Source organism: Equus caballus, chromosome 9 (assembly GCF_041296265.1).
Source record: "Equus caballus isolate H_3958 breed thoroughbred chromosome 9, TB-T2T, whole genome shotgun sequence".
Taxonomy (NCBI): Eukaryota; Metazoa; Chordata; class Mammalia; order Perissodactyla; family Equidae; genus Equus; species Equus caballus.
In genome coordinates, this window is record NC_091692.1 from 42,918,206 (window position 1) to 43,058,596 (window position 140,391).

The following is a 140,391-nucleotide window of genomic DNA, read 5'->3' on the forward strand; positions in this document are numbered from 1 at the left end:
ACTTCTGCCCTGGGTGTGCCACATTGCCCTAGAGCTGAAAGGCACAACGTGCAGGCTTCTTAACAAAGGGCGAGTTGGGCCCCAGAGCATCTTGCTTCCAGCTCTTTGGGAAGCTAAGAAACAACTCGCTCTGCACAGTGCTCTTACAGCCTACCGGGAACATCTCTTACAAAGGCCTGTGAGACGCAGTTTCTTTGCAGGCCTGATGTGGCTGAAGTATAACTTCTGCTCTGGTTGCGCCACTTTGGCCTAGAACTGAAAGCTACAACGTGCAATCTGCTTTCCAAAGTGCGAGTTGGGCCCCAGAGCATCTTGCTTCCAGCTCTTTGGTAAGCTAAGAAACAACTCGCTCTGCACAGTGCTCTTACAGCCTACCGGGAACATCTCTTACAAAGGCCTGTGAAACGCAGTTTCTTTGCAGGCCTGATCTGGCTGAAGTAGAACTTCTGCCCTGGGTGTGCCACATTGCCCTAGAGCTGAAAGGCACAACGTGCAGGCTTCTTAACAAAGGGCGAGTTGGGCCCCAGAGCATCTTGCTTCCAGCTCTTTGGGAAGCTAAGAAACAACTCGCTCTGCACAGTGCTCTTAAAGCCTACCGGGAACATCTCTTACAAAGGCCTGTGAAACACGGTTACCTTGCAGGCCTGATCTGGCTGAAGTAGAACTTCTGCCCTGGGTGTGCCACATTGCCCTAGAGCTGAAAGGCACAACGTGCAGGCTTCTTCACAAAGGGCGAGTTGGGCCCCAGAGCATCTTGCTTCCAGCTCTTTGGTAAGCTAAGAAACAACTCGCCCTGCACAGTGCTCTTCCAGCCGAAGGGGAACATCTCTTACAAATGCCTGTGAAATGCAGTTTCTTTGCAGTCCTGATCTGGCTGAAGTAGAACTTCTGCTCTGGGTGTGCCACATTGCCCTAGAGCTGAAAGCTACAACGTGCCGTCTGCTTTCCAAAGGGCGAGTTGGGCCCCAGAGCATCTTGCTTCCAGCTCTTTGGGAAGCTAAGAAACAACTCGCTCTGCACAGTGCTCTTACAGCCTACAGGGAACATCTCTTACAAAGGCCTGTGAAACGCACTTTCTTTGCAGGCCTGATCAGGCTGAAGTAGAACTTCTGCCCTGGGTGTGGCACCTAGCCCTAGAGCTGAAAGGCACAACGTGCAGGCTGCTTAACAAAGGGCGAGTTGGGCCCCACAGCATCTTGCTTCCAGCTCTTTAGGAAGCTAAGAAACAACTCGCTCTGCACAGTGCTCTTACAGCCTACCAGGAACATCTCTTACAAAGGCCTGTGAAACGCAGTTTCTTTGCAGGCCTGATCTGGCTGAAGTAGAACTTCTGCCCTGGGTGTGCCACATTGCCCTAGAGCTGAAAGGCACAACGTGGAGGCTTCTTAACAAAGGGCGAGTTGGGCCCCAGAGCATCTTGCTTCCAGCTCTTTGGGAAGCTAAGAAACAACTCGCTCTGCACAGTGCTCTTACAGCCTACCGGGAACATCTCTTACAAAGGCCTGTGAAACGCAGTTTCTTTGCAGGCCTGATCTGGCTGAAGTAGAACTTCTGCCCTTGGTGTGCCACATTGCCCTAGAGCTGAAAGGCACAACGTGCAGGCTTCTTAACAAAGGGCGGGTTGGGCCCCAGAGCATCTTGCTTCCAGCTCTTTGGGAAGCTAAGAAACAACTCACTCTGCACAGTGCTCTTACAGCCTACTGGGAACATCTCTTACAAAGGCCTGTGAAACGCAGTTTCTTTGCAGGCCTGATCTGGATGAAATAGAACTTCTGCCCTGGGTTTGGCACCTAGCCCTAGAGCTGAAAGGCACAACGTGCAGTCTGCATTCGAAAGGGCGAGTTGGGCGCCAGAGCTTCTTGCTTCCAGCTCTTTGGGAAGCTAAGAAACAACTCGCTCTGCACAGTGCTCTTACAGCCTACCGGGAACATCTCTTACAAAGGCCTGTGAAACGCAGTTTCTTTGCAGGCCTCATCTGGCTGAAGTAGAACTTCTGCCCTGGTTGTGCCACATTGCCCTAGAGCTGAAAGGCACAACGTGCAGGCTTCTTAACAAAGGGCGAGTTGGCCCCAGAGCATCTTGCTTCCAGCTCTTTGGGAAGCTAAGAAACAACTCGCTCTGCACAGTGCTCTTACAGCCTACCGGGAACATCTCTTACAAAGGCCTGTGAGACGCAGTTTCTTTGCAGGCCTGATCTGGCTGAAGTATAACTTCTGCTCTGGTTGCGCCACATTTGCCTAGAACTGAAAGCTACAACGTGCAATCTGCTTTCCAAAGTGCGAGTTGGGCCCCAGAGCATCTTGCTTCCAGCTCTTTGGTAAGCTAAGAAACAACTCGCTCTGCACAGTGCTCTTACAGCCTACCGGGAACATCTCTTACAAAGGCCTGTGAAACGCAGTTTCTTTGCAGGCCTGATCTGGCTGAAGTAGAACTTCTGCCCTGGGTGTGCCACATTGCCCTAGAGCTGAAAGGCACAACGTGCAGGCTTCTTAACAAAGTGCGAGTTGGGCCCCAGAGCATCTTGCTTCCAGCTCTTTGGGAAGCTAAGAAACAACTCGCTCTGCACAGTGCTCTTACAGCCTACCGGGAACATCTCTTACAAAAGCCTGTGAAACGCACTTTCTTTGCAGGCCTGATGTGGTTGAAGTAGAACTTATGCTCTGGGTGTGCCACACTGCCCTAGACCTGAAAGCTACAACCTGCAGTCTCCTTTCCAATGTGCGAGTTGGGCCCCAGAGCATCTTGCTTCCAGCTGTTTGGGAAGCTAAGAAACAACTCGCTCTGCACAGTGCTCTTACAGCCTACCGGGAAAATCTCTTACAAAGGCCTGTGAAACACGGTTACCTTGCAGGCCTGATCTGGCTGAAGTAGAACTTCTGCCCTGGGTGTACCACATTGCCCTAGAGCTGAAAGGCACAACGTGCATGCTTCTTCACAAAGGGCGAGTTGGGCCCCAGAGCAGCTTGCTTCCAGCTCTTTGGTAAGCTAAGAAACAACTCGCCCTGCACAGTGCTCTTACAGCCTAAGGGGAACATCTCTTACAAATGCCTGTGAAATGCAGTTTCTTTGCAGTCCTGATTTGGCTGAAGTAGAACTTCTGCCCTGGGTGTGCCACATTGCCCTAGAGCTGAAAGGCACAACGTGCGGGATTCTTGACAAAGGGCGAGTTGGGCCCCAGAGCATCTTGCTTCCAGCTCTTTGGGAAGCTAAGAAACAACTCGCTCTGCACAGGGCTCTTACAGCCTACCGGGAACATCTCTTACAAAGGCCTGTGAAACGCAGTTTCTTTGCAGGCCTGATCAGGCTGAAGTAGAACTTCTGCCATGGGTGTGGCACATTGCCCTAGAGCTGAAAGGCACAACGTGCAGGCTTCTTAACAAAGGGCAAGTTTTGCCCCAGAGCATCTTGCTTCCAGCTCTTTGGGAAGCTAAGAAACAACTCGCTCTGCACAGTGCTCTTACAGCCTGCCGGGAACATCTCTTACAAAGGCCTGTGTGATGCACTTTCTTTGCAGGCCTCATCTGGCTGCAGTAGAACTTCTGCCCTGGGTGTGCCACATTGCCCTAGAGCTGAAAGCTACAATGTGCCGTCTGCTTTCCAAAGGGCGAGTTGGGCCCCATAGCATCTTGCTTCCAGCTCTTTGGGAAGCTAAGAAACAACTCGCTCTGCACAGTGCTCTTACAGCCTACCGGGAACATCTCTTACAAAGGCCTGTGAGACGCAGTTTCTTTGCAGGCCTGATCTGGCTGAGTATAACTTCTGCTCTGGTTGCGCCACATTGGCTTAGAACTGAAAGCTACAACGTGCAATCTGCTTTCCAAAGTGCGAGTTGGGCCCCAGAGCATCTTGCTTCCAGCTCTTTGGTAAGCTAAGAAACAACTCGCTCTGCACAGTGCTCTTACAGCCTACCGGGAACATCTCTTACAAAGGCCTGTGAAACGCAGTTTCTTTGCAGGCCTGATCTGGATGAAGTAGAACTTCTGCCCTGGGTGTGCCACATTGCCCTAGAGCTGAAAGGCACAACGTGCGGGCTTCTTGACAAAGGGCGAGTTGGGCCCCAGAGCATCTTGCTTCCAGCTCTTTGGGAAGCTAAGAAACAACTCGCTCTGCACAGTGCTCTTACAGCCTACCGGGAACATCTCTTACAAAGGCCTGTGAAACGCAGTTTCTTTGCAGGCCTGATCTGGCTGAAGTAGAACTTCTGCCCTGGGTGTGCCACATTGCCCTAGAGCTGAAAGGCACAACGTGCAGGCTTCTTAACAAAGGGCGAGTTGGGCCCCAGAGCATCTTGCTTCCAGCTGTTTGGGAAGCTAAGAAACAACTCGCTCTGCACAGTGCTCTTACAGCCTACCGGGAACATCTCTTACAAAGGCCTGTGAATCACGGTTACCTTGCAGGCCTGATCTGGCTGAAGTAGAACTTCTGCCATGGGTGTGGCACATTGCCCTAGAGCTCAAAGGCACAACGAGCAGGCTTCTTCACAAAGGGCGAGTTGGGCCCCAGAGCAGCTTGCTTCCAGCTCTTTGGTAAGCTAAGAAACAACTCGCCCTGCACAGTGCTCTTACAGCCTAAGGGGAACATCTCTTACAAATGCCTGTGAAATGCAGTTTCTTTGCAGTCCTGATCTGGCTGAAGTAGAACTTCTGCACTGGGTGTGCCACATTGCCCTAGAGCTGAAAGGCACAACGTTCAGGCTTCTTAACAAAGCGCGAGTTGGGCCCCAGAGCATCTTGCTTCCAGCTCTTTGGGAAGCTAAGAAACAACTCGCTCTGCACAGTGCTCTTACAGCCTACCGGGAACATCTCTTACAAAGGCCTGTGAAACACAGTTTCTTTGCAGGCCTGATCAGGCTGAAGTAGAACTTCTGCCCTGGGTGTGCCACATTGCCCTAGAGCTGAAAGGCACAACGTGCAGGCTTCTTAACAAAGGGCAAGTTTTGCCCCAGAGCATCTTGCTTCCAGCTCTTTGGGAAGCTAAGAAACAACTCGCTCTGCACAGTGCTCTTACAGCCTACCGGGAACATCTCTTACAAAGGCCTGTGAGACGCAGTTTCTTTGCAGGCCTGATCTGGCTGCAGTAGAACTTCTGCTCTGGGTGTGCCACATTGCCCTAGAGCTGAAAGGCACAACGTGCAGGCTTCTTAACAAAGGGCGAGTTGGGCCCCAGAGCATCTTGCTTACAGCTCTTTGGGAAGCTAAGAAACAACTCGCTCTGCACAGTGCTCTTACAGCCTACTGGGAACATCTCTTACAAAGGCCTGTGAGACGCAGTTTCTTTGCAGGCCTGATCTGGCTGAAGTATAACTTCTGCTCTGGTTGCGCCACATTGGTCTAGATCTGAAAGCTACAACGTGCAATCTGCTTTCCAAAGGGCGAGTTGGGCCCCAGAGCATCTTGCTTCCAGCTCTTTGGTAAGCTAAGAAACAACTCGCTCTGCACAGTGCTCTTACAGCCTACTGGGAACATCACTTACAAAGGCCTGTGAAACGCAGTTTCTTTGCAGGCCTGATCTGGCTGAAGTAGAACTTCTGCCCTGGGTGTGCCACATTGCCCTAGAGCTGAAAGGCACAACGTGCGGGCTTCTTGACAAAGGGCGAGTTGGGCCCCAGAGCATCTTGCTTCCAGCTCTTTGGGAAGCTAAGAAACAACTCGCTCTGCACAGTGCTCTTACAGCCTACCGGGAACATCTCTTACAAAGGCCTGTGAAACGCAGTTTCTTTGCAGGCCTGATCTGGCTGAAGTAGAACTTCTGCCCTGGGTGTGCCACATTGCCCTAGAGCTGAAAGGCACAACGTGCAGGCTTCTTAACAAAGGGCGAGTTGGGCCCCAGAGCATCTTGCTTCCAGCTCTTTGGTAAGCTAAGAAACAACTCGCTCTGCACAGTGCTCTTACAGCCTACCGGGAACATCTCTTACAAAGGCCTGTGAAACGCAGTTTCTTTGCAGGCCTGATGTGGCTGATGTAGAACTTATGCTCTGGGTGTGCCACACTGCCCTAGACCTGAAAGCTACAACGTGCAATCTGCTTTCCAAAGTGCGAGTTGGGCCCCAGAGCATCTTGCTTCCAGCTCTTTGGGAAGCTCAGAAACAACTCGCTCTGCACAGTGCTCTTACAGCCTACCGGGAACATCTCTTACAAAGGCCTGTGAAACACGGTTACCTTGCAGGCCTGATCTGGCTGAAGTAGAACTTCTGCCCTGGGTGTACCACATTGCCCTAGAGCTGAAAGGCACAACGTGCATGCTTCTTCACAAAGGGCGAGTTGGGCCCCAGAGCAGCTTGCTTCCAGCTCTTTGGTAAGCTAAGAAACAACTCGCCCTGCACAGTGCTCTTACAGCCTAAGGGGAACATCTCTTACAAATGCCTGTGAAATGCAGTTTCTTTGCAGTCCTGATTTGGCTGAAGTAGAACTTCTGCCCTGGGTGTGCCACATTGCCCTAGAGCTGAAAGGCACAACGTGCGGGATTCTTGACAAAGGGCGAGTTGGGCCCCAGAGCATCTTGCTTCCAGCTCTTTGGGAAGCTAAGAAACAACTCGCTCTGCACAGGGCTCTTACAGCCTACCGGGAACATCTCTTACAAAGGCCTGTGAAACGCAGTTTCTTTGCAGGCCTGATCAGGCTGAAGTAGAACTTCTGCCATGGGTGTGGCACATTGCCCTAGAGCTGAAAGGCACAACGTGCAGGCTTCTTAACAAAGGGCAAGTTTTGCCCCAGAGCATCTTGCTTCCAGCTCTTTGGGAAGCTAAGAAACAACTCGCTCTGCACAGTGCTCTTACAGCCTGCCGGGAACATCTCTTACAAAGGCCTGTGTGATGCACTTTCTTTGCAGGCCTCATCTGGCTGCAGTAGAACTTCTGCCCTGGGTGTGCCACATTGCCCTAGAGCTGAAAGCTACAATGTGCCGTCTGCTTTCCAAAGGGCGAGTTGGGCCCCATAGCATCTTGCTTCCAGCTCTTTGGGAAGCTAAGAAACAACTCGCTCTGCACAGTGCTCTTACAGCCTACCGGGAACATCTCTTACAAAGGCCTGTGAGACGCAGTTTCTTTGCAGGCCTGATCTGGCTGAAGTATAACTTCTGCTCTGGTTGCGCCACATTGGCTTAGAACTGAAAGCTACAACGTGCAATCTGCTTTCCAAAGTGCGAGTTGGGCCCCAGAGCATCTTGCTTCCAGCTCTTTGGTAAGCTAAGAAACAACTCGCTCTGCACAGTGCTCTTACAGCCTACCGGGAACATCTCTTACAAAGGCCTGTGAAACGCAGTTTCTTTGCAGGCCTGATCTGGATGAAGTAGAACTTCTGCCCTGGGTGTGCCACATTGCCCTAGAGCTGAAAGGCACAACGTGTGGGCTTCTTGACAAAGGGCGAGTTGGGCCCCAGAGCATCTTGCTTCCAGCTCTTTGGGAAGCTAAGAAACAACTCGCTCTGCACAGTGCTCTTACAGCCTACCGGGAACATCTCTTACAAAGGCCTGTGAAACGCAGTTTCTTTGCAGGCCTGATCTGGCTGAAGTAGAACTTCTGCCCTGGGTGTGCCACATTGCCCTAGAGCTGAAAGGCACAACGTGCAGGCTTCTTAACAAAGGGCGAGTTGGGCCCCAGAGCATCTTGCTTCCAGCTGTTTGGGAAGCTAAGAAACAACTCGCTCTGCACAGTGCTCTTACAGCCTACCGGGAACATCTCTTACAAAGGCCTGTGAATCACGGTTACCTTGCAGGCCTCATCTGGCTGAAGTAGAACTTCTGCCATGGGTGTGGCACATTGCCCTAGAGCTCAAAGGCACAACGAGCAGGCTTCTTCACAAAGGCCGAGTTGGGCCCCAGAGCAGCTTGCTTCCAGCTCTTTGGTAAGCTAAGAAACAACTCGCCCTGCACAGTGCTCTTACAGCCTAAGGGGAACATCTCTTACAAATGCCTGTGAAATGCAGTTTCTTTGCAGTCCTGATCTGGCTGAAGTAGAACTTCTGCACTGGGTGTGCCACATTGCCCTAGAGCTGAAAGGCACAACGTTCAGGCTTCTTAACAAAGCGCGAGTTGGGCCCCAGAGCATCTTGCTTCCAGCTCTTTGGGAAGCTAAGCAACAACTCGCTCTGCACAGTGCTCTTACAGCCTACCGGGAACATCTCTTACAAAGGCCTGTGAAACACAGTTTCTTTGCAGGCCTGATCAGGCTGAAGTAGAACTTCTGCCCTGGGTGTGCCACATTGCCCTAGAGCTGAAAGGCACAACGTGCAGGCTTCTTAACAAAGGGCAAGTTTTGCCCCAGAGCATCTTGCTTCCAGCTCTTTGGGAAGCTAAGAAACAACTCGCTCTGCACAGTGCTCTTACAGCCTACCGGGAACATCTCTTACAAAGGCCTGTGAGACGCAGTTTCTTTGCAGGCCTGATCTGGCTGCAGTAGAACTTCTGCTCTGGGTGTGCCACATTGCCCTAGAGCTGAAAGGCACAACGTGCAGGCTTCTTAACAAAGGGCGAGTTGGGCCCCAGAGCATCTTGCTTACAGCTCTTTGGGAAGCTAAGAAACAACTCGCTCTGCACAGTGCTCTTACAGCCTACTGGGAACATCTCTTACAAAGGCCTGTGAGACGCAGTTTCTTTGCAGGCCTGATCTGGCTGAAGTATAACTTCTGCTCTGGTTGCGCCACATTGGTCTAGAACTGAAAGCTACAACGTGCAATCTGCTTTCCAAAGTGCGAGTTGGGCCCCAGAGCATCTTGCTTCCAGCTCTTTGGTAAGCTAAGAAACAACTCGCTCTGCACAGTGCTCTTACAGCCTACTGGGAACATCACTTACAAAGGCCTGTGAAACGCAGTTTCTTTGCAGGCCTGATCTGGCTGAAGTAGAACTTCTGTCCTGGGTGTGCCACATTGCCCTAGAGCTGAAAGGCACAACGTGCGGGCTTCTTGACATAGGGCGAGTTGGGCCCCAGAGCATCTTGCTTCCAGCTCTTTGGGAAGCTAAGAAACAACTCGCTCTGCACAGTGCTCTTACAGCCTACCGGGAACATCTCTTACAAAGGCCTGTGAAACGCAGTTTCTTTGCAGGCCTGATCTGGATGAAATAGAACTTCTGCCCTGGGTTTGGCACCTAGCCCTAGAGCTGAAAGGCACTACATGCAGTCTGCATTCGAAAGGGCGAGTTGGGCGCCAGAGCTTATTGCTTCCAGCTCTTTGGGAAGCTAAGAAACAACTCGCTTTGCACAGTGCTCTTACAGCCTACCGGGAACATCTCTTACAAAGGCCTGTGAAACGCAGTTTCTTTGCAGGCCTGATCTGGCTGAAGTAGAACTTCTGCTCTGGTTGCGCCACATTGGCTTAGAACTGAAAGCTACAACGTGCAATCTGCTTTCCAAAGTGCGAGTTGGGCCCCAGAGCATCTTGCTTCCAGCTCTTTGGTAAGCTAAGAAACAACTCGCTCTGCACAGTGCTCTTACAGCCTACCGGGAACATCTCTTACAAAGGCCTGTGAAACGCAGTTTCTTTGCAGGCCTGATCTGGATGAAGTAGAACTTCTGCCCTGGGTGTGCCACATTGCCCTAGAGCTGAAAGGCACAACGTGTGGGCTTCTTGACAAAGGGCGAGTTGGGCCCCAGAGCATCTTGCTTCCAGCTCTTTGGGAAGCTAAGAAACAACTCGCTCTGCACAGTGCTCTTACAGCCTACCGGGAACATCTCTTACAAAGGCCTGTGAAACGCAGTTTCTTTGCAGGCCTGATCTGGCTGAAGTAGAACTTCTGCCCTGGGTGTGCCACATTGCCCTAGAGCTGAAAGGCACAACGTGCAGGCTTCTTAACAAAGGGCGAGTTGGGCCCCAGAGCATCTTGCTTCCAGCTGTTTGGGAAGCTAAGAAACAACTCGCTCTGCACAGTGCTCTTACAGCCTACCGGGAACATCTCTTACAAAGGCCTGTGAATCACGGTTACCTTGCAGGCCTGATCTGGCTGAAGTAGAACTTCTGCCATGGGTGTGGCACATTGCCCTAGAGCTCAAAGGCACAACGAGCAGGCTTCTTCACAAAGGGCGAGTTGGGCCCCAGAGCAGCTTGCTTCCAGCTCTTTGGTAAGCTAAGAAACAACTCGCCCTGCACAGTGCTCTTACAGCCTAAGGGGAACATCTCTTACAAATGCCTGTGAAATGCAGTTTCTTTGCAGTCCTGATCTGGCTGAAGTAGAACTTCTGCACTGGGTGTGCCACATTGCCCTAGAGCTGAAAGGCACAACGTTCAGGCTTCTTAACAAAGCGCGAGTTGGGCCCCAGAGCATCTTGCTTCCAGCTCTTTGGGAAGCTAAGAAACAACTCGCTCTGCACAGTGCTCTTACAGCCTACCGGGAACATCTCTTACAAAGGCCTGTGAAACACAGTTTCTTTGCAGGCCTGATCAGGCTGAAGTAGAACTTCTGCCCTGGGTGTGCCACATTGCCCTAGAGCTGAAAGGCACAACGTGCAGGCTTCTTAACAAAGGGCAAGTTTTGCCCCAGAGCATCTTGCTTCCAGCTCTTTGGGAAGCTAAGAAACAACTCGCTCTGCACAGTGCTCTTACAGCCTACCGGGAACATCTCTTACAAAGGCCTGTGAGACGCAGTTTCTTTGCAGGCCTGATCTGGCTGCAGTAGAACTTCTGCTCTGGGTGTGCCACATTGCCCTAGAGCTGAAAGGCACAACGTGCAGGCTTCTTAACAAAGGGCGAGTTGGGCCCCAGAGCATCTTGCTTACAGCTCTTTGGGAAGCTAAGAAACAACTCGCTCTGCACAGTGCTCTTACAGCCTACTGGGAACATCTCTTACAAAGGCCTGTGAGACGCAGTTTCTTTGCAGGCCTGATCTGGCTGAAGTATAACTTCTGCTCTGGTTGCGCCACATTGGTCTAGAACTGAAAGCTACAACGTGCAATCTGCTTTCCAAAGTGCGAGTTGGGCCCCAGAGCATCTTGCTTCCAGCTCTTTGGTAAGCTAAGAAACAACTCGCTCTGCACAGTGCTCTTACAGCCTACTGGGAACATCACTTACAAAGGCCTGTGAAACGCAGTTTCTTTGCAGGCCTGATCTGGCTGAAGTAGAACTTCTGTCCTGGGTGTGCCACATTGCCCTAGAGCTGAAAGGCACAACGTGCGGGCTTCTTGACATAGGGCGAGTTGGGCCCCAGAGCATCTTGCTTCCAGCTCTTTGGGAAGCTAAGAAACAACTCGCTCTGCACAGTGCTCTTACAGCCTACCGGGAACATCTCTTACAAAGGCCTGTGAAACGCAGTTTCTTTGCAGGCCTGATCTGGATGAAATAGAACTTCTGCCCTGGGTTTGGCACCTAGCCCTAGAGCTGAAAGGCACTACATGCAGTCTGCATTCGAAAGGGCGAGTTGGGCGCCAGAGCTTATTGCTTCCAGCTCTTTGGGAAGCTAAGAAACAACTCGCTCTGCACAGTGCTCTTACAGCCTACCGGGAACATCTCTTACAAAGGCCTGTGAAACGCAGTTTCTTTGCAGGCCTGATCTGGCTGAAGTAGAACTTCTGCCCTGGGTGTGCCACATTGCCCTAGAGCTGAAAGGCACAACGTGCGGGCTTCTTGACAAAGGGCGAGTTGGGCCCCAGAGCATCTTGCTTCCAGCTCTTTGGGAAGCTAAGAAACAACTCGCTCTGCACAGTGCTCTTACAGCCTACCGGGAACATCTCTTACAAAGGCCTGTGAAACACGGTTACCTTGCAGGCCTGATCTGGCTGAAGTAGAACTTCTGCCCTGGGTGTGCCACATTGCCCTAGAGCTGAAAGGCACAACGTGCAGGCTTCTTCACAAAGGGCGAGTTGGGCCCCAGAGCAGCTTGCTTCCAGATCTTTGGGAAGCTAAGAAACAACTCGCCCTGCACAGTGCTCTTACAGCCTAAGGGGAACATCTCTTACAAATGCCTGTGAAATGCAGTTTCTTTGCAGTCCTGATCTGGCTGAAGTAGAACTTCTGCCCTGGGTGTGCCACATTGCCCTATAGCTGAAAGGCACAACGTTCAGGCTTCTTAACAAAGCGCGAGTTGGGCCCCAGAGCATCTTGCTTTCAGCTCTTTGGGAAGCTAAGAAACAACTCGCGCTGCACAGGGCTCTTACAGCCTACCGGGAACATCTCTTACAAAGGCCTGTGAAACGCAGTTTCTTTGCAGGCCTGATCAGGCTGAAGTAGAACTTCTGCCATGGGTGTGGCACATTGCCCTAGAGCTGAAAGGCACAACGTGCAGGCTTCTTAACAAAGGGCGAGTTGGGCCCCAGAGCATTTTGCTTCCAGCTCTTTGGGAAGCTAAGAAACAACTCGCTCTGCACAGTGCTCTTATAGCCTACTGGGAACATCTCTTACAAAGGCCTGTGAAACGCAGTTTCTTTGCAGGCCTGATCTGGATGAAGTAGAACTTCTGCCCTGGGTGTGGCACCTAGTCCTAGAGCGGAAAGGCACAACGTGCAGTCTGCATTCGAAAGGGCGAGTTGGGCGCCAGAGCATCTTGCTTCCAGCTCTTTGGGAACCTAAGAAACAACTCGCTCTGCACAGTGCTGTTACAGCCTACCGGGAACATCTCTTAAAAAGGCCTGTGAAACGCAGTTTCTTTGCAGGCCTGATAAGGCTGAAGTAGAACTTCTGCCCTGGTTGTGCCACATTGCCCTAGAGCTGAAAGGCACAAGGTGCAGGCTTCTTAACAAAGGGCGAGTTGGGCCCCAGAGCATCTTCCTTCCAGCTCTGTGGGAAGCTAAGAAACAACTCGCTCTGCACAGTGCTCTTACAGCCTACCGGGAACATCTCTTACAAAGGCCTGTGAAACGCAGTTTCTTGGCAGGCCTGATCTGGCCGAAGTAGAACTTCTGCCCTGGGTGTGCCACATTGCCCAAGAGCTGAAAGGCACAACGTGCGGGCTTCTTGACAAAGGGCGAGTCGGGCCCCAGAGCATCTTGCTTCCAGCTCTTTGGGAAGCTAAGAAACAACTCGCTCTGCACAGTGCTCTTACAGCCTACCGGGAACATCTCTTACAAAGGCCTGTGAAATGCAGTTTCTTTGCAGGCCTGATCTGGCTGAAGTAGAACTTCTGCCCTGGGTGTGCCACATTGCCCTAGAGCTGAAAGGCACAACGTGCAGGCTTCTTAACAAAGGGCGAGTTGGGCCCCAGAGCATCTTGCTTCCAGCTCTTTGGGAAGCTAAGAAACAACTCGCTCTGCACAGTGCTCTTAAAGCCTACCGGGAACATCTCTTACAAAGGCTTGTGACACACGGTTACCTTGCAGGCCTGATCTGGCTGAAGTAGAACTTCTGCCCTGGGTGTGCCACATTGCCCTAGAGCTGAAAGGCACAACGTGCAGGCTTCTTCACAAAGGGCGAGTTGGGCCCCAGAGCATCTTGCTTCCAGCTCTTTGGTAAGCTAAGAAACAACTCGCCCTGCACAGTGCTCTTCCAGCCTAAGGGGAACATCTCTTACAAATGCCTGTGAAATGCAGTTTCTTTGCAGTCCTGATCTGGCTGAAGTAGAACTTCTGCTCTGGGTGTGCCACATTGCCCTAGAGCTGAAAGCTACAACGTACCGTCTGCTTTCCAAAGGGCGAGTTGGGCCCCAGAGCATCTTGCTTCCAGCTCTTTGGGAAGCTAAGAAACAACTCGCTCTGCACAGTGCTCTTACAGCCTACAGGGATCATCTCTTGCAAAGGCCTGTGAAACGCACTTTCTTTGCAGGCCTGATCAGGCTGAAGTAGAACTTCTGCCCTGGGTGTGGCACCTAGCCCTAGAGCTGAAAGGCACAACGTGCAGGCTGCTTAACAAAGGGTGAGTTGGGCCCCACAGCATCTTGCTTCCAGCTCTTTGGGAAGCTAAGAAACAACTCGCCCTGCACAGTGCTCTTCCAGCCTACTGGGAACATCTCTTACAAAGGCCTGTGAAACGCAGTTTCTTTGCAGGCCTGATCTCGATGAAGTAGAACTTCTGCCCTGGGTGTGGCACCTAGACCTAGAGCGGAAAGGCACAACGTGCAGTCTGCATTCGAAAGGGCGAGTTGGGCGCCAGAGCATCTTGCTTCCAGCTCTTTGGGAACCTAAGAAACAACTCGCTCTGCACAGTGCTCTTACAGCCTACTGGGAACATCACTTAAAAAGGCCTGTGAAACGCAGTTTCTTTGCAGGCCTGATAAGGCTGAAGTAGAACTTCTGCCCTGGGTGTGCCACATTGCCCTAGAGCTGAAAGGCACAACGTGCAGGCTTCTTAACAAAGGGCCAGTTGGGCCCCAGAGCATCTTCCTTCCAGCTCTTTGGGAAGCTAAGAAACAACTCGCTCTGCACAGTGCTCTTACAGCCTAGCGGGAACATCTCTTACAAAGGCCTGTGAAACGCAGTTTCTTTGCAGGCCTGATCTGGCTGAAGTAGAACTTCTGCCCTGGGTGTGCCACATTGCCCTAGAGCTGAAAGGCACAACGTGCAGGCTTCTTCACAAAGGGCGAGTTGGGCCCCAGAGCATCTTGCTTCCAGCTCTTTGGTAAGCTAAGAAACAACTCGCCCTGCACAGTGCTCTTCCAGCCTAAGGGGAACATCTCTTACAAAGGCCTGTGAAATGCAGTTTCTTTGCAGTCCTGATCTGGCTGAAGTAGAACTTCTGCTCTGGGTGTGCCACATTTCCCTAGAGCTGAAAGCTACAACGTGCCGTCTGCTTTCCAAAGGGCGAGTTGGGCCCCAGTGCATCTTGCTTCCAGCTCTTTGGGAAGCTAAGAAACAACTCGCTCTGCACAGTGCTCTTACAGCCTACCAGGAACATCTCTTACAAAGGCCTGTGAAACGCAGTTTCTTTGCAGGCCTGATCTGGCTGAAGTAGAACTTCTGCCCTGGGTGTGCCACATTGCCCTAGAGCTGAAAGGCACAACGTGCAGGCTTCTTAACAAAAGGGCGAGTTGGGCCCCAGAGCATCTTGCTTCCAGCTCTTTGGGAAGCTAAGAAACAACTCGCTCTGCACAGTGCTCTTACAGCCTACTGGGAACATCTCTTACAAAGGCCTGTGAAACGCAGTTTCTTTGCAGGCCTGATCTCGATGAAGTAGAACTTCTGCCCTGGGTGTGGCACCTAGCCCTAGAGCGGAAAGGCACAACGTGCAGTCTGCATTCGAAAGGGCGAGTTGGGCGCCAGAGCATCTTGCTTCCAGCTCTTTGGGAACCTAAGAAACAACTCGCTCTGCACAGTGCTCTTACAGCCTACCGGGAACATCTCTTAAAAAGGCCTGTGAAACGCAGTTTCTTTGCAGGCCTGATAAGGCTGAAGTAGAACTTCTGCCCTGGGTGTGCCACATTGCCCTAGAGCTGAAAGGCACAACGTGCAGGCTTCTTAACAAAGGGCGAGTTGGCCCCAGAGCATCTTCCTTCCAGCTCTTTGGGAAGCTAAGAAACAACTCGCTCTGCACAGTGCTCTTACAGCCTACCGGGAACATCTCTTACAAAGGCCTGTGAAACGCAGTTTCTTTGCAGGCCTGATCTGGCTGAAGTAGAAGTTCTGCCCTGGGTGTGCCACATTGCCCTAGAGCTGAAAGGCACAACGTGCGGGCTTCTTAACAAAGGGCGAGTTGGCCCCAGAGCATCTTGCTTCCAGCTCTTTGGGAAGCTAAGAAACAACTCGCTCTGCACAGTGCTCTTACAGCCTACCGGGAACATCTCTTACAAAGGCCTGTGAAACGCAGTTTCTTTGCAGGCCTGATCTGGCTGAAGTAGAACTTCTGCCCTGGGTGTGCCACATTGCCCTAGAGCTGAAAGGCACAACGTGCAGGCTTCTTAACAAAGGGCGAGTTGGGCCCCAGAGCATCTTGCTTCCAGCTCTTTGGGAAGCTAAGAAACAACTCGCTCTGCACAGTGCTCTTACAGCCTACCGGGAACATCTCTTACAAAGGCCTGTGAGACGCAGTTTCTTTGCAGGCCTGATCTGGCTGAAGTAGAACTTCTGCTCTGGTTGCGCCACATTGGTCTAGAACTGAAAGCTACAACGTGCAATCTGCTTTCCAAAGTGCGAGTTGGGCCCCAGAGCATCTTGCTTCCAGCTCTTTGGTAAGCTAAGAAACAACTCGCTCTGCACAGTGCTCTTACAGCCTACCGGGAACATCTCTTACAAAGGCCAGTGAAACGCAGTTTCTTTGCAGGCCTGATCTGGCTGAAGTAGAACTTCTGCCCTGGGTGTGCCACATTGCCCTAGAGCTGAAAGGCACAACGTGCGGGCTTCTTGACAAAGGGCGAGTTGGGCCCCAGAGCATCTTGCTTCCAGCTCTTTGGGAAGCTAAGAAACAACTCGCTCTGCACAGTGCTCTTACAGCCTACCGGGAACATCTCTTACAAAGGCCTGTGAAACGCAGTTTCTTTGCAGGCCTGATCTGGCTGAAGTAGAACTTCTGCCCTGGGTGTGCCACATTGCCCTAGAGCTGAAAGGCACAACGGGCAGGCTTCTTAACAAAGGGCGAGTTGGGCCCCAGAGCATCTTGCTTCCAGCTCTTTGGGAAGCTAAGAAACAACTCGCTCTGCACAGTACTCTTACAGCCTACCGGGAACATCTCTTACAAAGGCCTGTGAAACGCAGTTTCTTTGCAGGCCTGATCTGGCTAAAGTAGAACTTATGCTCTGGGTGTGCCACACTGCCATAGACCTGAAAGCTACAACGTGCAGTCTCCTTTCCAATGTGCGAGTTGGGCCCCAGAGCATCTTGCTTCCAGCTATTTGGGAAGCTAAGAAACAACTCGCTCTGCACAGTGCTCTTACAGCCTACCGGGAACATCTCTTACAAAGGCCTGTGAATCACGGTTACCTTGCAGGCCTGATCTGGCTGAAGTAGAACTTCTGCCCTGGGTGTGCCACATTGCCCTAGAGCTGAAAGGCACAACGTGCAGGCTTCTTCACAAAGGGCGAGTTGGGCCCCAGAGCATCTTGCTTCCAGCTCTGTGGGAAGCTAAGAAACAACTCGCCCTGCACAGTGCTCTTACAGCCTACCGGGAACATCTCTTACAAAGGCCTTTGAAACGCAGTTTCTTTGCAGGCCTCATCTGGCTGCAGTAGAACTTCTGCCCTGGGTGTGCCACATTGCCCTAGAGCTGAAAGCTACAACGTGCCGTCTGCTTTCGAAAGGGCGAGTTGGGCCCCAGAGCATCTTGCTTCCAGCTGTTTGGGAAGCTAAGAAACAACTCGCTCTGCACAGTGCTGTTACAGCCTACCGGGAACATCTCTTAAAAAGGCCTGTGAAACGCAGTTTCTTTGCAGGCCTGATAAGGCTGAAGTAGAACTTCTGCCCTGGTTGTGCCACATTGCCCTAGTCCTGAAAGGCACAACGTGCAGGCTTCTTAACAAAGGGCGAGTTGGGCCCCAGAGCATCTTCCTTCCAGCTCTGTGGGAAGCTAAGAAACAACTCGCTCTGCACAGTGCTCTTACAGCCTACCGGGAACATCTCTTACAAAGGCCTGTGAAACGCAGTTTCTTTGCAGGCCTGATCTGGCTGAAGTAGAACTTCTGCCCTGGGTGTGCCACATTGCCCTAGAGCTGAAAGGCACAACGTGCAGGCTTCTTAACAAAGGCCAAGTTGGGCCCCAGAGCATCTTGCTTCCAGCTGTTTGGGAAGCTAAGAAACAACTCGCTCTGCACAGTGCTGTTACAGCCTACCGGGAACATCTCTTAAAAAGGCCTGTGAAACGCAGTTTCTTTGCAGGCCTGATAAGGCTGAAGTAGAACTTCTGCCCTGGTTGTGCCACATTGCCCTAGTCCTGAAAGGCACAACGTGCAGGCTTCTTAACAAAGGGCGAGTTGGGCCCCAGAGCATCTTCCTTCCAGCTCTGTGGGAAGCTAAGAAACAACTCGCTCTGCACAGTGCTCTTACAGCCTACCGGGAACATCTCTTACAAAGGCCTGTGAAACGCAGTTTCTTTGCAGGCCTGATCTGGCTGAAGTAGAACTTCTGCCCTGGGTGTGCCACATTGCCCTAGAGCTGAAATGCACAACGTGGAGGCTTCTTAACAAAGGCCAAGTTGGGCCCCAGAGCATCTTGCTTCCAGCTCTTTGGGAAGCTAAGAAACAACTCGCTCTGCACAGTGCTCTTACAGCCTACTGGGAACATCTCTTACAAAGGCCTGTGAAACGCAGTTTCTTTGCAGGCCTGATCTGGCTGAAGTAGAACTTCTGCCCTGAGTGTGGCACCTAGCCCTAGAGCGGAAAGGCACAACGTGCAGTCTGCATTCGAAAGGGCGAGTTGGGCCCCAGAGCATCTTGCTTCCAGCTCTTTGGGAAGCTAAGAAACAACTCGCTCTGCACAGTGCTCTTACAGCCTACCGGGAACATCTCTTACAAAGGCCTGTGAGATGCAGTTTCTTTGCAGGCCTGATCTGGCTGAAGTATAACTTCTGCTCTGGTTGCGCCACATTGGCCTAGAACTGAAAGCTACAACGTGCAATCTGCTTTCCAAAGTGCGAGTTGGGCCCCAGAGCATCTTGCTTCCAGCTCTTTGGTAAGCTAAGAAACAACTCGCTCTGCACAGTGCTCTTACAGCCTACCGGGAACATCTCTTACAAAGGCCTGTGAAACGCAGTTTCTTTGCAGGCCTGATCTGGCTGAAGTAGAACTTCTGCCCTGGGTGTGCCACATTGCCCTAGAGCTGAAAGGCACAACGTGCGGGCTTCTTGACAAAGGGCGAGTCGGGCCCCAGAGCATCTTGCTTCCAGCTCTTTGGGAAGCTAAGAAACAACTCGCTCTGCACAGTGCTCTTACAGCCTACCGGGAACATCTCTTACAAAGGCCTGTGAAACGCAGTTTCTTTGCAGGCCTGATGTGGCTGATGTAGAACTTATGCTCTGGGTGTGCCACACTGCCCTAGACCTGAAAGCTACAACGTGCAGTCTCCTTTCCAATGTGCGAGTTGGGCCCCAGAGCATCTTGCTTCCAGCTCTTTGGGAAGCTAAGAAACAACTCGCTCTGCACAGTGCTCTTACAGCCTACCGGGAACATCTCTTACAAAGGCCTGTGAAACGCAGTTTCTTTGCAGGCCTGATCTGGCTGAAGTAGAACTTCTGCCCTGGGTGTGCCACATTGCCCTAGAGCTGAAAGGCACAACGTGAAGGCTTCTTAACAAAGGGCGGGTTGGGCCCCAGAGCATCTTGCTTCCATCTCTTTGGGAAGCTAAGAAACAACTCACTCTGCACAGTGCTCTTACAGCCTAGTGGGAACATCTCTTACAAAGGCCTGTGAAACGCAGTTTCTTTGCAGGCCTGATCTGGATGAAATAGAACTTCTGCCCTGGGTTTGGCACCTAGCCCTAGAGCTGAAAGGCACTACGTGCAGTCTGCATTCGAAAGGGCGAGTTGGGCGCCAGAGCTTCTTGCTTCCAGCTCTTTGGGAAGCTAAGAAACAACTCGCTCTGCACAGTGCTCTTACAGCCTACCGGGAACATCTCTTACAAAGGCCTGTGAAACACAGTTTCCTTGCAGGCCTGATTTGGCTGAAGTAGAACTTCTGCCCTGGGTGTGCCACATTGCCCTAGAGCTGAAAGGCACAACGTGCAGGCTTCCTCACAAAGGGCGAGGTGTGCCCCAGAGCAACTTGCTTCCAGCTCTTTGGGAAGCTAAGAAACAACTCGCTCTGCACAGTGCTCTTGCAACCTACCGGGAACATCTCTTACAAAGGCCTGTGAAACGCAGTTTCTGTGCAGGCCTGATCAGGCTGAAGTAGAACTTCTGCCCTGGGTGTGGCACATTGCCCTAGAGCTGAAAGGCACAACGTGCAGGCTTCTTAACAAAGGGCACGTTGGGCCCCAGAGCATCTTGCTTCCAGCTCTTTGGGAAGCTAAGAAACAACTCGCTCTGCACAGTGCTCTTACAGCCTACCGGGAACATCTCTTACAAAGGCCTGTGAAACACAGTTTCCTTGCAGGCCTGATCTGGCTGAAGTAGAACTTCTGCCCTGGGTGTGCCACATTGCCCTAGAGCTGAAAGGCACAACGTGCAGGCTTCCTCACAAAGGGCGAGGTGGGCCCCAGAGCAGCTTGCTTCCAGCTCTTTGGGAAGCTAAGAAACAACTCGCTCTGCACAGTGCTCTTGCAACCTACCGGGAACATCTCTTACAAAGGCCTGTGAAACGCAGTTTCTGTGCAGGCCTGATCAGGCTGAAGTAGAACTTCTGCCCTGGGTGTGGCACATTGCCCTAGAGCTGAAAGGCACAACGTGCAGGCTTCTTAACAAAGGGCACGTTGGGCCCCAGAGCATCTTGCTTCCAGCTCTTTGGGAAGCTAAGAAACAACTCGCTCTGCACAGTGCTCTTACAGCCTACCGGGAACATCTCTTACAAAGGCCTGTGAAACGCAGTTTCTGTGCAGGCCTGATCAGGCTGAGGTAGAACTTCTGCCCTGGGTGTGCCACATTGCCCTAGAGCTGAAAGGCACAACGTGCAGGCTTCTTAACAAAGGGCGAGTTGGGCCCCAGAGCATCTTGCTTCCAGCTCTTTGGGAAGCTAAGAAACAACTCGCTCTGCACAGTGCTCTTACAGCCTACCGGGAACATCTCTTACAAAGGCCTGTGAGACGCAGTTTCTTTGCAGGCCTGATGTGGCTGAAGTATAACTTCTGCTCTGGTTGCGCCACTTTGGCCTAGAACTGAAAGCTACAACGTGCAATCTGCTTTCCAAAGTGCGAGTTGGGCCCCAGAGCATCTTGCTTCCAGCTCTTTGGTAAGCTAAGAAACAACTCGCTCTGCACAGTGCTCTTACAGCCTACCGGGAACATCTCTTACAAAGGCCTGTGAAACGCAGTTTCTTTGCAGGCCTGATCTGGCTGAAGTAGAACTTCTGCCCTGGGTGTGCCACATTGCCCTAGAGCTGAAAGGCACAACGTGCAGGCTTCTTAACAAAGGGCGAGTTGGGCCCCAGAGCATCTTGCTTCCAGCTCTTTGGGAAGCTAAGAAACAACTCGCTCTGCACAGTGCTCTTAAAGCCTACCGGGAACATCTCTTACAAAGGCCTGTGAAACACGGTTACCTTGCAGGCCTGATCTGGCTGAAGTAGAACTTCTGCCCTGGGTGTGCCACATTGCCCTAGAGCTGAAAGGCACAACGTGCAGGCTTCTTCACAAAGGGCGAGTTGGGCCCCAGAGCATCTTGCTTCCAGCTCTTTGGTAAGCTAAGAAACAACTCGCCCTGCACAGTGCTCTTCCAGCCGAAGGGGAACATCTCTTACAAATGCCTGTGAAATGCAGTTTCTTTGCAGTCCTGATCTGGCTGAAGTAGAACTTCTGCTCTGGGTGTGCCACATTGCCCTAGAGCTGAAAGCTACAACGTGCCGTCTGCTTTCCAAAGGGCGAGTTGGGCCCCAGAGCATCTTGCTTCCAGCTCTTTGGGAAGCTAAGAAACAACTCGCTCTGCACAGTGCTCTTACAGCCTACAGGGAACATCTCTTACAAAGGCCTGTGAAACGCACTTTCTTTGCAGGCCTGATCAGGCTGAAGTAGAACTTCTGCCCTGGGTGTGGCACCTAGCCCTAGAGCTGAAAGGCACAACGTGCAGGCTGCTTAACAAAGGGCGAGTTGGGCCCCACAGCATCTTGCTTCCAGCTCTTTAGGAAGCTAAGAAACAACTCGCTCTGCACAGTGCTCTTACAGCCTACCAGGAACATCTCTTACAAAGGCCTGTGAAACGCAGTTTCTTTGCAGGCCTGATCTGGCTGAAGTAGAACTTCTGCCCTGGGTGTGCCACATTGCCCTAGAGCTGAAAGGCACAACGTGGAGGCTTCTTAACAAAGGGCGAGTTGGGCCCCAGAGCATCTTGCTTCCAGCTCTTTGGGAAGCTAAGAAACAACTCGCTCTGCACAGTGCTCTTACAGCCTACCGGGAACATCTCTTACAAAGGCCTGTGAAACGCAGTTTCTTTGCAGGCCTGATCTGGCTGAAGTAGAACTTCTGCCCTTGGTGTGCCACATTGCCCTAGAGCTGAAAGGCACAACGTGCAGGCTTCTTAACAAAGGGCGGGTTGGGCCCCAGAGCATCTTGCTTCCAGCTCTTTGGGAAGCTAAGAAACAACTCACTCTGCACAGTGCTCTTACAGCCTACTGGGAACATCTCTTACAAAGGCCTGTGAAACGCAGTTTCTTTGCAGGCCTGATCTGGATGAAATAGAACTTCTGCCCTGGGTTTGGCACCTAGCCCTAGAGCTGAAAGGCACAACGTGCAGTCTGCATTCGAAAGGGCGAGTTGGGCGCCAGAGCTTCTTGCTTCCAGCTCTTTGGGAAGCTAAGAAACAACTCGCTCTGCACAGTGCTCTTACAGCCTACCGGGAACATCTCTTACAAAGGCCTGTGAAACGCAGTTTCTTTGCAGGCCTCATCTGGCTGAAGTAGAACTTCTGCCCTGGTTGTGCCACATTGCCCTAGAGCTGAAAGGCACAACGTGCAGGCTTCTTAACAAAGGGCGAGTTGGCCCCAGAGCATCTTGCTTCCAGCTCTTTGGGAAGCTAAGAAACAACTCGCTCTGCACAGTGCTCTTACAGCCTACCGGGAACATCTCTTACAAAGGCCTGTGAGACGCAGTTTCTTTGCAGGCCTGATCTGGCTGAAGTATAACTTCTGCTCTGGTTGCGCCACATTTGCCTAGAACTGAAAGCTACAACGTGCAATCTGCTTTCCAAAGTGCGAGTTGGGCCCCAGAGCATCTTGCTTCCAGCTCTTTGGTAAGCTAAGAAACAACTCGCTCTGCACAGTGCTCTTACAGCCTACCGGGAACATCTCTTACAAAGGCCTGTGAAACGCAGTTTCTTTGCAGGCCTGATCTGGCTGAAGTAGAACTTCTGCCCTGGGTGTGCCACATTGCCCTAGAGCTGAAAGGCACAACGTGCAGGCTTCTTAACAAAGTGCGAGTTGGGCCCCAGAGCATCTTGCTTCCAGCTCTTTGGGAAGCTAAGAAACAACTCGCTCTGCACAGTGCTCTTACAGCCTACCGGGAACATCTCTTACAAAAGCCTGTGAAACGCACTTTCTTTGCAGGCCTGATGTGGTTGAAGTAGAACTTATGCTCTGGGTGTGCCACACTGCCCTAGACCTGAAAGCTACAACCTGCAGTCTCCTTTCCAATGTGCGAGTTGGGCCCCAGAGCATCTTGCTTCCAGCTGTTTGGGAAGCTAAGAAACAACTCGCTCTGCACAGTGCTCTTACAGCCTACCGGGAAAATCTCTTACAAAGGCCTGTGAAACACGGTTACCTTGCAGGCCTGATCTGGCTGAAGTAGAACTTCTGCCCTGGGTGTACCACATTGCCCTAGAGCTGAAAGGCACAACGTGCATGCTTCTTCACAAAGGGCGAGTTGGGCCCCAGAGCAGCTTGCTTCCAGCTCTTTGGTAAGCTAAGAAACAACTCGCCCTGCACAGTGCTCTTACAGCCTAAGGGGAACATCTCTTACAAATGCCTGTGAAATGCAGTTTCTTTGCAGTCCTGATTTGGCTGAAGTAGAACTTCTGCCCTGGGTGTGCCACATTGCCCTAGAGCTGAAAGGCACAACGTGCGGGATTCTTGACAAAGGGCGAGTTGGGCCCCAGAGCATCTTGCTTCCAGCTCTTTGGGAAGCTAAGAAACAACTCGCTCTGCACAGGGCTCTTACAGCCTACCGGGAACATCTCTTACAAAGGCCTGTGAAACGCAGTTTCTTTGCAGGCCTGATCAGGCTGAAGTAGAACTTCTGCCATGGGTGTGGCACATTGCCCTAGAGCTGAAAGGCACAACGTGCAGGCTTCTTAACAAAGGGCAAGTTTTGCCCCAGAGCATCTTGCTTCCAGCTCTTTGGGAAGCTAAGAAACAACTCGCTCTGCACAGTGCTCTTACAGCCTGCCGGGAACATCTCTTACAAAGGCCTGTGTGATGCACTTTCTTTGCAGGCCTCATCTGGCTGCAGTAGAACTTCTGCCCTGGGTGTGCCACATTGCCCTAGAGCTGAAAGCTACAATGTGCCGTCTGCTTTCCAAAGGGCGAGTTGGGCCCCATAGCATCTTGCTTCCAGCTCTTTGGGAAGCTAAGAAACAACTCGCTCTGCACAGTGCTCTTACAGCCTACCGGGAACATCTCTTACAAAGGCCTGTGAGACGCAGTTTCTTTGCAGGCCTGATCTGGCTGAGTATAACTTCTGCTCTGGTTGCGCCACATTGGCTTAGAACTGAAAGCTACAACGTGCAATCTGCTTTCCAAAGTGCGAGTTGGGCCCCAGAGCATCTTGCTTCCAGCTCTTTGGTAAGCTAAGAAACAACTCGCTCTGCACAGTGCTCTTACAGCCTACCGGGAACATCTCTTACAAAGGCCTGTGAAACGCAGTTTCTTTGCAGGCCTGATCTGGATGAAGTAGAACTTCTGCCCTGGGTGTGCCACATTGCCCTAGAGCTGAAAGGCACAACGTGCGGGCTTCTTGACAAAGGGCGAGTTGGGCCCCAGAGCATCTTGCTTCCAGCTCTTTGGGAAGCTAAGAAACAACTCGCTCTGCACAGTGCTCTTACAGCCTACCGGGAACATCTCTTACAAAGGCCTGTGAAACGCAGTTTCTTTGCAGGCCTGATCTGGCTGAAGTAGAACTTCTGCCCTGGGTGTGCCACATTGCCCTAGAGCTGAAAGGCACAACGTGCAGGCTTCTTAACAAAGGGCGAGTTGGGCCCCAGAGCATCTTGCTTCCAGCTGTTTGGGAAGCTAAGAAACAACTCGCTCTGCACAGTGCTCTTACAGCCTACCGGGAACATCTCTTACAAAGGCCTGTGAATCACGGTTACCTTGCAGGCCTGATCTGGCTGAAGTAGAACTTCTGCCATGGGTGTGGCACATTGCCCTAGAGCTCAAAGGCACAACGAGCAGGCTTCTTCACAAAGGGCGAGTTGGGCCCCAGAGCAGCTTGCTTCCAGCTCTTTGGTAAGCTAAGAAACAACTCGCCCTGCACAGTGCTCTTACAGCCTAAGGGGAACATCTCTTACAAATGCCTGTGAAATGCAGTTTCTTTGCAGTCCTGATCTGGCTGAAGTAGAACTTCTGCACTGGGTGTGCCACATTGCCCTAGAGCTGAAAGGCACAACGTTCAGGCTTCTTAACAAAGCGCGAGTTGGGCCCCAGAGCATCTTGCTTCCAGCTCTTTGGGAAGCTAAGAAACAACTCGCTCTGCACAGTGCTCTTACAGCCTACCGGGAACATCTCTTACAAAGGCCTGTGAAACACAGTTTCTTTGCAGGCCTGATCAGGCTGAAGTAGAACTTCTGCCCTGGGTGTGCCACATTGCCCTAGAGCTGAAAGGCACAACGTGCAGGCTTCTTAACAAAGGGCAAGTTTTGCCCCAGAGCATCTTGCTTCCAGCTCTTTGGGAAGCTAAGAAACAACTCGCTCTGCACAGTGCTCTTACAGCCTACCGGGAACATCTCTTACAAAGGCCTGTGAGACGCAGTTTCTTTGCAGGCCTGATCTGGCTGCAGTAGAACTTCTGCTCTGGGTGTGCCACATTGCCCTAGAGCTGAAAGGCACAACGTGCAGGCTTCTTAACAAAGGGCGAGTTGGGCCCCAGAGCATCTTGCTTACAGCTCTTTGGGAAGCTAAGAAACAACTCGCTCTGCACAGTGCTCTTACAGCCTACTGGGAACATCTCTTACAAAGGCCTGTGAGACGCAGTTTCTTTGCAGGCCTGATCTGGCTGAAGTATAACTTCTGCTCTGGTTGCGCCACATTGGTCTAGATCTGAAAGCTACAACGTGCAATCTGCTTTCCAAAGGGCGAGTTGGGCCCCAGAGCATCTTGCTTCCAGCTCTTTGGTAAGCTAAGAAACAACTCGCTCTGCACAGTGCTCTTACAGCCTACTGGGAACATCACTTACAAAGGCCTGTGAAACGCAGTTTCTTTGCAGGCCTGATCTGGCTGAAGTAGAACTTCTGCCCTGGGTGTGCCACATTGCCCTAGAGCTGAAAGGCACAACGTGCGGGCTTCTTGACAAAGGGCGAGTTGGGCCCCAGAGCATCTTGCTTCCAGCTCTTTGGGAAGCTAAGAAACAACTCGCTCTGCACAGTGCTCTTACAGCCTACCGGGAACATCTCTTACAAAGGCCTGTGAAACGCAGTTTCTTTGCAGGCCTGATCTGGCTGAAGTAGAACTTCTGCCCTGGGTGTGCCACATTGCCCTAGAGCTGAAAGGCACAACGTGCAGGCTTCTTAACAAAGGGCGAGTTGGGCCCCAGAGCATCTTGCTTCCAGCTCTTTGGTAAGCTAAGAAACAACTCGCTCTGCACAGTGCTCTTACAGCCTACCGGGAACATCTCTTACAAAGGCCTGTGAAACGCAGTTTCTTTGCAGGCCTGATGTGGCTGATGTAGAACTTATGCTCTGGGTGTGCCACACTGCCCTAGACCTGAAAGCTACAACGTGCAATCTGCTTTCCAAAGTGCGAGTTGGGCCCCAGAGCATCTTGCTTCCAGCTCTTTGGGAAGCTCAGAAACAACTCGCTCTGCACAGTGCTCTTACAGCCTACCGGGAACATCTCTTACAAAGGCCTGTGAAACACGGTTACCTTGCAGGCCTGATCTGGCTGAAGTAGAACTTCTGCCCTGGGTGTACCACATTGCCCTAGAGCTGAAAGGCACAACGTGCATGCTTCTTCACAAAGGGCGAGTTGGGCCCCAGAGCAGCTTGCTTCCAGCTCTTTGGTAAGCTAAGAAACAACTCGCCCTGCACAGTGCTCTTACAGCCTAAGGGGAACATCTCTTACAAATGCCTGTGAAATGCAGTTTCTTTGCAGTCCTGATTTGGCTGAAGTAGAACTTCTGCCCTGGGTGTGCCACATTGCCCTAGAGCTGAAAGGCACAACGTGCGGGATTCTTGACAAAGGGCGAGTTGGGCCCCAGAGCATCTTGCTTCCAGCTCTTTGGGAAGCTAAGAAACAACTCGCTCTGCACAGGGCTCTTACAGCCTACCGGGAACATCTCTTACAAAGGCCTGTGAAACGCAGTTTCTTTGCAGGCCTGATCAGGCTGAAGTAGAACTTCTGCCATGGGTGTGGCACATTGCCCTAGAGCTGAAAGGCACAACGTGCAGGCTTCTTAACAAAGGGCAAGTTTTGCCCCAGAGCATCTTGCTTCCAGCTCTTTGGGAAGCTAAGAAACAACTCGCTCTGCACAGTGCTCTTACAGCCTGCCGGGAACATCTCTTACAAAGGCCTGTGTGATGCACTTTCTTTGCAGGCCTCATCTGGCTGCAGTAGAACTTCTGCCCTGGGTGTGCCACATTGCCCTAGAGCTGAAAGCTACAATGTGCCGTCTGCTTTCCAAAGGGCGAGTTGGGCCCCATAGCATCTTGCTTCCAGCTCTTTGGGAAGCTAAGAAACAACTCGCTCTGCACAGTGCTCTTACAGCCTACCGGGAACATCTCTTACAAAGGCCTGTGAGACGCAGTTTCTTTGCAGGCCTGATCTGGCTGAAGTATAACTTCTGCTCTGGTTGCGCCACATTGGCTTAGAACTGAAAGCTACAACGTGCAATCTGCTTTCCAAAGTGCGAGTTGGGCCCCAGAGCATCTTGCTTCCAGCTCTTTGGTAAGCTAAGAAACAACTCGCTCTGCACAGTGCTCTTACAGCCTACCGGGAACATCTCTTACAAAGGCCTGTGAAACGCAGTTTCTTTGCAGGCCTGATCTGGATGAAGTAGAACTTCTGCCCTGGGTGTGCCACATTGCCCTAGAGCTGAAAGGCACAACGTGTGGGCTTCTTGACAAAGGGCGAGTTGGGCCCCAGAGCATCTTGCTTCCAGCTCTTTGGGAAGCTAAGAAACAACTCGCTCTGCACAGTGCTCTTACAGCCTACCGGGAACATCTCTTACAAAGGCCTGTGAAACGCAGTTTCTTTGCAGGCCTGATCTGGCTGAAGTAGAACTTCTGCCCTGGGTGTGCCACATTGCCCTAGAGCTGAAAGGCACAACGTGCAGGCTTCTTAACAAAGGGCGAGTTGGGCCCCAGAGCATCTTGCTTCCAGCTGTTTGGGAAGCTAAGAAACAACTCGCTCTGCACAGTGCTCTTACAGCCTACCGGGAACATCTCTTACAAAGGCCTGTGAATCACGGTTACCTTGCAGGCCTGATCTGGCTGAAGTAGAACTTCTGCCATGGGTGTGGCACATTGCCCTAGAGCTCAAAGGCACAACGAGCAGGCTTCTTCACAAAGGGCGAGTTGGGCCCCAGAGCAGCTTGCTTCCAGCTCTTTGGTAAGCTAAGAAACAACTCGCCCTGCACAGTGCTCTTACAGCCTAAGGGGAACATCTCTTACAAATGCCTGTGAAATGCAGTTTCTTTGCAGTCCTGATCTGGCTGAAGTAGAACTTCTGCACTGGGTGTGCCACATTGCCCTAGAGCTGAAAGGCACAACGTTCAGGCTTCTTAACAAAGCGCGAGTTGGGCCCCAGAGCATCTTGCTTCCAGCTCTTTGGGAAGCTAAGCAACAACTCGCTCTGCACAGTGCTCTTACAGCCTACCGGGAACATCTCTTACAAAGGCCTGTGAAACACAGTTTCTTTGCAGGCCTGATCAGGCTGAAGTAGAACTTCTGCCCTGGGTGTGCCACATTGCCCTAGAGCTGAAAGGCACAACGTGCAGGCTTCTTAACAAAGGGCAAGTTTTGCCCCAGAGCATCTTGCTTCCAGCTCTTTGGGAAGCTAAGAAACAACTCGCTCTGCACAGTGCTCTTACAGCCTACCGGGAACATCTCTTACAAAGGCCTGTGAGACGCAGTTTCTTTGCAGGCCTGATCTGGCTGCAGTAGAACTTCTGCTCTGGGTGTGCCACATTGCCCTAGAGCTGAAAGGCACAACGTGCAGGCTTCTTAACAAAGGGCGAGTTGGGCCCCAGAGCATCTTGCTTACAGCTCTTTGGGAAGCTAAGAAACAACTCGCTCTGCACAGTGCTCTTACAGCCTACTGGGAACATCTCTTACAAAGGCCTGTGAGACGCAGTTTCTTTGCAGGCCTGATCTGGCTGAAGTATAACTTCTGCTCTGGTTGCGCCACATTGGTCTAGAACTGAAAGCTACAACGTGCAATCTGCTTTCCAAAGTGCGAGTTGGGCCCCAGAGCATCTTGCTTCCAGCTCTTTGGTAAGCTAAGAAACAACTCGCTCTGCACAGTGCTCTTACAGCCTACTGGGAACATCACTTACAAAGGCCTGTGAAACGCAGTTTCTTTGCAGGCCTGATCTGGCTGAAGTAGAACTTCTGTCCTGGGTGTGCCACATTGCCCTAGAGCTGAAAGGCACAACGTGCGGGCTTCTTGACATAGGGCGAGTTGGGCCCCAGAGCATCTTGCTTCCAGCTCTTTGGGAAGCTAAGAAACAACTCGCTCTGCACAGTGCTCTTACAGCCTACCGGGAACATCTCTTACAAAGGCCTGTGAAACGCAGTTTCTTTGCAGGCCTGATCTGGATGAAATAGAACTTCTGCCCTGGGTTTGGCACCTAGCCCTAGAGCTGAAAGGCACTACATGCAGTCTGCATTCGAAAGGGCGAGTTGGGCGCCAGAGCTTATTGCTTCCAGCTCTTTGGGAAGCTAAGAAACAACTCGCTTTGCACAGTGCTCTTACAGCCTACCGGGAACATCTCTTACAAAGGCCTGTGAAACGCAGTTTCTTTGCAGGCCTGATCTGGCTGAAGTAGAACTTCTGCTCTGGTTGCGCCACATTGGCTTAGAACTGAAAGCTACAACGTGCAATCTGCTTTCCAAAGTGCGAGTTGGGCCCCAGAGCATCTTGCTTCCAGCTCTTTGGTAAGCTAAGAAACAACTCGCTCTGCACAGTGCTCTTACAGCCTACCGGGAACATCTCTTACAAAGGCCTGTGAAACGCAGTTTCTTTGCAGGCCTGATCTGGATGAAGTAGAACTTCTGCCCTGGGTGTGCCACATTGCCCTAGAGCTGAAAGGCACAACGTGTGGGCTTCTTGACAAAGGGCGAGTTGGGCCCCAGAGCATCTTGCTTCCAGCTCTTTGGGAAGCTAAGAAACAACTCGCTCTGCACAGTGCTCTTACAGCCTACCGGGAACATCTCTTACAAAGGCCTGTGAAACGCAGTTTCTTTGCAGGCCTGATCTGGCTGAAGTAGAACTTCTGCCCTGGGTGTGCCACATTGCCCTAGAGCTGAAAGGCACAACGTGCAGGCTTCTTAACAAAGGGCGAGTTGGGCCCCAGAGCATCTTGCTTCCAGCTGTTTGGGAAGCTAAGAAACAACTCGCTCTGCACAGTGCTCTTACAGCCTACCGGGAACATCTCTTACAAAGGCCTGTGAATCACGGTTACCTTGCAGGCCTGATCTGGCTGAAGTAGAACTTCTGCCATGGGTGTGGCACATTGCCCTAGAGCTCAAAGGCACAACGAGCAGGCTTCTTCACAAAGGGCGAGTTGGGCCCCAGAGCAGCTTGCTTCCAGCTCTTTGGTAAGCTAAGAAACAACTCGCCCTGCACAGTGCTCTTACAGCCTAAGGGGAACATCTCTTACAAATGCCTGTGAAATGCAGTTTCTTTGCAGTCCTGATCTGGCTGAAGTAGAACTTCTGCACTGGGTGTGCCACATTGCCCTAGAGCTGAAAGGCACAACGTTCAGGCTTCTTAACAAAGCGCGAGTTGGGCCCCAGAGCATCTTGCTTCCAGCTCTTTGGGAAGCTAAGAAACAACTCGCTCTGCACAGTGCTCTTACAGCCTACCGGGAACATCTCTTACAAAGGCCTGTGAAACACAGTTTCTTTGCAGGCCTGATCAGGCTGAAGTAGAACTTCTGCCCTGGGTGTGCCACATTGCCCTAGAGCTGAAAGGCACAACGTGCAGGCTTCTTAACAAAGGGCAAGTTTTGCCCCAGAGCATCTTGCTTCCAGCTCTTTGGGAAGCTAAGAAACAACTCGCTCTGCACAGTGCTCTTACAGCCTACCGGGAACATCTCTTACAAAGGCCTGTGAGACGCAGTTTCTTTGCAGGCCTGATCTGGCTGCAGTAGAACTTCTGCTCTGGGTGTGCCACATTGCCCTAGAGCTGAAAGGCACAACGTGCAGGCTTCTTAACAAAGGGCGAGTTGGGCCCCAGAGCATCTTGCTTACAGCTCTTTGGGAAGCTAAGAAACAACTCGCTCTGCACAGTGCTCTTACAGCCTACTGGGAACATCTCTTACAAAGGCCTGTGAGACGCAGTTTCTTTGCAGGCCTGATCTGGCTGAAGTATAACTTCTGCTCTGGTTGCGCCACATTGGTCTAGAACTGAAAGCTACAACGTGCAATCTGCTTTCCAAAGTGCGAGTTGGGCCCCAGAGCATCTTGCTTCCAGCTCTTTGGTAAGCTAAGAAACAACTCGCTCTGCACAGTGCTCTTACAGCCTACTGGGAACATCACTTACAAAGGCCTGTGAAACGCAGTTTCTTTGCAGGCCTGATCTGGCTGAAGTAGAACTTCTGTCCTGGGTGTGCCACATTGCCCTAGAGCTGAAAGGCACAACGTGCGGGCTTCTTGACATAGGGCGAGTTGGGCCCCAGAGCATCTTGCTTCCAGCTCTTTGGGAAGCTAAGAAACAACTCGCTCTGCACAGTGCTCTTACAGCCTACCGGGAACATCTCTTACAAAGGCCTGTGAAACGCAGTTTCTTTGCAGGCCTGATCTGGATGAAATAGAACTTCTGCCCTGGGTTTGGCACCTAGCCCTAGAGCTGAAAGGCACTACATGCAGTCTGCATTCGAAAGGGCGAGTTGGGCGCCAGAGCTTATTGCTTCCAGCTCTTTGGGAAGCTAAGAAACAACTCGCTCTGCACAGTGCTCTTACAGCCTACCGGGAACATCTCTTACAAAGGCCTGTGAAACGCAGTTTCTTTGCAGGCCTGATCTGGCTGAAGTAGAACTTCTGCCCTGGGTGTGCCACATTGCCCTAGAGCTGAAAGGCACAACGTGCGGGCTTCTTGACAAAGGGCGAGTTGGGCCCCAGAGCATCTTGCTTCCAGCTCTTTGGGAAGCTAAGAAACAACTCGCTCTGCACAGTGCTCTTACAGCCTACCGGGAACATCTCTTACAAAGGCCTGTGAAACACGGTTACCTTGCAGGCCTGATCTGGCTGAAGTAGAACTTCTGCCCTGGGTGTGCCACATTGCCCTAGAGCTGAAAGGCACAACGTGCAGGCTTCTTCACAAAGGGCGAGTTGGGCCCCAGAGCAGCTTGCTTCCAGATCTTTGGGAAGCTAAGAAACAACTCGCCCTGCACAGTGCTCTTACAGCCTAAGGGGAACATCTCTTACAAATGCCTGTGAAATGCAGTTTCTTTGCAGTCCTGATCTGGCTGAAGTAGAACTTCTGCCCTGGGTGTGCCACATTGCCCTATAGCTGAAAGGCACAACGTTCAGGCTTCTTAACAAAGCGCGAGTTGGGCCCCAGAGCATCTTGCTTTCAGCTCTTTGGGAAGCTAAGAAACAACTCGCGCTGCACAGGGCTCTTACAGCCTACCGGGAACATCTCTTACAAAGGCCTGTGAAACGCAGTTTCTTTGCAGGCCTGATCAGGCTGAAGTAGAACTTCTGCCATGGGTGTGGCACATTGCCCTAGAGCTGAAAGGCACAACGTGCAGGCTTCTTAACAAAGGGCGAGTTGGGCCCCAGAGCATTTTGCTTCCAGCTCTTTGGGAAGCTAAGAAACAACTCGCTCTGCACAGTGCTCTTATAGCCTACTGGGAACATCTCTTACAAAGGCCTGTGAAACGCAGTTTCTTTGCAGGCCTGATCTGGATGAAGTAGAACTTCTGCCCTGGGTGTGGCACCTAGTCCTAGAGCGGAAAGGCACAACGTGCAGTCTGCATTCGAAAGGGCGAGTTGGGCGCCAGAGCATCTTGCTTCCAGCTCTTTGGGAACCTAAGAAACAACTCGCTCTGCACAGTGCTGTTACAGCCTACCGGGAACATCTCTTAAAAAGGCCTGTGAAACGCAGTTTCTTTGCAGGCCTGATAAGGCTGAAGTAGAACTTCTGCCCTGGTTGTGCCACATTGCCCTAGAGCTGAAAGGCACAAGGTGCAGGCTTCTTAACAAAGGGCGAGTTGGGCCCCAGAGCATCTTCCTTCCAGCTCTGTGGGAAGCTAAGAAACAACTCGCTCTGCACAGTGCTCTTACAGCCTACCGGGAACATCTCTTACAAAGGCCTGTGAAACGCAGTTTCTTGGCAGGCCTGATCTGGCCGAAGTAGAACTTCTGCCCTGGGTGTGCCACATTGCCCAAGAGCTGAAAGGCACAACGTGCGGGCTTCTTGACAAAGGGCGAGTCGGGCCCCAGAGCATCTTGCTTCCAGCTCTTTGGGAAGCTAAGAAACAACTCGCTCTGCACAGTGCTCTTACAGCCTACCGGGAACATCTCTTACAAAGGCCTGTGAAATGCAGTTTCTTTGCAGGCCTGATCTGGCTGAAGTAGAACTTCTGCCCTGGGTGTGCCACATTGCCCTAGAGCTGAAAGGCACAACGTGCAGGCTTCTTAACAAAGGGCGAGTTGGGCCCCAGAGCATCTTGCTTCCAGCTCTTTGGGAAGCTAAGAAACAACTCGCTCTGCACAGTGCTCTTAAAGCCTACCGGGAACATCTCTTACAAAGGCTTGTGACACACGGTTACCTTGCAGGCCTGATCTGGCTGAAGTAGAACTTCTGCCCTGGGTGTGCCACATTGCCCTAGAGCTGAAAGGCACAACGTGCAGGCTTCTTCACAAAGGGCGAGTTGGGCCCCAGAGCATCTTGCTTCCAGCTCTTTGGTAAGCTAAGAAACAACTCGCCCTGCACAGTGCTCTTCCAGCCTAAGGGGAACATCTCTTACAAATGCCTGTGAAATGCAGTTTCTTTGCAGTCCTGATCTGGCTGAAGTAGAACTTCTGCTCTGGGTGTGCCACATTGCCCTAGAGCTGAAAGCTACAACGTACCGTCTGCTTTCCAAAGGGCGAGTTGGGCCCCAGAGCATCTTGCTTCCAGCTCTTTGGGAAGCTAAGAAACAACTCGCTCTGCACAGTGCTCTTACAGCCTACAGGGATCATCTCTTGCAAAGGCCTGTGAAACGCACTTTCTTTGCAGGCCTGATCAGGCTGAAGTAGAACTTCTGCCCTGGGTGTGGCACCTAGCCCTAGAGCTGAAAGGCACAACGTGCAGGCTGCTTAACAAAGGGTGAGTTGGGCCCCACAGCATCTTGCTTCCAGCTCTTTGGGAAGCTAAGAAACAACTCGCCCTGCACAGTGCTCTTCCAGCCTACTGGGAACATCTCTTACAAAGGCCTGTGAAACGCAGTTTCTTTGCAGGCCTGATCTCGATGAAGTAGAACTTCTGCCCTGGGTGTGGCACCTAGACCTAGAGCGGAAAGGCACAACGTGCAGTCTGCATTCGAAAGGGCGAGTTGGGCGCCAGAGCATCTTGCTTCCAGCTCTTTGGGAACCTAAGAAACAACTCGCTCTGCACAGTGCTCTTACAGCCTACTGGGAACATCACTTAAAAAGGCCTGTGAAACGCAGTTTCTTTGCAGGCCTGATAAGGCTGAAGTAGAACTTCTGCCCTGGGTGTGCCACATTGCCCTAGAGCTGAAAGGCACAACGTGCAGGCTTCTTAACAAAGGGCCAGTTGGGCCCCAGAGCATCTTCCTTCCAGCTCTTTGGGAAGCTAAGAAACAACTCGCTCTGCACAGTGCTCTTACAGCCTAGCGGGAACATCTCTTACAAAGGCCTGTGAAACGCAGTTTCTTTGCAGGCCTGATCTGGCTGAAGTAGAACTTCTGCCCTGGGTGTGCCACATTGCCCTAGAGCTGAAAGGCACAACGTGCAGGCTTCTTCACAAAGGGCGAGTTGGGCCCCAGAGCATCTTGCTTCCAGCTCTTTGGTAAGCTAAGAAACAACTCGCCCTGCACAGTGCTCTTCCAGCCTAAGGGGAACATCTCTTACAAAGGCCTGTGAAATGCAGTTTCTTTGCAGTCCTGATCTGGCTGAAGTAGAACTTCTGCTCTGGGTGTGCCACATTTCCCTAGAGCTGAAAGCTACAACGTGCCGTCTGCTTTCCAAAGGGCGAGTTGGGCCCCAGTGCATCTTGCTTCCAGCTCTTTGGGAAGCTAAGAAACAACTCGCTCTGCACAGTGCTCTTACAGCCTACCAGGAACATCTCTTACAAAGGCCTGTGAAACGCAGTTTCTTTGCAGGCCTGATCTGGCTGAAGTAGAACTTCTGCCCTGGGTGTGCCACATTGCCCTAGAGCTGAAAGGCACAACGTGCAGGCTTCTTAACAAAAGGGCGAGTTGGGCCCCAGAGCATCTTGCTTCCAGCTCTTTGGGAAGCTAAGAAACAACTCGCTCTGCACAGTGCTCTTACAGCCTACTGGGAACATCTCTTACAAAGGCCTGTGAAACGCAGTTTCTTTGCAGGCCTGATCTCGATGAAGTAGAACTTCTGCCCTGGGTGTGGCACCTAGCCCTAGAGCGGAAAGGCACAACGTGCAGTCTGCATTCGAAAGGGCGAGTTGGGCGCCAGAGCATCTTGCTTCCAGCTCTTTGGGAACCTAAGAAACAACTCGCTCTGCACAGTGCTCTTACAGCCTACCGGGAACATCTCTTAAAAAGGCCTGTGAAACGCAGTTTCTTTGCAGGCCTGATAAGGCTGAAGTAGAACTTCTGCCCTGGGTGTGCCACATTGCCCTAGAGCTGAAAGGCACAACGTGCAGGCTTCTTAACAAAGGGCGAGTTGGCCCCAGAGCATCTTCCTTCCAGCTCTTTGGGAAGCTAAGAAACAACTCGCTCTGCACAGTGCTCTTACAGCCTACCGGGAACATCTCTTACAAAGGCCTGTGAAACACGGTTACCTTGCAGGCCTGATCTGGCTGAAGTAGAACTTCTGCCCTGGGTGTACCACATTGCCCTATAGCTGAAAGGCACAACGTGCAGGCTTCTTCACAAAGGGCGAGTTGGGCCCCAGAGCAGCTTGCTTCCAGCTCTTTGGTAAGCTAAGAAACAACTCGCCCTGCACAGTGCTCTTACAGCCTAAGGGGAACATCTCTTACAAATGCCTGTGAAATGCAGTTTCTTTGCAGTCCTGATCTGGCTGAAGTAGAACTTCTGCCCTGGGTGTGCCACATTGCCCTATAGCTGAAAGGCACAACGTTCAGGCTTCTTAACAAAGCGCGAGTTGGGCCCCAGAGCATCTTGCTTCCAGCTCTTTGGGAAGCTAAGAAACAACTCGCTCTGCACAGGGCTCTTACAGCCTATCGGGAACATCTCTTACAAAGGCCTGTGAAACGCAGTTTCTTTGCAGGCCTGATCAGGCTGAAGTAGAACTTCTGCCATGGGTGTGGCACATTGCCCTAGAGCTGAAAGGCACAACGTGCAGGCTTCTTAACAAAGGGCAAATTTTGCCCCAGAGCATCTTGATTCCAGCTCTGTGGGAAGCTAAGAAACAACTCGCTCTGCACAGTGCTCTTACAGCCTACCGGGAACATCTCTTACAAATGCCTGTGTGATGCACTTTCTTTGCAGGCCTCATCTGGCTGCAGTAGAACTTCTGCCCTGGGTGTGCCACATTGCCCTAGAGCTGAAAGCTACAACGTGCCGTCTGCTTTCCAAAGGGCGAGTTGGGCCCCATAGCATCTTGCTTCCAGCTCTTTGGGAAGCTAAGAAACAACTCGCTCTGCACAGTGCTCTTACAGCCTACCGGGAACATCTCTTACAAAGGCCTGTGAGACGCAGTTTCTTTGCAGGCCTGATCTGGCTGAAGTAGAACTTCTGCTCTGGTTGCGCCACATTTTCTTAGAACTGAAAGCTACAACGTGCAATCTGCTTTCCAAAGTGCGAGTTGGGCCCCAGAGCATCTTGCTTCCAGCTCTTTGGGAAGCTAAGAAACAACTCGCTCTGCACAGTGCTCTTACAGCCTACCGGGAACATCTCTTACAAAGGCCTGTGAAACGCAGTTTCTTTGCAGGCCTGATCTGGCTGAAGTAGTACTTCTGCCCTGGGTGTGCCACATTGCCCTAGAGCTGAAAGGCACAACGTGCGGGCTTCTTGACAAAGGGCGAGTTGGGCCCCAGAGCATCTTGCTTCCAGCTCTTTGGGAAGCTAAGAAACAACTCGCTCTGCACAGTGCTCTTACAGCCTACCGGGAACATCTCTTACAAAGGCCTGTGAAACGCAATTTCTTCGCAGGACTGATCTGGCTGAAGTAGAACTTCTGCCCTGGGTGTGCCACATTGCCCTAGAGCTGAAAGGCACAACGTGCAGGCTTCCTAACAAAGGGCGAGTTGGGGCCCAGAGCATCTTGCTTCCAGCTCTTTGGGAAGCTAAGAAACAACTCACTCTGCACAGTGCTCTTACAGCCTACCGGGAACATCTCTTACAAAGGCCTGTGAAACACGGTTACCTTGCAGGCGTGATCTGGCTGAAGTAGAACTTCTGCCCTGGGTGTGCCACATTGCCCTATAGCTGAAAGGCACAACGTTCAGGCTTCTTAACAAAGCGCGAGTTGGGCCCCAGAGCATCTTGCTTCCAGCTCTTTGGGAAGCTAAGAAACAACTCGCTCTGCACAGGGCTCTTACAGCCTATCGGGAACATCTCTTACAAAGGCCTGTGAAACGCAGTTTCTTTGCAGGCCTGATCAGGCTGAAGTAGAACTTCTGCCATGGGTGTGGCACATTGCCCTAGAGCTGAAAGGCACAACGTGCAGGCTTCTTAACAAAGGGCAAATTTTGCCCCAGAGCATCTTGATTCCAGCTCTGTGGGAAGCTAAGAAACAACTCGCTCTGCACAGTGCTCTTACAGCCTACCGGGAACATCTCTTACAAATGCCTGTGTGATGCACTTTCTTTGCAGGCCTCATCTGGCTGCAGTAGAACTTCTGCCCTGGGTGTGCCACATTGCCCTAGAGCTGAAAGCTACAACGTGCCGTCTGCTTTCCAAAGGGCGAGTTGGGCCCCATAGCATCTTGCTTCCAGCTCTTTGGGAAGCTAAGAAACAACTCGCTCTGCACAGTGCTCTTACAGCCTACCGGGAACATCTCTTACAAAGGCCTGTGAGACGCAGTTTCTTTGCAGGCCTGATCTGGCTGAAGTAGAACTTCTGCTCTGGTTGCGCCACATTTTCTTAGAACTGAAAGCTACAATGTGCAATCTGCTTTCCAAAGTGCGAGTTGGGCCCCAGAGCATCTTGCTTCCAGCTCTTTGGGAAGCTAAGAAACAACTCGCTCTGCACAGTGCTCTTACAGCCTACCGGGAACATCTCTTACAAAGGCCTGTGAAACGCAGTTTCTTCGCAGGACTGATCTGGCTGAAGTAGAACTTCTGCCCTGGGTGTGCCACATTGCCCTAGAGCTGAAAGGCACAACGTGCAGGCTTCCTAACAAAGGGCGAGTTGGGCCCCAGAGCATCTTGCTTCCAGCTCTTTGGGAAGCTAAGAAACAACTCGCTCTGCACAGTGCTCTTACAGCCTACCGGGAACATCTCTTACAAAGGCCTGTGAAACACGGTTACCTTGCAGGCGTGATCTGGCTGAAGTAGAACTTCTGCCATGGGTGTGGCACATTGCCCTAGAGCTGAAAGGCACAGCGAGCAGGCTTCTTCACAAAGAGCGAGTTGGGCCCCAGAGCAGCTTGCTTCCAGCTCTTTGGTAAGCTAAGAAACAACTCGCCCTGCACAGTGCTCTTACAGCCTAAGGGGAACATCTCTTACAAATGCCTGTGAAATGCAGTTTCTTTGCAGTCCTGATCTGGCTGAAGTAGAACTTCTGCACTGGGTGTGCCACATTGCCCTAGAGCTGAAAGGCACAACGTTCAGGCTTCTTAACCAAGCGCGAGTTGGGCCCCAGAGCATCTTGCTTCCAGCTCTTTGGGAAGCTAAGAAACAACTCGCTCTGCACAGTGCTCTTACAGCCTACCGGGAACAACTCTTACAAAGGCCTGTGAAACGCAGTTTCTTTGCAGGCCTGATCAGGCTGAAGTAGAACTTCTGCCCTGGGTGTGCCACATTGCCCTAGAGCTGAAAGGCACAACGTGCAGGCTTCTTAACAAAGGGCAAGTTTTGCCCCAGAGCATCTTGCTTCCAGCTCTTTGGGAAGCTAAGAAACAACTCGCTCTGCACAGTGCTCTACAGCCTACCGGGAACAACTCTTACAAAGGCCTGTGAAACGCAGTTTCTTTGCAGGCCTGATCTGGCTGAAGTATAACTTCTGCTCTGGTTGCGCCACATTGGCCTAGAACTGAAAGCTACAACGTGCAATCTGCTTTCCAAAGTGCGAGTTGGGCCCCAGAGCATCTTGCTTCCAGCTCTTTGGTAAGCTAAGAAACAACTCGCTCTGCACAGTGCTCTTACAGCCTACTGGGAACATCTCTTACAAAGGCCTGTGAAACGCAGTTTCTTTGCAGGCCTGATCTGGCTGAAGTAGAACTTCTGCCCTGGGTGTGCCACATTGCCCTAGAGCTGAAAGGCACAACGTGCGGGCTTCTTGACAAAGGGCGAGTTGGGCCCCAGAGCATCTTGCTTCCAGCTCTTTGGGAAGCTAAGAAACAACTCGCTCTGCACAGTGCTCTTACAGCCTACCGGGAACATCTCTTACAAAGGCCTGTGAAACGCAGTTTCTTTGCAGGCCTGATCTGGCTGAAGTAGAACTTCTGCCCTGGGTGTGCCACATTGCCCTAGAGCTGAAAGGCACAACGTGCAGGCTTGTTAACAAAGGGCGAGTTGGGCCCCAGAGCATCTTGCTTCCAGCTCTTTGGGAAGCTAAGAAACAACTCGCTCTGCACAGTGCTCTTACAGCCTACCGGGAACATCTCTTACAAAGGCCTGTGAAACGCAGTTTCTTTGCAGGCCTGATGTGGCTGATGTAGAACTTATGCTCTGGGTGTGCCACACTGCCCTAGACCTGAAAGCTACAACGTGCAGTCTCCTTTCCAATGTGCGAGTTGGGCCCCAGAGCATCTTGCTTCCAGCTCTTTGGGAAGCTAAGAAACAACTCGCTCTGCACAGTGCTCTTACAGCCTACCGGGAACATCTCTTACAAAGGCCTGTGAAACGCAGTTTCTTTGCAGGCCTGATCTGGCTGAAGTAGAACTTCTGCCCTGGGTGTGCCACATTGCCCTAGAGCTGAAAGGCACAACGTGCAGGCTTCTTAACAAATGGCGGGTTGGGCCCCAGAGCATCTTGCTTCCAGCTCTTTGGGAAGCTAAGAAACAACTCGCTCTGCACAGTGCTCTTACAGCCTACTGGGAACATCTCTTACAAAGGTCTGTGAAACGCAGTTTCTTTGCAGGCCTGATCTGGATGAAATAGAACTTCTGCCCTGGGTTTGGCACCTAGCCCTAGAGCTGAAAGGCACAACGTGCAGTCTGCATTCGAAAGGGCGAGTTGGGCCCCAGAGCATCTTGCTTCCAGCTCTTTGGGAAGCTAAGAAACAACTCGCTCTGCACAGTGCTCTTACAGCCTACCGGGAACATCTCTTACGAAGGCCTGTGAGACGCAGTTTCTTTGCAGGCCTGATCTGGCTGAAGTAGAACTTCTGCTCTGGGTGTGCCACATTGCCCTAGAGCTGAAAGCTACAACGTGCCGTCTGCTTTCCAAAGGGCGAGTTGGGCCCCAGAGCATCTTGCTTCCAGCTCTTTGGGAAGCTAAGAAACAACTCGCTCTGCACAGTGCTCTTACATCCTACAGGGAACATCTCTTACAAAGGCCTGTGAAACGCAGTTTCTTTGCAGGCATGATCAGGCTGAAGTAGAACTTCTGCCCTGGGTGTGGCACCTAGCCCTAGAGCTGAAAGGCACAACGTGCAGGCTTCTTAACAAAGGGCGAGTTGGGCCCCACAGCATCTTGCTTCCAGCTCTTTGGGAAGCTAAGAAACAACTCGCTCTGCACAGTGCTCTTACAGCCTACCAGGAACATCTCTTACAAAGGCCTGTGAAACGCAGTTTCTTTGCAGGCCTGATCTGGCTGAAGTAGAACTTCTGCCCTGGTTGTGCCACACTGCCCTAGAGCTGAAAGCTACAACGTGGAGTCTCCTTTCCAATGTGCGAGTTGGGCCCCAGAGCATCTTGCTTCCAGCTCTTTGGGAAGCTAAGAAACAACTCGCTCTGCACAGTGCTCTTACAGCCTACCGGGAACATCTCTTAAAAAGGCCTGTGAAACGCAGTTTCTTTGCAGGCCTGATAAGGCTGAAGTAGAGCTTCTGCCCTGGTTGTGCCACATTGCCCTAGAGCTGAAAGGCACAACGTGCAGGCTTCTTAACAAAGGGCGAGTTGGGCCCCAGAGCATCTTCCTTCCAGCTCTGTGGGAAGCTAAGAAACAACTCGCTCTGCACAGTGCTCTTACAGCCTACCGGGAACATCTCTTACAAAGGCCTGTGAAACGCAGTTTCTTTGCAGGCCTGATCTGGCTGAAGTAGAACTTCTGCCCTGGGTGTGCCACATTGCCCTAGAGCTGAAATGCACAACGTGGAGGCTTCTTAACAAAGGCCAAGTTGGGCCCCAGAGCATCTTGCTTCCAGCTCTTTGGGAAGCTAAGAAACAACTCGCTCTGCACAGTGCTCTTACAGCCTACTGGGAACATCTCTTACAAAGGCCTGTGAAACGAAGTTTCTTTGCGGGCCTGATCTGGCTGAAGTAGAACTTCTGCCCTGAGTGTGGCACCTAGCCCTAGAGCGGAAAGGCACAACGTGCAGTCTGCATTCGAAAGGGCGAGTTGGGCCCCAGAGCATCTTGCTTCCAGCTCTTTGGGAAGCTAAGAAACAACTCGCTCTGCACAGTGCTCTTACAGCCTACCGGGAACATCTCTTACAAAGGCCTGTGAAACGCAGTTTCTTTGCAGGCCTGATCTGGCTGAAGTAGAACTTCTGCCCTGGGTGTGCCACATTGCCCTAGAGCTGAAAGGCACAACGTGCAGGCTTCTTAACAAAGGGCGAGTTGGCCCCAGAGCATCTTGCTTCCAGCTCTTTGGGAAGCTAAGAAACAACTCGCTCTGCACAATGCTCTTACAGCCTACCGGGAACATCTCTTACAAAGGCCTGTGAAACGCAGTTTCTTTGCAGGCCTGATCTGGCCGAAGTAGAACTTCTGCCCTGGGTGTGCCACATTGCCCTAGAGCTGAAAGGCACAACGTGCAGGCTTCTTAACAAAGGGCGAGTTGGGCCCCAGAGCATCTTGCTTCCAGCTCTTTGGGAAGCTAAGAAACAACTCGCTCTGCACAGTGCTCTTACAGCCTACCGGGAACAACTCTTACAAAGGCCTGTGAAACGCAGTTTCTTTGCAGGCCTGATGTGGCTGAAGTAGAACTTATGCTCTGGGTGTGCCACACTGCCCTAGACCTGAAAGCTACAATGTGCAGTCTCCTTTCCAATGTGCGAGTTGGGCCCCAGAGCATCTTGCTTCCAGCTGTTTGGGAAGCTAAGAAACAACTCGCTCTGCACAGTGCTCTTACAGCCTACCGGGAACATCTCTTACAAAGGCCTGTGAAACACGGTTACCTTGCAGGCCTGATCTGGCTGAAGTAGAACTTCTGCCCTGGGTGTACCACATTCCCCTAGAGCTGAAAGGCACAACGTGCAGGCTTCTTCACAAAGGGCGAGTTGGGCCCCAGAGCAGCTTGCTTCCAGCTCTTTGGGAAGCTAAGAAACAACTCGCTCTGCACAGGGCTCTTACAGCCTACCGGGAACATCTCTTACAAAGGCCTGTGAAACGCAGTTTCTTTGCAGGCCTGATCAGGCTGAAGTAGAACTTCTGCCATGGGTGTGGCACCTTGCCCTAGAGCTGAAAGGCACAACGTGCAGGCTTCTTAACAAAGGGCAAGTTTTGCCCCAGAGCATCTTGCTTCCAGCTCTTTGGGAAGCTAAGAAACAACTCGCCCTGCACAGTGCTCTTACAGCCTAAGGGGAACATCTCTTACAAATGCCTGTGAAATGCAGTTTCTTTGCAGTCCTGATCTGGCTGAAGTAGAACATCTGCCCTGGGTGTGCCACATTGCCCTATAGCTGAAAGGCACAACGTTCAGGCTTCTTAACAAAGCGCGAGTTGGGCCCCAGAGCATCTTGCTTCCAGCTCTTTGGGAAGCTAAGAAACAACTCGCTCTGCACAGGGCTCTTACAGCCTACCGGGAACATCTCTTACAAAGGCCTGTGAAACGCAGTTTCTTTGCAGGCCTGATCAGGCTGAAGTAGAACTTCTGCCATGGGTGTGGCACCTTGCCCTAGAGCTGAAAGGCACAACGTGCAGGCTTCTTAACAAAGGGCAAGTTTTGCCCCAGAGCATCTTGCTTCCAGCTCTTTGGGAAGCTAAGAAACAACTCGCTCTGCACAGTGCTCTTACAGCCTACCGGGAACATCTCTTACAAAGGCCTGTGTGATGCACTTTCTTTGCAGGCCTCATCTGGCTGCAGTAGAACTTCTGCCATGGGTGTGCCACATTGCCCTAGAGCTGAAAGCTACAACGTGCCGTCTGCTTTCCAAAGGGCGAGTTGGGCCCCATAGCATCTTGCTTCCAGCTCTTTGGGAAGCTAAGAAACAACTCGCTCTTCACAGTGCTCTTACAGCCTACCGGGAACATCTCTTACAAAGGCCTGTGAGACGCAGTTTCTTTGCAGGCCTGATCTGGCTGAAGTAGAACTTCTGCTCTGGTTGCGCCACATTGGCTTAGAACTGAAAGCTACAACGTGCAATCTGCTTTCCAAAGTGCGAGTTGGGCCCCAGAGCATCTTGCTTCCAGCTCTTTGGTAAGCTAAGAAACAACTCGCTCTGCACAGTGCTCTTACAGCCTACCGGGAACATCTCTTACAAAGGCCTGTGAAACGCAGTTTCTTTGCAGGCCTGATCTGGCTGAAGTAGAACTTCTGCCCTGGGTGTGCCACATTGCCCTAGAGCTGAAAGGCACAACGTGCAGGCTTCTTAACAAAGGGCGAGTTGGGCCCCAGAGCATCTTGCTTCCAGCTCTTTGGGAAGCTAAGAAACAACTCGCTCTGCACAGTGCTCTTACAGCCTACCGGGAACATCTCTTACAAATGCCTGTGAAATGCAGTTTCTTTGCAGTCCTGATCTGGCTGAAGTAGAACTTCTGCCCTGGGTGTGCCACATTGCCCTAGAGCTGAAAGGCACAACGTTCAGGCTTCTTAACAAAGCACGAGTTGGGCCCCAGAGCATCTTGCTTCCAGCTCTTTGGGAAGCTAAGAAACAACTCGCTCTGCACAGTGCTCTTACAGCCTACCGGGAACATCTCTTACAAAGGCCTGTGAAACGCAGTTTCTCTTCAGGCCTGATCAGGCTGAAGTAGAAATTCTGCCCTGGGTGTGCCACATTGCCCTAGAGCTGAAAGGCACAACGTGCAGGCTTCTTAACAAAGGGCAAGTTTTGCCCCAGAGCATCTTGCTTCCAGCTCTTTGGGAAGCTAAGAAACAACTCGCTCTGCACAGTGCTCTTACAGCCTACCGGGAACATCTCTTACAAAGGCCTGTGAGACGCAGTTTCTTTGCAGGCCTGATCTGGCTGCAGTAGAACTTCTGCTCTGGGTGTGCCACATTGCCCTAGAGCTGAAAGGCACAACGTGCAGGCTTCTTAACAAAGGGCGAGTTGGGCCCCAGAGCATCTTGCTTCCAGCTCTTTGGGAAGCTAAGAAACAACTCGCTCTGCACAGTGCTCTTACAGCCTACCGGGAACATCTCTTACAAAGGCCTGTGAAACGCAGTTTCTTTGCAGGCCTGATCTGGCTGAAGTAGAACTTCTGCCCTGGGTGTGCCACATTGCCCTAGAGCTGAAAGGCACAACGTGCAGGCTTGTTAACAAAGGGCGAGTTGGGCCCCAGAGCATCTTGCTTCCAGCTCTTTGGGAAGCTAAGAAACAACTCGCTCTGCACAGTGCTCTTACAGCCTAGTGGGAACATCTCTTCCAAAGGCCTGTGAAACGCAGTTTCTTTGCAGGCCTGATCTGGCTTATGTAGAACTTATGCTCTGGGTGTGCCACACTGCCCTAGACCTGAAAGCTACAACGTGCAGTCTCCTTTCCAATGTGCGAGTTGGGCCCCAGAGCATCTTGCTTCCAGCTCTTTGGGAAGCTCAGAAACAACTCGCTCTGCACAGTGCTCTTACAGCCTACCGGGAACATCTCTTACAAAGGCCTGTGAATCGCAGTTTCTTTGCAGGCCTGATCTGGCTGAAGTAGAAATTCTGACCTGGGTGTGCCACATTGCCCTAGAGCTGAAAGGCACAACGTGCAGGCTTCTTAACAAAGGGCGGGTTGGGCCCCAGAGCATCTTGCTTCCAGCTCTTTGGGAAGCTAAGGAACAACTCACTCTGCACAGTGCTCTTACAGCCTACTGGGAACATCTCTTACAAAGGCCTGTGAAACGCAGTTTCTTTGCAGGCCTGATCTGGCTGAAATAGAACTTCTGCCCTGGGTTTGGCACCTAGCCCTAGAGCTGAAAGGCACTACGTGCAGTCTGCATTCGAAAGGGCGAGTTGGGCGCCAGAGCTTCTTGCTTCCAGCTCTTTGGGAAGCTAAGAAACAACTCGCTCTGCACAGTGCTCTTACAGCCTACCGGGAACATCTCTTACAAAGGCCTGTGAAACACAGTTTCCTTGCAGGCCTGATCTGGCTGAAGTAGAACATCTGCCCTGGGTGTGCCACATTGCCCTAGAGCTGAAAGGCACAACGTGCAGGCTTCCTCACAAAGGGCGAAGTGTGCCCCAGAGCAGCTTGCTTCCAGCTCTTTGGGAAGCTAAGAAACAACTCGCTCTGCACTGTGCTCTTGCAACCTACCGGGAACATCTCTTACAAAGGCCTGTGAAACGCAGTTTCTGTGCAGGCCTGATCAGGCTGAAGTAGAACTTCTGCCCTGGGTGTGGCACATTGCCCTAGAGCTGAAAGGCACAACGTGCAGGCTTCTTAACAAAGGGCACGTTGGGCCCCAGAGCATCTTGCTTCCAGCTCTTTGGGAAGCTAAGAAACAACTCGCTCTGCACAGTGCTCTTACAGCCTACCGGGAACATCTCTTACAAAGGCCTGTGAAACGCAGTTTCTGTGCAGGCCTGATCTGCCTGAAGGAGAACTTCTGATCTGGGTGTGCCACATTGCCCTAGAGCTGAAAGGCACAACGTGCAGGCTTCTTAACAAAGGGCGAGTTGGGCCCCAGAGCATCTTGCTTCCAGCTCTTTGGGAAGCTAAGAAACAACTCGCTCTGCACAGTACTCTTACAGCCTACCGGGAACATCTCTTACAAAGGCCTGTGAGACGCAGTTTCTTTGCAGGCCTGATCTGGCTGCTGTAGAACTTCTGCTCTGGTTGCGCCACATTGGCCTAGAACTGAAAGCTACAACGTGCAATCGGCTTTCCAAAGTGCGAGTTGCGCCCCAGAGCATCTTGCTTCCAGCTCTTTGGTAAGCTAAGAAACAACTCGCTCTGCACAGTGCTCTTACAGCCTACCGGGAACATCTCTTACAAAGACCTGTAAACGCAGTTTCTTTGCAGGCCTGATCTGGCTGAAGTAGAACTTCTGCCCTGGGTGTGCCACTTTGCCCTAGAGCTGAAAGGCACAACGTGCGGGCTTCTTGACAAAGGGCAAGTTGGGCCCCAGAGCATCTTGCTTCCAGCTCTTTGGGAAGCTAAGAAACAACTCGCTCTGCACAGTGCTCTTACAGCCTACCGGGAACATCTCTTACAAAGGCCTGTGAAACGCAGTTTCTTTGCAGGCCTGATCTGGCTGAAGTAGAACTTATGCTCTGGGTGTGCCACACTGCCCTAGACCTGAAAGCTACAACGTGCAGTCTCCTTTCCAATGTGCGAGTTGGGCACCAGAGCATCTTGCTTCCAGCTATTTGGGAAGCTAAGAAAAAACTCGCTCTGCACAGTGCTCTTACAGCCTACCGGGAACATCTCTTACAAAGGCCTGTGAATCACGGTTACCTTGCAGGCCTGATCTGGCTGAAGTAGAACTTCTGCCCTGGGTGTGCCACATTGCCCTAGAGCTGAAAGGCACAACGTGCAGGCTTCTTCACAAAGGGCGAGTTGGGCCCCAGAGCAGCTTGCTTCCAGCTCTTTGGTAAGCTAAGAAACAACTCGCCCTGCACAGTGCTCTTACAGCCTACCGGGAACATCTCTTACAAAGGCCTGTGAAACGCAGTTTCTTTGCATTCCTCATCTGGCTGCAGTAGAACTTCTGCCCTGGGTGTGCCACATTGCCCTAGAGCTGAAAGCTACAACGTGCCGTCTGCTTTCGAAAGGGCGAGTTGGGCCCCAAAGCATCTTGCTTCCAGCTGTTTGGGAAGCTAAGAAACAACTCGCTCTGCACAGTGCTGTTACAGCCTACCGGGAACATCTCTTAAAAAGGCCTGTGAAACGCAGTTTCTTTGCAGGCCTGATAAGGCTGAAGTAGAACTTCTGCCCTGGTTGTGCCTCATTGCCCTAGAGCTGAAAGGCACAACGTGCAGGCTTCTTAACAAAGGGCGATTTGGGCCCCAGAGCATCTTCCTTCCAGCTCTGTGGGAAGCTAAGAAACAACTCGCTCTGCACAGTGCTCTTACAGCCTACCGGGAACATCTCTTACAAAGGCCTGTGAAACGCAGTTTCTTTGCAGGCCTGATCTGGCTGAAGTAGAACTTCTGCCCTGGGTGTGCCACATTGCCCTAGAGCTGAAATGCACAACGTGGAGGCTTCTTAACAAAGGCCAAGTTGGGCCCCAGAGCATCTTGCTTCCAGCTCTTTGGGAAGCTAAGAAACAACTCGCTCTGCACAGTGCTCTTACAGCCTACTGGGAACATCTCTTACAAAGGCCTGTGAAACGCAGTTTCTTTGCAGGCCTGATCTGGCGGAAGTAGAACTTCTGCCCTGAGTGTGGCACCTAGCCCTAGAGCGGAAAGGCACAACGTGCAGTCTGCATTCGAAAGGGCGAGTTGGGCCCCAGAGCATCTTGCTTCCAGCTCTTTGGGAAGCTAAGAAACAACTCGCTCTGCACAGTGCTCTTACAGCCTACCGGGAACATCTCTTACAAAGGCCTGTGAGACGCAGTTTCTTTGCAGGCCTGATCTGGCTGAAGTAGAACTTCTGCCCTGGGTGTGCCACATTGCCCTAGAGCTGAAAGCTACAACGTGCCGTCTGCTTTCCAAAGGGCGAGTTGGGCCCCAGAGCATCTTGCTTCCAGCTCTTTGGGAAGCTAAGAAACAACTCGCTCTGCACAGTGCTCTTACATCCTACAGGGAACATCTCTTACAAAGGCCTGTTAAACGCACTTTCTTTGCAGGCATGATCAGGCTGAAGTAGAACTTCTGCCCTGGGTGTGGCACCTAGCCCTAGAGCTGAAAGGCACAACGTGCAGGCTTCTTAACAAAGGGCGAGTTGGGCCCCACAGCATCTTGCTTCCAGCTCTTTGGGAAGCTTAGAAACAACTCGCTCTGCACAGTGCTCTTACAGCCTACCAGGAACATCTCTTACAAAGGCCTGTGAAACGCAGTTTCTTTGCAGGCCTGATCTGGCTGAAGTAGAACTTCTGCCCTGGGTGTGCCACACTGCCCTAGAGCTGAAAGCTACAACGTGCAGTCTCCTTTCCAATGTGCGAGTTGGGCCCCAGAGCATCTTGCTTCCAGCTCTTTGGGAAGCTAAGAAACAACTCGCTCTGCACAGTGCTCTTACAGCCTACCGGGAACATCTCTTACAAAGGCCTGTGTGATGCACTTTCTTTGCAGGCCTGATCTGGCGGCAGTAGAACTTCTGCTCTGGGTGTGCCACATTGCCCTAGAGCCGAAAGCTACAACGTGCCGTCTGCTTTCCAAAGGGCGAGTTGGGCCCCAGAGCATCTTGCTTCCAGCTCTTTGGGAAGCTAAGAAACAACTCGCTCTGCACAGCGCTCTTACAGCCTACCGGGAACATGTCTTCCAAAGGCCTGTGAAACGCAGTTTCTTTGCAGGCCTGATCTGGCTGAAGTAGAACTTCTGCTCTGGGTGTGCTACTTTGCCCTAGAGCTGAAATGCACAACGTGGAGGCTTCTTAACAAAGGCCAAGTTGGGCCCCAGAGCATCTTGCTTCCAGCTCTTTGGGAAGCTAAGAAACAACTCGCTCTGCACAGTGCTCTTACAGCCTACTTGGAACATCTCTTACAAAGGCCTGTGAAACACAGTTTCTTTGCAGGCCAGATCTGGCTGAAGTAGAACTTCTGCCCTGAGTGTGGCACCTAGCCCTAGAGCGGAAAGGCACAACGTGCAGTCTGCATTCGAAAGGGCGAGTTGGGCCCCAGAGCATCTTGCTTCCAGCTCTTTGGGAAGCTAAGAAACAACTCGCTCTGCACAGTGCTCTTACAGCCTACCGGGAACATCTCTTACAAAGGCCTGTGAGACGCAGTTACTTTCCAGGCCTGATCTGGCTGAAGTAGAACTTCTGCTCTGGGTGTGCCACATTGCCCTAGAGCTGAAAGCTACAACGTGCCGTCTGCTTTCCAAAGGGCGAGTTGGGCCCCAGAGCATCTTGCTTCCAGCTCTTTGGGAAGCTAAGAAACAACTCGCTCTGCACAGTGCTCTTACATCCTACAGGGAACATCTCTTACAAAGGCCTGTGAAACGCACTTTCTTTGCAGGCATGATCAGGCTGAAGTAGAACTTCTGCCCTGGGTGTGGCACCTAGCCCTAGAGCTGAAAGGCACAACGTGCAGGCTTCTTAACAAAGGGCGAGTTGGGCCCCACAGCATCTTGCTTCCAGCTCTTTGGGAAGCTAAGAAACAACTCGCTCTGCACACTGCTCTTACAGCCTACCAGGAACATCTCTTACAAAGGCCTGTGAAACGCAGTTTCTTTGCAGGCCTGATCTGGCTGAAGTAGAACTTCTGCCCTGGGTGTGCCACACTGCCCTAGAGCTGAAAGCTACAACGTGCAGTCTCCTTTCCAATGTGCGAGTTGGGCCCCGGAGCATCTTGCTTCCAGCTCTTTGGGAAGCTAAGAAACAACTCGCTCTGCACAGTGCTCTTACAGCCTACCGGGAACATCTCTTACAAAGGCCTGTGTGATGCACTTTCTTTGCAGGCCTGATCTGGCTGCAGTAGAACTTCTGCTCTGGGTGTGCCACATTGCCCTAGAGCTGAAAGCTACAACGTGCCGTCTGCTTTCCAAAGGGCGAGTTGGGCCCCAGAGCATCTTGCTTCAGCTCTTTGGGAAGCTAAGAAACAACTCGCTCTGCACAGCGCTCTTACAGCCTACCGGGAACATCTCTTACAAAGGCCTGTGAAACGCAGTTTCTTTGCAGGCCTGATCTGGCTGAAGTAGAACTTCTGCCCTGGGTGTGCCACATTGCCCTAGAGCTCAAAGGCACAACGTGCAGGCTTCTTAACAAAGGGCGAGTTGGGCCCCACAGCATCTTGCTTCCAGCTCTTTGGGAAGCTAAGAAACAACTCGCTCTGCACAGTGCTCTTACAGCCTACTGGGAACATCTCTTACAAAGGCCTGTGAAACGCAGTTTCTTTGCAGGCCTGATCTGGCTGAAGTAGAACTTCTGCCCTGGGTGTGCCACATTGCCCTAGAGCTGAAAGGCACAACGTGCAGGCTTCTTAACAAAGGGCGAGTTGGGCCCCAGAGCATCTTGCTTCCAGCTCTTTGGGAAGCTAAGAAACAACTCGCTCTGCACAGTGCTGTTACAGCCTACCGGGAACATCTCTTAAAAAGGCCTGTGAGACGAAGTTTCTTTGCAGGCCTGATCTGGCTGAAGTAGAACTTCTGCCCTGGGTGTGCCACATTGCCCTAGAGCTGAAAGTCACAACGTGCGGGCTTCTTGACAAAGGGCGAGTTGGGCCCCGAGCATCTTGCTTCCAGCTCTTTGGGAAGCTAAGAAACAACTCGCTCTGCACAGTGCTCTTACAGCCTACCGGGAACATCTCTTTCAAAGGCCTGTGAAACGCAGTTTCTTTGCAGGCCTGATCTGGCTGAAGTAGAACTTCTGCCCTGGGTGTGCCACATTGCCCTAGAGCTGAAAGGCACAACGTGCAGGCTTCTTAACAAAGGGCGAGTTGGGCCCCAGAGCATCTTGCTTCCAGCTCTTTGGGAAGCTAAGAAACAACTCGCTCTGCACAGTGCTCTTACAGCCTACCGGGAACATCTCTTACAAAGGCCTGTGAAACGCAGTTTCTTTGCAGGCCTGATCTGGCTGAACTAGAACTTCTGCCCTGGGTGTGCCACACTGCCCTAGAGCTGAAAGCTACAACGTGCAGTCTCCTTTCCAATGTGCGAGTTGGGCCCCAGAGCATCTTGCTTCCAGCTCTTTGGGAAGCTAAGAAACAACTCGCTCTGCACAGTGCTCTTACAGCCTACCGGGAACATCTCTTACAAAGGCCTGTGAAACACGGTTACCTTGCAGGCCTGATCTGGCTGAAGTAGAACTTCTGCCCTGGGTGTGCCACATTGCCCTAGAGCTGAAAGGCACAACGTGCAGGCTTCTTCACAAAGGGCGAGTTGGGCCCCAGAGCAGCTTGCTTCCAGCTCTTTGGTAAGCTAAGAAACAACTCGCCCTGCACAGTGCTCTTACAGCCTAAGGGGAACATCTCTTACAAATGCCTGTGAAACGCAGTTTCTTTGCAGTCCTGATCTGGCTGAAGTAGAACTTCTGCCCTGGGTGTGCCACATTGCCCTATAGCTGAAAGGCACAACGTGCAGGCTTCTTAACAAAGGGCGGGTTGGGCCCCAGAGCATCTTGCTTCCAGCTCTTTGGGAAGCTAAGGAACAACTCACTCTGCACAGTGCTCTTACAGCCTACTGGGAACATCTCTTACAAAGGCCTGTGAAACGCAGTTTCTTTGCAGGCCTGATCTGGATGAAATAGAACTTCTGCCCTGGGTTTGGCACCTAGCCCTAGAGCTGAAAGGCACTACGTGCAGTCTGCATTCGAAAGGGCGAGTTGGGCGCCAGAGCTTCTTGCTTCCAGCTCTTTGGGAAGCTAAGAAACAACTCGCTCTGCACAGTGCTCTTACAGCCTACCGGGAACATCTCTTACAAAGGCCTGTGAAACACAGTTTCCTTGCAGGCCTGATCTGGCTGAAGTAGAACATCTGCCCTGGGTGTGCCACATTGCCCTAGAGCTGAAAGGCACAACGTGCAGGCTTCCTCACAAAGGGCGAAGTGTGCCCCAGAGCAGCTTGCTTCCAGCTCTTTGGGAAGCTAAGAAACAACTCGCTCTGCACAGTGCTCTTGCAACCTACCGGGAACATCTCTTACAAAGGCCTGTGAAACGCAGTTTCTTTGCAGGCCTGATCTGGCTGAAGTAGAACTTATGCTCTGGGTGTGCCACACTGCCCTAGACCTGAAAGCTACAACGTGCAGTCTCCTTTCCAATGTGCGAGTTGGGCACCAGAGCATCTTGCTTCCAGCTCTTTGGGAAGCTCAGAAACAACTCGCTCTGCACAGTGCTCTTACAGCCTACCGGGAACATCTCTTACAAAGGCCTGTGTGATGCACTTTCTTTGCATGCCTGATCTGGCTGCAGTAGAACTTCTGCTCTGGGTGTGCCACATTGCCCTAGAGCTGAAAGCTACAACGTGCCGTCTGCTTTCCAAAGGGCGAGTTGGGCCCCAGAGCATCTTGCTTCAGCTCTTTGGGAAGCTAAGAAACAACTCGCTCTGCACAGCGCTCTTACAGCCTACCGGGAACATCTCTTACAAAGGCCTGTGAAACGCAGTTTCTTTGCAGGCCTGATCGGGCTGAAGTAGAACTTCTGCCCTTGGTGTGCCACATTGCCCTAGAGCTCAAAGGCACTACGTGCAGGCTTCTTAACAAAGGGCGAGTTGGGCCCCACAGCATCTTGCTTCCAGCTCTTTGGGAAGCTAAGAAACAACTCGCTCTGCACAGTGCTCTTACAGCCTACTGGGAACATCTCTTACAAAGGCCTGTGAAACGCAGTTTCTTTGCAGGCCTGATCAGGCTGAAGTAGAACTTCTGCCCTGGGTGTGCCACATTGCCCTAGAGCTGAAAGGCACAACGTGCAGGCTGCTTAACAAAGGGCGAGTTGGGCCCCACAGCATCTTGCTTCCAGCTCTTTGGGAAGCTAAGAAACAACTCGCTCTGCACAGTGCTCTTACAGCCTACCAGGAACATCTCTTACAAAGGCCTGTGAAACGCAGTTTCTTTGCAGGCCTGATCTGGCTGAAGTAGAACTTCTGCCCTGGGTGTGCCACACTGCCCTAGAGCTGAAAGCTACAACGTGCAGTCTCCTTTCCAATGTGCGAGTTGGGCCCCAGAGCATCTTGCTTCCAGCTCTTTGGGAAGCTAAGAAACAACTCGCTCTGCACAGTGCTCTTACAGCCTACCGGGAACATCTCTTACAAAGGCCTGTGTGATGCACTTTCTTTGCATGCCTGATCGGGCTGCAGTAGAACTTCTGCTCTGGGTGTGCCACATTGCCCTAGAGCTGAAAGCTACAACGTGCCGTCTGCTTTCCAAAGGGCGAGTTGGGCCCCAGAGCATCTTGCTTCCAGCTCTTTGGGAAGCTAAGAAACAACTCGCTCTGCACAGTGCTCTTACAGCCTACCGGGAACATCTCTTACAAATGCCTGTGAAACGCAGTTTCTTTGCAGGCCTGATCTGGCTGAAGTAGAACTTCTGCCCTGGGTGTGCCACATTGCCCTAGAGCTGAAAGGCACAACGTGGAGGCTTCTTAACAAAGGGCGAGTTGGGCCCCAGAGCATCTTGCTTCCAGCTCTTTGGGAAGCTAAGAAACAACTCGCTCTGCACAGTGCTCTTACAGCCTACCGGGAACATCTCTTACAAAGGCCTGTGAAACGCAGTTTCTTTGCAGGCCTGATCTGGCTGAAGTAGAACTTCTGCCCTGGGTGTGCCACATTGCCCTAGAGCTGAAAGGCACAACGTGCAGGCTTCTTAACAAAGGGCGGGTTGGGCCCCAGAGCATCTTGCTTCCAGCTCTTTGGGAAGCTAAGAAACAACTCACTCTGCACAGTGCTCTTACAGCCTACTGGGAACATCTCTTACAAAGGCCTGTGAAACGCAGTTTCTTTGCAGGCCTGATCTGGATGAAATAGAACTTCTGCCCTGGGTTAGGCACCTAGCCCTAGAGGTGAAAGGCACAACGTGCAGTCTGCATTCGAAAGGGCGAGTTGGGCGCCAGAGCTTCTTGCTTCCAGCTCTTTGGGAAGCTAAGAAACAACTCGCTCTGCACAGTGCTCTTACAGCCTACCGGGAACATCTCTTACAAAGGCCTGTGAAACGCAGTTTCTTTGCAGGCCTCATCTGGCTGAAGTAGAACTTCTGCCCTGGGTGTGCCACATTGCCCTAGAGCTGAAAGGCACAACGTGCAGTCTCCTTTCCAATATGCGAGTTGGGCCCCAGAGCATCTTGCTTCCAGCTCTTTGGGAAGCTAAGAAACAACTCGCTCTGCACAGTGCTCTTACAGCCTACCGGGAACATCTCTTACAAAGGCCTGTGTGATGCACTTTCTTTGCAGGCCTGATCTGGCTGCAGTAGAACTTCTGCTCTGGGTGTGCCACATTGCCCTAGAGCTGAAAGCTACAACGTGCCGTCTGCTTTCCAAAGGGCGAGTTGGGCCCCAGAGCATCTTGCTTCCAGCTCTTTGGGAAGCTAAGAAACAACTCGCTCTGCACAGCGCTCTTACAGCCTACCGGGAACGTCTCTTACAAAGGCCTGTGAAACGCAGTTTCTTTGCAGGCCTCATCTGGCTGCAGTAGAACTTCTGCCCTGGGTGTGCCACATTGCCCTAGAGCTGAAAGCTACAACGTGCCGTCTGCTTTCGAAAGGGCGAGTTGGGCCCCAGAGCATCTTGCTTCCAGCTGTTTGGGAAGCTAAGAAACAACTCGCTCTGCACAGTGCTGTTACAGCCTACCGGGAACATCTCCTAAAAAGGCCTGTGAAACGCAGTTTCTTTGCAGGCCTGATAAGGCTGAAGTAGAACTTCTGCCCTGGTTGTGCCACATTGCCCTAGAGCTGAAAGGCACAACGTGCAGGCTTCTTAACAAAGGGCGAGTTGGGCCCCAGAGCATCTTCCTTCCAGCTCTGTGGGAAGCAAAGAAACAACTCGCTCTGCACAGTGCTCTTACAGCCTACCGGGAACATGTTTTCCAAAGGCCTGTGAAACGCAGTTTCTTTGCAGGCCTGATCTGGCTGAAGTAGAACTTCTGCTCTGGGTGTGCTACTTTGCCCTAGAGCTGAAATGCACAACGTGGAGGCTTCTTAACAAAGGCCAAGTTGGGCCCCAGAGCATCTTGCTTCCAGCTCTTTGGGAAGCTAAGAAACAACTCGCTCTGCACAGTGCTCTTACAGCCTACTTGGAACATCTCTTACAAAGGCCTGTGAAACACAGTTTCTTTGCAGGCCTGATCTGGCTGAAGTAGAACTTCTGCCCTGAGTGTGGCACCTAGCCCTAGAGCGGAAAGGCACAACGTGCAGTCTGCATTCGAAAGGGCGAGTTGGGCCCCAGAGCATCTTGCTTCCAGCTCTTTGGGAAGCTAAGAAACAACTCGCTCTGCACAGTGCTCTTACAGCCTACCGGGAACATCTCTTACAAAGGCCTGTGAGACGCAGTTACTTTGCAGGCCTGATCTGGCTGAAGTAGAACTTCTGCTCTGGGTGTGCCACATTGCCCTAGAGCTGAAAGCTACAACGTGCCGTCTGCTTTCCAAAGGGCGAGTTGGGCCCCAGAGCATCTTGCTTCCAGCTCTTTGGGAAGCTAAGAAAAAACTCGCTCTGCACAGTGCTCTTACATCCTACAGGGAACATCTCTTACAAAGGCCTGTGAAACGCACTTTCTTTGCAGGCATGATCAGGCTGAAGTAGAACTTCTGCCCTGGGTGTGGCACCTAGCCCTAGAGCTGAAAGGCACAACGTGCAGGCTTCTTAACAAAGGGCGAGTTGGGCCCCACAGCATCTTGCTTCCAGCTCTTTGGGAAGCTAAGAAACAACTCGCTCTGCACACTGCTCTTACAGCCTACCAGGAACATCTCTTACAAAGGCCTGTGAAACGCAGTTTCTTTGCAGGCCTGATCTGGCTGAAGTAGAACTTCTGCCCTGGGTGTTCCACACTGCCCTAGAGCTGAAAGCTACAACGTGCAGTCTCCTTTCCAATGTGCGAATTGGGCCCCAGAGCATCTTGCTTCCAGCTCTTTGGGAAGCTCAGAAACAACTCGCTCTGCACAGTGCTCTTACAGCCTACCGGGAACATCTCTTACAAAGGCCTGAGTGATGCACTTTCTTTGCATGCCTGATCTGGCTGCAGTAGAACTTCTGCTCTGGGTGTGCCACATTGCCCTAGAGCTGAAAGCTACAACATGCCGTCTGCTTTCCAAAGGGCGAGTTGGGCCCCAGAGCATCTTGCTTCAGCTCTTTGGGAAGCTAAGAAACAACTCGCTCTGCACAGCGCTCTTACAGCCTACCGGGAACATCTCTTACAAAGGCCTGTGAAACGCAGTTTCTTTGCAGGCCTGATCGGGCTGAAGTAGAACTTCTGCCCTGGGTGTGCCACATTGCCCTAGAGCTCAAAGGCACTACGTGCAGGCTTCTTAACAAAGGGCGAGTTGGGCCCCACAGCATCTTGCTTCCAGCTCTTTGGGAAGCTAAGAAACAACTCGCTCTGCACAGTGCTCTTACAGCCTACTGGGAACATCTCTTACAAAGGCCTGTGAAACGCAGTTTCTTTGCAGGCCTGATCAGGCTGAAGTAGAACTTCTGCCCTGGGTGTGCCACATTGCCCTAGAGCTGAAAGGCACAACGTGCAGGCTGCTTAACAAAGGGCGAGTTGGGCCCCACAGCATCTTGCTTCCAGCTCTTTGGGAAGCTAAGAAACAACTCGCTCTGCACAGTGCTCTTACAGCCTACCAGGAACATCTCTTACAAAGGCCTGTGAAACGCAGTTTCTTTGCAGGCCTGATCTGGCTGAAGTAGAACTTCTGCCCTGGGTGTGCCACACTGCCCTAGAGCTGAAAGCTACAACGTGCAGTCTCCTTTCCAATGTGCGAGTTGGGCCCCAGAGCATCTTGCTTCCAGCTCTTTGGGAAGCTAAGAAACAACTCGCTCTGCACAGTGCTCTTACAGCCTACCGGTAACATCTCTTACAAAGGCCTGTGTGATGCACTTTCTTTGCATGCCTGATCGGGCTGCAGTAGAACTTCTGCTCTGGGTGTGCCACATTGCCCTAGAGCTGAAAGCTACAACGTGCCGTCTGCTTTCCAAAGGGCGAGTTGGGCCCCAGAGCATCTTGCTTCCAGCTCTTTGGGAAGCTAAGAAACAACTCGCTCTGCACAGTGCTCTTACAGCCTACCGGGAACATCTCTTACAAATGCCTGTGAAACGCAGTTTCTTTGCAGGCCTGATCTGGCTGAAGTAGAACTTCTGCCCTGGGTGTGCCACATTGCCCTAGAGCTGAAAGGCACAACGTGGAGGCTTCTTAACAAAGGGCGAGTTGGGCCCCAGAGCATCTTGCTTCCAGCTCTTTGGGAAGCTAAGAAACAACTCGCTCTGCACAGTGCTCTTACAGCCTACCGGGAACATCTCTTACAAAGGCCTGTGAAACGCAGTTTCTTTGCAGGCCTGATCTGGCTGAAGTAGAACTTCTGCCCTGGGTGTGCCACATTGCCCTAGAGCTGAAAGGCACAACGTGCAGGCTTCTTAACAAAGGGCGGGTTGGGCCCCAGAGCATCTTGCTTCCAGCTCTTTGGGAAGCTAAGAAACAACTCACTCTGCACAGTGCTCTTACAGCCTACTGGGAACATCTCTTACAAAGGCCTGTGAAACGCAGTTTCTTTGCAGGCCTGATCTGGATGAAATAGAACTTCTGCCCTGGGTTAGGCACCTAGCCCTAGAGGTGAAAGGCACAACGTGCAGTCTGCATTCGAAAGGGCGAGTTGGGCGCCAGAGCTTCTTGCTTCCAGCTCTTTGGGAAGCTAAGAAACAACTCGCTCTGCACAGTGCTCTTACAGCCTACCGGGAACATCTCTTACAAAGGCCTGTGAAACGCAGTTTCTTTGCAGGCCTCATCTGGCTGAAGTAGAACTTCTGCCCTGGGTGTGCCACATTGCCCTAGAGCTGAAAGGCACAACGTGCAGGCTTCTTAACAAAGGGCGAGTTGGCCCCAGAGCATCTTGCTTCCAGCTCTTTGGGAAGCTAAGAAACAACTCGCTCTGCACAGTGCTCTTACAGCCTACCGGGAACATCTCTTACAAAGGCCTGTGAAACGCAGTTTCTTTGCAGGCCTGATCTGGCTGAAGTAGAACTTCTGCCCTGGGTGTGCCACATTGCCCTAGAGCTGAAAGGCACAACGTGCAGGCTTCTTAACAAAGGGCGAGTTGGGCCCCATAGCATCTTGCTTCCAGCTCTTTGGGAAGCTAAGAAACAACTCGCTCTGCACAGTGCTCTTACAGCCTACCGGGAACATCTCTTACAACGGCCTGTGAGACGCAGTTTCTTTGCAGGCCTGATCTGGGTGAAGTATAACTTCTGCTCTGGTTGCGCCACATTGGCCTAGAACTGAAAGCTACAACGTGCAATCTGCTTTCCAAAGTGCGAGTTGGGCCCCAGAGCATCTTGCTTCCAGCTCTTTGGGAAGCTAAGAAACAACTCGCTCTGCACAGTGCTCTTACAGCCTACCGGGAACATCTCTTACAAAGGCCTGTGAAACGCAGTTTCTTTGCAGGCCTGATCTGGCTGAATTAGTACTTCTGCCCTGGGTGTGCCACATTGCCCTAGAGCTGAAAGGCACAACGTGCGGGCTTCTTGACAAAGGGCGAGTTGGGCCCCAGAGCATCTTGCTTCCAGCTCTTTGGGAAGCTAAGAAACAACTCGCTCTGCACAGTGCTCTTACAGCCTACCGGGAACATCTCTTACAAAGGCCTGTGAAATGCAGTTTCTTTGCAGGCCTGATCTGGCTGAAGTAGAACTTCTGCCCTGGGTGTGCCACATTGCCCTAGAGCTGAAAGGCACAACGTGCAGGCTTCTTAACAAAGGGCGAGTTGGGCCCCAGAGCATCTTGCTTCCAGCTCTTTGGGAAGCTAAGAAACAACTCGCTCTGCACAGTGCTCTTACAGCCTACCGGGAACATCTCTTACAAAGGCCTGTGAAACGCAGTTTCTTTGCAGGCCTGATGTGGCTGAAGTAGAACTTATGCTCTGGGTGTGCCACACTGCCCTAGACCTGAAAGCTACAACGTGCAGTCTCCTTTCCAATGTGCGAGTTGGGCCCCAGAGCATCTTGCTTCCAGCTGTTTGGGAAGCTAAGAAACAACTCGCTCTGCACAGTGCTCTTACAGCCTACCGGGAACATCTCTTACAAAGGCCTGTGAAACACGGTTACCTTGCAGGCCTGATCTGGCTGAAGTAGAACTTCTGCCCTGGGTGTACCACATTGCCCTAGAGCTGAAAGGCACAACGTGCAGGCTTCTTCACAAAGGGCGAGTTGGGCCCCAGAGCAGCTTGCTTCCAGCTCTTTGGTAAGCTAAGAAACAACTCGCCCTGCACAGTGCTCTTACAGCCTAAGGGGAACATCTCTTACAAATGCCTGTGAAATGCAGTTTCTTTGCAGTCCTGATCTGGCTGAAGTAGAACTTCTGCCCTGGGTGTGCCACATTGCCCTATAGCTGAAAGGCACAACGTTCAGGCTTCTTAACAAAGCGCGAGTTGGGCCCCAGAGCATCTTGCTTCCAGCTCTTTGGGAAGCTAAGAAACAACTCGCTCTGCACAGTGCTCTTGCAGCCTACCGGGAACATCTATTACAAATGCCTGTGAAACGCGGTTTCTTTGCAGGCCTGATCTGGCTGAAGTAGAACTTCTGCCCTGGGTGTGCCACATTGCCCTAGAGCTGAAAGGCACAACGTGCAGGCTTCTTAACAAAGGGCGAGTTGGGCCCCAGAGCATCTTGCTTCCAGCTCTTTGGGAAGCTAAGAAACAACTCGCTCTGCACAGTGCTCTTACAGCCTACCGGGAACATCTCTTACAAAGGCCTGTGAAACGCAGTTTCTTTGCAGGCCTGATCTGGCTGAAGTAGAACTTCTGCCCTGGTTGTGCCACATTGCCCTAGAGCTGAAAGGCACAACGTGCAGGCTTCTTAACAAAGGGCGGGTTGGGCCCCAGAGCATCTTGCTTCCAGCTCTTTGGGAAGCTAAGAAACAACTCACTCTGCACAGTGCTCTTACAGCCTACTGGGAACATCTCTTACAAAGGCCTGTGAAACGCAGTTTCTTTGCAGGCCTGATCTGGATGAAATAGAACTTCTGCCCTGGGTTAGGCACCTAGCCCTATAGCTGAAAGGCACAACGTGCAGTCTGCATTCGAAAGGGCGAGTTGGGCGCCAGAGCTTCTTGCTTCCAGCTCTTTGGGAAGCTAAGAAACAACTCGCTCTGCACAGTGCTCTTACAGCCTACCGGGAACATCTCTTACAAAGGCCTGTGAAACGCAGTTTCTTTGCAGGCCTCATCTGGCTGAAGTAGAACTTCTGCCCTGGGTGTGCCACATTGCCCTAGAGCTGAAAGGCACAACGTGCAGGCTTCTTAACAAAGGGCGAGTTGACCCCAGAGCATCTTGCTTCCAGCTCTTTGGGAAGCTAAGAAACAACTCGCTCTGCACAGTGCTCTTACAGCCTACCGGGAACATCTCTTACAAAGGCCTGTGAAACGCAGTTTCTTTGCAGGCCTGATCTTGCTGAAGTAGAACTTCTGCCCTGGGTGTGCCACATTGCCCTAGAGCTGAAAGGCACAAAGTGCAGGCTTCTTAACAAAGGGCGAGTTGGGCCCCATAGCATCTTGCTTCCAGCTCTTTGGGAAGCTAAGAAACAACTCGCTCTGCACAGTGCTCTTACAGCCTACCGGGAACATCTCTTACAAAGGCCTGTGAGACGCAGTTTCTTTGCAGGCCTGATCTGGCTGAAGTATAACTTCTGCTCTGGTTGCGCCACATTGGCCTAGAACTGAAAGCTACAACGTGCAATCTGCTTTCCAAAGTGCGAGTTGGGCCCCAGAGCATCTTGCTTCCAGCTCTTTGGGAAGCTAAGAAACAACTCGCTCTGCACAGTGCTCTTACAGCCTACCGGGAACATCTCTTACAAAGGCCTGTGAAACGCAGTTTCTTTGCAGGCCTGATCTGGCTGAAGTAGAACTTCTGCCCTGGGTGTGCCACATTGCCCTAGAGCTGAAAGGCACAACGTGCAGGCTTCTTAACAAAGGGCGAGTTGGGCCCCAGAGCATCTTGCTTCCAGCTCTTTGGGAAGCTAAGAAACAACTCGCTCTGCACAGTGCTCTTACAGCCTACCGGGAACATCTCTTACAAAGGCCTGTGAAACGCAGTTTCTTTGCAGGCCTGATGTGTCTGAAGTAGAACTTATGCTCTGGGTGTGCCACACTGCCCTAGACCTGAAAGCTACAACGTGCAGTCTCCTTTCCAATGTGCGAGTTGGGCCCCAGAGCATCTTGCTTCCAGCTCTTTGGGAAGCTAAGAAACAACTCGCTCTGCACAGTGCTCTTACAGCCTACCAGGAACATCTCTTACAAAGGCCTGTGAAACACGGTTACCTTGCAGGCCTGATCTGGCTGAAGTAGAACTTCTGCCCTGGGTGTACCACATTGCCCTAGAGCTGAAAGGCACAACGTGCAGGCTTCTTCACAAAGGGCGAGTTGGGCCCCAGAGCAGCTTGCTTCCAGCTCTTTGGTAAGCTAAGAAACAACTCGCCCTGCACAGTGCTCTTACAGCCTAAGGGGAACATCTCTTACAAATGCCTGTGAAATGCAGTTTCTTTGCAGTCCTGATCTGGCTGAAGTAGAACTTCTGCCCTGGGTGTGCCACATTGCCCTATAGCTGAAAGGCACAACGTTCAGGCTTCTTAACAAAGCGCGAGTTGGGCCCCAGAGCATCTTGCTTCCAGCTCTTTGGGAAGCTAAGAAACAACTCGCTCTGCACAGGGCTCTTACAGCCTACCGGGAACATTTCTTACAAAGGCCTGTGAAACGCAGTTTCTTTGCAGGCCTGATCAGGCTGAAGTAGAACTTCTGCCATGGGTGTGGCACATTGCCCTAGAGCTGAAAGGCACAACGTGCAGGCTTCTTAACAAAGGGCAAGTTTTGCCCCAGAGCATCTTGCTTCCAGCTCTTTGGGAAGCTAAGAAACAACTCGCTCTGCACAGTGCTCTTACAGCCTACCGGGAACATCTCTTACAAAGGCCTGTGTGATGCACTTTCTTTGCAGGCCTCATCTGGCTGCAGTAGAACTTCTGCCCTGGGTGTGCCACATTGCCCTAGAGCTGAAAGCTACAACGTGCCGTCTGCTTTCCAAAGGGCGAGTTGGGCCCCATAGCATCTTGCTTCCAGCTCTTTGGGAAGCTAAGAAACAACTCGCTCTGCACAGTGCTCTTACAGCCTACCGGGAACATCTCTTACAAAGGCCTGTGAGACGCAGTTTCTTTGCAGGCCTGATCTGGCTGAAGTATAACTTCTGCTCTGGTTGCGCCACATTGGCTTAGAACTGAAAGCTACAACGTGCAATCTGCTTTCCAAAGTGCGAGTTGGGCCCCAGAGCATCTTGCTTCCAGCTCTTTGGTAAGCTAAGAAACAACTCGCTCTGCACAGTGCTCTTACAGCCTACCGGGAACATCTCTTACAAAGGCCTGTGAAACGCAGTTTCTTTGCAGGCCTGATCTGGCTGAAGTAGAACTTCTGCCCTGGGTGAGCCACATTGCCCTAGAGCTGAAAGGCACAACGTGCAGGCTTCTTAACAAAGGGCGAGTTGGGCCCCAGAGCATCTTGCTTCCAGCTCTTTGGGAAGCTAAGAAACAACTCGCTCTGCACAGTGCTCTTACAGCCTACCGGGAACATCTCTTACAAAGGCCTGTGAAACACCGTTACCTTGCAGGCCTGATCTGGCTGAAGTAGAACTTCTGCCATGGGTGTGGCACATTGCCCTAGAGCTGAAAGGCACAACGTGCAGGCTTCTTCACAAAGGGCGAGTTGGGCCCCACAGCATCTTGCTTCCAGCTCTTTGGTAAGCTAAGAAACAACTCGCCCTGCACAGTGCTCTTACACCCTAAGGGGAACATCTCTTACAAATGCCTGTGAAATGCAGTTTCTTTGCAGTCCTGATCTGGCTGAAGTAGAACTTCTGCCCTGGGTGTGCCACATTGCCCTAGAGCTGAAAGGCACAACGTTCAGGCTTCTTAACAAAGCACGAGTTGGGCCCCAGAGCATCTTGCTTCCAGCTCTTTGGGAAGCTAAGAAACAACTCGCTCTGCACAGTGCTCTTACAGCCTACCGGGAACATCTCTTACAAAGGCCTGTGAAACGCAGTTTCTTTGCAGGCCTGATCAGGCTGAAGTAGAACTTCTGCCCTGGGTGTGGCACATTGCCCTAGAGCTGAAAGGCACAACGTGCAGGCTTCTTAACAAAGGGCATGTTTTGCCCCAGAGCATCTTGCTTAGAGCTCTTTGGGAAGCTAAGAAACAACTCGCTCTGCACAGTGCTCTTACAGCCTACCGGGAACATCTCTTACAAAGGCCTGTGAGACGCAGTTTCTTTGCAGGCCTGATCTGGCTGCAGTAGAACTTCTGCTCTGGGTGTGCCACATTGCCCTAGAGCTTAAAGGCACAACGTGCAGGCTTCTTAACAAAGGGCGAGTTGGGCCCCAGAGCATCTTGCTTCCAGCTCTTTGGGAAGCTAAGAAACAACTCGCTCTGCACAGTGCTCTTACAGCCTACCGGGAACATCTCTTACAAAGGCCTGTGAGACGCAGTTTCTTTGCAGGCCTGATCTGGCTGAAGTATAACTTCTGCTCTGTTTGCGCCACATTGGCCTAGAACTGAAAGCTACAACGTGCAATCTGCTTTCCAAAGTGCGAGTTGGGCCCCAGAGCATCTTGCTTCCAGCTCTTTGGGAAGCTAAGAAACAACTCGCTCTGCACAGTGCTCTTACAGCCTACCGGGAACATCTCTTACAAAGGCCTGTGAAACGCAGTTTCTTTGCAGGCCTGATCTGGCTGAAGTAGAACTTCTGCCCTGGGTGTGCCACATTGCCCTAGAGCTGAAAGGCACAACGTGCGGGCTTCTTGACAAAGGGCGAGTTGGACCCCAGAGCATCTTGCTTCCAGCTCTTTGGGAAGCTAAGAAACAACTCGCTCTGCACAGTGCTCTTACAGCCTACCGGGAACATCTCTTACAAAGGCCTGTGAAACGCAGTTTCTTTGCAGGCGTGATCTGGCTGAAGTAGAACTTCTGCCCTGGGTGTGCCACATTGCCCTAGAGCTGAAAGGCACAACGTGCAGGCTTGTTAACAAAGGGCGAGTTGGGCCCCAGAGCATCTTGCTTACAGCTCTTTGGGAAGCTAAGAAACAACTCGCTCTGCACAGTGCTCTTACAGCCTACTGGGAACATCTCTTACAAAGGCCTGTGAAACGCAGTTTCTTTGCAGGCCTGATGTGGCTGATGTAGAACTTATGCTCTGGGTGTGCCACACTGCCCTAGACCTGAAAGCTACAACGTGCAGTCTCCTTTCCAATGTGCGAGTTGGGCCCCAGAGCATCTTGCTTCCAGCTCTTTGGGAAGCTCAGAAACAACTCGCTCTGCACAGTGCTCTTACAGCCTACCGGGAACATCTCTTACAAAGGCCTGTGAAACGCAGTTTCTTTGCAGGCCTGATCTGGCTGAAGTAGAACTTCTGCCCTGGGTGTGCCACATTGCCCTAGAGCTGAAAGGCACAACGTGCAGGCTTCTTAACAAAGGGCGGGTTGGGCCCCAGAGCATCTTGCTTCCAGCTCTTTGGGAAGCTAAGAAACAACTCACTCTGCACAGTGCTCTTACAGCCTACTGGGAACATCTCTTACAAAGGCCTGTGAAACGCAGTTTCTTTGCAGGCCTGATCTGGATGAAATAGAACTTCTGCCCTGGGTTTGGCAAGTAGCCCTAGAGCTGAAAGGCACTACGTGCAGTCTGCATTCGAAAGGGCGAGTTGGGCGACAGAGCTTCTTGCTTCCAGCTCTTTGGGAAGCTAAGAAACAACTCGCTCTGCACAGTGCTCTTACAGCCTACCGGGAACATCTCTTACAAAGGCCTGTGAAACGCAGTTTCTTTGCAGGCCTGATCTGGCTGAAGTAGAACTTCTGCCATGGGTGTGCCACATTGCCCTAGAGCTGAATGGCACAACGTGCGGGCTTCTTGACAAAGGGCGACTTGGGCCCCAGAGCATCTTGCTTCCAGCTCTTTGGGAAGCTAAGAAACAACTCGCTCTGCACAGTGCTCTTACAGCCTACCGGGAACATCTCTTACAAAGGCCTGTGAAACACGGTTACCTTGCAGGCCTGATCTGGCTGAAGTAGAACTTCTGCCCTGGGTGTGCAACATTGCCCTAGAGCTGAAAGGCACAACGTGCAGGCTTCTTAACAAAGGGCGAGTTGGGCCCCAGAGCAGCTTGCTTCCAGCTCTTTGGGAAGCTAAGAAACAACTCGCCCTGCACAGTGCTCTTACAGCCTAAGGGGAACATCTCTTACAAAGGCCTGTGAAATGCAGTTTCTTTGCAGTCCTGATCTGGCTGAAGTAGAACTTCTGCCCTGGGTGTGCCACATTGAGCTAGAGCTGAAAGGCACAACGTTCAGGCTTCTTAACAAAGCGCGAGTTGGGCCCCAGAGCATCTTGCTTCCAGCTCTTTGGGAAGCTAAGAAACAACTCGCTCTGCACAGTGCTCTTACAGCCTACCGGGAGCATCTCTTACAAAGGCCTGTGAAACGCAGTTTCTTTGCAGGCCTCATCAGGCTGAAGAAGAACTTCTGCCATGGGTGTGGCACATTGCCCTAGAGCTGAAAGGCACAACGTGCAGGCTTCTTAACAAAGGGCGAGTTGGGCCCCAGAGCATTTTGCTTCCAGCTCTTTGGGAAGCTAAGAAACAACTCGCTCTGCACAGTGCTCTTACAGCCTACTGGGAACATCTCTTACAAAGGCCTGTGAAACGCAGTTTCTTTGCAGGCCTGATCTGGATGAAGTAGAACTTCTGCCCTGGGTGTGGCACCTAGCCCTAGAGCGGAAAGGCACAACGTGCAGTCTGCATTCGAAAGGGCGAGTTGGGCGCCAGAGCATCTTGCTTCCAGCTCTTTGGGAACCTAAGAAACAACTCGCTCTGCACAGTGCTGTTACAGCCTACCGGGAACATCTCTTAAAAAGGCCTGTGAAACGCAGTTTCTTTGCAGGCCTGATAAGGCTGAAGTAGAACTTCTGCCCTGGTTGTGCCACATTGCCCTAGAGCTGAAAGGCACAACGTGCAGGCTTCTTAACAAAGGGCGAGTTGGGCCCCAGAGCATCTTCCTTCCAGCTCTGTGGGAAGCTAAGAAACAACTCGCTCTGCACAGTGCTCTTACAGCCTACCGGGAACATCTCTTACAAAGGCCTGTGAAACGCAGTTTCTTGGCAGGCCTGATCTGGCTGAAGTAGAACTTCTGCCCTGGGTGTGCCACATTGCCCAAGAGCTGAAAGGCACAACGTGCGGGCTTCTTGACAAAGGGCGAGTTGGGCCCCAGAGCATCTTGCTTCCAGCTCTTTGGGAAGCTAAGAAACAACTCGCTCTGCACAGTGCTCTTACATCCTACCGGGAACATCTCTTACAAAGGCCTGTGAAACGCAGTTTCTTTGCAGGCCTCATCTGGCTGAAGTAGAACTTCTGCCCTGGGTGTGCCACATTGCCCTAGAGCTGAAAGGCACAACGTGCAGGCTTCTTAACAAAGGGCGAGTTGGGCCCCAGAGCATCTTGCTTCCAGCTCTTTGGGAAGCTAAGAAACAACTCGCTCTGCACAGTGCTCTTACAGCCTACCGGGAACATCTCTTACAAAGGCCTGTGAAACGCAGTTTCTTTGCAGGCCTGATCAGGCTGAAGTAGAACTTCTGCCCTGGGTGTGCCACATTGCCCTAGAGCTGAAAGGCACAACGTGCAGGCTTCTTAACAAAGGGCAAGTTTTGCCCCAGAGCATCTTGCTTCCAGCTCTTTGGGAAGCTAAGAAACAACTCGCTCTGCACAGTGCTCTTACAGCCTACCGGGAACATCTCTTACAAAGGCCTGTGAGACGCAGTTTCTTTGCAGGCCTGATCTGGCTGCAGTAGAACTTCTGCTCTGGGTGTGCCACATTGCCCTAGAGCTGAAAGGCACAACGTGCAGGCTTCTTAACAAAGGGCGAGTTGGGCCCCAGAGCATCTTGCTTACAGCTCTTTGGGAAGCTAAGAAACAACTCGCTCTGCACAGTGCTCTTACAGCCTACCGGGAACATCTCTTACAAAGGCCTGTGAGACGCAGTTTCTTTGCAGGCCTGATCTGGCTGAAGTATAACTTCTGCTCTGGTTGCGCCACATTGGCCTAGAACTGAAAGCTACAACGTGCAATCTGCTTTCCAAAGTGCGAGTTGGGCCCCAGAGCATCTTGCTTCCAGCTCTTTGGTAAGCTAAGAAACAACTCGCTCTGCACAGTGCTCTTACAGCCTACCGGGAACATCTCTTACAAAGGCCTGTGAGACGCAGTTTCTTTGCAGGCCTGATCTGGCTGAAGTATAACTTCTGCTCTGGTTGCGCCACATTGGCCTAGAACTGAAAGCTACAACGTGCAATCTGCTTTCCAAAGTGCGAGTTGGGCCCCAGAGCATCTTGCTTCCAGCTCTTTGGGAAGCTAAGAAACAACTCGCTCTGCACAGTGCTCTTACAGCCTACCGGGAACATCTCTTACAAAGGCCTGTGAAACGCAGTTTCTTTGCAGGCCTGATCTGGCTGAAGTAGAACTTCTGCCCTGGGTGTGCCACATTGCCCTAGAGCTGAAAGGCACAACGTGCAGGCTTCTTAACAAAGGGCGAGTTGGGCCCCAGAGCATCTTGCTTCCAGCTCTTTGGGAAGCTAAGAAACAACTCGCTCTGCACAGTGCTCTTACAGCCTACCGGGAACATCTCTTACAAAGGCCTGTGAAACGCAGTTTCTTTGCAGGCCTGATGTGTCTGAAGTAGAACTTATGCTCTGGGTGTGCCACACTGCCCTAGACCTGAAAGCTACAACGTGCAGTCTCCTTTCCAATGTGCGAGTTGGGCCCCAGAGCATCTTGCTTCCAGCTGTTTGGGAAGCTAAGAAACAACTCGCTCTGCACAGTGCTCTTACAGCCTACCAGGAACATCTCTTACAAAGGCCTGTGAAACACGGTTACGTTGCAGGCCTGATCTGGCTGAAGTAGAACTTCTGCCCTGGGTGTACCACATTGCCCTAGAGCTGAAAGGCACAACGTGCAGGCTTCTTCACAAAGGGCGAGTTGGGCCCCAGAGCAGCTTGCTTCCAGCTCTTTGGTAAGCTAAGAAACAACTCGCCCTGCACAGTGCTCTTACAGCCTAAGGGGAACATCTCTTACAAATGCCTGTGAAATGCAGTTTCTTTGCAGTCCTGATCTGGCTGAAGTAGAACTTCTGCCCTGGGTGTGCCACATTGCCCTATAGCTGAAAGGCACAACGTTCAGGCTTCTTAACAAAGCGCGAGTTGGGCCCCAGAGCATCTTGCTTCCAGCTCTTTGGGAAGCTAAGAAACAACTCGCTCTGCACAGGGCTCTTACAGCCTACCGGGAACATCTCTTACAAAGGCCTGTGAAACGCAGTTTCTTTGCAGGCCTGATCAGGCTGAAGTAGAACTTCTGAGATGGGTGTGGCACATTGCCCTAGAGCTGAAAGGCACAACGTGCAGGCTTCTTAACAAAGGGCAAGTTTTGCCCCAGAGCATCTTGCTTCCAGCTCTTTGGGAAGCTAAGAAACAACTCGCTCTGCACAGTGCTCTTACAGCCTACCGGGAACATCTCTTACAAAGGCCTGTGTGATGCACTTTCTTTGCAGGCCTCAACTGGCTGCAGTAGAACTTCTGCCCTGGGTGTGCCACATTGCCCTAGAGCTGAAAGCTACAACGTGCCGTCTGCTTTCCAAAGGGCGAGTTGGGCCCCATAGCATCTTGCTTCCAGCTCTTTGGGAAGCTAAGAAACAACTCGCTCTGCACAGTGCTCTTACAGCCTACCGGGAACATCTCTTACAAAGGCCTGTGAGACGCAGTTTCTTTGCAGGCCTGATCTGGCTGAAGTATAACTTCATCTCTGGTTGCGCCACATTGGCTTAGAACTGAAAGCTACAACGTGCAATCTGCTTTCCAAAGTGCGAGTTGGGCCCCAGAGCATCTTGCTTCCAGCTCTTTGGTAAGCTAAGAAACAACTCGCTCTGCACAGTGCTCTTACAGCCTACCGGGAACATCTCTTACAAAGGCCTGTGAAACGCAGTTTCTTTGCAGGCCTGATCTGGCTGAAGTAGAACTTCTGCCCTGGGTGTGCCACATTGCCCTAGAGCTGAAAGGCACAACGTGCAGGCTTCTTAACAAAGGGCGAGTTGGGCCCCAGAGCATCTTGCTTCCAGCTCTTTGGGAAGCTAAGAAACAACTCGCTCTGCACAGTGCTCTTACAGCCTACCGGGAACATCTCTTACAAAGGCCTGTGAAACACCGTTACCTTGCAGGCCTGATCTGGCTGAAGTAGAACTTCTGCCATGGGTGTGGCACATTGCCCTAGAGCTGAAAGGCACAACGTGCAGGCTTCTTCACAAAGGGCGAGTTGGGCCCCACAGCATCTTGCTTCCAGCTCTTTGGTAAGCTAAGAAACAACTCGCCCTGCACAGTGCTCTTACACCCTAAGGGGAACATCTCTTACAAATGCCTGTGAAATGCAGTTTCTTTGCAGTCCTGATCTGGCTGAAGTAGAACTTCTGCCCTGGGTGTGCCACATTGCCCTAGAGCTGAAAGGCACAACGTTCAGGCTTCTTAACAAAGCACGAGTTGGGCCCCAGAGCATCTTGCTTCCAGCTCTTTGGGAAGCTAAGAAACAACTCGCTCTGCACAGTGCTCTTACAGCCTACCGGGAACATCTCTTACAAAGGCCTGTGAAACGCAGTTTCTTTGCAGGCCTGATCAGGCTGAAGTAGAACTTCTGCCCTGGGTGTGGCACATTGCCCTAGAGCTGAAAGGCACAACGTGCAGGCTTCTTAACAAAGGGCATGTTTTGCCCCAGAGCATCTTGCTTCCAGCTCTTTGGGAAGCTAAGAAACAACTCGCTCTGCACAGTGCTCTTACAGCCTACCGGGAACATCTCTTACAAAGGCCTGTGAGACGCAGTTTCTTTGCAGGCCTGATCTGGCTGCAGTAGAACTTCTGCTCTGGGTGTGCCACATTGCCCTAGAGCTGAAAGGCACAACGTGCAGGCTTCTTAACAAAGGGCGAGTTGGGCCCCAGATCATCTTGCTTCCAGCTGTTTGGGAAGCTAAGAAACAACTCGCTCTGCACAGTGCTCTTACAGCCTACCGGGAACATCTCTTACAAAGGCCTGTGAGACGCAGTTTCTTTGCAGGCCTGATCTGGCTGAAGTATAACTTCTGCTCTGGTTGCGCCACATTGGCCTAGAACTGAAAGCTACAACGTGCAATCTGCTTTCCAAAGTGCGAGTTGGGCCCCAGAGCATCTTGCTTCCAGCTCTTTGGGAAGCTAAGAAACAACTCGCTCTGCACAGTGCTCTTACAGCCTACCGGGAACATCTCTTACAAAGGCCTGTGAAACGCAGTTTCTTTGCAGGCCTGTCTGGCTGAAGTAGAACTTCTGCCCTGGGTGTGCCACATTGCCCTAGAGCTGAAAGGCACAACGTGCGGGCTTCTTGACAAAGGGCGAGTTGGACCCCAGAGCATCTTGCTTCCAGCTCTTTGGGAAGCTAAGAAACAACTCGCTCTGCACAGTGCTCTTACAGCCTACCGGGAACATCTCTTACAAAGGCCTGTGAAACGCAGTTTCTTTGCAGGCCTGATCTGGCTGAAGTAGAACTTCTGCCCTGGGTGTGCCACATTGCCCTAGAGCTGAAAGGCACAACGTGCAGGCTTGTTAACAAAGGGCGAGTTGGGCCCCAGAGCATCTTGCTTACAGCTCTTTGGGAAGCTAAGAAACAACTCGCTCTGCACAGTGCTCTTACAGCCTACTGGGAACATCTCTTACAAAGGCCTGTGAAAGGCAGTTTCTTTGCAGGCCTGATGTGGCTGATGTAGAACTTATGCTCTGGGTGTGCCACACTGCCCTAGACCTGAAAGCTACAACGTGCAGTCTCCTTTCCAATGTGCGAGTTGGGCCCCAGAGCATCTTGCTTCCAGCTCTTTGGGAAGCTCAGAAACAACTCGCTCTGCACAGTGCTCTTACAGCCTACCGGGAACATCTCTTACAAAGGCCTGTGAAACGCAGTTTCTTTGCAGGCCTGATCTGGCTGAAGTAGAACTTCTGCCCTGGGTGTGCCACATTGCCCTAGAGCTGAAAGGCACAACGTGCAGGCTTCTTAACAAAGGGCGGGTTGGGCCCCAGAGCATCTTGCTTCCAGCTCTTTGGGAAGCTAAGAAACAACTCACTCTGCACAGTGCTCTTACAGCCTACTGGGAACATCTCTTACAAAGGCCTGTGAAACGCAGTTTCTTTGCAGGCCTGATCTGGATGAAATAGAACTTCTGCCCTGGGTTTGGCACCTAGCCCTAGAGCTGAAAGGCACTACGTGCAGTCTGCATTCGAAAGGGCGAGTTGGGCGACAGAGCTTCTTGCTTCCAGCTCTTTGGGAAGCTAAGAAACAACTCGCTCTGCACAGTGCTCTTACAGCCTACCGGGAACATCTCTTACAAAGGCCTGTGAAACGCAGTTTCTTTGCAGGCCTGATCTGGCTGAAGTAGAACTTCTGCCATGGGTGTGCCACATTGCCCTAGAGCTGAATGGCACAACGTGCGGGCTTCTTGACAAAGGGCGACTTGGGCCCCAGAGCATCTTGCTTCCAGCTCTTTGGGAAGCTAAGAAACAACTCGCTCTGCACAGTGCTCTTACAGCCTACCGGGAACATCTCTTACAAAGGCCTGTGAAACACGGTTACCTTGCAGGCCTGATCTGGCTGAAGTAGAACTTCTGCCCTGGGTGTGCAACATTGCCCTAGAGCTGAAAGGCACAACGTGCAGGCTTCTTAACAAAGGGCGAGTTGGGCCCCAGAGCAGCTTGCTTCCAGCTCTTTGGGAAGCTAAGAAACAACTCGCCCTGCACAGTGCTCTTACAGCCTAAGGGGAACATCTCTTACAAAGGCCTGTGAAATGCAGTTTCTTTGCAGTCCTGATCTGGCTGAAGTAGAACTTCTGCCCTGGGTGTGCCACATTGAGCTAGAGCTGAAAGGCACAACGTTCAGGCTTCTTAACAAAGCGCGAGTTGGGCCCCAGAGCATCTTGCTTCCAGCTCTTTGGGAAGCTAAGAAACAACTCGCTCTGCACAGTGCTCTTACAGCCTACCGGGAACATGTCTTACCAAGGCCTGTGAAACGCAGTTTCTTTGCAGGCCTGATCAGGCTGAAGTAGAACTTCTGCCATGGGTGTGGCACATTGCCCTAGAGCTGAAAGGCACAACGTGCAGGCTTCTTAACAAAGGGCGAGTTGGGCCCCAGAGCATTTTGCTTCCAGCTCTTTGGGAAGCTAAGAAACAACTCGCTCTGCACAGTGCTCTTACAGCCTACTGGGAACATCTCTTACAAAGGCCTGTGAAACGCAGTTTCTTTGCAGGCCTGATCTGGATGAAGTAGAACTTCTGCCCTGGGTGTGGCACCTAGCCCTAGAGCGGAAAGGCACAACGTGCAGTCTGCATTCGAAAGGGCGAGTTGGGCGCCAGAGCATCTTGCTTCCAGCTCTTTGGGAACCTAAGAAACAACTCGCTCTGCACAGTGCTGTTACAGCCTACCGGGAACATCTCTTAAAAAGGCCTGTGAAACGCAGTTTCTTTGCAGGCCTGATAAGGCTGAAGTAGAACTTCTGCCCTGGTTGTGCCACATTGCCCTAGAGCTGAAAGGCACAACGTGCAGGCTTCTTAACAAAGGGCGAGTTGGGCCCCAGAGCATCTTCCTTCCAGCTCTGTGGGAAGCTAAGAAACAACTCGCTCTGCACAGTGCTCTTACAGCCTACCGGGAACATCTCTTACAAAGGCCTGTGAAACGCAGTTTCTTGGCAGGCCTGATCTGGCTGAAGTAGAACTTCTGCCCTGGGTGTGCCACATTGCCCAAGAGCTGAAAGGCACAACGTGCGGGCTTCTTGACAAAGGGCGAGTTGGGCCCCAGAGCATCTTGCTTCCAGCTCTTTGGGAAGCTAAGAAACAACTCGCTCTGCACAGTGCTCTTACAGCCTACCGGGAACATCTCTTACAAAGGCCTGTGAAACGCAGTTTCTTTGCAGGCCTCATCTGGCTGAAGTAGAACTTCTGCCCTGGGTGTGCCACATTGCCCTAGAGCTGAAAGGCACAACGTGCAGGCTTCTTAACAAAGGGCGAGTTGGGCCCCAGAGCATCTTGCTTCCAGCTCTTTGGGAAGCTAAGAAACAACTCGCTCTGCACAGTGCTCTTACAGCCTACCGGGAACATCTCTTACAAAGGCCTGTGAAACGCAGTTTCTTTGCAGGCCTGATCAGGCTGAAGTAGAACTTCTGCCCTGGGTGTGCCACATTGCCCTAGAGCTGAAAGGCACAACGTGCAGGCTTCTTAACAAAGGGCGAGTTGGGCCCCAGAGCATCTTGCTTCCAGCTCTTTGGGAAGCTAAGAAACAACTCGCTCTGCACAGTGCTCTTACAGCCTACCGGGAACATCTCTTACAAAGGCCTGTGAAACGCAGTTTCTTTGCAGGCCTGATCTGGCTGAAGTAGAACTTCTGCCCTGGGTGTGCCACATTGCCCTAGAGCTGAAAGGCACAACTTGCAGGCTTGTTAACAAAGGGCGAGTTGGGCCCCAGAGCATCTTGCTTCCAGCTCTTTGGGAAGCTAAGAAACAACTCGCTCTGCACAGTGCTCTTACAGCCTACCGGGAACATCTCTTACAAAGGCCTGTGAAACGCAGTTTCTTTGCAGGCCTGATGTGGCTGATGTAGAACTTATGCTCTGGGTGTGCCACACTGCCCTAGACCTGAAAGCTACAACGTGCAGTCTCCTTTCCAATGTGCGAGTTGGGCCCCAGAGCATCTTGCTTCCAGCTCTTTGGGAAGCTAAGAAACAACTCGCTCTGCACAGTGCTCTTACAGCCTACAGGGAACATCTCTTACAAAGGCCTGTGAAACGCAGTTTCTTTGCAGGCCTGATCTGGCTGAAGTAGAACTTCTGCCCTGGGTGTGCCACATTGCCCTAGAGCTGAAAGGCACAACGTGCAGGCTTCTTCACAAAGGGCGAGTTGGGCCCCAGAGCAGCTTGCTTCCAGCTCTTTGGGAAGCTAAGAAACAACTCGCCCTGCACAGTGCTCTTACAGCCTAAGGGGAACATCTCTTACAAATGCCTGTGAAATGCAGTTTCTTTGCAGTCCTGATCTGGCTGAAGTAGAACTACTGCCCTGGGTGTGACACATTGCCCTAGAGCTGAAAGGCACAACGTTCAGGCTTCTTAACAAAGCGCGAGTTGGGCCCCAGAGCATCTTGCTTCCAGCTCTTTGGGAAGCTAAGAAACAACTCGCTCTGCACAGGGCTCTTACAGCCTACCGGGAACATCTCTTACAAAGGCCTGTGAAACGCAGTTTCTTTGCAGGCCTGATCAGGCTGAAGTAGAACTTCTGCCATGGGTGTGGCACATTGCCCTAGAGCTGAAAGGCACAACGTGCAGGCTTCTTAACAAAGGGCAAGTTTTGCCCCAGAGCATCTTGCTTCCAGCTCTTTGGGAAGCTAAGAAACAACTCGCTCTGCACAGTGCTCTTACAGCCTACTGGGAACATCTCTTACAAAGGCCTGTGAAACGCAGTTTCTTTGCAGGCCTGATCTGGATGAAGTAGAACTTCTGCCCTGGGTGAGGCACCTAGCCCTAGAGCGGAAAGGCACAACGTGCAGTCTGCATTCGAAAGGGCGAGTTGGGCGCCAGAGCATCTTGCTTCCAGCTCTTTGGGAACCTAGGAAACAACTCGCTCTGCACAGTGCTCTTACAGCCTACCGGGAACATCTCTTAAAAAGGCCTGTGAAACGCAGTTTCTTTGCAGGCCTGATAAGGCTGAAGTAGAACTTCTGCCCTGGGTGTGCCACATTGCCCTAGAGCTGAAAGGCACAACGTGCAGGCTTCCTCACAAAGGGCGAGGTGGGCCCCAGAGCAGCTTGCTTCCAGCTCTTTGGGAAGCTAAGAAACAACTCGCTCTGCACAGTGCTCTTGCAACCTACCGGTAACATCTCTTACAAAGGCCTGTGAAACGCAGTTTCTGTGCAGGCCTGATCAGGCTGAAGTAGAACTTCTGCCCTGGGTGTGGCACATTGCCCTAGAGCTGAAAGGCACAACGTGCAGGCTTCGTAACAAAGGGCACGTTGGGCCCCAGAGCATCTTGCTTCCAGCTCTTTGGGAAGCTAAGAAACAACTCGCTCTGCACAGTGCTCTTACAGCCTACCGGGAACATCTCTTACAAAGGCCTGTGAAACACAGTTTCCTTGCAGGCCTGATCTGGCTGAAGTAGAACTTCTGCCCTGGGTGTGCCACATTGCCCTAGAGCTGAAAGGCACAACGTGCAGGCTTCCTCACAAAGGGCGAGGTGGGCCCCAGAGCTTCTTGCTTCCAGCTCTTTGGGAAGCTAAGAAACAACTCGCTCTGCACAGTGCTCTTGCAACCTACCGGGAACATCTCTTACAAAGGCCTGTGAAACGCAGTTTCTTTGCAGGCCGGATCAGGCTGAAGTAGAACTTCTGCCCTGGGTGTGGCACATTGCCCTAGAGCTGAAAGGCACAACGAGCAGGCTTCTTAACAAAGGGCACGTTGGGCCCCAGAGCATCTTGCTTCCAGCTCTTTGGGAAGCTCAGAAACAACTCGCTCTGCACAGTGCTCTTACAGCCTACCGGGAACATCTCTTACAAAGGCCTGTGAAACGCAGTTTCTGTGCAGGCCTGATCAGGCTGAGGTAGAACTTCTGCCCTGGGTGTGCCACATTGCCCTAGAGCTGAAAGGCACAACGTGCAGGCTTCTTAACAAAGGGCGAGTTGGGCCCCAGAGCATCTTGCTTCCAGCTCTTTGGGAAGCTAAGAAACAACTCGCTCTGCACTGTGCTCTTACAGCCTACCGGGAACATCTCTTACAAAGGCCTGTGAGACGCAGTTTCTTTGCAGGCCTGATCTGGCTGAAGTATAACTTCTGCTCTGGTTGCGCCACATTGGCCTAGAACTGAAAGCTACAACGTGCAATCTGCTTTCCAAAGTGCGAGTTGGGCCCCAGAGCATCTTGCTTCCAGCTCTTTGGTAAGCTAAGAAACAACTCGCTCTGCACAGTGCTCTTACAGCCTACCGGGAACATCTCTTACAAAGGCCTGTGAAATGCAGTTTCTTTGCAGGCCTGATCTGGCTGAAGTAGAACTTCTGCCCTGGGTGTGCCACATTGCCCTAGAGCTGAAAGGCACAACGTGCGGGCTTCTTGACAAAGGGCGAGTTGGGCCCCAGAGCATCTTGCTTCCAGCTCTTTGGGAAGCTAAGAAACAACTCGCTCTGCACAGTGCTCTTACAGCCTACCGGGAACATCTCTTACAAAGGCCTGTGAAACGCAGTTTCTTTGCAGGCCTGATCTGGCTGAAGTAGAACTTCTGCCCTGGGTGTGCCACATTGCCCTAGAGCTGAAAGGCACAACTTGCAGGCTTGTTAACAAAGGGCGAGTTGGGCCCCAGAGCATCTTGCTTCCAGCTCTTTGGGAAGCTAAGAAACAACTCGCTCTGCACAGTGCTCTTACAGCCTACCGGGAACATCTCTTACAAAGGCCTGTGAAACGCAGTTTCTTTGCAGGCCTGATGTGGCTGATGTAGAACTTATGCTCTGGGTGTGCCACACTGCCCTAGACCTGAAAGCTACAACGTGCAGTCTCCTTTCCAATGTGCGAGTTGGCCCCAGAGCATCTTGCTTCCAGCTCTTTGGGAAGCTAAGAAACAACTCGCTCTGCACAGTGCTCTTACAGCCTACCGGGAACATCTCTTACAAAGGCCTGTGAAACGCAGTTTCTTTGCAGGCCTGATCTGGCTGAAGTAGAACTTCTGCCCTGGGTGTGCCACATTGCCCTAGAGCTGAAAGGCACAACGTGCAGGCTTCTTAACAAAGGGCGGGTTGGGCCCCAGAGCATCTTGCTTCCAGCTCTTTGGGAAGCTAAGAAACAACTCGCTCTGCACAGTGCTCTTGCAACCTACCGGGAACATCTCTTACAAAGGCCTGTGAAACGCAGTTTCTGTGCAGGCCTGATCAGGCTGAAGTAGAACTTCTGCCCTGGGTGTGGCACATTGCCCTAGATGTGAAAGGCACAACGTGCAGGCTTCTTAACAAAGGGCACGTTGGGCCCCAGAGCATCTTGCTTCCAGCTCTTTGGGAAGCTCAGAAACAACTCCCTCTGCACAGTGCTCTTACAGCCTACCGGGAACATCTCTTACAAAGGCCTGTGAAACGCAGTTTCTGTGCAGGCCTGATCAGGCTGAGGTAGAACTTCTGCCCAGGGTGTGCCACATTGCCCTAGAGCTGAAAGGCACAACGTGCAGGCTTCTTAACAAAGGGCGAGTTGGGCCCCAGAGCATCTTGCTTCCAGCTCTTTGGGAAGCTAAGAAACAACTCGCTCTGCACTGTGCTCTTACAGCCTACCGGGAACATCTCTTGCAAAGGCCTGTGAGACGCAGTTTCTTTGCAGGCCTGATCTGGCTGAAGTATAACTTCTGCTCTGGTTGCGCCACATTGGCCTAGAACTGAAAGCTACAACGTGCAATCTGCTTTCCAAAGTGCGAGTTGGGCCCCAGAGCATCTTGCTTCCAGCTCTTTGGTAAGCTAAGAAACAACTCGCTCTGCACAGTGCTCTTACAGCCTACCGGGAACATCTCTTACAAAGGCCTGTGAAACGCAGTTTCTTTGCAGGCCTGATCTGGCTGAAGTAGAACTTCTGCCCTGGGTGTGCCACATTGCCCTAGAGCTGAAAGGCACAACGTGCGGGCTTCTTGACAAAGGGCGAGTTGGGCCCCAGAGCATCTTGCTTCCAGCTCTTTGGGAAGCTAAGAAACAACTCGCTCTGCACAGTGCTCTTACAGCCTACCGGGAACATCTCTTACAAAGGCCTGTGAAACGCAGTTTCTTTGCAGGCCTGATGTGGCTGATGTAGAACTTATGCTCTGGGTGTGCCACACTGCCCTAGACCTGAAAGCTACAACGTGCAGTCTCCTTTCCAATGTGCGAGTTGGGCCCCAGAGCATCTTGCTTCCAGCTCTTTGGGAAGCTAAGAAACAACTCCCTCTGCACAGTGCTCTTACAGCCTACCGGGAACATCTCTTACAAAGGCCTGTGAAACGCAGTTTCTTTGCAGGCCTGATCTGGCTGAAGTAGAACTTCTGCCCTGGGTGTGCCACATTGCCCTAGAGCTGAAAGGCACAACGTTCAGGCTTCTTAACAAAGGGCGGGTTGGGCCCCAGAGCATCTTGCTTCCAGCTCTTTGGGAAGCTAAGAAACAACTCACTCTGCACAGTGCTCTTACAGCCTACTGGGAACATCTCTTACAAAGGCCTGTGAAACGCAGTTTCTTTGCAGGCCTGATCTGGATGAAATAGAACTTCTGCCCTGGGTTTGGCACCTAGCCCTAGAGCTGAAAGGCACAACGTGCAGTCTGCATTCGAAAGGGCGAGTTGGGCGCCAGAGCTTCTTGCTTCCAGCTCTTTGGGAAGCTAAGAAACAACTCGCTCTGCACAGTGCTCTTACAGCCTACCGGGAACATCTCTTACAAAGGCCTGTGAAACACAGTTTCCTTGCAGGCCTGATCTGGCTGAAGTAGAAATTCTGCCATGGGTGTGCCACATTGCCCTACAGCTGAAAGGCACAACGTGCAGGCTTCCTCACAAAGGGAGAGGTGGGCCCCAGAGCATCTTGCTTCCAGCTCTTTGGGAAGCTAAGAAACAACTCGCTCTGCACAGTGCTCTTACAGCCTACCGGGAACATCTCTTACAAAGGCCTGTGAAACACAGTTTCCTTGCAGGCCTGATCTGGCTGAAGTAGAACTTCTGCCCTGGGTGTGCCACATTGCCCTAGAGCTGAAAGGCACTACGTGCAGGCTTCCTCACAAAGGGCGACGTGGGCCCCAGAGCTTCTTGCTTCCAGCTCTTTGGGAAGCTAAGAAACAACTCGCTCTGCACAGTGCTCTTGCAACCTACCGGGAACATCTCTTACAAAGGCCTGTGAAACGCAGTTTCTGTGCAGGCCGGATCAGGCTGAAGTAGAACTTCTGCCCTGGGTGTGGCACATTGCCCTAGAGCTGAAAGGCACAACGTGCAGGCTTCTTAACAAAGGGCACGTTGGGCCCCAGAGCATCTTGCTTCCAGCTCTTTGGGAAGCTCAGAAACAACTCGCTCTGCACAGTGCTCTTACAGCCTACCGGGAACATCTCTTACAAAGGCCTGTGAGACGCAGTTTCTTTGCAGGCCTGATCTGGCTGAAGTATAACTTCTGCTCTGGTTGCGCCACATTGGCCTAGAACTGAAAGCTACAACGTGCAATCTGCTTTCCAAAGTGCGAGTTGGGCCCCAGAGCATCTTGCTTCCAGCTCTTTGGTAAGCTAAGAAACAACTCGCTCTGCACAGTGCTCTTACAGCCTACCGGGAACATCTCTTACAAAGGCCTGTGAAACGCAGTTTCTTTGCAGGCCTGATCTGGCTGAAGTAGAACTTCTGCCCTGGGTGTGCCACATTGCCCTAGAGCTGAAAGGCACAACGTGCGGGCTTCTTGACAAAGGGCGAGTTGGGCCCCAGAGCATCTTGCTTCCAGCTCTTTGGGAAGCTAAGAAACAACTCGCTCTGCACAGTGCTCTTACAGCCTACCGGGAACATCTCTTACAAAGGCCTGTGAAACACGGTTACCTTGCAGGCCTGATCTGGCTGAAGTAGAACTTCTGCCCTGGGTGTGCCACATTGCCCTAGAGCTGAAAGGCACAACGTGCAGGCTTCTTCACAAAGGGCGAGTTGGGCCCCAGAGCAGCTTGCTTCCAGCTCTTTGGGAAGCTAAGAAACAACTCGCCCTGCACAGTGCTCTTACAGCCTAAGGGGGACATCTCTTACAAATGCCTGTGAAATGCAGTTTCTTTGCAGTCCTGATCTGGCTGAAGTAGAACTTCTGCCCTGGGTGTGCCACATTGCCCTAGAGCTGAAAGGCACAACGTTCAGGCTTCTTAACAAAGCGCGAGTTGGGCCCCAGAGCATCTTGCTTCCAGCTCTTTGGGAAGCTAAGAAACAACTCGCTCTGCACAGTGCTCTTACAGCCTACCGGGAACATCTCTTACAAAGGCCTGTGAAACGCAGTTTCTTTGCAGGCCTGATCTGGCTGAAGTAGAACTTCTGCCCTGGGTGTGCCACATTGCCCTAGAGCTGAAAGGCACAACGTGCAGGCTTCTTCACAAAGGGCGAGTTTTGCCCCAGAGCATCTTGCTTCCAGCTCTTTGGGAAGCTAAGAAACAACTCGCTCTGCACAGTGCTCTTACAGCCTACCGGGAACATCTCTTACAAAGGCCTGTGAAACGCAGTTTCTTTGCAGGCCTGATCTGGCTGAAGTAGAACTTCTGCCCTGGGTGTGGCACCTAGCCCTAGAGCGGAAAGGCACAACGTGCAGTCTGCATTCGAAAGGGCGAGTTGGGCGCCAGAGCATCTTGCTTCCAGCTCTTTGGGAACCTAAGAAACAACTCGCTCTGCACAGTGCTCTTACAGCCTACCGGGAACATCTCTTAAAAAGGCCTGTGAAACGCAGTTTCTTTGCAGGCCTGATAAGGCTGAAGTAGAACTTCTGCCCTGGGTGTGCCACATTGCCCTAGAGCTGAAAGGCACAACGTGCAGGCTTCCTCACAAAGGGCGAGGTGGGCCCCAGAGCAGCTTGCTTCCAGCTCTTTGGGAAGCTAAGAAACAACTCGCTCTGCACAGTGCTCTTGCAACCTACCGGTAACATCTCTTACAAAGGCCTGTGAAACGCAGTTTCTGTGCAGGCCTGATCAGGCTGAAGTAGAACTTCTGCCCTGGGTGTGGCACATTGCCCTAGAGCTGAAAGGCACAAAGTGCAGGCTTCGTAACAAAGGGCACGTTGGGCCCCAGAGCATCTTGCTTCCAGCTCTTTGGGAAGCTAAGAAACAACTCGCTCTGCACAGTGCTCTTACAGCCTACCGGGAACATCTCTTACAAAGGCCTGTGAAACACAGTTTCCTTGCAGGCCTGATCTGGCTGAAGTAGAACTTCTGCCCTGGGTGTGCCACATTGCCCTAGAGCTGAAAGGCACAACGTGCAGGCTTCCTCACAAATGGCGAGGTGGGCCCCAGAGCTTCTTGCTTCCAGCTCTTTGGGAAGCTAAGAAACAACTCGCTCTGCACAGTGCTCTTGCAACCTACCGGGAACATCTCTTACAAAGGCCTGTGAAACGCAGTTTCTGTGCAGGCCGGATCAGGCTGAAGTAGAACTTCTGCCCTGGGTGTGGCACATTGCCCTAGAGCTGAAAGGCACAACGAGCAGGCTTCTTAACAAAGGGCACGTTGGGCCCCAGAGCATCTTGCTTCCAGCTCTTTGGGAAGCTCAGAAACAACTCGCTCTGCACAGTGCTCTTACAGCCTACCGGGAACATCTCTTACAAAGGCCTGTGAAACGCAGTTTCTGTGCAGGCCTGATCAGGCTGAGGTAGAACTTCTGCCCTGGGTGTGCCACATTGCCCTAGAGCTGAAAGGCACAACGTGCAGGCTTCTTAACAAAGGGCGAGTTGGGCCCCAGAGCATCTTGCTTCCAGCTCTTTGGGAAGCTAAGAAACAACTCGCTCTGCACTGTGCTCTTACAGCCTACCGGGAACATCTCTTACAAAGGCCTGTGAGACGCAGTTTCTTTGCAGGCCTGATCTGGCTGAAGTAGAACTTCTGCTCTGGTTGCGCCACATTGGCCTAGAACTGAAAGCTACAACGTGCAATCTGCTTTCCAAAGTGCGAGTTGGGCCCCAGAGCATCTTGCTTCCAGCTCTTTGGTAAGCTAAGAAACAACTCGCTCTGCACAGTGCTCTTACAGCCTACCGGGAACATCTCTTACAAAGGCCTGTGAAACGCAGTTTCTTTGCAGGCCTGATCTGGCTGAAGTAGAACTTCTGCCCTGGGTGTGCCACATTGCCCTAGAGCTGAAAGGCACAACGTGCGGGCTTCTTGACAAAGGGCGAGTTGGGCCCCAGAGCATCTTGCTTCCAGCTCTTTGGGAAGCTAAGAAACAACTCGCTCTGCACAGTGCTCTTACAGCCTACCGGGAACATCTCTTACAAAGGCCTGTGAAACGCAGTTTCTTTGCAGGCCTGATGTGGCTGATGTAGAACTTATGCTCTGGGTGTGCCACACTGCCCTAGACCTGAAAGCTACAACGTGCAGTCTCCTTTCCAATGTGCGAGTTGGGCCCCAGAGCATCTTGCTTCCAGCTCTTTGGGAAGCTAAGAAACAACTCGCTCTGCACAGTGCTCTTACAGCCTACCGGGAACATCTCTTACAAAGGCCTGTGAAACGCAGTTTCTTTGCAGGCCTGATCTGGCTGAAGTAGAACTTCTGCCCTGGGTGTGCCACATTGCCCTAGAGCTGAAAGGCACAACGTTCAGGCTTCTTAACAAAGGGCGGGTTGGGCCCCAGAGCATCTTGCTTCCAGCTCTTTGGGAAGCTAAGAAACAACTCACTCTGCACAGTGCTCTTACAGCCTACTGGGAACATCTCTTACAATGGCCTGTGAAACGCAGTTTCTTTGCAGGCCTGATCTGGATGAAATAGAACTTCTGCCCTGGGTTTGGCACCTAGCCCTAGAGCTGAAAGGCACAACGTGCAGTCTGCATTCGAAAGGGCGAGTTGGGCGCCAGAGCTTCTTGCTTCCAGCTCTTTGGGAAGCTAAGAAACAACTCGCTCTGCACAGTGCTCTTACAGCCTACCGGGAACATCTCTTACAAAGGCCTGTGAAACACAGTTTCCTTGCAGGCCTGATCTGGCTGAAGTAGAACTTCTGCCATGGGTGTGCCACATTGCCCTACAGCTGAAAGGCACAACGTGCAGGCTTCCTCACAAAGGGAGAGGTGGGCCCCAGAGCAGCTTGCTTCCAGCTCTTTGGGAAGCTAAGAAACAACTCGCTCTGCACAGTGCTCTTGCAACCTACCGGGAACATCTCTTACAAAGGCCTGTGAAACGCAGTTTCTGTGCAGGCCTGATCAGGCTGAAGTAGAACTTCTGCCCTGGGTGTGGCACATTGCCCTAGAGCTGAAAGGCACAACGTGCAGGCTTCGTAACAAAGGGCACGTTGGGCCCCAGAGCATCTTGCTTCCAGCTCTTTGGGAAGCTCAGAAACAACTCGCTCTGCACAGTGCTCTTACAGCCTACCGGGAACATCTCTTACAAAGGCCTGTGAAACACAGTTTCCTTGCAGGCCTGATCTGGCTGAAGTAGAACTTCTGCCCTGGGTGTGCCACATTGCCCTAGAGCTGAAAGGCACAACGTGCAGGCTTCCTCACAAAGGGCGACGTGGGCCCCAGAGCTTCTTGCTTCCAGCTCTTTGGGAAGCTAAGAAACAACTCGCTCTGCACAGTGCTCTTGCAACCTACCGGGAACATCTCTTACAAAGGCCTGTGAAACGCAGTTTCTGTGCAGGCCGGATCAGGCTGAAGTAGAACTTCTGCCCTGGGTGTGGCACATTGCCCTAGAGCTGAAAGGCACAACGTGCAGGCTTCTTAACAAAGGGCACGTTGGGCCCCAGAGCATCTTGCTTCCAGCTCTTTGGGAAGCTCAGAAACAACTCGCTCTGCACAGTGCTCTTACAGCCTACCGGGAACATCTCTTACAAAGGCCTGTGAAACGCAGTTTCTGTGCAGGCCTGATCAGGCTGAGGTAGAACTTCTGCCCTGGGTGTGCCACATTGCCCTAGAGCTGAAAGGCACAACGTGCAGGCTTCTTAACAAAGGGCGAGTTGGGCCCCAGAGCATCTTGCTTCCAGCTCTTTGGGAAGCTAAGAAACAACTCGCTCTGCACTGTGCTCTTACAGCCTACCGGGAACATCTTTTCCAAAGGCCTGTGAAACGCAGTTTCTTTGCAGGCCTGATCTGGCTGAAGTAGGACTTCTGCTCTGGGTGTGCTACTTTGCCCTAGAGCTGAAAGGCACAACGTGCAGGCTTCTTAACAAAGGGCGAGTTGGCCCCAGAGCATCTTGCTTCCAGCTCTTTGGGAAGCTAAGAAACAACTCGCTCTGCACAGTGCTCTTACAGCCTACCGGGAACATCTCTTACAAAGGCCTGTGAAACGCAGTTTCTTTGCAGGCCTGATCTGGCTGAAGTAGAACTTCTGCCCTGGGTGTGCCACATTGCCCTAGAGCTGAAAGGCACAACGTGCAGGCTTCTTAACAAAGGGCAAGTTTTGCCCCAGAGCATCTTGCTTCCAGCTCTTTGGGAAGCTAAGAAGCAACTCGCTCTGCACAGTGCTCTTAAAGCCTACCGGGAACATCTCTTACAAAGGCCTGTGTGATGCACTTTCTTTGCAGGCCTCATCTGGCTGCAGTAGAACTTCTGCCCTCGGTGTGCCACATTGCCCTAGAGCTGAAAGCTACAACGTGCCGTCTGCTTTCCAAAGGGCGAGTTGGGCCCCAGAGCATCTTGCTTCCAGCTCTTTGGGAAGCTAAGAAACAACTCACTCTGCACAGTGCTCTTACAGCCTACCGGGAACATCTCTTACAAAGGCCTGTGAGACGCAGTTTCTTTGCAGGCCTGATCTGGCTGAAGTATAACTTCTGCTCTGGTTGCGCCACATTGGCCTAGAACTGAAAGCTACAACGTGCAATCTGCTTTCCAAAGTGCGAGTTGGGCCCCAGAGCATCTTGCTTCCAGCTCTTTGGTAAGCTAAGAAACAACTCGCTCTGCACAGTGCTCTTACAGCCTACCGGGAACATCTCTTACAAAGGCCTGTGAAACGCAGTTTCTTTGCAGGCCTGATCTGGCTGAAGTAGAACTTCTGCCCTGGGTGTGCCACATTGCCCTAGAGCTGAAAGGCACAACGTGCGGGCTTCTTGACAAAGGGCGAGTTGGGCCCCAGAGCATCTTGCTTCCAGCTCTTTGGGAAGCTAAGAAACAACTCGCTCTGCACAGTGCTCTTACAGCCTACCGGGAACATCTCTTAGAAAGGCCTGTGAAACGCAGTTTCTTTGCAGGCCTGATCTGGCTGAAGTAGAACTTCTGCCCTGGGTGTGCCACATTGCCCTAGAGCTGAAAGGCACAACGTGCAGGCTTCTTAACAAAGGGCGATTTGGGCCCCAGAGCATCTTGCTTCCAGCTCTTTGGGAAGCTAAGAAACAACTCACTCTGCACAGTGCTCTTACAGCCTAAGGGGAACATCTCTTACAAAGGCCTGTGAAACGCAGTTTCTTTGCAGGCCTCATCTGGCTGAAGTAGAACTTCTGACCTGGGTGTGCCACATTGCCCTAGAGCTGAAAGGCACAACGTGCGGGCTTCTTGACAAAGGGCGAGTTGGGCCCCAGAGCATCTTGCTTCCAGCTCTTTGGGAAGCTAAGAAACAACTCGCTCTGCACAGTGCTCTTACAGCCTACCGGGAACATCTCTTACAAAGGCCTGTGAAACACGGTTACCTTGCAGGCCTGATCTGGCTGAAGTAGAACTTCTGCCCTGGGTGTGCCACATTGCCCTAGAGCTGAAAGGCACAACGTGCAGGCTTCTTCACAAAGGGCGAGTTGGGCCCCAGAGCAGCTTGCTTCCAGCTCTTTGGGAAGCTAAGAAACAACTCGCCCTGCACAGTGCTCTTACAGCCTAAGGGGAACATCTCTTACAAATGCCTGTGAAACGCAGTTTCTTTGCAGTCCTGATCTGGCTGAAGTAGAACTTCTGCCCTGGGTGTGCCACATTGCCCTATAGCTGAAAGGCACAACGTTCAGACTTCTTAACAAAGCGCGAGTTGGGCCCCAGAGCATCTTGCTTCCAGCTCTTTGGGAAGCTAAGAAACAACTCGCTCTGCACAGGGCTCTTACAGCCTACCGGGAACATCTCTTACAAAGGCCTGTGAAACGCAGTTTCTTTGCAGGCCTGATCTGGCTGAAGTAGAACTTCTGCCATGGGTGTGGCACATTGCCGTAGAGCTGAAAGGCACAACGTGCAGGCTTCTTAACAAAGGGCAAGTTTTGCCCCAGAGCATCTTGCTTCCAGCTCTTTGGGAAGCTAAGAAACAACTCGCTCTGCACAGTGCTCTTACAGCCTACCGGGAACATCTCTTACAAAGGCCTGTGAAACGCAGTTTCTTTGCAGGCCTGATCTGGATGAAGTAGAACTTCTGCCCTGGGTGTGGCACCTAGCCCTAGAGCGGAAAGGCACAACGTGCAGTCTGCATTCGAAAGGGCGAGTTGGGCGCCAGAGCATCTTGCTTCCAGCTCTTTGGGAACCTAAGAAACAACTCGCTCTGCACAGTGCTCTTACAGCCTACCGGGAACATCTCTTAAAAAGGCCTGTGAAACGCAGTTTCTTTGCAGGCCTGATAAGGCTGAAGTAGAACTTCTGCCCTGGGTGTGCCACATTGCCCTAGAGCTGAAAGGCACAACGTGCAGGCTTCCTCACAAAGGGCGAGGTGGGCCCCAGAGCAGCTTGCTTCCAGCTCTTTGGGAAGCTAAGAAACAACTCGCTCTGCACAGTGCTCTTGCAACCTACCGGTAACATCTCTTACAAAGGCCTGTGAAACGCAGTTTCTGTGCAGGCCTGATCAGGCTGAAGTAGAACTGCCCTGGGTGTGGCACATTGCCCTAGAGCTGAAAGGCACAACGTGCAGGCTTCTTAACAAAGGGCAAGTTTTGCCCCAGAGCATCTTGCTTCCAGCTCTTTGGGAAGCTAAGAAACAACTCGCTCTGCACAGTGCTCTTACAGCCTACCGGGAACATCTCTTACAAAGGCCTGTGAGACGCAGTTTCTTTGCAGGCCTGATCTGGCTGCAGTAGAACTTCTGCTCTGGGTGTGCCACATTGCCCTAGAGCTGAAAGGCACAACGTGCAGGCTTCTTAACAAAGGGCGAGTTGGGCCCCAGAGCATCTTGCTTCCAGCTCTTTGGGAAGCTAAGAAACAACTCGCTCTGCACAGTGCTCTTACAGCCTACCGGGAACATCTCTTACAAAGGCCTGTGAGACGCAGTTTCTTTGCAGGCCTGATCTGGCTGAAGTATAACTTCTGCTCTGGTTGCGCCACATTGGCCTAGAACTGAAAGCTACAACGTGCAATCTGCTTTCCAAAGTGCGAGTTGGGCCCCAGAGCATCTTGCTTCCAGCTCTTTGGGAAGCTAAGAAACAACTCGCTCTGCACAGTGCTCTTACAGCCTACTGGGAACATCTCGTACAAAGGCCTGTGAAACGCAGTTTCTTTGCAGGCCTGATCTGGCTGAAGTAGAACTTCTGCCCTGGGTGTGCCACATTTCCCTAGAGCTGAAAGGCACAACGTGCGGGCTTCTTGACAAAGGGCGAGTTGGGCCCCAGAGCATCTTGCTTCCAGCTCTTTGGGAAGCTAAGAAACAACTCGCTCTGCACAGTGCTCTTACAGTCTACCGGGAACATCTCTTACAAAGGCCTGTGAAACGCAGTTTCTTTGCAGGCCTGATCTGGCTGAAGTAGAACTTCTGCCCTGGGTGTGCCACATTGCCCTAGAGCTGAAAGGCACAACTTGCAGGCTTGTTAACAAAGGGCGAGTTGGGCCCCAGAGCATCTTGCTTCCAGCTCTTTGGGAAGCTAAGAAACAACTCGCTCTGCACAGTGCTCTTACAGCCTACCGGGAACATCTCTTACAAAGGCCTGTGAAACGCAGTTTCTTTGCAGGCCTGATGTGGCTGATGTAGAACTTATGCTCTGGGTGTGCCACACTGCCCTAGACCTGAAAGCTACAACGTGCAGTCTCCTTTCCAATGTGCGAGTTGGGCCCCAGAGCATCTTGCTTCCAGCTCTTTGGGAAGCTAAGAAACAACTCGCTCTGCACAGTGCTCTTACAGCCTACCGGGAACATCTCTTACAAAGGCCTGTGAAACGCAGTTTCTTTGCAGGCCTGATCTGGCTGAAGTAGAACTTCTGCCCTGGGTGTGCCACATTGCCCTAGAGCTGAAAGGCACAACGTGCAGGCTTCTTAACAAAGGGCGGGTTGGGCCCCAGAGCATCTTGCTTCCAGCTCTTTGGGAAGCTAAGAAACAACTCACTCTGCACAGTGCTCTTACAGCCTACTGGGAACATCTCTTACAAAGGCCTGTGAAACGCAGTTTCTTTGCAGGCCTGATCTGGATGAAATAGAACTTCTGCCCTGGGTTTGGCACCTAGCCCTAGAGCTGAAAGGCACAACGTGCAGTCTGCATTCGAAAGGGCGAGTTGGGCGCCAGAGCTTCTTGCTTCCAGCTCTTTGGGAAGCTAAGAAACAACTCGCTCTGCACAGTGCTCTTACAGCCTACCGGGAACATCTCTTACAAAGGCCTGTGAAACACAGTTTCCTTGCAGGCCTGATCTGGCTGAAGTAGAACTTCTGCCCTGGGTGTGCCACATTGCCCTATAGCTGAAAGGCACAACGTGCAGGCTTCCTCACAAAGGGAGAGGTGGGCCCCAGAGCAGCTTGCTTCCAGCTCTTTGGGAAGCTAAGAAACAACTCGCTCTGCACAGTGCTCTTGCAACCTACCGGGAACATCTCTTACAAAGGCCTGTGAAACGCAGTTTCTGTGCAGGCCTGATCTGGCTGAAGTAGAACTTCTGCCCTGGGTGTGCCACATTGCCCTAGAGCTGAAAGGCACAACGTGCAGGCTTCGTAACAAAGGGCACGTTGGGCCCCAGAGCATCTTGCTTCCAGCTCTTTGGGAAGCTAAGAAACAACTCGCTCTGCACAGTGCTCTTACAGCCTACCGGGAACATCTCTTACAAAGGCCTGTGAAACACAGTTTCCTTGCAGGCCTGATCTGGCTGAAGTAGAACTTCTGCCCTGGGTGTGCCACATTGCCCTAGAGCTGAAAGGCACAACGTGCAGGCTTCCTCACAAAGGGCGACGTGGGCCCCAGAGCTTCTTGCTTCCAGCTCTTTGGGAAGCTAAGAAACAACTCGCTCTGCACAGTGCTCTTGCAACCTACCGGGAACATCTCTTACAAAGGCCTGTGAAACGCAGTTTCTGTGCAGGCCTGATCAGGCTGAAGTAGAACTTCTGCCCTGGGTGTGGCACATTGCCCTAGATGTGAAAGGCACAACGTGCAGGCTTCTTAACAAAGGGCACGTTGGGCCCCAGAGCATCTTGCTTCCAGCTCTTTGGGAAGCTCAGAAACAACTCCCTCTGCACAGTGCTCTTACAGCCTACCGGGAACATCTCTTACAAAGGCCTGTGAAACGCAGTTTCTGTGCAGGCCTGATCAGGCTGAGGTAGAACTTCTGCCCAGGGTGTGCCACATTGCCCTAGAGCTGAAAGGCACAACGTGCAGGCTTCTTCACAAAGGGCGAGTTGGGCCCCAGAGCAGCTTGCTTCCAGCTCTTTGGGAAGCTAAGAAACAACTCGCCCTGCACAGTGCTCTTACAGCCTAAGGGGAACATCTCTTACAAATGCCTGTGAAATGCAGTTTCTTTGCAGTCCTGATCTGGCTGAAGTAGAACTTCTGCCCTGGGTGTGACACATTGCCCTAGAGCTGAAAGGCACAACGTTCAGGCTTCTTAACAAAGCGCGAGTTGGGCCCCAGAGCATCTTGCTTCCAGCTCTTTGGGAAGCTAAGAAACAACTCGCTCTGCACAGGGCTCTTACAGCCTACCGGGAACATCTCTTACAAAGGCCTGTGAAACGCAGTTTCTTTGCAGGCCTGATCAGGCTGAAGTAGAACTTCTGCCATGGGTGTGGCACATTGCCCTAGAGCTGAAAGGCACAACGTGCAGGCTTCTTAACAAAGGGCAAGTTTTGCCCCAGAGCATCTTGCTTCCAGCTCTTTGGGAAGCTAAGAAACAACTCGCTCTGCACAGTGCTCTTACAGCCTACCGGGAACATCTCTTACAAAGGCCTGTGAAACGCAGTTTCTTTGCAGGCCTGATCTGGATGAAGTAGAACTTCTGCCCTGGGTGTGGCACCTAGCCCTAGAGCGGAAAGGCACAACGTGCAGTCTGCATTCGAAAGGGCGAGTTGGGCGCCAGAGCATCTTGCTTCCAGCTCTTTGGGAACCTAAGAAACAACTCGCTCTGCACAGTGCTCTTACAGCCTACCGGGAACATCTCTTAAAAAGGCCTGTGAAACGCAGTTTCTTTGCAGGCCTGATAAGGCTGAAGTAGAACTTCTGCCCTGGGTGTGCCACATTGCCCTAGAGCTGAAAGGCACAACGTGCAGGCTTCCTCACAAAGGGCGAGGTGGGCCCCAGAGCAGCTTGCTTCCAGCTCTTTGGGAAGCTAAGAAACAACTCGCTCTGCACAGTGCTCTTGCAACCTACCGGTAACATCTCTTACAAAGGCCTGTGAAACGCAGTTTCTGTGCAGGCCTGATCAGGATGAAGTAGAACTTCTGCCCTGGGTGTGGCACATTGCCCTAGAGCTGAAAGGCACAACGTGCAGGCTTCGTAACAAAGGGCACGTTGGGCCCCAGAGCATCTTGCTTCCAGCTCTTTGGGAAGCTAAGAAACAACTCGCTCTGCACAGTGCTCTTACAGCCTACCGGGAACATCTCTTACAAAGGCCTGTGAAACACAGTTTCCTTGCAGGCCTGATCTGGCTGAAGTAGAACTTCTGCCCTGGGTGTGCCACATTGCCCTAGAGCTGAAAGGCACAACGTGCAGGCTTCCTCACAAAGGGCGAGGTGGGCCCCAGAGCTTCTTGCTTCCAGCTCTTTGGGAAGCTAAGAAACAACTCGCTCTGCACAGTGCTCTTGCAACCTACCGGGAACATCTCTTACAAAGGCCTGTGAAACGCAGTTTCTGTGCAGGCCGGATCAGGCTGAAGTAGAACTTCTGCCCTGGGTGTGGCACATTGCCCTAGAGCTGAAAGGCACAACGAGCAGGCTTCTTAACAAAGGGCACGTTGGGCCCCAGAGCATCTTGCTTCCAGCTCTTTGGGAAGCTCAGAAACAACTCGCTCTGCACAGTGCTCTTACAGCCTACCGGGAACATCTCTTACAAAGGCCTGTGAAACGCAGTTTCTGTGCAGGCCTGATCAGGCTGAGGTAGAACTTCTGCCCTGGGTGTGCCACATTGCCCTAGAGCTGAAAGGCACAACGTGCAGGCTTCTTAACAAAGGGCGAGTTGGGCCCCAGAGCATCTTGCTTCCAGCTCTTTGGGAAGCTAAGAAACAACTCGCTCTGCACAGTGCTCTTACAGCCTACCGGGAACATGTCTTACCAAGGCCTGTGAGACGCAGTTTCTTTGCAGGCCTGATCTGGCTGAAGTAGAACTTCTGCTCTGGTTGCGCCACATTGGCCTAGAACTGAAAGCTACAACGTGCAATCTGCTTTCCAAAGTGCGAGTTGGGCCCCAGAGCATCTTGCTTCCAGCTCTTTGGGAAGCTAAGAAACAACTCGCTCTGCACAGTGCTCTTACAGCCTACCGGGAACATCTCTTACAAAGGCCTGTGAAACGCAGTTTCTTTGCAGGCCTGATCTGGCTGAAGTAGAACTTCTGCCCTGGGTGTGCCACATTGCCCTAGAGCTGAAAGGCACAACGTGCGGGCTTCTTGACAAAGGGCGAGTTGGGCCCCAGAGCATCTTGCTTCCAGCTCTTTGGGAAGCTAAGAAACAACTCGCTCTGCACAGTGCTCTTACAGCCTACCGGGAACATCTCTTACAAAGGCCTGTGAAACGCAGTTTCTTTGCAGGCCTGATCTGGCTGAAGTAGAACTTCTGCCCTGGGTGTGCCACATTGCCCTAGAGCTGAAAGGCACAACTTGCAGGCTTGTTAACAAAGGGCGGGTTGGGCCCCAGAGCATCTTGCTTCCAGCTCTTTGGGAAGCTAAGAAACAACTCACTCTGCACAGTGCTCTTACAGCCTACTGGGAACATCTCTTACAAAGGCCTGTGAAACGCAGTTTCTTTGCAGGCCTGATCTGGATGAAATAGAACTTCTGCCCTGGGTTTGGCACCTAGCCCTAGAGCTGAAAGGCACAACGTGCAGTCTGCATTGGAAAGGGCGAGTTGGGCGCCAGAGCTTCTTGCTTCCAGCTCTTTGGGAAGCTAAGAAACAACTCGCTCTGCACAGTGCTCTTACAGCCTACCGGGAACATCTCTTACAAAGGCCTGTGAAACACAGTTTCCTTGCAGGCCTGATCTGGCTGAAGTAGAACTTCTGCCCTGGGTGTGCCACATTGCCCTAGAGCTGAAAGGCACAACGTGCAGGCTTCCTCACAAAGGGAGAGGTGGGCCCCAGAGCAGCTTGCTTCCAGCTCTTTGGGAAGCTAAGAAACAACTCGCTCTGCACAGTGCTCTTGCAACCTACCGGGAACATCTCTTACAAAGGCCTGTGAAACGCAGTTTCTGTGCAGGCCTGATCAGGCTGAAGTAGAACTTCTGCCCTGGGTGTGGCACATTGCCCTAGAGCTGAAAGGCACAACGTGCAGGCTTCGTAACAAAGGGCACGTTGGGCCCCAGAGCATCTTGCTTCCAGCTCTTTGGGAAGCTAAGAAACAACTCGCTCTGCACAGTGCTCTTACAGCCTACCGGGAACATCTCTTACAAAGGCCTGTGAAACACAGTTTCCTTGCAGGCCTGATCTGGCTGAAGTAGAACTTCTGCCCTGGGTGTGCCACATTGCCCTAGAGCTGAAAGGCACAACGTGCAGGCTTCCTCACAAAGGGCGACGTGGGCCCCAGAGCTTCTTGCTTCCAGCTCTTTGGGAAGCTAAGAAACAACTCGCTCTGCACAGTGCTCTTGCAACCTACCGGGAACATCTCTTACAAAGGCCTGTGAAACGCAGTTTCTGTGCAGGCCTGATCAGGCTGAAGTAGAACTTCTGCCCTGGGTGTGGCACATTGCCCAAGATGTGAAAGGCACAACGTGCAGGCTTCTTAACAAAGGGCACGTTGGGCCCCAGAGCATCTTGCTTCCAGCTCTTTGGGAAGCTCAGAAACAACTCCCTCTGCACAGTGCTCTTACAGCCTAACGGGAACATCTCTTACAAAGGCCTGTGAAACGCAGTTTCTGTGCAGGCCTGATCAGGCTGAGGTAGAACTTCTGCCCAGGGTGTGCCACATTGCCCTAGAGCTGAAAGGCACAACGTGCAGGCTTCTTCACAAAGGGCGAGTTGGGCCCCAGAGCAGCTTGCTTCCAGCTCTTTGGGAAGCTAAGAAACAACTCGCCCTGCACAGTGCTCTTACAGCCTAAGGGGAACATCTCTTACAAATGCCTGTGAAATGCAGTTTCTTTGCAGTCCTGATCTGGCTGAAGTAGAACTTCTGCCCTGGGTGTGACACATTGCCCTAGAGCTGAAAGGCACAACGTTCAGGCTTCTTAACAAAGCGCGAGTTGGGCCCCAGAGCATCTTGCTTCCAGCTGTTTGGGAAGCTAAGAAACAACTCGCTCTGCACAGGGCTCTTACAGCCTACCGGGAACATCTCTTACAAAGGCCTGTGAAACGCAGTTTCTTTGCAGGCCTGATCAGGCTGAAGTAGAACTTCTGCCATGGGTGTGGCACATTGCCCTAGAGCTGAAAGGCACAACGTGCAGGCTTCTTAACAAAGGGCAAGTTTTGCCCCAGAGCATCTTGCTTCCAGCTCTTTGGGAAGCTAAGAAACAACTCGCTCTGCACAGTGCTCTTACAGCCTACCGGGAACATCTCTTACAAAGGCCTGTGAAACGCAGTTTCTTTGCAGGCCTGATCTGGCTGAAGTAGAACTTCTGCCCTGGGTGTGGCACCTAGCCCTAGAGCGGAAAGGCACAACGTGCAGTCTGCATTCGAAAGGGCGAGTTGGGCGCCAGAGCATCTTGCTTCCAGCTCTTTGGGAACCTAAGAAACAACTCGCTCTGCACAGTGCTCTTACAGCCTACCGGGAACATCTCTTAAAAAGGCCTGTGAAACGCAGTTTCTTTGCAGGCCTGATAAGGCTGAAGTAGAACTTCTGCCCTGGGTGTGCCACATTGCCCTAGAGCTGAAAGGCACAACGTGCAGGCTTCCTCACAAAGGGCGAGGTGGGCCCCAGAGCAGCTTGCTTCCAGCTCTTTGGGAAGCTAAGAAACAACTCGCTCTGCACAGTGCTCTTGCAACCTACCGGTAACATCTCTTACAAAGGCCTGTGAAACGCAGTTTCTGTGCAGGCCTGATCAGGCTGAAGTAGAACTTCTGCCCTGGGTGTGGCACATTGCCCTAGAGCTGAAAGGCACAAAGTGCAGGCTTCGTAACAAAGGGCACGTTGGGCCCCAGAGCATCTTGCTTCCAGCTCTTTGGGAAGCTAAGAAACAACTCGCTCTGCACAGTGCTCTTACAGCCTACCGGGAACATCTCTTACAAAGGCCTGTGAAACACAGTTTCCTTGCAGGCCTGATCTGGCTGAAGTAGAACTTCTGCCCTGGGTGTGCCACATTGCCCTAGAGCTGAAAGGCACAACGTGCAGGCTTCCTCACAAAGGGCGAGGTGGGCCCCAGAGCTTCTTGCTTCCAGCTCTTTGGGAAGCTAAGAAACAACTCGCTCTGCACAGTGCTCTTGCAACCTACCGGGAACATCTCTTACAAAGGCCTGTGAAACGCAGTTTCTGTGCAGGCCGGATCAGGCTGAAGTAGAACTTCTGCCCTGGGTGTGGCACATTGCCCTAGAGCTGAAAGGCACAACGAGCAGGCTTCTTAACAAAGGGCACGTTGGGCCCCAGAGCATCTTGCTTCCAGCTCTTTGGGAAGCTCAGAAACAACTCGCTCTGCACAGTGCTCTTACAGCCTACCGGGAACATCTCTTACAAAGGCCTGTGAAACGCAGTTTCTGTGCAGGCCTGATCAGGCTGAGGTAGAACTTCTGCCCTGGGTGTGCCACATTGCCCTAGAGCTGAAAGGCACAACGTGCAGGCTTCTTAACAAAGGGCGAGTTGGGCCCCAGAGCATCTTGCTTCCAGCTCTTTGGGAAGCTAAGAAACAACTCGCTCTGCACTGTGCTCTTACAGCCTACCGGGAACATCTCTTACAAAGGCCTGTGAGACGCAGTTTCTTTGCAGGCCTGATCTGGCTGAAGTATAACTTCTGCTCTGGTTGCGCCACATTGGCCTAGAACTGAAAGCTACAACGTGCAATCTGCTTTCCAAAGTGCGAGTTGGGCCCCAGAGCATCTTGCTTCCAGCTCTTTGGTAAGCTAAGAAACAACTCGCTCTGCACAGTGCTCTTACAGCCTACCGGGAACATCTCTTACAAAGGCCTGTGAAACGCAGTTTCTTTGCAGGCCTGATCTGGCTGAAGTAGAACTTCTGCCCTGGGTGTGCCACATTGCCCTAGAGCTGAAAGGCACAACGTGCGGGCTTCTTGACAAAGGGCGAGTTGGGCCCCAGAGCATCTTGCTTCCAGCTCTTTGGGAAGCTAAGAAACAACTCGCTCTGCACAGTGCTCTTACAGCCTACCGGGAACATCTCTTACAAAGGCCTGTGAAACGCAGTTTCTTTGCAGGCCTGATGTGGCTGATGTAGAACTTATGCTCTGGGTGTGCCACACTGCCCTAGACCTGAAAGCTACAACGTGCAGTCTCCTTTCCAATGTGCGAGTTGGGCCCCAGAGCATCTTGCTTCCAGCTCTTTGGGAAGCTAAGAAACAACTCGCTCTGCACAGTGCTCTTACAGCCTACCGGGAACATCTCTTACAAAGGCCTGTGAAACGCAGTTTCTTTGCAGGCCTGATCTGGCTGAAGTAGAACTTCTGCCCTGGGTGTGCCACATTGCCCTAGAGCTGAAAGGCACAACGTTCAGGCTTCTTAACAAAGGGCGGGTTGGGCCCCAGAGCATCTTGCTTCCAGCTCTTTGGGAAGCTAAGAAACAACTCACTCTGCACAGTGCTCTTACAGCCTACTGGGAACATCTCTTACAAAGGCCTGTGAAACGCAGTTTCTTTGCAGGCCTGATCTGGATGAAATAGAACTTCTGCCCTGGGTTTGGCACCTAGCCCTAGAGCTGAAAGGCACAACGTGCAGTCTGCATTCGAAAGGGCGAGTTGGGCGCCAGAGCTTCTTGCTTCCAGCTCTTTGGGAAGCTAAGAAACAACTCGCTCTGCACAGTGCTCTTACAGCCTACCGGGAACATCTCTTACAAAGGCCTGTGAAACACAGTTTCCTTGCAGGCCTGATCTGGCTGAAGTAGAACTTCTGCCCTGGGTGTGCCACATTGCCCTAGAGCTGAAAGGCACAACGTGCAGGCTTCCTCACAAAGTGAGAGGTGGGCCCCAGAGCAGCTTGCTTCCAGCTCTTTGGGAAGCTAAGAAACAACTCGCTCTGCACAGTGCTCTTGCAACCTACCGGGAACATCTCTTACAAAGGCCTGTGAAACGCAGTTTCTGTGCAGGCCTGATCAGGCTGAAGTAGAACTTCTGCCCTGGGTGTGGCACATTGCCCTAGAGCTGAAAGGCACAACGTGCAGGCTTCGTAACAAAGGGCACGTTGGGCCCCAGAGCATCTTGCTTCCAGCTCTTTGGGAAGCTAAGAAACAACTCGCTCTGCACAGTGCTCTTACAGCCTACCGGGAACATCTCTTACAAAGGCCTGTGAAACACAGTTTCCTTGCAGGCCTGATCTGGCTGAAGTAGAACTTCTGCCCTGGGTGTGCCACATTGCCCTAGAGCTGAAAGGCACAACGTGCAGGCTTCCTCACAAAGGGCGACGTGGGCCCCAGAGCTTCTTGCTTCCAGCTCTTTGGGAAGCTAAGAAACAACTCGCTCTGCACAGTGCTCTTGCAACCTACCGGGAACATCTCTTACAAAGGCCTGTGAAACGCAGTTTCTGTGCAGGCCGGATCAGGCTGAAGTAGAACTTCTGCCCTGGGTGTGGCACATTGCCCTAGAGCTGAAAGGCACAACGTGCAGGCTTCTTAACAAAGGGCACGTTGGGCCCCAGAGCATCTTGCTTCCAGCTCTTTGGGAAGCTCAGAAACAACTCGCTCTGCACAGTGCTCTTACAGCCTACCGGGAACATCTCTTACAAAGGCCTGTGAAACGCAGTTTCTGTGCAGGCCTGATCAGGCTGAGGTAGAACTTCTGCCCTGGGTGTGCCACATTGCCCTAGAGCTGAAAGGCACAACGTGCAGGCTTCTTAACAAAGGGCGAGTTGGGCCCCAGAGCATCTTGCTTCCAGGTCTTTGGGAAGCTAAGAAACAACTCGCTCTGCACTGTGCTCTTACAGCCTACCGGGAACATCTCTTACAAAGGCCTGTGAGACGCAGTTTCTTTGCAGGCCTGATCTGGCTGAAGTATAACTTCTGCTCTGGTTGCGCCACATTGGCCTAGAACTGAAAGCTACAACGTGCAATCTGCTTTCCAAAGTGCGAGTTGGGCCCCAGAGCATCTTGCTTCCAGCTCTTTGGTAAGCTAAGAAACAACTCGCTCTGCACAGTGCTCTTACAGCCTACCGGGAACATCTCTTACAAAGGCCTGTGAAACGCAGTTTCTTTGCAGGCCTGATCTGGCTGAAGTAGAACTTCTGCCCTGGGTGTGCCACATTGCCCTAGAGCTGAAAGGCACAACGTGCGGGCTTCTTGACAAAGGGCGAGTTGGACCCCAGAGCATCTTGCTTCCAGCTCTTTGGGAAGCTAAGAAACAACTCGCTCTGCACAGTGCTCTTACAGCCTACCGGGAACATCTCTTACAAAGGCATGTGAAACACGGTTACCTTGCAGGCCTGATCTGGCTGAAGTAGAACTTCTGCCCTGGGTGTGCCACATTGCCCTAGAGCTGAAAGGCACAACGTGCAGGCTTCTTCACAAAGGGCGAGTTGGGCCCCAGAGCAGCTTGCTTCCAGCTCTTTGGGAAGCTAAGAAACAACTCGCCCTGCACAGTGCTCTTACAGCCTAAGGGGAACATCTCTTACAAATGCCTGTGAAATGCAGTTTCTTTGCAGTCCTGATCTGGCTGAAGTAGAACTTCTGCCCTGGGTGTGCCACATTGCCCTATAGCTGAAAGGCACAACGTTCAGGCTTCTTAACAAAGAGCGAGTTGGGCCCCAGAGCATCTTGCATCCAGCTCTTTGGGAAGCTAAGAAACAACTCGCTCTGCACAGGGCTCTTACAGCCTACCGGGAACATCTCTTACAAAGGCCTGTGAAACGCAGTTTCTTTGCAGGCCTGATCAGGCTGAAGTAGAACTTCTGCCATGGGTGTGGCACATTGCCCTAGAGCTGAAAGGCACAACGTGCAGGCTTCTTAACAAAGGGCAAGTTTTGCCCCAGAGCATCTTGCTTCCAGCTCTTTGGGAAGCTAAGAAACAACTCGCTCTGCACAGTGCTCTTACAGCCTACCGGGAACATCTCTTACAAAGGCCTGTGAAACGCAGTTTCTTTGCAGGCCTGATCTGGATGAAGTAGAACTTCTGCCCTGGGTGTGGCACCTAGCCCTAGAGCGGAAAGGCACAACGTGCAGTCTGCATTCGTAAGGGCGAGTTGGGCGCCAGAGCATCTTGCTTCCAGCTCTTTGGGAACCTAAGAAACAACTCGCTCTGCACAGTGCTCTTACAGCCTACCGGGAACATCTCTTAAAAAGGCCTGTGAAACGCAGTTTCTTTGCAGGCCTGATAAGGCTGAAGTAGAACTTCTGCCCTGGGTGTGCCACATTGCCCTAGAGCTGAAAGGCACAACGTGCAGGCTTCTTAACAAAGGGCGAGTTGGGCCCGATAGGATCTTCCTTCCAGCTCTTTGGAAGCTAAGAAACAACTCGCTCTGCACAGTGCTCTTACAGCCTACCGGGAACATCTTTTCCAAAGGCCTGTGAAACGCAGTTTCTTTGCAGGCCTGATCTGGCTGAAGTAGGACTTCTGCTCTGGGTGTGCTACTTTGCCCTAGAGCTGAAAGGCACAACGTGCAGGCTTCTTAACAAAGAGCGAGTTGGCCCCAGAGCATCTTGCTTCCAGCTCTTTGGGAAGCTAAGAAACAACTCACTCTGCACAGTGCTCTTACAGCCTACCGGGAACATCTCTTACAAAGGCCTGTGAAACGCAGTTTCTTTGCAGGCCTGATCTGGATGAAATAGAACTTCTGCCCTGGGTTTGGCACCTAGCCCTAGAGCTGAAAGGCACAACGTGCAGTCTGCATTCGAAAGGGCGAGTTGGGCGCCAGAGCTTCTTGCTTCCAGCTCTTTGGGAAGCTAAGAAACAACTCGCTCTGCACAGTGCTCTTACAGCCTACCGGGAACATCTCTTACAAAGGCCTGTGAAACACAGTTTCCTTGCAGGCCTGATCTGGCTGAAGTAGAACTTCTGCCCTGGGTGTGCCACATTGCCCTAGAGCTGAAAGGCACAACGTGCAGGCTTCCTCACAAAGTGAGAGGTGGGCCCCAGAGCAGCTTGCTTCCAGCTCTTTGGGAAGCTAAGAAACAACTCGCTCTGCACAGTGCTCTTGCAACCTACCGGGAACATCTCTTACAAAGGCCTGTGAAACGCAGTTTCTGTGCAGGCCTGATCAGGCTGAAGTAGAACTTCTGCCCTGGGTGTGGTCATTGCCCTAGAGCTGAAAGGCACAACGTGCAGGCTTCGTAACAAAGGGCACGTTGGGCCCCAGAGCATCTTGCTTCCAGCTCTTTGGGAAGCTAAGAAACAACTCGCTCTGCACAGTGCTCTTACAGCCTACCGGGAACATCTCTTACAAAGGCCTGTGAAACACAGTTTCCTTGCAGGCCTGATCTGGCTGAAGTAGAACTTCTGCCCTGGGTGTGCCACATTGCCCTAGAGCTGAAAGGCACAACGTGCAGGCTTCCTCACAAAGGGCGACGTGGGCCCCAGAGCTTCTTGCTTCCAGCTCTTTGGGAAGCTAAGAAACAACTCGCTCTGCACAGTGCTCTTGCAACCTACCGGGAACATCTCTTACAAAGGCCTGTGAAACGCAGTTTCTGTGCAGGCCGGATCAGGCTGAAGTAGAACTTCTGCCCTGGGTGTGGCACATTGCCCTAGAGCTGAAAGGCACAACGTGCAGGCTTCTTAACAAAGGGCACGTTGGGCCCCAGAGCATCTTGCTTCCAGCTCTTTGGGAAGCTCAGAAACAACTCGCTCTGCACAGTGCTCTTACAGCCTACCGGGAACATCTCTTACAAAGGCCTGTGAAACGCAGTTTCTGTGCAGGCCTGATCAGGCTGAGGTAGAACTTCTGCCCTGGGTGTGCCACATTGCCCTAGAGCTGAAAGGCACAACGTGCAGGCTTCTTAACAAAGGGCGAGTTGGGCCCCAGAGCATCTTGCTTCCAGGTCTTTGGGAAGCTAAGAAACAACTCGCTCTGCACTGTGCTCTTACAGCCTACCGGGAACATCTCTTACAAAGGCCTGTGAGACGCAGTTTCTTTGCAGGCCTGATCTGGCTGAAGTATAACTTCTGCTCTGGTTGCGCCACATTGGCCTAGAACTGAAAGCTACAACGTGCAATCTGCTTTCCAAAGTGCGAGTTGGGCCCCAGAGCATCTTGCTTCCAGCTCTTTGGTAAGCTAAGAAACAACTCGCTCTGCACAGTGCTCTTACAGCCTACCGGGAACATCTCTTACAAAGGCCTGTGAAACGCAGTTTCTTTGCAGGCCTGATCTGGCTGAAGTAGAACTTCTGCCCTGGGTGTGCCACATTGCCCTAGAGCTGAAAGGCACAACGTGCGGGCTTCTTGACAAAGGGCGAGTTGGACCCCAGAGCATCTTGCTTCCAGCTCTTTGGGAAGCTAAGAAACAACTCGCTCTGCACAGTGCTCTTACAGCCTACCGGGAACATCTCTTACAAAGGCATGTGAAACACGGTTACCTTGCAGGCCTGATCTGGCTGAAGTAGAACTTCTGCCCTGGGTGTGCCACATTGCCCTAGAGCTGAAAGGCACAACGTGCAGGCTTCTTCACAAAGGGCGAGTTGGGCCCCAGAGCAGCTTGCTTCCAGCTCTTTGGGAAGCTAAGAAACAACTCGCCCTGCACAGTGCTCTTACAGCCTAAGGGGAACATCTCTTACAAATGCCTGTGAAATGCAGTTTCTTTGCAGTCCTGATCTGGCTGAAGTAGAACTTCTGCCCTGGGTGTGCCACATTGCCCTATAGCTGAAAGGCACAACGTTCAGGCTTCTTAACAAAGAGCGAGTTGGGCCCCAGAGCATCTTGCATCCAGCTCTTTGGGAAGCTAAGAAACAACTCGCTCTGCACAGGGCTCTTACAGCCTACCGGGAACATCTCTTACAAAGGCCTGTGAAACGCAGTTTCTTTGCAGGCCTGATCAGGCTGAAGTAGAACTTCTGCCATGGGTGTGGCACATTGCCCTAGAGCTGAAAGGCACAACGTGCAGGCTTCTTAACAAAGGGCAAGTTTTGCCCCAGAGCATCTTGCTTCCAGCTCTTTGGGAAGCTAAGAAACAACTCGCTCTGCACAGTGCTCTTACAGCCTACCGGGAACATCTCTTACAAAGGCCTGTGAAACGCAGTTTCTTTGCAGGCCTGATCTGGATGAAGTAGAACTTCTGCCCTGGGTGTGGCACCTAGCCCTAGAGCGGAAAGGCACAACGTGCAGTCTGCATTCGTAAGGGCGAGTTGGGCGCCAGAGCATCTTGCTTCCAGCTCTTTGGGAACCTAAGAAACAACTCGCTCTGCACAGTGCTCTTACAGCCTACCGGGAACATCTCTTAAAAAGGCCTGTGAAACGCAGTTTCTTTGCAGGCCTGATAAGGCTGAAGTAGAACTTCTGCCCTGGGTGTGCCACATTGCCCTAGAGCTGAAAGGCACAACGTGCAGGCTTCTTAACAAAGGGCGAGTTGGGCCCGATAGGATCTTCCTTCCAGCTCTTTGGAAGCTAAGAAACAACTCGCTCTGCACAGTGCTCTTACAGCCTACCGGGAACATCTTTTCCAAAGGCCTGTGAAACGCAGTTTCTTTGCAGGCCTGATCTGGCTGAAGTAGGACTTCTGCTCTGGGTGTGCTACTTTGCCCTAGAGCTGAAAGGCACAACGTGCAGGCTTCTTAACAAAGAGCGAGTTGGCCCCAGAGCATCTTGCTTCCAGCTCTTTGGGAAGCTAAGAAACAACTCGCTCTGCACAGTGCTCTTACAGCCTACCGGGAACATCTCTTACAAAGGCCTGTGAAACGCAGTTTCTTTGCAGGCCTGATCTGGCTGAAGTAGAACTTCTGCCCTGGGTGTGCCACATTGCCCTAGAGCTGAAAGGCACAACGTGCAGGCTTCTTAACAAAGGGCAAGTTTTGCCCCAGAGCATCTTGCTTCCAGCTCTTTGGGAAGCTAAGAAGCAACTCGCTCTGCACAGTGCTCTTAAAGCCTACCGGGAACATCTCTTACAAAGGCCTGTGTGATGCACTTTCTTTGCAGGCCTCATCTGGCTGCAGTAGAACTTCTGCCCTCGGTGTGCCACATTGCCCTAGAGCTGAAAGCTACAACGTGCCGTCTGCTTTCCAAAGGGCGAGTTGGGCCCCAGAGCATCTTGCTTCCAGCTCTTTGGGAAGCTAAGAAACAACTCACTCTGCACAGTGCTCTTACAGCCTACCGGGAACATCTCTTACAAAGGCCTGTGAGACGCAGTTTCTTTGCAGGCCTGATCTGGCTGAAGTATAACTTCTGCTCTGGTTGCGCCACATTGGCCTAGAACTGAAAGCTACAACGTGCAATCTGCTTTCCAAAGTGCGAGTTGGGCCCCAGAGCATCTTGCTTCCAGCTCTTTGGTAAGCTAAGAAACAACTCGCTCTGCACAGTGCTCTTACAGCCTACCGGGAACATCTCTTACAAAGGCCTGTGAAACGCAGTTTCTTTGCAGGCCTGATCTGGCTGAAGTAGAACTTCTGCCCTGGGTGTGCCACATTGCCCTAGAGCTGAAAGGCACAACGTGCGGGCTTCTTGACAAAGGGCGAGTTGGGCCCCAGAGCATCTTGCTTCCAGCTCTTTGGGAAGCTAAGAAACAACTCGCTCTGCACAGTGCTCTTACAGCCTACCGGGAACATCTCTTAGAAAGGCCTGTGAAACGCAGTTTCTTTGCAGGCCTGATCTGGCTGAAGTAGAACTTCTGCCCTGGGTGTGCCACATTGCCCTAGAGCTGAAAGGCACAACGTGCAGGCTTCTTAACAAAGGGCGATTTGGGCCCCAGAGCATCTTGCTTCCAGCTCTTTGGGAAGCTAAGAAACAACTCGCTCTGCACAGTGCTCTTACAGCCTAAGGGGAACATCTCTTACAAAGGCCTGTGAAACGCAGTTTCTTTGCAGGCCTCATCTGGCTGAAGTAGAACTTCTGCCCTGGGTGTGCCATATTGCCCTAGAGCTGAAAGGCACAACGTGCGGGCTTCTTGACAAAGGGCGAGTTGGGCCCCAGAGCATCTTGCTTTCAGGTCTTTGGGAAGCTAAGAAACAACTCGCTCTGCACAGTGCTCTTACAGCCTACCGGGAACATCTCTTACAAAGGCCTGTGAAACACGGTTACCTTGCAGGCCTGATCTGGCTGAAGTAGAACTTCTGCCCTGGGTGTGCCACATTGCCCTAGAGCTGAAAGGCACAACGTGCAGGCTTCTTCACAAAGGGCGAGTTGGGCCCCAGAGCAGCTTGCTTCCAGCTCTTTGGGAAGGTAAGAAACAACTCGCCCTGCACAGTGCTCTTACAGCCTAAGGGGAACATCTCTTACAAATGCCTGTGAAACGCAGTTTCTTTGCAGTCCTGATCTGGCTGAAGTAGAACTTCTGCCCTGGGTGTGCCACATTGCCCTATAGCTGAAAGGCACAACGTTCAGGCTTCTTAACAAAGCGCGAGTTGGGCCCCAGAGCATCTTGCTTCCAGCTCTTTGGGAAGCTAAGAAACAACTCGCTCTGCACATGGCTCTAACAGCCTACCGGGAACATCTCTTACAAAGGCCTGTGAAACGCAGTTTCTTTGCAGGCCTGATCAGGGTGAAGTAGAACTTCTGCCATGGGTGTGGCACATTGCCCTAGAGCTGAAAGGCACAACGTGCAGTCTTCTTAACAAAGGGCAAGTTTTGCCCCAGAGCATCTTGCTTCCAGCTCTTTGGGAAGCTAAGAAACAACTCGCTCTGCACAGTGCTCTTACAGCCTACCGGGAACATCTCTTACAAAGTCCTGTGTGATGCACTTTCTTTGCAGGCCTGATCTGGCTGCAGTAGAACTTCTGCTCTGGGTGTGCCACATTGCCCTAGTGCTGAAAGCTACAACGTGCCGTCAGCTTTCCAAAGGGCGAGTTGGGCCCCAGAGCATCTTGCTTCCAGCTCTTTGGTAAGCTAAGAAACAACTCGCTCTGCACAGTGCTCTTACAGCCTACCGGGAACATCTCTTACAAAGGCCTGTGAAACGCACTTTCTTTGCAGGCCTGATCAGGCTGAAGTAGAACTTCTGCCCTGGGTGTGGCACCTAGCCCCAGAGCTGAAAGGCACAACGTGCAGGCTTCTTAACAAAGGGCGAGTTGGGCCCCACAGCATCTTGCTTCCAGCTCTTTGGGAAGCTAAGAAACAACTCGCTCTGCACAGTGCTCTTACAGCCTACCAGGAACATCTCTTACAAAGGCCTGTGAAACGCAGTTTCTTTGCAGGCCTGATCTGGATGAAGTAGAACTTCTGCCCTGGGTGTGGCACCTAGCCCTAGAGCGGAAAGGCACAACGTGCAGTCTGCATTCGAAAGGGCGAGTTGGGCGCCAGAGCATCTTGCTTCCAGCTCTTTGGGAACCTAAGAAACAACTCGCTCTGCACAGTGCTGTTACAGCCTACCGGGAACATCTCTTACAAATGCCTGTGAAACGCAGTTTCTTTGCAGGCCTGATCTGGCTGCAGTAGAACTTCTGCTCTGGTTGCTCCACATTGCCTTAGAGCTGAAAGTCACAACGTGCAGGCTTCTTAACAAAAGGCGAGTTGGGCCCCAGAGCATCTTGCTTCCAGCTCATTGGGAAGCTAAGAAACAACTCGCTCTGCACAGTGCTCTTACAGCCTACCGGGAACATCTCTTACAAAGGCCTGTGAAACGCAGTTTCTTTGCAGGACTGATAAGGCTGAAGTAGAAGTTCTACCCTGGGTGAGCCACATAGCCCTAGAGCTGAAAGGCACAACGTGCAGGCTTCTTAACAAAGGGCGAGTTGGGCCCCAGAGCATCTTGCTTCCAGCTCTTTGGGAAGCTAAGAAACAACTCGCTCTGCACAGTGCTCTTACAGCCTACCGGGAACATCTCTTACAAAGGCCTGTGAAACGCAATTTCTTTGCAGGCCTGATCTGGCTGAAGTAGAACTTATGCGCTGGGTGTGCCACACTGCCCTAGACCTGAAAGCTACAACGTGCAGTCTCCTTTCCAATGTGCGAGTTGGGCCCCAGAGCATCTTGCTTCCAGCTCTTTGGGAAGCTAAGAAACAACTCGCTCTGCACAGTGCTCTTACAGCCTACCGGGAACATCTCTTACAAAGGCCTGTGAAACACGGTTACCTTGCAGGCCTAATCTGGCTGAAGTAGAACTTCTGCCCTGGGTGTGCCACATTGCCCTAGAGCTGAAAGGCACAACGTGCAGGCTTCTTAACAAAGGGCGAGTTGGGCCCCAGAGCTTCTTGCTTCCAGCTCTTTGGGAAGCTAAGAAACAACTGGCTCTGCACAGTGCTCTTACAGCCTACCGGGAACATCTCTTACAAAGGCCTGTGAAACGCAGTTTCTTTGCAGGCCTGATCTGGCTGAAGTAGAACTTCTGCCCTGGGTGTGGCACATTGCCCAGAGCTGAAAGGCACAACGTGCAGGCTTCTTAACAAAGGGCGATTTGGCCCCAGAGCATCTTGCTTCCAGCTGTTTGGGAAGCTAAGAAACAACTCGCTCTGCACAGTGCTCTTACAGCCTACCGGGAACATCTCTTACAAAGGCCTGTGAAACGCAGTTTCTTTGCAGGCCTGATCTGGCTGAAGTAGAACTTCTGCCCTGGGTGTGCCACATTGCCCTAGAGCTGAAAGGCACAACGTGCAGTCTTCTTAACAAAGGGAGAGTTGGGCCCCAGAGCATCTTGCTTCCAGCTCTTTGGGAAGCTAAGAAACAACTCGCTCTGCACAGTGCTCTTACAGCCTACCGGGACCATCTCTTACAAAGGCCTGTGAGACACAGTTTCTTTGCATGCCTGATCTGGCTGAAGTAGAACCTCTGCTCTGGTTGCGCCACATTGGCCTAGAACTGAAAGCTACAACGTGCAATCTGCTTTCCAAAGTGCGAGTTGGGCCCCAGAGCAACTTGCTTCTAGCTCTTTGGTAAGCTAAGAAACAACTCGCTCTGCACAGTGCTCTTACAGCCTACCGGGAACATCTCTTACAAAGGCCTGTGAAACGCAGTTTCTTTGCAGGCCTGATCTGGCTGAAGTAGAACTTCTGCCCTGGGAGTGCCACATTGCCCTAGAGCTGAAAGGCAGAACGTGGGGGCTTCTTGACAAAGGGCGAGTTGGGCCCCAGAGCATCTTGCTTCCAGCTCTTTGGGAAGCTAAGAAACAACTCGCTCTGCACAGTGCTCTTACAGCCTACCGGGAACACCTCTTACAAAGGCCTGTGAAACGCAGTTTCTTTGCAGGCCTGATCTGGCTGAAGTAGAACTTCTGCCCTGGGTGTGCCACATTGCCCTAGAGCTGAAAGGCACAAAGTGCAGGCTTCTTAACAAAGGGCGAGTTGGGCCCCAGAGCATCTTGCTTCCAGCTCTTTGGGAAGCTAAGAAACAACTCGCTCTGGACAGTGCTCTTACAGCCTACCGGGAACATCTCTTACAAAGGCCTGTGAAACGCAGTTTCTTTGCAGGCCTGATCTGGCTGAAGTAGAACTTATGCTCTGGGTGTCCCACACTGCCCTAGACCTGAAAGCTACAACGTGCAGTCTCCTTTCCAATGTGCGAGTTGGGCCCCAGAGCATTTTGCTTCCAGCTCTTTGGGAAGCTAAGAAACAACTCGCTCTGCACAGTGCTCTTACAGCCTACCGGGAACATCTCTTACAAAGGCCTGTGAAACACGGTTACCTTGCAGGCCTGATCTGGCTGAAGTAGAACTTCTGCCCTGGGTGTGCCACATTGCCCTAGAGCTGAAAGGCACAACGTGCAGGCCTCTTCACAAAGGGCGAGTTGGGCCCCAGAGCAGCTTGCTTCCAGCTCTTTGGTAAGCTAAGAAACAACTCGCCCTGCACAGTGCTCTTACAGCCTAGCGGGAACATCTGTTACAAAGGCCTGTGAAACGCAGTTTCTATGCAGGCCTGATTTGGCTGAAGTAGAACTTCTGCCCTGGGTGTGGCACCTAGCCCTAGAGCTTAAAGGCACAACGTGCAGTCTGCATTCGAAAGGGCGAGTTGAGCGCCAGAGCATCTTGCTTCCAGCTCTTTGGGAAGCTAAGAAACAACTCGCTCTGCACAGTGCTCTTACAGCCTACCGGGAACATCTCTTACAAAGGCCTGTGAAACACAGTTTCCTTGCAGGCCTGATCTGGCTGAAGTAGAACTTCTGCCCTGGGTTTGCCACATTGCCCTAGAGCTGAAAGGCACAACGTGCAGGCTTCCTAACAAAGGGCGAGTTCGGCCCCAGAGCAGCTTGCTTCCAGCTCTTTGGGAAGCTAAGAAACAACTCGCTCTGCACAGTGCTCTTACAGCCTACCGGGAACATCTCTTACAAAGGCCTGTGAAACGCAGTTTCTTTGCAGGCCTGATCAGGCTGAAGTAGAACTTCTGCCCTGGGTGTGGCACATTGCCCTAGAGCTGAAAGGGACAACGTGCAGGCTTCCTAACAAAGGGCACGTTGGGCCCCAGAGCATCTTGCTTCCAGCTCTTTGGGAAGCTAAGAAACAACTCGCTCTGCACAGTGCTCTTACAGCCTACCGGGAACATCTCTTACAAAGGCCTGTGTGATGCAGTTTCTTTGCAGACCTGATCTGGCTGCAGTAGAACTTCTGCTCTGGTTGCGCCACATTGCCTTGGAGATGAAAGGCACAACGTGCAGGCTTCTTAACAAAGGGCGAGTTGGGCCCCAGAGCATCTTGCTTCCAGCTCATTGGGAAGCTAAGAAACAACTCGCTCTGCACAGTGCTCTTACAGCCTACCGGAAACATCTCTTACAAAGGCCTGTGAAACGCAGTTTCTTTGCAGGCCTGATCTGGCTGAAGTAGAACTTCTGCCCTGGGTGTGCCACATTGCCCTAGAGCTGAAAGGCACAACGTGCGGGCTTCTTAACAAAGGGCGAGTTGGGCCCCAGAGCATCTTGCTTCCAGCTCTTTGGAAAGCTAAGAAACAACTCGCTCTGCACAGTGCTCTTACAGCCTACCGGGAACATCTCTTACAAAGGCCTGTGAAACGCAGTTTCTTGGCAGGCCTGATCTGGCTGAAGTAGAACTTCTGCCCTGGGTGTGCCACATTGCCCTAGAGCTGAAAGGCACAACGTGGAGGCTTCTTAACAAAGGGCGAGTTGGGCCCCAGAGCATCTTGCTTCCAGCTCTTTGGGAAGCTAAGAAACAACTCGCTCTGCACAGTGCTCTTACAGCCTACCGGGAACATCTCTTACAAAGGCCTGTGAAACGCAGTTTCTTTGCAGGCCTGATCAGGCTGTAGTAGAACTTCTGCTCTGGGTGTGCCACACTGCCCTAGACCTGAAAGCTACAAGGTGCAGTCTCCTTTCCAATGTGCGAGTTGGGCCCCAGAGCATCTTGCTTCCAGCTCTTTGGGAAGCTAAGAAACAACTCGCTCTGCACAGTGCTCTTACAGCCTACCGGGAACATCTCTTACAAAGGCCTGTGAAACGCAGGTTCTTTGCAGGCCTGATCTGGCTGCAGTAGAACTTCTGCTCTGGGTGTGCCACATTGCCCTAGAGCTGAAAGGCACAACGTGCAGGCTTCTTAACAAAGGGCGAGTTGCGCCCCAGAGCATCTTGCTTCCAGCTCTTTGGGAAGCTAAGAAACAGCTCGCTCTGCACAGTGCTCTTACAGCCTACCGGGAACATCTCTTACAAAGGCCTGTGAAACGCAGTTTCTTTGCAGGCCTGATCTGGATGAAGTAGAACTTCTGCCCTCTGTGTGGCACCTAGCCCTAGAGCTGAAAGGCACAACGTGCAGTCTGCATTCGAAAGGGCGAGTTGGGCACCAGAGCTTCTTGCTTCCAGCTCTTTGGGAAGCTAAGAAACAACTCGCTCTGCACAGTGCTCTTACAGCCTACCGGGAACATCTCTTACAAAGGCCTGTGAAACGCAGTTTCCTTGCAGGCGTGATCTGGCTGAAGTAGAACTTCTGCCCTGGGTGTGGCACCTAGCCCTAGAGCTGAAAGGCACAACGGGCAGTCTGCATTCCAAAGGGCGAGTTGGGCGCGAGAGCATCTTGCTTCCAGCTCTTTGGGAAGCTAAGAAACAACTCGCTCTGCACAGTGCTCTTACAGCCTACCGGGAACATCTCTTAAAAAGGACTGTGAAACACAGTTTCCTTGCAGGCCTGATCTGGCTGAAGTAGAACTTCTGCCCTGGGTGTGCCACATTGCCCTAGAGCTGAAAGGCACAACGTGCAGGCTTCCTAACAAAGGGCGAGTTGGGCCTCAGAGCAGCTTGCTTCCAGCTCTTTGGGAAGCTAAGAAACAACTCGCTCTGCACAGTGCTCTTACAGCCTACCGGGAACATCTCTTACAAAGGCTTGTGAAACGCAGTTTCTTTGCAGGCCTGATCAGGCTGAAGTAGAACTTCTGCCCTGGGTGTGCCACATTGCCCTAGAGCTGAAAGGCACAACATGCAGGCTTCTTAGAAAAGGGCGAGTTGGGCCCCAGAGCATCTTGCTTCCAGCTGTTTGGGAAGCTAAGAAACAACTCGCTCTGCACAGTGCTCTTACAGCCTACTGGGAACATCTCTTACAAAGGCCTGTGAAACGCAGTTTCTTTGCAGGCCTGATCTGGCTGAAGTAGAACTTCTGCCCTGGGTGTGCCACATTGCCCTAGAGCTGAAAGGCACAACGTGCTGGCTTCTTAACAAAGGGCGAGTTGGGCCCCAGAGCTTCTTGCTTCCAGCTCTTTGGGAAGCTAAGAAACAACTCGCTCTGCACAGTGCTCTTACAGCCTACCGGGAACATCTCTTACAAAGGCCTGTGAAACGCAGTTTCTTTGCAGGCCTGATCTGGCTGAAGTAGAACTTCTGCCCTGGGTGTGCCACATTGCCCAGAGCTGAAAGGCACAACGTGCAGGCTTCTTAACAAAGGGCGAGTTGGCCCCAGAGCATCTTGCTTCCAGCTCTTTGGGAAGCTAAGAAACAACTCGCTCTGCACAGTGCTCTTACAGCCTACCGGGAACATCTCTTACAAAGGCCTGTGAAACGCAGTTTCTTTGCAGGCCTGATCTGGCTGAAGTAGAACTTCTGCCCTGGGTGTGCCACATTGCCCTAGAGCTGAAAGGCACAAAGTGCAGTCTTCTTAACAAAGGGCGAGTTGGGCCCCAGAGCATCTTGCTTCCAGCTCTTTGGGAAGCTAAGAAACAACTCGCTCTGCACAGTGCTCTTACAGCCTACCGGGAACATCTCTTACAAAGGCCTGTGAGACGCAGTTTCTTTGCAGGCCTGATCTGGCTGAAGTAGAACTTCTGCTCTGGTTGCGCCACATTGGCCTAGAACTGAAAGCTACAACGTGCAATCTGCTTTCCAAAGTGCGAGTTGGGCCCCAGAGCATCTTGCTTCCAGCTCTTTGTGAAGCTAAGAAACAACTCGCTCTGCACAGTGCTCTTACAGCCTACCGGGAACATCTCTTACAAAGGCCTGTGAAACGCAGTTTCTTTGCAGGCCTGATCTGGCTGAAGTAGAACTTCTGCCCTGGGTGTGCCACATTGCCCTAGAGCTGAAAGGCACAACGTGGGGGCTTCTTGACAAAGGGCGAGTTGGGCCCCAGAGCATCTTGCTTCCAGCTCATTGGGAAGCTAAGAAACAACTCGCTCTGCACAGTGCTCTTACAGCCTACCGGGAACATCTCTTACAAAGGCCTGTGAAACGCAGTTTCTTTCCAGGCCTGATCTGGCTGAAGTAGAACTTATGCTCTGGGTGTGCCACACTGCCCTAGACCTGAAAGGCACAACGTGCAGTCTCCTTTCCAATGTGCGAGTTGGGCCCCAGAGCATCTTGCTTCCAGCTCTTTGGGAAGCTAAGAAACAACTCGCTCTGCACAGTGCTCTTACAGCCTACCGGGAACATCTCTTACAAAGGCCTGTGAAACACGGTTACCTTGCAGGCCTGATCTGGCTGAAGTAGAACTTCTGCCCTGGGTGTGCCACATTGCCCTAGAGCTGAAAGGCACAACGTGCAGGCTTCTTCACAAAGGGCGAGTTGGGCCCCAGAGCAGCTTGCTTCCAGCTCTTTGGTAAGCTAAGAAACAACTCGCCCTGCACAGTGCTCTTACAGCCTAAGGGGAACATCTCTTACAAAGGCCTGTGAAATGCAGTTTCTTTGCAGTCCTGATCTGGCTGAAGTAGAACTTCTGCCCTGGGTGTGTGACATTGCCCTATAGCTGAAAGGCACAACGTGCAGGCTTCTTAACAAAGGGCGAGTTGGGCCCCAGAGCATCTTGCTTCCAGCTCTTTGGGAAGCTAAGAAACAACTCGCTCTGCACAGTGCTCTTACAGCCTACCGGGAACATCTCTTACAAAGGCCTGTGAAACGCAGTTTCTTTGCAGGCCTGATCTGGATGAAGTAGAACTTCTGCCCTGGGTGTGGCACCTAGCCCTAGAGCTGAAAGGCACAACGTGCAGTCTGCATTCGAAAGGGCGAGTTGGGCGCCAGAGCTTCTTGCTTCCAGCGCTTTGGGAAGCTAAGAAGCAACTCGCTCTGCACAGTGCTCTTACAGCCTACCGGGAACATCTCTTACAAAGGCCTGTGAAACACAGTTTCCTTGCAGGCGTGATCTGGCTGAAGTAGAACTTCTGCCCTGGGTGTGGCACCTAGCCCTAGAGCTGAAAGGCACAACGGGCAGTCTGCATTCCAAAGGGCGAGTTGGGCGCGAGAGCATCTTGCTTCCAGCTCTTTGGGAAGCTAAGAAACAACTCGCTCTGCACAGTGCTCTTACAGCCTACCGGGAACATCTCTTAAAAAGGCCTGTGAAACACAGTTTCCTTGCAGGCCTGATCTGGCTGAAGTAGAACTTCTGCCCTGGGTGTGCCACATTGCCCTAGAGCTGAAAGGCACAACGTGCAGGCTTCCTAACAAAGGGCGAGTTGGGCCCCAGAGCAGCTTGCTTCCAGCTCTTTGGGAAGCTAAGAAACAACTCGCTCTGCACAGTGCTCTTACAGCCTACCGGGAACATCTCTTACAAAGGCTTGTGAAACGCAGTTTCTTTGCAGGCCTGATCAGGCTGAAGTAGAACTTCTGCCCTGGGTGTGCCACATTGCCCTAGAGCTGAAAGGCACAACGTGCAGGCTTCTTAGAAAAGGGCGAGTTGGGCCCCAGAGCATCTTGCTTCCAGCTGTTTGGGAAGCTAAGAAACAACTCGCTCTGCACAGTGCTCTTACAGCCTACTGGGAACATCTCTTACAAAGGCCTGTGAAACGCAGTTTCTTTGCAGGCCTGATCTGGCTGAAGTAGAACTTCTGCCCTGGGTGTGCCACATTGCCCTAGAGCTGAAAGGCACAACGTGCAGGCTTCTTAACAAAGGGCGAGTTGGGCCCCAGAGCTTCTTGCTTCCAGCTCTTTGGGAAGCTAAGAAACAACTCGCTCTGCACAGTGCTCTTACAGCCTACCGGGAACATCTCTTACATAGGCCTGTGAAACGCAGTTTCTTTGCAGGCCTGATCTGGCTGAAGTAGAACTTCTGCCCTGGGTGTGCCACATTGCCCTAGAGCTGAAAGGCACAACGTGGGGGCTTCTTGACAAAGGGCGAGATGGGCCCCAGAGCATCTTGCTTCCAGCTCATTGGGAAGCTAAGAAACAACTCGCTCTGCACAGTGCTCTTACAGCCTACCGGGAACATCTCTTACAAAGGCCTGTGAAACGCAGTTTCTTTGCAGGCCTGATCTGGCTGAAGTAGAACTTCTGCCCTGGGTGTGCCACATTGCCCTAGAGCTGAAAGGCACAACGTGCAGGCTTCTTAACAAAGGGCGAGTTGGGCCCCAGAGCATCTTGCTTACAGCTCTTTGGGAAGCTAAGAAACAACTCGCTCTGCACAGTGCTCTTACAGCCTACCGGGAACATCTCTTACAAAGGCCTGTGAAACGCAGTTTCTTTGCAGGCCTGATCTGGATGAAGTAGAACTTCTGCCCTGGGTGTGGCACCTAGCCCTAGAGCTGAAAGGCACAACGTGCAGTCTGCATTCGAAAGGGCGAGTTGGGCGCCAGAGCTTCTTGCTTCCAGCGCTTTGGGAAGCTAAGAAGCAACTCGCTCTGCACAGTGCTCTTACAGCCTACCGGGAACATCTCTTACAAAGGCCTGTGAAACACAGTTTCCTTGCAGGCGTGATCTGGCTGAAGTAGAACTTCTGCCCTGGGTGTGGCACCTAGCCCTAGAGCTGAAAGGCACAACGGGCAGTCTGCATTCCAAAGGGCGAGTTGGGCGCGAGAGCATCTTGCTTCCAGCTCTTTGGGAAGCTAAGAAACAACTCGCTCTGCACAGTGCTCTTACAGCCTACCGGGAACATCTCTTAAAAAGGCCTGTGAAACACAGTTTCCTTGCAGGCCTGATCTGGCTGAAGTAGAACTTCTGCCCTGGGTGTGCCACATTGCCCTAGAGCTGAAAGGCACAACGTGCAGGCTTCCTAACAAAGGGCGAGTTGGGCCCCAGAGCAGCTTGCTTCCAGCTCTTTGGGAAGCTAAGAAACAACTCGCTCTGCACAGTGCTCTTACAGCCTACCGGGAACATCTCTTACAAAGGCTTGTGAAACGCAGTTTCTTTGCAGGCCTGATCAGGCTGAAGTAGAACTTCTGCCCTGGGTGTGCCACATTGCCCTAGAGCTGAAAGGCACAACGTGCAGGCTTCTTAGAAAAGGGCGAGTTGGGCCCCAGAGCATCTTGCTTCCAGCTGTTTGGGAAGCTAAGAAACAACTCGCTCTGCACAGTGCTCTTACAGCCTACTGGGAACATCTCTTACAAAGGCCTGTGAAACGCAGTTTCTTTGCAGGCCTGATCTGGCTGAAGTAGAACTTCTGCCCTGGGTGTGCCACATTGCCCTAGAGCTGAAAGGCACAACGTGCAGGCTTCTTAACAAAGGGCGAGTTGGGCCCCAGAGCTTCTTGCTTCCAGCTCTTTGGGAAGCTAAGAAACAACTCGCTCTGCACAGTGCTCTTACAGCCTACCGGGAACATCTCTTACATAGGCCTGTGAAACGCAGTTTCTTTGCAGGCCTGATCTGGCTGAAGTAGAACTTCTGCCCTGGGTGTGCCACATTGCCCTAGAGCTGAAAGGCACAACGTGGGGGCTTCTTGACAAAGGGCGAGATGGGCCCCAGAGCATCTTGCTTCCAGCTCATTGGGAAGCTAAGAAACAACTCGCTCTGCACAGTGCTCTTACAGCCTACCGGGAACATCTCTTACAAAGGCCTGTGAAACGCAGTTTCTTTGCAGGCCTGATTTGGCTGAAGTAGAACTTCTGCCCTGGGTGTGCCACATTGCCCTAGAGCTGAAAGGCACAACGTGCAGGCTTCTTAACAAAGGGCGAGTTGGGCCCCAGAGCATCTTGCTTACAGCTCTTTGGGAAGCTAAGAAACAACTCGCTCTGCACAGTGCTCTTACAGCCTACCGGGAACATCTCTTACAAAGGCCTGTGAAACACAGTTTCCTTGCAGGCCTGATCTGGCTGAAGTAGAACTTCTGCCCTGGGTGTGGCACCTAGCCCTAGAGCTGAAAGGCACAACGGGCAGTCTGCATTCCAAAGGGCGAGTTGGGCGCCAGAGCATCTTGCTTCCAGCTCTTTGGGAAGCTAAGAAACAACTCGCTCTGCACAGTGCTCTTACAGCCTAAGGGGAACATCTCTTACAAATGCCTGTGAAGTGCAGTTTCTTTGCAGTCCTGATCTGGCTGAAGTAGAACTTCTGCCCTGGGTGTGCCATATTGCCCTATAGCTGAAAGGCACAACGTTCAGGCTTCTTAACAAAGCGCGAGTTGGGCCCCAGAGCATCTTGCTTCCAGCTCTGTGGGAAGCTAAGAAACAACTCGCTCTGCACCGGGCTCTTACAGCCTACCGGGAACATCTCTTACAAAGGCGTGTGTGATGCACTTTCTTTGCAGGCCTCATCTGGCTGCAGTAGAACTTCTGCCCTGGGTGTGCTACTTTGCCCTCGAGCTGAAAGGCACAACGTGCAGGCTTCTTTCCAAAGGGCGAGTTCGGCCCCACAGCATCTTGCTTCCAGCTCTTTGGGAAGCTAAGAAACAGCTCGTTCTGCACAGTGCTCTTACAGCCTACCGGGAACATGTCTTCCAAAGGCCTGTGAAACGCAGTTTCTTTGCAGGCCTGATCTGGCTGAAGTAGGACTTCTGCTCTGGGTGTGCTACTTTGCCCTAGAGCTGAAAGGCACAACGTGCAGACTTCATTCCAAAGGGCGAGTTGGGCCCCACAGCATCTTGCTTCCAGCTCTTTGGGAAGCTAAGAAACAACTCGCTCTGCACAGTGCTCTTACAGCCTAGTGGGAACATCTCTTCCAAAGGCCTGTGAAACGCAGTTTCTTTGCAGGCCTGATCTGGCTGAAGTAGGACTTCTGCTCTGGGTGTGCTACTTTGCCCTAGAGCTGAAAGGCACAACGTGCAGGCTTCTTTCCAAAGGGCGAGTTGGGCCCCACAGCATCTTGCTTCCAGCTCTTTGGGAAGCTAAGAAACAACTCGCTCTGCACAGTGCTCTTACAGCCTAGTGGGAACATCTCTTCCATAGGCCTGTGAAACGCAGTTTCTTTGCAGGCCTGATCTGGCTGAAGTAGGACTTCTGCTCTGGGTGTGCTACTTTGCCCTAGAGCTGAAGGGCACAACGTGAGGCTTCTTTCCAAAGGGCGAGTTGGGCCCCACAGCATCTTGCTTCCAGCTCTTTGGGAAGCTAAGAAACAACTCGCTCTGCACAGTGCTCTTACAGCCTACCGGGAACATCTCTTCCAAAGGCCTGTGAAACGCAGTTTCTTTGCAGGCCTGATCTGGCTGAAGTAGGACTTGTGCTCTGGGTGTGCTACTTTGCCCTAGAGCTGAAAGGCACAACGTGCAGGCTTCTTTCCAAAGGGCGAGTTGGGCCCCACAGCATCTTGCTTCCAGCTCTTTGGGAAGCTAAGAAACAACTCGCTCTGCACAGTGCTCTTACAGCCTACCGGGAACATCTCTTCCAAAGGCCTGTGAAACGCAGTTTCTTTGCAGGCCTGATCTGGCTGAAGTAGGACTTGTGCTCTGGGTGTGCTACTTTGCCCTAGAGCTGAAAGGCAGAACGTGCAGGCTTCTTTCCAAAGGGCGAGTTGGGCCCCACAGCATCTTGCTTCCAGCTCTTTGGGAAGCTAAGAAACAACTCGCTCTGCACAGTGCTCTTACAGCCTAGTGGGAACATCTCTTCCAAAGGCCTGTGAAACGCAGTTTCTTTGCAGGCCTGATCTGGCTGAAGTAGGACTTCTGCTCTGGGTGTGCTACTTTGCCCTAGAGCTGAAAGGCACAACGTGCAGGCTTCTTTCCAAAGGGCGAGTTGGGCCCCACAGCATCTTGCTTCCAGCTCTTTGGGAAGCTAAGAAACAACTCGCTCTGCACAGTGCTCTTACAGCCTAGTGGGAACATCTCTTCCATAGGCCTGTGAAACGCAGTTTCTTTGCAGGCCTGATCTGGCTGAAGTAGGACTTCTGCTCTGGGTGTGCTACTTTGCCCTGGAGCTGAAGGGCACAACGTGAGGCTTCTTTCCAAAGGGCGAGTTGGGCCCCACAGCATCTTGCTTCCAGCTCTTTGGGAAGCTAAGAAACAACTCGCTCTGCACAGTGCTCTTACAGCCTACCGGGAACATCTCTTCCAAAGGCCTGTGAAACGCAGTTTCTTTGCAGGCCTGATCTGGCTGAAGTAGGACTTGTGCTCTGGGTGTGCTACTTTGCCCTAGAGCTGAAAGGCACAACGTGCAGGCTTCTTTCCAAAGGGCGAGTTGGGCCCCACAGCATCTTGCTTCCAGCTCTTTGGGAAGCTAAGAAACAACTCGCTCTGCACAGTGCTCTTACAGCCTACCGGGAACATCTCTTCCAAAGGCCTGTGAAACGCAGTTTCTTTGCAGGCCTGATCTGGCTGAAGTAGGACTTGTGCTCTGGGTGTGCTACTTTGCCCTAGAGCTGAAAGGCAGAACGTGCAGGCTTCTTTCCAAAGGGCGAGTTGGGCCCCACAGCATCTTGCTTCCAGCTCTTTGGGAAGCTAAGAAACAACTCGCTCTGCACAGTGCTCTTACAGCCTAGTGGGAACATCTCTTCCAAAGGCCTGTGAAACGCAGTTTCTTTGCAGGCCTGATCTGGCTGAAGTAGGACTTCTGCTCTGGGTGTGCTACTTTGCCCTAGAGCTGAAAGGCACAACGTGCAGGCTTCTTTCCAAAGGGCGAGTTGGGCCCCACAGCATCTTGCTTCCAGCTCTTTGGGAAGCTAAGAAACAACTCGCTCTGCACAGTGCTCTTACAGCCTACCGGGACCATCTCTTACAAAGGCCTGTGAGACACAGTTTCTTTGCATGCCTGATCTGGCTGAAGTAGAACCTCTGCTCTGGTTGCGCCACATTGGCCTAGAACTGAAAGCTACAACGTGCAATCTGCTTTCCAAAGTGCGAGTTGGGCCCCAGAGCAACTTGCTTCTAGCTCTTTGGTAAGCTAAGAAACAACTCGCTCTGCACAGTGCTCTTACAGCCTACCGGGAACATCTCTTACAAAGGCCTGTGAAACGCAGTTTCTTTGCAGGCCTGATCTGGCTGAAGTAGAACTTCTGCCCTGGGAGTGCCACATTGCCCTAGAGCTGAAAGGCAGAACGTGGGGGCTTCTTGACAAAGGGCGAGTTGGGCCCCAGAGCATCTTGCTTCCAGCTCTTTGGGAAGCTAAGAAACAACTCGCTCTGCACAGTGCTCTTACAGCCTAGCGGGAACATCTGTTACAAAGGCCTGTGAAACGCAGTTTCTATGCAGGCCTGATTTGGCTGAAGTAGAACTTCTGCCCTGGGTGTGGCACCTAGCCCTAGAGCTTAAAGGCACAACGTGCAGTCTGCATTCGAAAGGGCGAGTTGAGCGCCAGAGCATCTTGCTTCCAGCTCTTTGGGAAGCTAAGAAACAACTCGCTCTGCACAGTGCTCTTACAGCCTACCGGGAACATCTCTTACAAAGGCCTGTGAAACACAGTTTCCTTGCAGGCCTGATCTGGCTGAAGTAGAACTTCTGCCCTGGGTTTGCCACATTGCCCTAGAGCTGAAAGGCACAACGTGCAGGCTTCCTAACAAAGGGCGAGTTCGGCCCCAGAGCAGCTTGCTTCCAGCTGTTTGGGAAGCTAAGAAACAACTCGCTCTGCACAGTGCTCTTACAGCCTACCGGGAACATCTCTTACAAAGGCCTGTGAAACGCAGTTTCTTTGCAGGCCTGATCAGGCTGAAGTAGAACTTCTGCCCTGGGTGTGGCACATTGCCCTAGAGCTGAAAGGGACAACGTGCAGGCTTCCTAACAAAGGGCACGTTGGGCCCCAGAGCATCTTGCTTCCAGCTCTTTGGGAAGCTAAGAAACAACTCGCTCTGCACAGTGCTCTTACAGCCTACCGGGAACATCTCTTACAAAGGCCTGTGTGATGCAGTTTCTTTGCAGGCCTGATCTGGCTGCAGTAGAACTTCTGCTCTGGTTGCGCCACATTGCCTTGGAGATGAAAGGCACAACGTGCAGGCTTCTTAACAAAGGGCGAGTTGGGCCCCAGAGCATCTTGCTTCCAGCTCATTGGGAAGCTAAGAAACAACTCGCTCTGCACAGTGCTCTTACAGCCTACCGGAAACATCTCTTACAAAGGCCTGTGAAACGCAGTTTCTTTGCAGGCCTGATCTGGCTGAAGTAGAACTTCTGCCCTGGGTGTGCCACATTGCCCTAGAGCTGAAAGGCACAACGTGCGGGCTTCTTAACAAAGGGCGAGTTGGGCCCCAGAGCATCTTGCTTCCAGCTCTTTGGAAAGCTAAGAAACAACTCGCTCTGCACAGTGCTCTTACAGCCTACCGGGAACATCTCTTACAAAGGCCTGTGAAACGCAGTTTCTTGGCAGGCCTGATCTGGCTGAAGTAGAACTTCTGCCCTGGGTGTGCCACATTGCCCTAGAGCTGAAAGGCACAACGTGGAGGCTTCTTAACAAAGGGCGAGTTGGGCCCCAGAGCATCTTGCTTCCAGCTCTTTGGGAAGCTAAGAAACAACTCGCTCTGCACAGTGCTCTTACAGCCTACCGGGAACATCTCTTACAAAGGCTTGTGAAACGCAGTTTCTTTGCAGGCCTGATCAGGCTGTAGTAGAACTTCTGCTCTGGGTGTGCCACACTGCCCTAGACCTGAAAGCTACAAGGTGCAGTCTCCTTTCCAATGTGCGAGTTGGGCCCCAGAGCATCTTGCTTCCAGCTCTTTGGGAAGCTAAGAAACAACTCGCTCTGCACAGTGCTCTTACAGCCTACCGGGAACATCTCTTACAAAGGCCTGTGAAACGCAGGTTCTTTGCAGGCCTGATCTGGCTGAAGTAGAACTTCTGCCGTGGGTGTGCCACATTGCCCTAGAGCTGAAAGGCACAACGTGCAGGCTTCTTAACAAAGGGCGAGTTGCGCCCCAGAGCATCTTGCTTCCAGCTCTTTGGGAAGCTAAGAAACAGCTCGCTCTGCACAGTGCTCTTACAGCCTACCGGGAACATCTCTTACAAAGGCCTGTGAAACGCAGTTTCTTTGCAGGCCTGATCTGGATGAAGTAGAACTTCTGCCCTGGGTGTGGCACCTAGCCCTAGAGCTGAAAGGCACAACGTGCAGTCTGCATTCGAAAGGGCGAGTTGGGCGCCAGAGCTTCTTGCTTCCAGCTCTTTGGGAAGCTAAGAAACAACTCGCTCTGCACAGTGCTCTTACAGCCTACCGGGAACATCTCTTACAAAGGCCTGTGAAACGCAGTTTCCTTGCAGGCGTGATCTGGCTGAAGTAGAACTTCTGCCCTGGGTGTGGCACCTAGCCCTAGAGCTGAAAGGCACAACGGGCAGTCTGCATTCCAAAGGGCGAGTTGGGCGCGAGAGCATCTTGCTTCCAGCTCTTTGGGAAGCTAAGAAACAACTCGCTCTGCACAGTGCTCTTACAGCCTACCGGGAACATCTCTTAAAAAGGCCTGTGAAACACAGTTTCCTTGCAGGCCTGATCTGGCTGAAGTAGAACTTCTGCCCTGGGTGTGCCACATTGCCCTAGAGCTGAAAGGCACAACGTGCAGGCTTCCTAACAAAGGGCGAGTTGGGCCTCAGAGCAGCTTGCTTCCAGCTCTTTGGGAAGCTAAGAAACAACTCGCTCTGCACAGTGCTCTTACAGCCTACCGGGAACATCTCTTACAAAGGCTTGTGAAACGCAGTTTCTTTGCAGGCCTGATCAGGCTGAAGTAGAACTTCTGCCCTGGGTGTGCCACATTGCCCTAGAGCTGAAAGGCACAACGTGCAGGCTTCTTAGAAAAGGGCGAGTTGGGCCCCAGAGCATCTTGCTTCCAGCTGTTTGGGAAGCTAAGAAACAACTCGCTCTGCACAGTGCTCTTACAGCCTACTGGGAACATCTCTTACAAAGGCCTGTGAAACGCAGTTTCTTTGCAGGCCTGATCTGGCTGAAGTAGAACTTCTGCCCTGGGTGTGCCACATTGCCCTAGAGCTGAAAGGCACAACGTGCAGGCTTCTTAACAAAGGGCGAGTTGGGCCCCAGAGCTTCTTGCTTCCAGCTCTTTGGGAAGCTAAGAAACAACTCGCTCTGCACAGTGCTCTTACAGCCTACCGGGAACATCTCTTACAAAGGCCTGTGAAACGCAGTTTCTTTGCAGGCCTGATCTGGCTGAAGTAGAACTTCTGCCCTGGGTGTGCCACATTGCCCAGAGCTGAAAGGCACAACGTGCAGGCTTCTTAACAAAGGGCGAGTTGGCCCCAGAGCATCTTGCTTCCAGCTCTTTGGGAAGCTAAGAAACAACTCGCTCTGCACAGTGCTCTTACAGCCTACCGGGAACATCTCTTACAAAGGCCTGTGAAACGCAGTTTCTTTGCAGGCCTGATCTGGCTGAAGTAGAACTTCTGCCCTGGGTGTGCCACATTGCCCTAGAGCTGAAAGGCACAACGTGCAGGCTTCTTAACAAAGGGCGAGTTGGGCCCCAGAGCATCTTGCTTCCAGCTCTTTGGGAAGCTAAGAAACAACTCGCTCTGCACAGTGCTCTTACAGCCTACCGGGAACATCTCTTACAAAGGCCTGTGAGACGCAGTTTCTTTGCAGGCCTGATCTGGCTGAAGTAGAACTTCTGCTCTGGTTGCGCCACATTGGCCTAGAACTGAAAGCTACAACGTGCAATCTGCTTTCCAAAGTGCGAGTTGGGCCCCAGAGCATCTTGCTTCCAGCTCTTTGTGAAGCTAAGAAACAACTCGCTCTGCACAGTGCTCTTATAGCCTACCGGGAACATCTCTTACAAAGGCCTGTGAAACGCAGTTTCTTTGCAGGCCTGATCTGGCTGAAGTAGAACTTCTGCCCTGGGTGTGCCACATTGCCCTAGAGCTGAAAGGCACAACGTGGGGGCTTCTTGACAAAGGGCGAGTTGGGCCCCAGAGCATCTTGCTTCCAGCTCATTGGGAAGCTAAGAAACAACTCGCTCTGCACAGTGCTCTTACAGCCTACCGGGAACGTCTCTTACAAAGGCCTGTGAAACACAGTTTCCTTGCAGGCCTGATCTGGCTGAAGTAGAACTTCTGCCCTGGGTGTGGCACCTAGCCCTAGAGCTGAAAGGCACAATGGGCAGTCTGCATTCCAAAGGGCGAGTTGGGCGCCAGAGCATCTTGCTTCCAGCTCTTTGTGAAGCTAAGAAACAACTCGCTCTGCACAGTGCTCTTACAGCCTACCGGGAACATCTCTTCCAAAGGCCTGTGAAACGCAGTTTCTTTGCAGGCCTGATCTGGCTGAAGTAGGACTTGTGCTCTGGGTGTGCTACTTTGCCCTAGAGCTGAAAGGCAGAACGTGCAGGCTTCTTTCCAAAGGGCGAGTTGGGCCCCACAGCATCTTGCTTCCAGCTCTTTGGGAAGCTAAGAAACAACTCGCTCTGCACAGTGCTCTTACAGCCTAGTGGGAACATCTCTTCCAAAGGCCTGTGAAACGCAGTTTCTTTGCAGGCCTGATCTGGCTGAAGTAGGACTTCTGCTCTGGGTGTGCTACTTTGCCCTAGAGCTGAAAGGCACAACGTGCAGGCTTCTTTCCAAAGGGCGAGTTGGGCCCCACAGCATCTTGCTTCCAGCTCTTTGGGAAGCTAAGAAACAACTCGCTCTGCACAGTGCTCTTACAGCCTAGTGGGAACATCTCTTCCATAGGCCTGTGAAACGCAGTTTCTTTGCAGGCCTGATCTGGCTGAAGTAGGACTTCTGCTCTGGGTGTGCTACTTTGCCCTGGAGCTGAAGGGCACAACGTGAGGCTTCTTTCCAAAGGGCGAGTTGGGCCCCACAGCATCTTGCTTCCAGCTCTTTGGGAAGCTAAGAAACAACTCGCTCTGCACAGTGCTCTTACAGCCTACCGGGAACATCTCTTCCAAAGGCCTGTGAAACGCAGTTTCTTTGCAGGCCTGATCTGGCTGAAGTAGGACTTGTGCTCTGGGTGTGCTACTTTGCCCTAGAGCTGAAAGGCACAACGTGCAGGCTTCTTTCCAAAGGGCGAGTTGGGCCCCACAGCATCTTGCTTCCAGCTCTTTGGGAAGCTAAGAAACAACTCGCTCTGCACAGTGCTCTTACAGCCTACCGGGAACATCTCTTCCAAAGGCCTGTGAAACGCAGTTTCTTTGCAGGCCTGATCTGGCTGAAGTAGGACTTGTGCTCTGGGTGTGCTACTTTGCCCTAGAGCTGAAAGGCAGAACGTGCAGGCTTCTTTCCAAAGGGCGAGTTGGGCCCCACAGCATCTTGCTTCCAGCTCTTTGGGAAGCTAAGAAACAACTCGCTCTGCACAGTGCTCTTACAGCCTAGTGGGAACATCTCTTCCAAAGGCCTGTGAAACGCAGTTTCTTTGCAGGCCTGATCTGGCTGAAGTAGGACTTCTGCTCTGGGTGTGCTACTTTGCCCTAGAGCTGAAAGGCACAACGTGCAGGCTTCTTTCCAAAGGGCGAGTTGGGCCCCACAGCATCTTGCTTCCAGCTCTTTGGGAAGCTAAGAAACAACTCGCTCTGCACAGTGCTCTTACAGCCTACCGGGACCATCTCTTACAAAGGCCTGTGAGACACAGTTTCTTTGCATGCCTGATCTGGCTGAAGTAGAACCTCTGCTCTGGTTGCGCCACATTGGCCTAGAACTGAAAGCTACAACGTGCAATCTGCTTTCCAAAGTGCGAGTTGGGCCCCAGAGCAACTTGCTTCTAGCTCTTTGGTAAGCTAAGAAACAACTCGCTCTGCACAGTGCTCTTACAGCCTACCGGGAACATCTCTTACAAAGGCCTGTGAAACGCAGTTTCTTTGCAGGCCTGATCTGGCTGAAGTAGAACTTCTGCCCTGGGAGTGCCACATTGCCCTAGAGCTGAAAGGCAGAACGTGGGGGCTTCTTGACAAAGGGCGAGTTGGGCCCCAGAGCATCTTGCTTCCAGCTCTTTGGGAAGCTAAGAAACAACTCGCTCTGCACAGTGCTCTTACAGCCTAGCGGGAACATCTGTTACAAAGGCCTGTGAAACGCAGTTTCTATGCAGGCCTGATTTGGCTGAAGTAGAACTTCTGCCCTGGGTGTGGCACCTAGCCCTAGAGCTTAAAGGCACAACGTGCAGTCTGCATTCGAAAGGGCGAGTTGAGCGCCAGAGCATCTTGCTTCCAGCTCTTTGGGAAGCTAAGAAACAACTCGCTCTGCACAGTGCTCTTACAGCCTACCGGGAACATCTCTTACAAAGGCCTGTGAAACACAGTTTCCTTGCAGGCCTGATCTGGCTGAAGTAGAACTTCTGCCCTGGGTTTGCCACATTGCCCTAGAGCTGAAAGGCACAACGTGCAGGCTTCCTAACAAAGGGCGAGTTCGGCCCCAGAGCAGCTTGCTTCCAGCTGTTTGGGAAGCTAAGAAACAACTCGCTCTGCACAGTGCTCTTACAGCCTACCGGGAACATCTCTTACAAAGGCCTGTGAAACGCAGTTTCTTTGCAGGCCTGATCAGGCTGAAGTAGAACTTCTGCCCTGGGTGTGGCACATTGCCCTAGAGCTGAAAGGGACAACGTGCAGGCTTCCTAACAAAGGGCACGTTGGGCCCCAGAGCATCTTGCTTCCAGCTCTTTGGGAAGCTAAGAAACAACTCGCTCTGCACAGTGCTCTTACAGCCTACCGGGAACATCTCTTACAAAGGCCTGTGTGATGCAGTTTCTTTGCAGGCCTGATCTGGCTGCAGTAGAACTTCTGCTCTGGTTGCGCCACATTGCCTTGGAGATGAAAGGCACAACGTGCAGGCTTCTTAACAAAGGGCGAGTTGGGCCCCAGAGCATCTTGCTTCCAGCTCATTGGGAAGCTAAGAAACAACTCGCTCTGCACAGTGCTCTTACAGCCTACCGGAAACATCTCTTACAAAGGCCTGTGAAACGCAGTTTCTTTGCAGGCCTGATCTGGCTGAAGTAGAACTTCTGCCCTGGGTGTGCCACATTGCCCTAGAGCTGAAAGGCACAACGTGCGGGCTTCTTAACAAAGGGCGAGTTGGGCCCCAGAGCATCTTGCTTCCAGCTCTTTGGAAAGCTAAGAAACAACTCGCTCTGCACAGTGCTCTTACAGCCTACCGGGAACATCTCTTACAAAGGCCTGTGAAACGCAGTTTCTTGGCAGGCCTGATCTGGCTGAAGTAGAACTTCTGCCCTGGGTGTGCCACATTGCCCTAGAGCTGAAAGGCACAACGTGGAGGCTTCTTAACAAAGGGCGAGTTGGGCCCCAGAGCATCTTGCTTCCAGCTCTTTGGGAAGCTAAGAAACAACTCGCTCTGCACAGTGCTCTTACAGCCTACCGGGAACATCTCTTACAAAGGCTTGTGAAACGCAGTTTCTTTGCAGGCCTGATCAGGCTGTAGTAGAACTTCTGCTCTGGGTGTGCCACACTGCCCTAGACCTGAAAGCTACAAGGTGCAGTCTCCTTTCCAATGTGCGAGTTGGGCCCCAGAGCATCTTGCTTCCAGCTCTTTGGGAAGCTAAGAAACAACTCGCTCTGCACAGTGCTCTTACAGCCTACCGGGAACATCTCTTACAAAGGCCTGTGAAACGCAGGTTCTTTGCAGGCCTGATCTGGCTGAAGTAGAACTTCTGCCGTGGGTGTGCCACATTGCCCTAGAGCTGAAAGGCACAACGTGCAGGCTTCTTAACAAAGGGCGAGTTGCGCCCCAGAGCATCTTGCTTCCAGCTCTTTGGGAAGCTAAGAAACAGCTCGCTCTGCACAGTGCTCTTACAGCCTACCGGGAACATCTCTTACAAAGGCCTGTGAAACGCAGTTTCTTTGCAGGCCTGATCTGGATGAAGTAGAACTTCTGCCCTGGGTGTGGCACCTAGCCCTAGAGCTGAAAGGCACAACGTGCAGTCTGCATTCGAAAGGGCGAGTTGGGCGCCAGAGCTTCTTGCTTCCAGCTCTTTGGGAAGCTAAGAAACAACTCGCTCTGCACAGTGCTCTTACAGCCTACCGGGAACATCTCTTACAAAGGCCTGTGAAACGCAGTTTCCTTGCAGGCGTGATCTGGCTGAAGTAGAACTTCTGCCCTGGGTGTGGCACCTAGCCCTAGAGCTGAAAGGCACAACGGGCAGTCTGCATTCCAAAGGGCGAGTTGGGCGCGAGAGCATCTTGCTTCCAGCTCTTTGGGAAGCTAAGAAACAACTCGCTCTGCACAGTGCTCTTACAGCCTACCGGGAACATCTCTTAAAAAGGCCTGTGAAACACAGTTTCCTTGCAGGCCTGATCTGGCTGAAGTAGAACTTCTGCCCTGGGTGTGCCACATTGCCCTAGAGCTGAAAGGCACAACGTGCAGGCTTCCTAACAAAGGGCGAGTTGGGCCTCAGAGCAGCTTGCTTCCAGCTCTTTGGGAAGCTAAGAAACAACTCGCTCTGCACAGTGCTCTTACAGCCTACCGGGAACATCTCTTACAAAGGCTTGTGAAACGCAGTTTCTTTGCAGGCCTGATCAGGCTGAAGTAGAACTTCTGCCCTGGGTGTGCCACATTGCCCTAGAGCTGAAAGGCACAACGTGCAGGCTTCTTAGAAAAGGGCGAGTTGGGCCCCAGAGCATCTTGCTTCCAGCTGTTTGGGAAGCTAAGAAACAACTCGCTCTGCACAGTGCTCTTACAGCCTACTGGGAACATCTCTTACAAAGGCCTGTGAAACGCAGTTTCTTTGCAGGCCTGATCTGGCTGAAGTAGAACTTCTGCCCTGGGTGTGCCACATTGCCCTAGAGCTGAAAGGCACAACGTGCAGGCTTCTTAACAAAGGGCGAGTTGGGCCCCAGAGCTTCTTGCTTCCAGCTCTTTGGGAAGCTAAGAAACAACTCGCTCTGCACAGTGCTCTTACAGCCTACCGGGAACATCTCTTACAAAGGCCTGTGAAACGCAGTTTCTTTGCAGGCCTGATCTGGCTGAAGTAGAACTTCTGCCCTGGGTGTGCCACATTGCCCAGAGCTGAAAGGCACAACGTGCAGGCTTCTTAACAAAGGGCGAGTTGGCCCCAGAGCATCTTGCTTCCAGCTCTTTGGGAAGCTAAGAAACAACTCGCTCTGCACAGTGCTCTTACAGCCTACCGGGAACATCTCTTACAAAGGCCTGTGAAACGCAGTTTCTTTGCAGGCCTGATCTGGCTGAAGTAGAACTTCTGCCCTGGGTGTGCCACATTGCCCTAGAGCTGAAAGGCACAACGTGCAGGCTTCTTAACAAAGGGCGAGTTGGGCCCCAGAGCATCTTGCTTCCAGCTCTTTGGGAAGCTAAGAAACAACTCGCTCTGCACAGTGCTCTTACAGCCTACCGGGAACATCTCTTACAAAGGCCTGTGAGACGCAGTTTCTTTGCAGGCCTGATCTGGCTGAAGTAGAACTTCTGCTCTGGTTGCGCCACATTGGCCTAGAACTGAAAGCTACAACGTGCAATCTGCTTTCCAAAGTGCGAGTTGGGCCCCAGAGCATCTTGCTTCCAGCTCTTTGTGAAGCTAAGAAACAACTCGCTCTGCACAGTGCTCTTATAGCCTACCGGGAACATCTCTTACAAAGGCCTGTGAAACGCAGTTTCTTTGCAGGCCTGATCTGGCTGAAGTAGAACTTCTGCCCTGGGTGTGCCACATTGCCCTAGAGCTGAAAGGCACAACGTGGGGGCTTCTTGACAAAGGGCGAGTTGGGCCCCAGAGCATCTTGCTTCCAGCTCATTGGGAAGCTAAGAAACAACTCGCTCTGCACAGTGCTCTTACAGCCTACCGGGAACGTCTCTTACAAAGGCCTGTGAAACACAGTTTCCTTGCAGGCCTGATCTGGCTGAAGTAGAACTTCTGCCCTGGGTGTGGCACCTAGCCCTAGAGCTGAAAGGCACAATGGGCAGTCTGCATTCCAAAGGGCGAGTTGGGCGCCAGAGCATCTTGCTTCCAGCTCTTTGTGAAGCTAAGAAACAACTCGCTCTGCACAGTGCTCTTACAGCCTACCGGGAACATCTCTTAAAAAGGCCTGTGAAACACAGTTTCCTTGCAGGCCTGATCTGGCTGAAGTAGAACTTCTGCTCTGGTTGCGCCACATTGACTTGGAGATGAAAGGCACAACGTGCAGGCTTCTTAACAAAGGGCGAGTTGGGCCCCAGAGCATCTTGCTTCCAGCTCATTGGGAAGCTAAGAAACAACTCGCTCTGCACAGTGCTATTACAGCCTACCGGAAACATCTCTTACAAAGGCCTGTGAAACGCAGTTTATTTGCAGGCCTGATCTGGCTGAAGTAGAACTTCTGCCCTGGGTGTGCCACATTGCCCTAGAGCTGAAAGGCACAACGTGGGGGCTTCTTGACAAAGGGCGAGTTGGGCCCCAGAGCATCTTGCTTCCAGCTCATTGGGAAGCTAAGAAACAACTCGCTCTGCACAGTGCTCTTACAGCCTACCGGGAACATCTCTTACAAAGGCCTGTGAAACGCAGTTTCTTTCCAGGCCTGATCTGGCTGAAGTAGAACTTATGCTCTGGGTGTGCCACACTGCCCTAGACCTGAAAGCTACAACGTGCAGTCTCCTTTCCAATGTGCGAGTTGGGCCCCAGAGCATCTTGCTTCCAGCTCTTTGGGAAGCTAAGAAACAACTCGCTCTGCACAGTGCTCTTACAGCCTACCGGGAACATCTCTTACAAAGGCCTGTGAAACACGGTTACCTTGCAGGCCTGATCTGGCTGAAGTAGAACTTCTGCCCTGGGTGTGCCACATTGCCCTAGAGCTGAAAGGCACAACGTGCAGGCTTCTTCACAAAGGGCGAGTTGGGCCCCAGAGCAGCTTGCTTCCAGCTCTTTGGTAAGCTAAGAAACAACTCGCCCTGCACAGTGCTCTTACAGCCTAAGGGGAACATCTCTTACAAATGCCTGTGAAATGCAGTTTCTTTGCAGTCCTGATCTGGCTGAAGTAGAACTTCTGCCCTGGGTGTGTGACATTGCCCTATAGCTGAAAGGCACAACGTGCAGGCTTGTTAACAAAGGGCGAGTTGGGCCCCAGAGCATCTTGCTTCCAGCTCTTTGGGAAGCTAAGAAAAAACTCGCTCTGCACAGGGCTCTTACAGCCTACCGGGAACATCTCTTACAAAGGCCTGGGAAACGCAGTTTCTTTGCATGCCTGATCAGGCTGAAGTAGAACTTCTGCAGTGTGTGTGCCACATTGCCCTAGAGCTGAAAGGCACAACGTGCAGGTTTCTTAACAAAGGGCAAGATGGGCCCCAGAGCATCTTGCTTCCAGCTCTTTGGGAAGCTAAGGAACAACTCGCTCTGCACAGTGCTCTTACAGCCTACCGGGAACATGTCTTACCAAGGCCTGTGAAACGCAGTTTCTTTGCAGGCCTGATTTGGCTGAAGTAGAACTTCTGCCCTGGGTGTGCCACATTGCCCTAGAGCTGAAAGGCACAACGTGCAGGCTTCTTAACAAAGGGCAAGTTGGGCCCCAGAGCATCTTGCTTACAGCTCTTTGCGAAGCTAAGAAACAACTCGCTCTGCACAGTGCTCTTACAGCCTACCGGGAACGTCTCTTACAAAGGCCTGTGAAACACAGTTTCCTTGCAGGCCTGATCTGGCTGAAGTAGAACTTCTGCCCTGGGTGTGGCACCTAGCCCTAGAGCTGAAAGGCACAATGGGCAGTCTGCATTCCAAAGGGCGAGTTGGGCGCCAGAGCATCTTGCTTCCAGCTCTTTGTGAAGCTAAGAAACAACTCGCTCTGCACAGTGCTCTTACAGCCTACCGGGAACATCTCTTAAAAAGGCCTGTGAAACACAGTTTCCTTGCAGGCCTGATCTGGCTGAAGTAGAACTTCTGCTCTGGTTGCGCCACATTGACTTGGAGATGAAAGGCACAACGTGCAGGCTTCTTAACAAAGGGCGAGTTGGGCCCCAGAGCATCTTGCTTCCAGCTCATTGGGAAGCTAAGAAACAACTCGCTCTGCACAGTGCTATTACAGCCTACCGGAAACATCTCTTACAAAGGCCTGTGAAACGCAGTTTCTTTGCAGGCCTGATCTGGCTGAAGTAGAACTTCTGCCCTGGGTGTGCCACATTGCCCTAGAGCTGAAAGGCACAACGTGCGGGCTTCATAACAAAGGGCGAGTTGGGCCCCAGAGCATCTTGCTTCCAGCTCTTTGGAAAGCTAAGAAACAACTCGCTCTGCACAGTGCTCTTACAGCCTACCGGGAACATCTCTTACAAAGGCCTGTGAAACGCAGTTTCTTGGCAGGCCTGATCTGGCTGAAGTAGAACTTCTGCCCTGGGTGTGCCACATTGCCCTAGAGGTGAAAGGCACAACGTGGAGGCTTCTTAACAAAGGGCGAGTTGGGCCCCAGAGCATCTTGCTTCCAGCTCTTTGGGAAGCTAAGAAACAACTCGCTCTGCACAGTGCTCTTACAGCCTACCGGGTACATCTCTTACAAAGGCCTGTGAAACGCAGTTTCTTTGCAGGCCTGATCAGGCTGAAGTAGAACTTCTGCTCTGGGTGTGCCACACTGCCCTAGACCTGAAAGCTACAAGGTGCAGTCTCCTTTCCAATGTGCGAGTTGGGCCCCAGAGCATCTTGCTTCCAGCTCTTTGGGAAGCTAAGAAACAACTCGCTATGCACAGTGCTCTTACAGCCTACCGGGAGCATCTCTTACAAAGGCCTGTGAAATGCAGGTTCTTTGCAGGCCTGATCTGGCTGAAGTAGAACTTCTGCCGTGGGTGTGCCACATTGCCCTAGAGCTGAAAGGCACAACGTGCAGGCTTCTTAACAAAGGGCGAGTTGGGCCCCAGAGCATCTTGCTTCCAGCTCTTTGGGAAGCTAAGAAACAACTCGCTCTGCACAGTGCTCTTACAGCCTACCGGGAACATCTCTTACAAAGGCCTGTGAAACGCAGTTTCTTTGCAGGCCTGATCTGGATGAAGTAGAACTTCTGCCCTGGGTGTGGCACCTAGCCCTAGAGCTGAAAGGCACAACGTGCAGTCTGCATTCGAAAGGGCGAGTTGGGCGCCAGAGCTTCTTGCTTCCAGCTCTTTGGGAAGCTAAGAAGCAACTCGCTCTGCACAGTGCTCTTACAGCCTACCGGGAACATCTCTTACAAAGGCCTGTGAAACACAGTTTCCTTGCAGGCGTGATCTGGCTGAAGTAGAACTTCTGCCCTGGGTGTGGCACCTAGCCCTAGAGCTGAAAGGCACAACGGGCAGTCTGCATTCCAAAGGGCGAGTTGGGCGCGAGAGCATCTTGCTTCCAGCTCTTTGGGAAGCTAAGAAACAACTCGCTCTGCACAGTGCTCTTACAGCCTACCGGGAACATCTCTTAAAAAGGCCTGTGAAACACAGTTTCCTTGCAGGCCTGATCTGGCTGAAGTAGAACTTCTGCCCTGGGTGTGCCACATTGCCCTAGAGCTGAAAGGCACAACGTGCAGGCTTCCTAACAAAGGGCGAGTTGGGCCCCAGAGCAGCTTGCTTCCAGCTCTTTGGGAAGCTAAGAAACAACTCGCTCTGCACAGTGCTCTTACAGCCTACCGGGAACATCTCTTACAAAGGCTTGTGAAACGCAGTTTCTTTGCAGGCCTGATCAGGCTGAAGTAGAACTTCTGCCCTGGGTGTGCCACATTGCCCTAGAGCTGAAAGGCACAACGTGCAGGCTTCTTAGAAAAGGGCGAGTTGGGCCCCAGAGCATCTTGCTTCCAGCTGTTTGGGAAGCTAAGAAACAACTCGCTCTGCACAGTGCTCTTACAGCCTACTGGGAACATCTCTTACAAAGGCCTGTGAAACGCAGTTTCTTTGCAGGCCTGATCTGGCTGAAGTAGAACTTCTGCCCTGGGTGTGCCACATTGCCCTAGAGCTGAAAGGCACAACGTGCAGGCTTCTTAACAAAGGGCGAGTTGGGCCCCAGAGCTTCTTGCTTCCAGCTCTTTGGGAAGCTAAGAAACAACTCGCTCTGCACAGTGCTCTTACAGCCTACCGGGAACATCTCTTACATAGGCCTGTGAAACGCAGTTTCTTTGCAGGCCTGATCTGGCTGAAGTAGAACTTCTGCCCTGGGTGTGCCACATTGCCCTAGAGCTGAAAGGCACAACGTGGGGGCTTCTTGACAAAGGGCGAGATGGGCCCCAGAGCATCTTGCTTCCAGCTCATTGGGAAGCTAAGAAACAACTCGCTCTGCACAGTGCTCTTACAGCCTACCGGGAACATCTCTTACAAAGGCCTGTGAAACGCAGTTTCTTTCCAGGCCTGATCTGGCTGAAGTAGAACTTATGCTCTGGGTGTGCCACACTGCCCTAGACCTGAAAGCTACAACGTGCAGTCTCCTTTCCAATGTGCGAGTTGGGCCCCAGAGCATCTTGCTTCCAGCTCTTTGGGAAGCTAAGAAACAACTCGCTCTGCACAGTGCTCTTACAGCCTACCGGGAACATCTCTTACAAAGGCCTGTGAAACACGGTTACCTTGCAGGCCTGATCTGGCTGAAGTAGAACTTCTGCCCTGGGTGTGCCACATTGCCCTAGAGGTGAAAGGCACAACGTGCAGGCTTCTTCACAAAGGGCGAGTTGGGCCCCAGAGCAGCTTGCTTCCAGCTCTTTGGTAAGCTAAGAAACAACTCGCCCTGCACAGTGCTCTTACAGCCTAAGGGGAACATCTCTTACAAATGCCTGTGAAATGCAGTTTCTTTGCAGTCCTGATCTGGCTGAAGTAGAACTTCTGCCCTGGGTGTGTCACATTGCCCTATAGCTGAAAGGCACAACGTTCAGGCTTCTAAACAAAGCGCGAGTTGGGCCCCAGAGCATCTTGCTTCCAGCTCTTTGGGAAGCTAAGAAAAAACTCGCTCTGCACAGGGCTCTTACAGCCTACCGGGAACATCTCTTACAAAGGCCTGTGAAACGCAGTTTCTTTGCATGCCTGATCAGGCTGAAGTAGAACTTCTGCAGTGTGTGTACCACATTGCCCTAGAGCTGAAAGGCACAACGTGCAGGCTTCTTAACAAAGGGCAAGTTGGGCCCCAGAGCATCTTGCTTCCAGCTCTTTGGGAAGCTAAGAAACAACTCGCTCTGCACAGTGCTCTTACAGCCTACCGGGAACATGTCTTACCAAGGCCTGTGAAACGCAGTTTCTTTGCAGGCCTGATTTGGCTGAAGTAGAACTTCTGCCCTGGGTGTGCCACATTGCCCTAGAGCTGAAAGGCACAACGTGCAGGCTTCTTAACAAAGGGCGAGTTGGGCCCCAGAGCATCTTGCTTACAGCTCTTTGGGAAGCTAAGAAACAACTCGCTCTGCACAGTGCTCTTACAGCCTACCGGGAACATCTCTTACAAAGGCCTGTGAAACACAGTTTCCTTGCAGGCCTGATCTGGCTGAAGTAGAACTTCTGCCCTGGGTGTGGCACCTAGCCCTAGAGCTGAAAGGCACAACGGGCAGTCTGCATTCCAAAGGGCGAGTTGGGCGCCAGAGCATCTTGCTTCCAGCTCTTTGGGAAGCTAAGAAACAACTCGCTCTGCACAGTGCTCTTACAGCCTAAGGGGAACATCTCTTACAAATGCCTGTGAAGTGCAGTTTCTTTGCAGTCCTGATCTGGCTGAAGTAGAACTTCTGCCCTGGGTGTGCCATATTGCCCTATAGCTGAAAGGCACAACGTTCAGGCTTCTTAACAAAGCGCGAGTTGGGCCCCAGAGCATCTTGCTTCCAGCTCTGTGGGAAGCTAAGAAACAACTCGCTCTGCACCGGGCTCTTACAGCCTACCGGGAACATCTCTTACAAAGGCGTGTGTGATGCACTTTCTTTGCAGGCCTCATCTGGCTGCAGTAGAACTTCTGCCCTGGGTGTGCTACTTTGCCCTCGAGCTGAAAGGCAAAACGTGCAGGCTTCTTTCCAAAGGGCGAGTTCGGCCCCACAGCATCTTGCTTCCAGCTCTTTGGGAAGCTAAGAAACAGCTCGTTCTGCACAGTGCTCTTACAGCCTACCGGGAACATGTCTTCCAAAGGCCTGTGAAACGCAGTTTCTTTGCAGGCCTGATCTGGCTGAAGTAGGACTTCTGCTCTGGGTGTGCTACTTTGCCCTAGAGCTGAAAGGCACAACGTGCAGACTTCTTTCCAAAGGGCGAGTTGGGCCCCACAGCATCTTGCTTCCAGCTCTTTGGGAAGCTAAGAAACAACTCGCTCTGCACAGTGCTCTTACAGCCTAGTGGGAACATCTCTTCCAAAGGCCTGTGAAACGCAGTTTCTTTGCAGGCCTGATGTGGCTGAAGTAGGACTTCTGCTCTGGGTGTGCTACTTTGCCCTAGAGCTGAAAGGCACAACGTGCAGGCTTCTTTCCAAAGGGCGAGTTGGGCCCCACAGCATCTTGCTTCCAGCTCTTTGGGAAGCTAAGAAACAACTCGCTCTGCACAGTGCTCTTACAGCCTAGTGGGAACATCTCTTCCATAGGCCTGTGAAACGCAGTTTCTTTGCAGGCCTGATCTGGCTGAAGTAGGACTTCTGCTCTGGGTGTGCTACTTTGCCCTAGAGCTGAAGGGCACAACGTGAGGCTTCTTTCCAAAGGGCGAGTTGGGCCCCACAGCATCTTGCTTCCAGCTCTTTGGGAAGCTAAGAAACAACTCGCTCTGCACAGTGCTCTTACAGCCTACCGGGAACATCTCTTCCAAAGGCCTGTGAAACGCAGTTTCTTTGCAGGCCTGATCTGGCTGAAGTAGGACTTGTGCTCTGGGTGTGCTACTTTGCCCTAGAGCTGAAAGGCACAACGTGCAGGCTTCTTTCCAAAGGGCGAGTTGGGCCCCACAGCATCTTGCTTCCAGCTCTTTGGGAAGCTAAGAAACAACTCGCTCTGCACAGTGCTCTTACAGCCTACCGGGAACATCTCTTCCAAAGGCCTGTGAAACGCAGTTTCTTTGCAGGACTGATCTGGCTGAAGTAGGACTTGTGCTCTGGGTGTGCTACTTTGCCCTAGAGCTGAAAGGCAGAACGTGCAGGCTTCTTTCCAAAGGGCGAGTTGGGCCCCACAGCATCTTGCTTCCAGCTCTTTGGGAAGCTAAGAAACAACTCGCTCTGCACAGTGCTCTTACAGCCTAGTGGGAACATCTCTTCCAAAGGCCTGTGAAACGCAGTTTCTTTGCAGGCCTGATCTGGCTGAAGTAGGACTTCTGCTCTGGGTGTGCTACTTTGCCCTAGAGCTGAAAGGCACAACGTGCAGGCTTCTTTCCAAAGGGCGAGTTGGGCCCCACAGCATCTTGCTTCCAGCTCTTTGGGAAGCTAAGAAACAACTCGCTCTGCACAGTGCTCTTACAGCCTAGTGGGAACATCTCTTCCAAAGGCCTGTGAAACGCAGTTTCTTTGCAGGCCTGATCTGGCTGAAGTAGGACTTCTGCTCTGGGTGTGCTACTTTGCCCTAGACCTGAAAGGCACAACGTGCAGGCTTCTTTCCAAAGGGCGAGTTGGGCCCCACAGCATCTTGCTTCCAGCTCTTTGGGAAGCTAAGAAACAACTCGCTCTGCACAGTGCTCTTACAGCCTAGTGGGAACATCTCTTCCATAGGCCTGTGAAACGCAGTTTCTTTGCAGGCCTGATCTGGCTGAAGTAGGACTTCTGCTCTGGGTGTGCTACTTTGCCCTAGAGCTGAAGGGCACAACGTGAGGCTTCTTTCCAAAGGGCGAGTTGGGCCCCACAGCATCTTGCTTCCAGCTCTTTGGGAAGCTAAGAAACAACTCGCTCTGCACTGTGCTCTTACAGCCTACCGGGAACATCTCTTACAAAGGCCTGTGAGACGCAGTTTCTTTGCAGGCCTGATCTGGCTGAAGTATAACTTCTGCTCTGGTTGCGCCACATTGGCCTAGAACTGAAAGCTACAACGTGCAATCTGCTTTCCAAAGTGCGAGTTGGGCCCCAGAGCATCTTGCTTCCAGCTCTTTGGTAAGCTAAGAAACAACTCGCTCTGCACAGTGCTCTTACAGCCTACCGGGAACATCTCTTACAAAGGCCTGTGAAACGCAGTTTCTTTGCAGGCCTGATCTGGCTGAAGTAGAACTTCTGCCCTGGGTGTGCCACATTGCCCTAGAGCTGAAAGGCACAACGTGCGGGCTTCTTGACAAAGGGCGAGTTGGGCCCCAGAGCATCTTGCTTCCAGCTCTTTGGGAAGCTAAGAAACAACTCGCTCTGCACAGTGCTCTTACAGCCTACCGGGAACATCTCTTACAAAGGCCTGTGAAACGCAGTTTCTTTGCAGGCCTGATGTGGCTGATGTAGAACTTATGCTCTGGGTGTGCCACACTGCCCTAGACCTGAAAGCTACAACGTGCAGTCTCCTTTCCAATGTGCGAGTTGGGCCCCAGAGCATCTTGCTTCCAGCTCTTTGGGAAGCTAAGAAACAACTCGCTCTGCACAGTGCTCTTACAGCCTACCGGGAACATCTCTTACAAAGGCCTGTGAAACGCAGTTTCTTTGCAGGCCTGATCTGGCTGAAGTAGAACTTCTGCCCTGGGTGTGCCACATTGCCCTAGAGCTGAAAGGCACAACGTGCAGGCTTCTTAACAAAGGGCGGGTTGGGCCCCAGAGCATCTTGCTTCCAGCTCTTTGGGAAGCTAAGAAACAACTCGCTCTGCACAGTGCTCTTACAGCCTACTGGGAACATCTCTTACAAAGGCCTGTGAAACGCAGTTTCTTTGCAGGCCTGATCTGGATGAAATAGAACTTCTGCCCTGGGTTTGGCACCTAGCCCAAGAGCTGAAAGGCACAACGTGCAGTCTGCATTCGAAAGGGCGAGTTGGGCGCCAGAGCTTCTTGCTTCCAGCTCTTTGGGAAGCTAAGAAACAACTCGCTCTGCACAGTGCTCTTACAGCCTACCGGGAACATCTCTTACAAAGGCCTGTGAAACACAGTTTCCTTGCAGGCCTGATCTGGCTGAAGTAGAACTTCTGCCCTGGGTGTGCCACATTGCCCTAGAGCTGAAAGGCACAACGTGCAGGCTTCCTCACAAAGGGAGAGGTGGGCCCCAGAGCAGCTTGCTTCCAGCTCTTTGGGAAGCTAAGAAACAACTCGCTCTGCACAGTGCTCTTGCAACCTACCGGGAACATCTCTTACAAAGGCCTGTGAAACGCAGTTTCTGTGCAGGCCTGATCAGGCTGAAGTAGAACTTCTGCCCTGGGTGTGGCACATTGCCCTAGAGCTGAAAGGCACAACGTGCAGGCTTCGTAACAAAGGGCACGTTGGGCCCCAGAGCATCTTGCTTCCAGCTCTTTGGGAAGCTAAGAAACAACTCGCTCTGCACAGTGCTCTTACAGCCTACCGGGAACATCTCTTACAAAGGCCTGTGAAACACAGTTTCCTTGCAGGCCTGATGTGGCTGAAGTAGAACTTCTGCCCTGGGTGTGCCACATTGCCCTAGAGCTGAAAGGCACAACGTGCAGGCTTCCTCACAAAGGGCGACGTGGGCCCCAGAGCTTCTTGCTTCCAGCTCTTTGGGAAGCTAAGAAACAACTCGCTCTGCACAGTGCTCTTGCAACCTACCGGGAACATCTCTTACAAAGGCCTGTGAAACGCAGTTTCTGTGCAGGCCGGATCAGGCTGAAGTAGAACTTCTGCCCTGGGTGTGGCACATTGCCCTAGAGCTGAAAGGCACAACGTGCAGGCTTCTTAACAAAGGGCACGTTGGGCCCCAGAGCATCTTGCTTCCAGCTCTTTGGGAAGCTCAGAAACAACTCGCTCTGCACAGTGCTCTTACAGCCTACCGGGAACATCTCTTACAAAGGCCTGTGAAACGCAGTTTCTGTGCAGGCCTGATCAGGCTGAGGTAGAACTTCTGCCCTGGGTGTGCCACATTGCCCTAGAGCTGAAAGGCACAACGTGCAGGCTTCTTAACAAAGGGCGAGTTGGGCCCCAGAGCATCTTGCTTCCAGCTCTTTGGGAAGCTAAGAAACAACTCGCTCTGCACTGTGCTCTTACAGCCTACCGGGAACATCTCTTACAAAGGCCTGTGAGACGCAGTTTCTTTGCAGGCCTGATCTGGCTGAAGTATAACTTCTGCTCTGGTTGCGCCACATTGGCCTAGAACTGAAAGCTACAACGTGCAATCTGCTTTCCAAAGTGCGAGTTGGGCCCCAGAGCATCTTGCTTCCAGCTCTTTGGTAAGCTAAGAAACAACTCGCTCTGCACAGTGCTCTTACAGCCTACCGGGAACATCTCTTACAAAGGCCTGTGAAACGCAGTTTCTTTGCAGGCCTGATCTGGCTGAAGTAGAACTTCTGCCCTGGGTGTGCCACATTGCCCTAGAGCTGAAAGGCACAACGTGCGGGCTTCTTGACAAAGGGCGAGTTGGGCCCCAGAGCATCTTGCTTCCAGCTCTTTGGGAAGCTAAGAAACAACTCGCTCTGCACAGTGCTCTTACAGCCTACCGGGAACATCTCTTACAAAGGCCTGTGAAACACGGTTACCTTGCAGGCCTGATCTGGCTGAAGTAGAACTTCTGCCCTGGGTGTGCCACATTGCCCTAGAGCTGAAAGGCACAACGTGCAGGCTTCTTCACAAAGGGCGAGTTGGGCCCCAGAGCAGCTTGCTTCCAGCTCTTTGGGAAGCTAAGAAACAACTCGCCCTGCACAGTGCTCTTACAGCCTAAGGGGAACATCTCTTACAAATGCCTGTGAAATGCAGTTTCTTTGCAGTCCTGATCTGGCTGAAGTAGAACTTCTGCCCTGGGTGTGCCACATTGCCCTATAGCTGAAAGGCACAACGTTCAGGCTTCTTAACAAAGAGCGAGTTGGGCCCCAGAGCATCTTGCTTCCAGCTCTTTGGGAAGCTAAGAAACAACTCGCTCTGCACAGGGCTCTTACAGCCTACCGGGAACATCTCTTACAAAGGCCTGTGAAACGCAGTTTCTTTGCAGGCCTGATCAGGCTGAAGTAGAACTTCTGCCATGGGTGTGGCACATTGCCCTAGAGCTGAAAGGCACAACGTGCAGGCTTCTTAACAAAGGGCAAGTTTTGCCCCAGAGCATCTTGCTTCCAGCTCTTTGGGAAGCTAAGAAACAACTCGCTCTGCACAGTGCTCTTACAGCCTACCGGGAACATCTCTTACAAAGGCCTGTGAAACGCAGTTTCTTTGCAGGCCTGATCTGGATGAAGTAGAACTTCTGCCCTGGGTGTGGCACCTAGCCCTAGAGCGGAAAGGCACAACGTGCAGTCTGCATTCGAAAGGGCGAGTTGGGCGCCAGAGCATCTTGCTTCCAGCTCTTTGGGAACCTAAGAAACAACTCGCTCTGCACAGTGCTCTTACAGCCTACCGGGAACATCTCTTAAAAAGGCCTGTGAAACGCAGTTTCTTTGCAGGCCTGATAAGGCTGAAGTAGAACTTCTGCCCTGGGTGTGCCACATTGCCCTAGAGCTGAAAGGCACAACGTGCAGGCTTCTTAACAAAGGGCGAGTTGGGCCCGATAGGATCTTCCTTCCAGCTCTTTGGAAGCTAAGAAACAACTCGCTCTGCACAGTGCTCTTACAGCCTACCGGGAACATCTTTTCCAAAGGCCTGTGAAACGCAGTTTCTTTGCAGGCCTGATCTGGCTGAAGTAGGACTTCTGCTCTGGGTGTGCTACTTTGCCCTAGAGCTGAAAGGCACAACGTGCAGGCTTCTTAACAAAGGGCGAGTTGGCCCCAGAGCATCTTGCTTCCAGCTCTTTGGGAAGCTAAGAAACAACTCGCTCTGCACAGTGCTCTTACAGCCTACCGGGAACATCTCTTACAAAGGCCTGTGAAACGCAGTTTCTTTGCAGGCCTGATCTGGCTGAAGTAGAACTTCTGCCCTGGGTGTGCCACATTGCCCTAGAGCTGAAAGGCACAACGTGCAGGCTTCTTCACAAAGGGCGAGTTGGGCCCCAGAGCAGCTTGCTTCCAGCTCTTTGGTAAGCTAAGAAACAACTCGCCCTGCACAGTGCTCTTACAGCCTAAGGGGAACATCTCTTACAAATGCCTGTGAAATGCAGTTTCTTTGCAGTCCTGATCTGGCTGAAGTAGAACTTCTGCCCTGGGTGTGTCACATTGCCCTATAGCTGAAAGGCACAACGTTCAGGCTTCTAAACAAAGCGCGAGTTGGGCCCCAGAGCATCTTGCTTCCAGCTCTTTGGGAAGCTAAGAAAAAACTCGCTCTGCACAGGGCTCTTACAGCCTACCGGGAACATCTCTTACAAAGGCCTGTGAAACGCAGTTTCTTTGCATGCCTGATCAGGCTGAAGTAGAACTTCTGCAGTGTGTGTACCACATTGCCCTAGAGCTGAAAGGCACAACGTGCAGGCTTCTTAACAAAGGGCAAGTTGGGCCCCAGAGCATCTTGCTTCCAGCTCTTTGGGAAGCTAAGAAACAACTCGCTCTGCACAGTGCTCTTACAGCCTACCGGGAACATGTCTTACCAAGGCCTGTGAAACGCAGTTTCTTTGCAGGCCTGATTTGGCTGAAGTAGAACTTCTGCCCTGGGTGTGCCACATTGCCCTAGAGCTGAAAGGCACAACGTGCAGGCTTCTTAACAAAGGGCGAGTTGGGCCCCAGAGCATCTTGCTTACAGCTCTTTGGGAAGCTAAGAAACAACTCGCTCTGCACAGTGCTCTTACAGCCTACCGGGAACATCTCTTACAAAGGCCTGTGAAACACAGTTTCCTTGCAGGCCTGATCTGGCTGAAGTAGAACTTCTGCCCTGGGTGTGGCACCTAGCCCTAGAGCTGAAAGGCACAACGGGCAGTCTGCATTCCAAAGGGCGAGTTGGGCGCCAGAGCATCTTGCT